This window comes from Coffea eugenioides, chromosome 7 (assembly GCF_003713205.1).
Source record: "Coffea eugenioides isolate CCC68of chromosome 7, Ceug_1.0, whole genome shotgun sequence".
In the NCBI taxonomy this organism is placed as follows: Eukaryota; Viridiplantae; Streptophyta; class Magnoliopsida; order Gentianales; family Rubiaceae; genus Coffea; species Coffea eugenioides.
In genome coordinates, this window is record NC_040041.1 from 18,292,928 (window position 1) to 18,437,106 (window position 144,179).

The following is a 144,179-nucleotide window of genomic DNA, read 5'->3' on the forward strand; positions in this document are numbered from 1 at the left end:
TAGGGGATCTTCAAGAGAATCTTGAAGCGGACTCCTAAAAATTTGTTTGAGCACTTACTCACTTTTGACTTGGCGAGTGTCAAGCGCATGATTAGTTGCCAATTATATGAATTGCTTCTTATGGATTAAATGATTTATGATTGTCGAGTCGACTGTGTACTTTATTGCACTCATTCTCTTTTAACTGATTGTATAACTGAACTACTCATAATTTAATTGTATGGGATTAACTGAATGCCGATTGGAGTGAATCTCCTCGGCCTATAACGGTATCGGTCGTGGAGTGAATCTCCTTGACTCATAACAGTAATTGGGGGACGCCCAAATCTCAATTGGCCGACCTTGCGACTCGAGCCAGCAAGGGCTTGGTCGAGAAGCTCGATGAACCATGAGATAATTGTAAGCTTGATCTATTAAGAGATCTCGTTTGGCATATTCGAGTAGTAGTGCCTTTTATAGAAGAGCGGGCCCGGGACTGGGAGTTGTAATGGTGAACTGGAATTGTAAAGAAAGTGGAGTTCTACGGACTTAATATCGACCCGGTTGACGGAATGCCATCGCGGGGAAGTATTTGATCAAGCCTTGGCGAAACAAGTGGAACCTAACTCCTGAGAGCTCCTATATCCTCATTGAGTGTGTCTATTTTAAATTGTCAATTGCTTGAATGTTACAGCTTTATTTCTCACTTATGTGCTATTGCTACTTGAACTATGAGTTTGTATGTTTTTTTTCTTGGCCTCACTGAGCGTTAGCTCATCCCATTAGTTTTGTTTTCTTTAACAGGAGCCGAAATGGAAAGAATTGGAGAAGCCAACTTGATAGACTTATGATTAAAGTTTTGAATGTAATTGTTTAGACAACTTTTGGAGGTTGTATATTTTGGGGAATGTTGATGTACTTTTGGTAACTTGTCACGTAAGATTAAATATTTTAAGGAAGCGACTTTTCTTTACACCTTCGACTTTTATTATTCGGTTATTTATCCTTAAGTTTGAATTGAAATTGTATTAAGTCCTGGCGATAGCTGGGCAGGCGTCCCGCCGATACTCTTGGGTTCGCTCTTGGGAGAAGTGCGGGCGTCACATTAAAGAAAAATAATAATCAACTAAGAAAAAAAAGATTTAAGAAAAGAGTAAAGGAAATTTATCCAAGATAGATGTAATCTCCTTTTTCTTCCTCCAATCTTCAATAAAGTCCTAACTAAGAGAAATATGAGAAAAAAACTAATCTACCCTATACTACTCCTAATACCTACTCCTTTCATCCATAAAAGTTCGTCACTTTTCAGGAACATGAATTTTTTTTATACAATAGAGATCTAGAAGAAATAAGCTACTAAACTTCCTATATTGCCCTTGACCGTGTTGCCCTATTTGCATAAAGTAATGAAGGAAAGTTGCCCTAATATTGGTTGCATTCAACTCAAGGCTCAAGGGACCACATTTGATATGAAAGGCCTTCACTATTATTTCAAAGTGTATGCTACAAGTTCTACCATCATGCCATCAATACCACTCACATATGTATAAGTATGTTTCTATTGTTTTGATATCTACAAAACAATTTTGCATTGAACCCACACATTGAATGAAATATGTAAGGGTAAAACAAGAAAAGCGTACAAATTTTGTTTACCATTTATAGTAAACTACAATAATTTTGGGACGAACCAAAAGAGAAAACATGACACTATTATTGGGACGGAGGGAGGACTTTAAATTGGAAATCTACATTATAAAATAGACTATAAAATATGCCCAAAAATTCTCTATTCATCCACCAAAGGCCATTTTCATAGATGAAAAGAATTGGAAACTAATTAAGAAGAGAAAGCCCTACCAGGATAGGATTTTGATAGCTCTTTCCTCAAATTTAGATGAAAGTATCTCTATGAAATAGGCAGCTACAATATCAAGACAATGCAAGAAAGTTGTAGCCAATCTTTTCTATAGATCAAAACTTAGATCATATGGATGTCTAGGTACAGATTTATGTACAAAATGCCACCAACTAGTCAGAAGACAATTGTGAAAGTTTTAAAAATGTAGCACTAGGAAATTATTTTTTGTAATTCAAACTTTTGAATTGTAAAATGTCAAAACTAGACTTTGATTCTTAAAGAATTGCGTCTATTGATCTTATTTGTGTAAAGCATCAAGAATCATCTCAATTTGATACTGCATCTTGAGTCATAGCCAGAATACCGAAACGCGTAAAATCAGAATCCAAATCTTTTTTAGAAACAATATTCTTAATTTTTACAAGGTGGTTTTAGCTCAATTTCCTTATTTTTCCACACTTTCTGAACATCTTTTAATATTTAATAACCTTTCTTAAATGCTTCTTTAAGTACTTTTTCATTTTTTTTTCAAATCCTATCAAAACGAGCATAAAGTGCACCTAAAACTTTTATTCTTTTATTTTAACTTTAATCTGTGCTTAAAATAAGCAAACTTAAAAAATCCTAAAATGAACAAATATCAAGTGCAAAAACATAATAAATGGAATCAAAGACACATACAAAAATAATGCAAAATAAGATTTGGGTTGTGACCTAACAAAAAGGCGAGCATGCACAAGGGGTGCTTACTATAAAGATGCATTTTTAGGTTCTTTGTATTGATGATTTGAGTCATTGGTAAGAATCTTGCAGGGTAAGTTTTATATATGCACTGCTACTACTATGAAGTATCAATAAGTTCATGTTAGTGTCAAGCTAAACTATGATTAAACAATGACTACTTAGATTCTTCGATACTTTGTATTGAATGTTCGAATCATTCGTAAGAACCTCTTTGAGAGGAAATGCTATGTGTGTAAGCTAGTCCTATGAAGCAACAAGTCCATGTTAATATCAGGTTCAGCTATGATTAAACAATGATTGTTTGGAGGGGTTGAAGGTAAGTTGGCATTTAGTTGGCAAAATTACGAGTGTTGCATTTATCAAATGTTCCTACTGATGTGTATAAAGTTATATACAAAAATTGGACCCATAACACCATGTTTGTTGCATTGGTCAAAGGCTTCGCTGATGTGTGATGAATTATATTCAAAAGTTGGAACTATTGACTAAAAGTGTGTATCCTCAAAAGTCAATCAACTTTTAGGTCTTGATATATAATTGAACTATTTATATTATAACAAATGACATCTTTATCATATTGATTGTTTATTTGTTTATATTTATATGATAAAGTTCTTAGAATAAATTTAATCAATGAAATCAAGAGTGTTATGATGATGAAGTTGATTTGGTCAAATTTAAGGTGTATTCTTAAATATTTCTAATTAAAGTATTAATAAGATAGAACATTGTTAAGATGGTTAGACTACCATATACTATAATTCTTCTATATGATAAGTTGTAGACCTTATCTATTATAATGTAGATATTAGAGTAAGTATATGGGTGCTTGATAGATGATCAAGCTCACTAGGTTTATCATTATAGAGCTTTCCCTAAAAGTGGCAAAAGGACTTTTAAGTAACATTTGTATAAGTGATCCTTAGACTTGTAGTTATCATAGTATCTTGATTGTGGATTACTATACCATAACACTATGATTGTTTTTCGTAAATGGGCTACTCAAATCATTAGTGATTGCTTTTCATTATTGGTCACTTATAAAAGTATAACTCAAGAAATCTTAATACTAAATGGATATGTCTTGGAAAGCTATTTCTAAATACTTCTTCATTGGAGTTATATTTTGGTATAAGAAACTATCATTAATCTTAGTGGAATAGCTATGTATTCCATATACTAAGATTAATATAAGAAAAGTATGTTAAAAGAATATTACTTACATAGTAAATGCTCACTAAAAGAGTGAAGTCATCCACTTAAAATTTGTCATTACATGAGTGGTTATGATGTATTGTTAGATACCAATCTTGATATATAAGAATAAGAAGATTGATTGATAGAACTAATAATAAATTAAAAAGAATTTTAATTGATCTAATTTTTATTTATTCAGAATTCTAACTTATAGTTATTACCATGACAACCCAATGAGTCATATACAGTAAGAACTTCTTTAGTTAGATCAAAAGAATTTTAGGTAAGGACCTGAAAGATAAATTTTTATAACTTATAGTTTAATTTATAAGACAAATTCAACTTGAAGGACTTATGGTGCAAACAAGAATAATTTTCCAAAACAAGGGTTGTATTAGAATAAGGAAGCTAAATTTATTGGAAACTAGTTTCTAGTTTTTAGAAGAATTTCAAAAAACTATTCATCTATAAATGCTCCCAAACTTTTACTAGATTGCCCAACCTATTTCTCAAGACTCTGAATAGATATTTGTTGGGATTGAACCATTTGATCTATTTTCTGTATGTATTAAAACATCATATCCTCCATATTAGGCTTTTTCTCTTGAATAGGTTGACGAGGGTACTGTGGTTTTTGCTGTTGCCCTTGGAACTCCGATGGCCCCATAGGTTTATTCCCTTGCTCCCTCCAAGAAAAATTAGGATGATTATGTCACCCTGGATCATAAGTTTTTGAGAGAGGATCATTCCTTTGTTGCATTCATTAATCTCCATAAGCTTTGACAAAATTAACATCCTCTACCATAATAGACGGATCTCTATTATAGTAGCCTGTAGTTGTATGCTGGCACATTGCAATTAGCACAAGGTTCTGACTAGTGAGTTTCATGAGTAAGCAATGACTGCATTTGTTGCATTTGTGTACTTAACTCAGCCACTCGTGAACTCAGATCTCTTCGTGTAGATACTTCATGTACACTTGCTCTCTTACCCCATATTGTCTTTTGTTGAGAGTTACTAGACAGTAATTTACATATTTTAACCAACTCCTCTAGAGTCTTATCTCCAATGTACCCTCCTACTGCAAAATCTACCATATTTTGGGTCATGAAAGTCTGCCTATCATAGAAAAATTGCACTTCTAGAGCAAAAGGATACTGTGATGAGGACATTGGGCAAGCAGCAACTAAAATTGTTCCCAATTTTAGTGAATGGGTTCTCCCTCCATTTGAGAAAATGCGCAGATTTTATTCTGCAAATCAATACTCTTTTCCGGTGAGTAATATTTAGTCATAAAGATGTTGTACACATCTTTCAAAGTTGCTAAAGACCCCTCTAGTATATTCAAAAGTCATGATTTTGCATGATCCCTGAGGCAATAAAGGTAGCACCTCATCCGCAATTCATCTTGAAATAACCTATTCAGTGGAAAAGTCTACACCACGGTATAAAATTCCAGGATGAAAGTGATTGGATTCTCAATAGCTAGGCCATGAAAACCAAGTACTAGATTGAAGTGCACGGTCTTTAGCTCATAATTTCTTGTCTCTTCACTCAACTTGATACAGTGTGGGAAATGCTACAATAATAGGACATTGGATATCCCTCAGACAAAGTCCAATAGATGGAGCTACTAGTGGCACCAGTTGCTGATTATTATTGTTGTTATTATTGTCACGATTGTCATCTACCATGATTTCTTCATTTGTGCTTGTTGACTCTGCGAACTCGATTGCAATATTAATACCAGGTGATGGTGGTTGTGATGTCTGTTTCTGCAAATGTGATTGTTTCCTGGAGCACTTTGTAGTTTTCTCAATTTCGAGGTCATATACCAAATCACCCTTTTGTAATCGGGTCATACACCAAGTACCTATGCAAGAGGATTATAAATAAAGTGAAGAACTAGAGATAAGAGAAAAAAAAGAAAAAGAAAAATAACTAAAATAGAGAAATTAAGCGTCGTCCCCTGCAATGCGGTCAAAACTTGATCGACAATTTCTGCAAACGAACACAGTCAATCATAGTAATAAATCACCTGGAGTATTTTAGGGTTGAATCCATAGAGATGAGTTAATTTTCTACTTTCATTATTCTAACAAAATAACAAAACTTAAATCCAAGGAGTTGTTTGTTCTAACTAAGCAATAAAATAATAATAAATTCAAATAAAGTAGTGTGAAAAAACAATAGACATGAGCCTAGGGTTCCAGGTTTTAATCCAGAATTTAAGTTAATTGTCTAGTTAATTTCTTAACATACAATGAACGCATCACCACTTGTATTTTAGATTATCTCTTGATACATCTAAAGTGTCCATAATTAAATCCTACATCTCTCTCAAGATTACAAGCATTCAATTAAACCCTTCAAAAATTTTGATAATATAAGTATGTCATACAAATTCTAACATACTCTTGTGATTAGGATAAATATATTTATCTATGTAGTGTACGGTTGTATCTTACCTCTTAGTTTGATATAAAACCAAAAATCATGTCTATTATGATCAGGCATAGACACATAATGAAAATCAAGATAGATAAAACCATAGCAAAAAGCAAGAAATTAAACTAGAAAATGTGACGACTTCACCTTCCCCTAGAGCGTACCCTAAAGGTTAGCGGATCACCTGACCAACTCTCGCTAGGACTTACTCACAAACTCTAAAAGAAAACAAGAACAATACTCATAATAACAAGCGCAACAACAATTTCCAAACTTAAATAGAGACCTTCATTGACATCAACTGTTTGTGCAACTCTACATTCAACAAGGGATACAAGCTTATAAATCAAAACCAAACGATCCCGATATAAAGCTAAGAAATGCTCTCTAGGACATCCAATCATAACATAAACAAAAGCCCTGCCTTCTTGACTCACACTCCCACATTCTCACCTCTTGTAAGAAAAACAAACTAAAGGAATGAGCTTTCGCCTAGTGAGATCCCAACACAACATGCAAACGAGGTAACAAGTTGGCAATCACGTATATCACAATCTCAAAGTAAGGAAAACAACTAGCAATTTATCAAACCTTATAAAACTCACATGATGGGATTATCACGTATTCTATGACAGCAAATAATATCCAGATAACTCATTTAACAAAGTACAATATATAACACATTCATGTAAAAGGATACAGTCTGCTCTTAGGACAGGATCCATAGCAACTTGTCTGGAATCCATTGACACTCTATCAACTATGAAATTATAATATCTGTAGATCATCACTTATCTTCAGTCCCGTTCCTCCGATCATCCCCATATATCAGGCCCAAACTCCAAAGATAACAGTAGAGGTAATACTCGAGTATACGGATAAACAGTGTGATAAACAATAAATGGTCCCCATGGTTCATCAATCTCCTCAACCAAGCCCTTGCTGGCTCAATTCGATCAACTAGCCAATGCAGTTTGGGATCCCAAGCACTCAATATATCGATGAGATAACATTTTCAACCAACTTTCAAGTCATACACATGTATATCAGTTCACTTGTAAATAGGATAACAAGAGCTCAAACAAAGTTAGATTGGGTATGATAAAGTACATACTCGCCTTTTCATTTGCAGTTCAAGATATATAGCAGTATTAATCAACTAGGCACATTGAACATCATTCAAGCAAAATTAGGTCAAGTGCAATAAAGTGCATACTCGCCTATTACAATAACAAGTCAGGATATCTAACAATTTTATGCAACAAGTCACATTTCGATCAATAAGTCACATGGTCCTAACATGCAATTGGAACACTCACCAATTAATCCCTATCTTTCCACTTCAAATCCTGATTCTTTCTCTTGGTCATTCTTGAGTCCTGTGGTCATATCATACATCAAAATCCTAGCCACTTAAAACCAATATAAATGAGTAAGTTTCACTTAGCAAGCGCAGCAATTTGCAGGTTTAGCCCCAATTAACTTCCAAAAGTACAAAGTTTTCTTGGTCAAATCAAATGGCAAAACCACGTGTAGGCTAAAACAATGTTCCAAGGATCATATGGAGTACAAACATATCAATTATAATTAAGACGTTCGGAGAAAACGGGACAAGATTTTCTAGGTGTAAAACTGGAAATTTCAAGCAAGAAAACATTTTGGAGAAAACTCATTTTCCTCCTCTTGGTTTTGACTCGGACCAAGATACAAGTAAAGATCAAAGTCTTGGCAAGTATCTTGAGCAAAGTATGTCCAAATTATCATACAAATTCTAGCAATAAAGCCGCAATTTCTCCATTGCCCTCTAGGCTAACCCAAGCAAAATGTCCTACAAACATATCTCTTTCTCTTAAATCAATTGGAAAAACACGTATATGCTAAGATCAACCCAGTAAGTGATGTAGTGAGTAAAACTACTCAGGTATAGGATTTTGAAGAAAACCGGAGACCTAAGTCATTCCTTCTCTTAGTTTAAAGTAGGAAGTTTTCTCGTAAGAAAATAGTTTGGAAATGAGTGTCTACTAAAACTCTTTGTTTTTAAATCAAATTAAACATCATTCAAGTTGAACCTATATGTAAGATCAAGGTCATATCGGTCTTATCAGGTGCCTTGAGCAAAAGTATGGCAAAATCACCATAAAAATCACTAATATTTTCACATAAAAGTATATATCAAACTCAACATAATATTTTCCGATCAAAGCTACTAAGTTTGTCATAGAATATACCTAATCCTTCTTATTTATCATATAAAGAGGCATATACCATGATTCTTAACAAATAAATTCACCAAAATCCACATATAAAGCTTGTAAACTAATGATCGAACTAAACACATAAAGCTGAATATTTTCTAGCAACAAACTATTAAGAAAACTACTTGCAAACAACTAGAATCCTCCATAAAATTCCTCCCTTTTAGCTCATATCATCCATACATCAAGTATACTCAAGTATAAGAAAAGAAAACTAGGTTTTCTAGTAATTTTTACCTCCTTCCACACAAGACTAAGGTTGGAAATGATACAAGAAGTTCTTCCTCCAAGAACTCCTCCAAACTTCCTTCCAACTTGCTTCAAAGATTGATGGCATGAAGTGTAGTTTCCTTCTTTGGTTTCTTACTAATTTGGACAAGAAATCAAGGTTAGAAATTGAGTTGTTTTGTCCCTCTTTCCTCTCTCAAAATTTTGTCCATGGCTATCCAAAAGAAGAAGAAATGTGAATGAAATGGAAGCTTGGGTTGGATAAGAAGAAAGGTTAGTCTTGGTCAAAGTTGGCTTGATGCTTGACAAGTGGCGCAAGAAGGGCAAATGCCTATCTATTTGTCTCTTGATTTGTCTCTAACCACCAAGATATTTAGTGCTCCTCCAATTAACTCTTAACATCTCTTGTCACATAATCCCCTTTGCATAAAACTTCCTCTTATCCTCTGCATTTATGGCATACAACTTTCTAGTTGGTCACACAAGTATAATGTATTATGAAACTAAAATGCAACAAGTTAAATAAAGCAATAGGAGAAAATTCATGACTCAACCAGTAAATCAACCAATATTTTAAGGCAAGTAAGTTAAACTAACAAAAATATAGAAAACGAATTTAAGGATCCTCACAGAAAAAATTAATCAAATTCCTTTATAAAAACCCTAACCCTATAAGCAATTTAGTTCAACATAATTAGGAAATTGAAACCATGAATTCAAAGAGTTGCTACAAGGATAAGTAAAAGAATAAGAAAATTTCTCAGTTACTTGTTCCAGTTTTCTCCTTGTGCACTCCTTGTTTTTCTCCGTTTGATCTTGAGCTTTCGAGAATAAACTATGAAAAGAAATTAAAACTAAGTTAGACTAATGTTTTCCACCCTAAAAATGTCTAAGATAGCCCCTATTTATAGTTTTTTTAAAGTAGTATCTCAAATGGAGTAGGATTCCACTTATTGGAGTTAAAAAATGGTGTCAAACTCTAGTTAAACTCTGACGCCAGAGTTAGGTTCTAAAAAACACTGGTGAGAAGACCAACATCAACACCATTGCAAGTTATGACTGATTCACGGACAGATCGCTTAGGATCCGCACACAGATCAATTTCAATGCCAAAAATTTCTATTAATTATGTCGAATTAGCTCTTACTTAAAACAAGAAAATTGTAAGTCTTTGAATGTTTGCAATGCCACAAGAATTATGTCATTTGGAGGTTTGGATGCTAAGATATGCCCAAAATACAAAGAACTGGTCAGAAGAGCATTGCCACAAAACTATACTTTAGTAATTTGGACTTTTGACTATAAAAATGTGAGAACTAGACTTTAATGTCTAATAAGAAATGTAAAAGATTCTCTTAGCTTCAAAATGAATCAAAAATCATCTCAATCCGTTCTTGGTAGCTCTGAGCTCTTGATCTATTAGAACAATATAAGAGTAAAATTATGTAGTTTTTATTCAAATTAAGCACAAATAAGAGAGTTAACTAGCAATTTATGCATTTAGATATACTACAAATTATTCCCTATCAATTGTCTTCATTTTAGTAAAGGATAATAGTCCTAAATTTGATACCTTACACAATGACATCACTTGGGCTTTGGAATTGGTGATCAAGCGTTTGCTGGAAATTTATGTGATGTCCTAGTCATTTGGGTGAGGGACTTTTGATTAAAAAATAAAAGTTTAATGGTAAAAACTAAAAATCTTAGACAATTGAAGGGCTATTAAGCAAATAAAATAAAATAGGAAACATATCTGTAGTGAGATTTGTAATAGAATTATTATTTACATCACCAATTCTTTCCTTTATCCAATTTCTTCTTCTTCTTCTTCTCCAATTTTTCCAAGAATCATTTTTCTTCTTCTTTGGTTTCTTTTCAGGTGTGAGCTTAGCAAAATCGGATCAAGTGGCTGATGGAAAAATTGGAGACCTTGTTTTGATGACTAATCAAAGTAAACTTCTTGTTATTTTAAGTTTTATGCACTAGATATGTTAAAAGTTAAATTGGGCATGATGAAGTTATCGGTTATTTCTTTTTGAGTGGTGACAGTTAGTAATTTGAGGTTTATTGTGTTGATTTATGCGCCTTTGATTGGTTTGATGTTGAGATAGAAGTTTGGGTTTGTTGTTGTTAATTCTACTTAGAAATTTTGCTTAAGAGAATGTTGGAAATGGGTTGGATTGTGGTTGGAAAAGTTTGGATTAAAGTAAAAGAGCAAAGATGTACTTTTGGGCATTGGTTAACACACAGGCCCAACCAACACCGTCCCTTAGGCCATGTGGGTTTTAAAAATTGGGTTTAGTCAAGTGTGAGCTCTTATTGTGTTCTAGCTTTTTTTTTTTTTTTTTAATTTTTTTTATTTATTTATTCATGGAAAATATAACAAAATATTCCTCTTACATAATCCTCATTTTTCTAATTGAAGGTATCCCTATTCTGTCCAAACGGATTGCCCCACGAGGCAACCTTGGGAATGTACTGAAGGTGTCATAAATCTCAATTTGTTTATCTGGATGAGATATACCCACATTAGATAAAGCATCAGCAACTGTGTTAGCCTCCCGATAGCAGTGCGTGAATCTAGATGGATCATCTAATAACTGCCAAATCTGGTTGACGTATCTTCGAATTTTCCACGGACATTGAGTACGACGTTGAATGATCCCAATTGTTGACCTTGGTCGATCAATCCTTGGTTTTGATGATTAACAAACCAATATGTAGATTTGGGTTAATGTTTTTATGTGAGTAATTTGTTAGAACAGATTCTTGTGGCATAAAAGAAGAAGCAAAAACAGGGCACTCATGTCGGACGCTATCGGACGTCCGAAAGGATGAAGAACATCAAGAAGGAAACTCTGTCGGACGCTCGTGAGGAAGCATCGGACGTCCGGAAGGATCGGACGCACGCATCGGACGCACATCGATCGCATCGGACGTCCGAGAAATTTCGCAAAGATTTGATGACTCTCTGACGACGTTCGGACGCAGGGTTCGGACGTCCGACAGGTGGTTTGGACGCAGGGTTCGGACGTCCGACAGGTGGTTCGGACGTCCGACAGGCCAACGGCTAGTTTTGACAGCATTTAATATTTGACCGTTAGAGAGCCTTTTGAAGCCATTTCTCACCTTCTATAAATACCCCAAAGCACAAGAAGACAAAAGACTTTTGCCAACACAAAATACAAGCTTACAAGTGAGATTTTTGAGTAGAAAGATTCTTTGTTGGTTGTATAAGGGGTTGGGGAAGTTGGGTTGTGAGGTTGCTCAAGTGAAGGTTTCTCTCTAGGAGAAGTAAAACCTTGGTGAAGGTGAACCTATCACTTGAAGTGGTAAAACCTTGGTGAAGGTTGCCTCATTTGTATAAAATAGTTCTTAATTGGGTGAGTGATCTTTCAAGTGTAGGTTGTTGAGGGTTAACTAGAATAGTTGTAAAACTCCTTGGCTCAACCAAAGTGTGTTTGGGGTGAGGAAGGAGTGAGCCTTCACTTGTACATCTTGGTTAGCATCGCCATCAATTGAAGAGGCTATTGGTTTGATATTTGGTTTGCATTTCTTATCCTTTCTCTTTAATTAAGTTTTCTTTATTGTGCTTAAATTTGATATATTTTTGTGCATCATTGTGAATTTGTTTGTACTCATTGGGTTGCACCGGGCACTTACACCAATTAAAACCAATGAATCTGATTGTACACATATGTTTCCAAAACCCTTATGTATACAGATCTGAAGACCAATAAGAAGAGCACAAGCCTCTGCACGGAGACATGTAGTTTCTCCCAGATATGCCGAAAAACCAATCATTGGCAATCCAGTGGAATCCCGGAGTATGCCCCCACCTCCACCTATTCCTGGATTACCCTTAGCACATCCATCCGTGTTAAGAGTATACCTCCCTGTCTCTTTGGTTTCCCAGCGGATACCTTGATATACAACTGTACCTCCAGGTGCATTTGACCAATCATACAATTGACAAAAAGATTGTAGTCTTATCAGTTGTTTAAAATGTATTCCTACCATGGATTGGACTTCTGAGAAGATGGCTTGGCGAATGGCTGATGATTGCATCTGGACACCCTCAAACATTGCTTTGTTCCTTGCCTTCCAAATCTGCCAGCAAATTACACTAGGAAGAATACGACAAATAAGCCTTCGTAACTCAGAATCCTGTGAAAACAACCACCAATCTACTATGCGTGCTCGTAGAAAAGATCCTGAGAATTTTATTCCACATAACCCTCCAAAATAATTCCAAAGTAATGACGCAATGTGTCCATTGGAGAATAAATGCTCAATAGACTCCTCAGAAGCCTCAGTGCAGCAAAAGCACTTTGACGGCAAATGGAAACCAAATTTACGAAGCTTATCCGGTGTCGGTATTCTCCTCAGAAGAAGTCTCATCATGAAAAATGAAACTTTCACAGGTATCCGAGGGTGCCAAATGGAAGCAAATACCATAGACGTGGGTCGGGCCTGCCTAATATCCCCAAAAGCTGAGTGTAGAGAGAAATTTCCAGTTGTTGTGGGCATCCAAATGACTTCAGCTATACTTCCTTCTTCTGGGGCCATTTGTTCTGAAATGGAATAAGCAATTTCCTTTGGCAATGTATGGTAAAGAAGGTTCAAATCCCAATGGCCGTTGCTTACGAAGTTTCGGAACGTCAAATTTGGGATAACCGGAACCTTTAGAAACAATGCACCACTCCCCAACCAGTTATCGTACCAAAAATGACACGCCCCATATTTGGCCACCCATAATATTGAGAGTTCCACTTGTCTGCTCACATTGATCATCCTTCGCCAAATTGCCGAATCCGTTGGCCTGAGTTCTACCTGACAAGGATGCAGACATTTACAATACTTTGCTTTCATGAAGGTTGACCACAGTGATGATTCTGTTCGGAATTTCCACCATAACTTGGAGGAAAAGGCTATGTAGACGTCACATAATCTCCGAAATCCAATTCCCCCTTCCTCAACTGGATAGCACAATTGAGGCCAACTTATCCAATGAAGCTTCGACTCCTCGGGTGAGGATCCCCACAGGAATGCCGAGCATGCCTTTTCTATAGTTTTTAACACCGAACTGGGAATAACTGCAGCTGACATTAGGTGAACTGGTATTGATGATAATACATGCTTGATTAGAATAATTTTTCCTCCAAAGGAAAGTAACCTTGATTTCCAAGACAGAATCCTTGCTAGTATTGCGTGACAAACTTCTCCAAAATAAGATGATTTGCATCTTCCAATGTAGAGCGGAAACCCTAAATAGCGTACTGGAAATGACTTGCAGGCAAACCTAGAAATGCGATCAAGCAGCCGTCGTCTTGCCATTGATACAGATGGATGAACTAGATAACAGCTTGTTTGTACATTTATTAATTGGCCCGAACATCTTTGATAATCATCTAACACTTTCATGATAGCCTTCAGGGAAAATGAGGATCCATTTGCAAAAATAAGAACATCATCCGCAAATGCCAAGTGAGTAATAGACGGGCATCCATATGGAACTTTGAAACCCACAAATCTTGGTTGCATGACAAGATTATTCAGTGCTCTAGATAACACCTCTGCCCCTATAATAAATAATGCTGGTGATAATGGGTCACCCTGACGGAGTCCTCTCGAAGATTTGAAAAAACCATATAAGGATCCATTTATAATGACGGAAAACCAGACATTAGAAATCAGTCGCCAAACCATATCAATGAATCTCTCACCAAAACCGAACCTTCTCAGAACATTGATAATATGACCCCATGCCACTCTGTCATATGCCTTAGACATGTCTAGTTTCATAACCACATTACCACCTCTATTCTTTTTCGCCATACCCGATATCACCTCCTGTGCAAGTAGGAAGTTTTCGGTTATATTACGACCCTTCACAAATCCTGTCTGCTGGGGAGAAATAATTTTTGGCAATATTTCCGCCACTCTGTCTGCCAAGATCCTTGATAATAGCTTGTTGAAGAAGTTACATAGGCTGATGGGTCTAAATTGAGAAAAATCTTGAGGATTTGGCACCTTTGGAATTAGAACAATTGAAGTAGAGGTGATGAAACGAGGAAGTTCTGCTCCACAGAAAAAACTGAGTACCGCCTTGTAGACATCTTGGGCGATGACTGGCCATGCAAAAGTAAAAAATTTTCCCGTGAATCCATCTGGGCCAGCAGCACTTTCTTCATCCATTGCCTTCAGGACTCTAAAAACCTCTTCAATTGAAGGGATTTCTTCCAACTTCACATTATCCTCTCCCGAAATCATAGGTGGAATTAGGTGTAGCATATCTGCAGATGATCCCAAAGAATCCGAGAAAAGTTTAGAGAAATAGGTGGTTGCTTCACTTGCTATATCAGCTTCATTGTCCACCCAAACACCATTGGCTTTTTTGATACGATAAATCATAGCTTGAGCCCGTCTTTGTCTTACTATCGCATGAAAATACTTTGAATTGGTATCTCCCTATCGAAGCCATTTCACCCTGGCCTTTTGCCTCCAAAATTGTTCTTCAATTGATAATGCATGTCTCAGCTCCGCCTGAGCCTTTTTGAGTTCAATCTGGCACTCCTCGGAATCATCTTGATCTACTACTTCTTCTGCCCGTTGCACCGCCATTTCCGCAGATCGCATATTATCGATCACGTTTCCAAAGTGTTCTTTGTTCCATGTCTGAATAGCTTTTCTTGTTGCTAATAATTTAGAACATAGAGCACGCATCGGAGATCCATTGACATCTTGATTCCAAGCCTGGCTTATCACCTCCAAGAGTTGTGGTTTAGTCGTCCACACATTCAAAAATCGAAATGGACGCGGCTTAGCATCTGATTGAGCAACAAATGAGAGCTTTAACGGTGAATGGTCAGATGGATGTCTAGCCAAGTGAAGGACAGAAATGTTATAAGAAAGATCCAGACATGCCCCGTTGACTAAGAACCTGTCTAACCTCTTTGAAATCCGAGCTCTACTTCGTCGATTGTTTGACCATGTAAAATTGGGTCCTGAGAAGCCAACATCAAATACTCCAGCCTCCTCCATGAAAGACAGAAATTCCACTCCTTCTGTTATAGCAAATGGACGACCTCCCCTTTTTTCATGAGGTGCCACAATAACATTAAAATCACCCCCAATACACCAAGGAAGAAAACTAGGCTTATCAGCTAACAATGAGGACCATAAGTCACGCCGCTCGTCAACTGAGCATTTAGCATGGACAAAGGACATAATTATTGGAGAAGGAATTAGGGGACTTTGTACATGTAGAGAAATATGCTGATCAGAATTACCAACAATCGAGCAAAGGAAAGGATTATTGTAGAACACCCAAATATCACTTGAACAATTAACAAGCACGTAATCAAATAATAGACGTAGACGAATGGTCTGTATTTTAGATACGTCTAACTTTGGCTCACAAATCACAACAAATTGGAAATGATGTGTCCGTACTAAATTGATTAATCTTCGTAGATTAGGTGCTTTAGCTACTCCTCTAATATTCCAAAAAATGCCATTAATCATGAGAAAGAACCTGGAATGAGTTGTTGGAAGATGTCTCTGACCGTGAGCGCAAAATTCTGTCGGTTTGCAAATTAGCCCTCAAACCTTTTGACCTTTTTTGTTTGGGATTACAGTCAGCCACCCCTAGCTTTTACTTATTTATAGGAAATATTATGTAACCAACACTCAAATAATAAAAGAAAATAACTTAAGCTATTTTCCAAACGCATGCAAATGGGAAATACGTGGCCACTTCCGCAATTAAATAGAGACTACTGAAATGCCACACAAATCAAAAAGAACAAAACACCAATTTAGTCGTGTCAATTTAGTCCCTCAACTATTTTTGTAAAGCTAAAATAGTCCTTGAACTTTATTAGGAGCTAATTTAGTCCCTTAACTATTTTACTTAAGCTAAAATAGTCCCTCACCTATATTTACAAGGGCAATTTAGTCCTTATTTGCTAATCCACCACATTTATTAACTTTTTACACCAACAACTAAGGGAAAAAGCAAAAATCTAGCCATATTTCTTTCTCAAACAATAGAACAAACTAATTTTTATCAAGAAATCAGCAATGAAATTGAATTTTATGGAAAGCAAAACAATTGAACTTTTTTCAACTTTATTTCTTAAAAGGGTAACATATTGTTAGCACATATTTTTCTGCTTATTACGTACTTCTGCTATTTTATTTTCCCCTTATTTTTCCATTTAACAGGATTTAATTGGATCCATGTGAAATTTTTTAGCCATCGTCCTCCATTTTTTTCTCCATAAGAAGCTCTTGGCTCTCTATGTGATTCAATTTTGTTGCCAATTTTCTCATAGATATCTATTTTTCTATTGTTTTAATAAGGGCAATGACTAAATTTCATATTTTGAACCTAATTGTGAGTGCAAAAAGTTAATAAATTAGGTGAATGAGCCACATAAGGACCAAACTGGGCACATACACATATGTGAGGGACTATTTCAGATTAAACAAAATAGTTGAGGGAATAAATTTGTTCATAATAAAGTTTAAGGACTGTTTTGACTTTGTAAAAATAGTTAAAGGCACTAAACTAGCTCATAATACAGTTTGGGGACTATTTTGCTTTGACTTTAGCAAAATAGTTTTGGAAATAAATTGGTGTTTTGCTCAAACAAAAACTACCTAAAAGTAATAAACAAAAGTTCCCAGGACAGGGCATTGGAACCTGGAATCTAACATGATGTTGGAATAGAAGTTGCATTAATCTCTTATGTGGTCTGAATTATAGTACAATTAAATTCAAACTATGACAAGGTCATCTCCTCAAAGTTTCTCAAAATCACAGTACTTGAACTGTCCATCATTCATAGCATATGTTGGATCAGGTGGCAATCGATCAACAATACAAGAATTCACAATACCATGAACTAATGTTGGGAATGAAGTGTCAGTTTATTTCACAAAAATTGTTGCCGCTGGATGGATTTAAAGTTAGTGTAACACCCGATACATTACTTTTCAGACAGAAGCAAGAAAAGAAAAACTACAAATTACCAATAGAAGGTGGTTTTTTGGTCATCTAAGTTTGGACGATACTGGAGGTAAACATGTAGTTCGAAGTCCAATTGTTGCAACGCCCCTAACAGTAGGAACATTACCAGGACAGAATTATTAGTTGCCAATATGTATTCCCTAAAATTTATGAGGATTGATGATTAACTGTTGGATAATTATGCTTTTGGAAAAAACTTATGTGTTAGTGTGGTGAACGAGTCTGGAGGAAGCTGAATGTGTAAGAGTCTGAATGTCATGCAAAAATTTGATGTTGTAGTTTACTTGTCATAAGGTGAATGTAAGGAATCACGCGAGCATGCGCATCAAATTTAAAAATTTTGATTTCTTTAATAGATCAATCTTTGATTAAATCTATGTGATGTAGAGTTAGTTTAAGACAATCATCTCAACCTGTGTAGATTTTCTTAAATCGGTGGGGATTTGATGCAGAGAAAGACAAAGAGATCCATGTACTTGCACACGTGTTCGACCTCTAACTGTGATCCATATAATCGTGAACCTCTTTAATTAGAGCTTCCTAGATTGAATTAGTTTAAACTAGATTACTGCTACCCATTGTCAAGACACATTACACACAAGTTGGTTGAGAAAAACCCTAAATTTACACTAAAAACTTGACCCAGTAAAAGAAATAAGATATGCAAATTTTTTCTTATGTCTTGGATAAATATTTATATTTTCTCTCAAGATTTTTCTCAAAAATCTCACAAGATAATTCATGTGTCGATTAATCTTACTAGATAAAGTTTATTAAGTATTATCCTTATAGAAACCTAAAATCAGTTTCCAATAGAATTTAGTTTTCTTATTCTATAAATTTATTAGTGCCGTAAGTCCCTCAAATTAATTTGTCTCATAAACTAATTATTAGTTATAAAAGTTTATCTTTCAAATCCCTACTTGAAATTCTTTTAATCCAACTAAATAAGTTGTTAATGTCTGTGACCTATTAGATTTTCATATACGTTGATAATAGGGATAATATCAGAAACCTCCCCTGAGGTTTCTTGAAATATCACTAAGCTCCCCCCACATTTTGGAAATCTCTCTTACCACCCCTCAAGTGATTGTGGGGTCAGAAGTCACTAGTTGACTTCATCAGTTGCCAATAATACCCTTGTTTCTGCTGTTACCTTATTTAGCTGATAAAAAGGAAAAAAAATTAAAGTAAAGAAATTAAAACAATTAAATATTTTACTCTTAAAGCTTTTTGTGGACATTTTACTCTCAAACATTTAATTTATAATAAATATATAAATATTTTTAAGTAAAATTCAAAAAGTGTTATAGTAATTTCTTACGAAAAAAACTAGTAAGTTATCTATTTAACATAAATTAAATATTTTTAAAAAAAGAAATATCCCATAAAGTACCAACTCTTTATGGCTTTTCTCTATTACATGAACAAAGTATCAGGTTTGTATGGGCATTTATTCTGAATCATTTAATTTATGTTAAATATATAAATATTTGCAAATAAAATTCAAAAGCCATTACACAAATATTTTTACAGAAATAGCAGTAACCTCCTTTAAATATAAATGAAGTATTTGAAAGTAAAAAAAAATTGTCCATAACATACCAGTTCTTTACGAGTTTCTTCCATTATATGAATAAAGTACTAGTTATTTATGAGCACTTTACTTTAAATCATTTAATTTATCTTAAATACATAAATATTTATAAGTGAAATTCAAAAAGTGTTTCACTAATATTATTATGAAAGGGAAACTAGTAGGTTTTGTATTTAACATAAATTAAATACGTGAAAGTAAAAAAAGAAATTACCCACTTTTTACTAGCTCTTTACGGGTTTCTTCTATTATATGAATAAAGTACTAGCTATTTATAGGCATTTTACTCTGAATCATATAATTTATGTTAAATACATAAATGTTTGTAAGTAAAATTTAAAAAGTGACATACTAATATTTTTACGAAAGGAAAACTAGTAGGTTTTGTATTTAACATAAATTAAATACGTGAAAGTAAAAAAGAAAAAAGAAATTGCCCATGACATATCAGCTCTTTATGGGTTTCCTCTATTACACGAACAAAGTAATAGCTATTTATGAGCATTTTGCTCTGAATCATTTAATTTATATTTAATATACAAATGGTTGTAAGTAAAATTCAAAAAGTATTACACTCATATTTTTATGAAAGAGAAACTGGTAGGTTTTGTATTTAACATAAATTAATTATGTGAAAGTAATACTCGCAGGTAATTTAATTAGTTTAATTAGTTACTTAATTAAATGCATTCATTTCATAAACCCTAAAGGATGAGTTTAATTAGTTTAATTGTATGAGTGTCCTAATTAAAGGATGAACTAGCCATTTCTTTGCCCAGTTACCTCTCCATCTGCGCAGCTATTTCAAGCGGTAGTTTCACCTTTTAAAGGAAAAATTGGAAGCACTCAAAGTAGCCGTTGCATGTCCAACGGTCATGCAACAGTGCTCATGCCAGAAAAATACTCTCCAATTCACATTTTCCACCTACTGCAACTTTCTTATGTCATTGTATCAGTCAACCTAAGGGTATTAAGGGAACTAAAATACTCTCCCTCCTCCAAAATGCATTTTTTATTGTTACTTTTGCTTAGAGGGGCTGACATTGTTAAGAAAATGTCAAATCAAAGGGTGGTAAGAGAGATTTCCAAAATGTGGGGGGAGCTTAGTGATATTTCAAGAAACCTCAGGGGAGGTTTCTGATATTATCCCTTGATAATAAATATGAGCTATAATTCTTAATAAATAAGAAATAGATAAATTAAAGCTCCTACTAATTTATCATTGATCCACTAATCAATCAACTTATTCTTATACCTCAAAATTGGCATCTAGAAATGCATCATGACCAACCTAGTAATGTGAAAAATCAAGTGGATGGTTTCATCTTTTAGTGAATGTTTACCATGTGATTAACATCCTTTTACCACTTATCTCACATTAATTTTGGAATAAGTTGTGTCTATTCCATTATGTGATTAATATTTATTTCTTGTACTAAAATATAAATCCAATGAAGAAGTACTTAGAAACACTTTCTAAGACTTCCATTTAGCGCTAATAATTCTGAATTATACTTTTACAAGTGATCAAACATAAAATAATTCCTCTTCCATAAGAAGTGGTAAATTCTTATGGATTATTCATTATGTTTTCATATTTCAAGTATATACCCATATACTTAGGTGGTCAAACTTTGTTGTTTTCATACTTCAAGTATATACACATATGCTCTCGTGACAAAGTATAACTATTCATACTTAAGATACGATGTTAACCTTAGTCTAAGAACCACTTATACAAACACCACTTAAAAAATAATCTTTTGACACTTAAAGGATATCGTTATGTAGATTAATCTAATAAACTCGATCATGTTATCAAGCACCCATATAGTAGTTTAGGTGTCTTACACACTATAGCAAATGAGATCGACTACTTCTTATATAGAAGTGACATAGTATGTTCTAGTCTAAACATATTAACAATACTCTTTCTTGTCAATACTTTGATAAGAGATATTTAAAAATAAAATTTATATATAATCGAATGAATCTCATCATCATGACTCTTATAATTTCATTGATTAGGTTTACTTTAAGAGTTTTATTATACATATATAAATATATAAGTAATCAATATGATAAAGATGTTATTTATTATAATGTAAAAGTTGAAGTGCCTGTTAAACTTTAGAAATTGATTGACTTTAGACCATATACACTTTCATTGAAAAGATGCAGCATGCATGCAGCTACTTGACTTTTAGACAATGGCGGATTTTGGGTGAAATAAAGCTTTAATGGCCCTTTAATTGGGGGAATAAATCTAGTGATTCACAAACAACAGAACAAGGCCAGCAAAATAAAAACAATTGTTGTTGATTGCTTAATCACGTTTGAAGACAGCAGAGAAGTCTTTGTCATATCAGATGTAGCACATCAACAGTTTCTTGCACTAAGGTATGGCTAATTGTGATCTTTTAGTTCCTTCCTTTCATTCTTGTTTAGTGCCTTAACTATTTCAATTATCTCTTGTCAATTCATAGTGAATATTAGTAGAGATTCTTAATTATTCTATTAACACAAGTGGAGAATGCAATTTTTTATTTTATTTTTTTTGTTCTTTCTTCGTTGTTTTCATTTATTTTATTTCTCTTTTGGGGTCCACCAAGAGTGAGGTCCATTGAGCTCCAGCTGTACAGAATTAGGTGTCTTTTTGTCCACTCAAATGTCTTCTTGCACGGAATAATTGTCTTCTTGCTCTGGTCTTATTTTTCTCTAATTAATTTTCACTTTTACTTTTGCATGTTATACACGCTATTAATTACTACAATTTATTTCCTAATGAGACAGTGTACCTACCGGTCATTCGTTTTTAATGTCTGGATACCGAATGCCTTGTTGAAAGAGAACTAAACATTAATTAATACCAGTTGATTAACGTAGATAACCTTAATTATGTTATTGGTAATCTAAAATTTTGAACACAATCTCTGAAATATAGAAAACTAAATAGAGAAATTATTAGGATTATCAAGAAGGCCAAATAAATGACTCTGCAATACTCAATTATATTAGCTGATCAGCTGCAAGGATAAGTCTTTCTCCAGACCAGTAGCTCTTGCGTCACTCATTCAGATTTCGTGCATGTCCACAGCTTTGTATAAGACGAAGTCACCATGCACAAAATTTTCAGTAGAATTTGACCGGAATAATAAACCTTCTTTAATTTAGTTATTGTGCAAAGGGTGTTTTAAGAAATAGGATCACTTCAAAACCTTTACGTGCACCTTTTGACCAAAAACAAAAAAAACAAAAAAAAAAATTTATCAAGGTTGGCAATTTCAGTAGTCTACGAGTGTTGCAACTAACCTAATCTTGTTCAGATTTTTTTTTTTTTTAAATCTTGTTCGGATTATTAAACGTGAATTCCTGAAATACCAGTTACTTTTCGTGCAATTAATTTTACATACTTCATTTTGATTTATTCATATGTTTTTGGGGTTGAATTCCCTTGATAGTGTACGAATCCTGAGCTGGAAGATGCTGTGTGAAGTCAGTGGAAGTAAACTGGATCCGGAAGTAAACTCTTTTTCAGTGTTCCATTTCAAATCTGGTTACAGAATTTTGTCAAAGATATTGGTTAGTTTAGTTGGCCGCCACTACTCTATAATTTTCTCTCTTGATATGAATGTAGTTCCAATTTCGGCAAAACAATAGTTAATGTTTGTTGAAGATAAATCAATAGGTCCCAACTTTTGACAGCTGGTAGCGCTGTTATTTGATCGTTACCTGGATTAACAAGTACAGTCTGTTACCAACTTTCAACCTTAAAGATTATTCCTTTAAATGAAATAAGTGCCATACCCAGGTTGACTTAAAAAAAGATTAAAAAAAACCCATACCATTGGAAAGGATCAAGAACTTTTCCCATATGTATTACTTTCATTTTTTTTTTAATGGTGAATATTGAAATTTGGAAACTTTGATACTATACGTATGCCGGATTAAGGAAAAAAAAAAAAATCAAATGTGAACTGCATAGTTGTGGGGTATTATGTAAATATTTTGATAGGTTAAGGGATCATGTGATATTGTGCAAAATGACAAGAGGTTGCTAGTAATTTATCCTTAAGAAAACTAATACTCCTACCACATTTTCGTAATTTCACAATTTAAGATGGTCACAAACACGTATCATGGAACAAGCTTTTTGTCCGTAATTCAGCATAAACAGAAATTCGTGGCTAGAGACAATACAAAAAGCACCCCAAGGTGCATATATCTTAGGATAAATTATACACAACTCTTCTGTGATTTTTTATATTGTTACATGACCCTCTAAACTTTCAAAATGTCTACATAATCTCCTATGATTTTATATAAACCAAAGCAATGAATGGAAAGCATGCACCAACGGTTATGGCCGTTCACAGAATCTTAATTATTTTTTACTTTTTTAAATTTGAGCATTTTTAAAGGTTCCTTATTGGAGTTTCGCCCTGCCAAAGTTATTAACGAAATCTAGTGTTCTGCTAATTTCATTTATGTATCTACTTGTCCACCATAAAAATTTTTTCTCCTCGAATCAAACTCCAAATCCGTCTTACGATCGATTCATTTTGGTTTTCAGCTTTATTGGATTTCAAGGAGAAAAGGCCAGTGGACCATAACCTTCGTACTTGATAGTTCATACTTTCCTTTATTTTTTTTTTTGGGTCCTATAGTTGATGCTACTAGTAAATACCAAAGCAATACCCTACAAAACAAGGAGATAATTCCCCACGTTTCTAGGTCTAATAGTGACCAACCTCATTTGCAAATAATCAACTTCTGACTTTTGTAATTCTAACCCACACCCATACTCTTGTGTTGCCAGGACCAAACAAGCATGAGATCAAAGAGGATTGGATCGGTAATCTTCCACTAGATCTCCTTGTCAGTTGGGAACATGATGCAACAAATTTCATCACTTGGAACAAAAAATGGAGATGCATCGATCCATACCGTGTACAGCTAGCCAATTACGTCCGTTTTGCACCCAAGTCTACGAGCTGTGCTAGACAAGAAAAGGCTCGTGCATTTTTTCTGTCCTTTTTCTGTTTATCCATTTCATGCCAAGTTGCCAACCCAGCTTCGTCAAATCTAATCTTGACCGGGACATGTCTTTTTTTTTTTTTTTAGATGTCGTGCCCCATTTTTTAAAGGAAAAATAAAAAATAAAATCCAAGTTGTGAAAAAATGGATTTTTATTAAAAGATGAGTGAAAAATAAGGTTGTGTTTGGATTGCATTTTTCATGATTTTTCATGAAAAAATTACTGTAGCGATTTAATGTATGTGAGGGAAAAAGATAACAGGGAAATGTGATCAAGGAAAACGACGTAATTTTCTGACAGAAAATCGCAATCCAAACAAGACCTAAGTTTTTGATTTTACAAAACAAATAAAGAAAATGGGCCTAAAATGGGACTTAAAAAGTGCGACTGTTTTGGCCCAAAATAATAACCCAAAAAGGATTTTTAGAAAAAATAGGAGTCGCCACTTGATATTTAGTTGAGGTATACCAAATCACCTAAAAATGAATTTTAATAATAATAAAAAATAAACAAAATTTTTTTTTAGACGACTCCAAATCTTCGAAAAACAAGAGAAAAGAGTTCAAGAGTCACGGTTGAAGAAAGGAAAGGCAAAGATTTGATCTAAAACACCCTTTCAATCTAGCCAAGGTTAGTTGCGTGATTTAGTCGAAAATTTTCTTAATTTAACCTATAAAACTTATTAGATTTGGATGTTTCTACATTGATGCAAATCTAAACGTAATGAATATCGAGAGGGTCGAAACATCTCTTCAAAATGTAATTGGTGCAAATCACATTAATTGTAATGTCCAAAATGATTTTTAGAAGAGATCACGAATATGCAAAAATGAGACTAAAAAAAAAAAGAAGAATTATAATATATAAATATACATGACCTAAAGGAGAGGAATGCAATATAATGGGTATGAAAAACTAAAATTCGTGACTCAATTTTTCCTTCTCAAAGAGGAGATACGAGCGTGCTAAGGTTACGTAGCTATACTCGTTCATTTCCCATATTTGAAGGGTACTTCTCTAATCTAATCAAGCAAATGATTTAACATATTTCTAATTTTTCTTAAATGAAATGCAAGTCTAAATATCATGTTTCGCACATACGGATAAAGGATAATATAATAGAAAATATCATGCAAATGAGAAAGGATCCTAAAAAATAAAAATATGCATGAAAATGCAATGAATGTCACACAAAGAATGTGAATCTAGCACGAAAATGGCCTAAAGGGTCAAGCATTGAATTATCCCATTTTTACGAGTCATCACTAGCATTGGACTAGTGAGAAATCGGGAAGGAAGGCCACAACTAGTGTTGGACTAGTGTGGTGGCGTCATACATTTATTATAAACAAATAAATCATATAAAACATAATTAAAGCAAAATAACATATAATGCACATAGAACACATAACACATAAGCATAATTTTTAGATGCAAAATCCTAATGAAAATGAATAAACACGTAAACACACAAGCATGCAAGCACACAAGTAAATAGAAACCTAACTATTACATTTGGGGTCCTAATTACAATCTAAGGGGGAAAATTTAAAAATAATCTAACTATTACATTTATTTAACTAAATGCATTCTTAGAAAAAATTAAAACCTATCTATTATATAGGCTAACTAAATACATGTCTTGAGCATCTATCTATTACATTTTGGCATTTAAATGCCTCTCAAATAATTACCAAAATTAAATATATGACTTGAAATAACTAAAACGAGTAATTAAATAAATAAATAAAACACTCCAGATATACAATTACACGTCAAACACATAGGAGCACATAAAAAATTTTTAAATAATAAAAGAAGATACCTCCCTTGAAATAGTAGCTAATTCAGGTTGGATTTACCCTATTTATGCTTCAAAATTAACCAAATAGTCAAGGTACCAATTTAATTAACAAATAAAAGAAATAACATGTAAAGAAATGGAAGTAATCATGAAATCTATTAATTAGAACATTTAAGTGAAGCATAATTAATAATTAAAGAAGATAAACAACCTATATCTAAAAAAATTAGAAAAGTAGGGACCAAATTGAAAAAATTGTAAAAGTTTTAGGGGTCAAAATGTAATTATTGAAAATATTAGGGGTCAAATTATAATTAAAATAGAGACCTAATTGAAAGAAATTAAAAGTTTAGAGCTGTAGTATAATTAATCAAAAATAGAGGGACTGAAATGCAATTCCATAACCAAACGGGCCATTGGGCCATTTTCGGCATTTCTCTGGGCGAAAGGCCACTTTGCCCGACCGAAAGCCCTACGGAAAAGAATAGGCCAAGCCTACTCTTTTTACCAAATCAGCCCAATTACAAATACATGGGCTCTGGCCTCATAGCCCAAATAAAAAACCCAACCAAAAATAACCAAAATCCATTATCAAAACCCAAACAAATAACCCTTAACCCAAAATCTAAACTTATTTACCAAATCCAATAAGATAATAAATCCTAAAAATATTAAGGTCTAATTACACCCTCAAATTCAGGAATAATTAACTAAAAAAAACACACTTAAAAACATAAAAAATATATATTAAAAATTCAAGGGGCAGAATTGATTGATTTTTCCAATGTTTAGGCCATAGTGAAATTAGTTAGAAATTTAGGGGGCAAAATGCAGTTTTTGAAATTTCCATGCAAATCAGAAGTCAGAACTGAAGCTTTCTTCTTCATTTCATGTTCTGCAACTTTCTCGCCGGCGGCAGTCAAATGTTCTGCAACTTTCTAGCGGGCGGCAATGACTGCCGCCGACGGACTGCTACCAGCCACCAAAAATTACCAAAATACACACCTCCATTTGATTTTTCACGTAGATTCCATTTCCGGAGTTAGTTTTTACAAAAAATGACCCGAAGGTGGCTAAAATGCCACAAAACAGCCCGGATTTTTATTTTTTAAAACACTATAATCACCACTAAAAATCATAAAATTCATACCAAAACACTCTTTATGATTTTTACAATATAACCATGAGCTGAAATCAATAAAAAAAAAAACAACAACAATATGACAAAATTAAAGCAAAACAGTCCAAAATAAAGAAAAATTATTCCAATGCTTTTAAGACTTAAAAACTCCAAAGTTTGGATAATCAAGCATTTTCAGGCTTTGTACTAGCTGTAATAATTTATTTTAACAAAAAAATATGCACAAAATTTCACTAATTTGATTTTTTTATTTTGGCATTTTTTCAAATAGTTAGTATGCCTATACAAAAATTTATTTCCTTTCCCCTTAATCTGCTTTATAACTTTTCCAACAACACAATAATAACAAGACCAGCAAACATTCATTTTCCAATTGCAATAGTATTACTGAGAGTTGGGTTAAGGGTCAATGTAGACTTTAAACTCTGTTGTTCAAATTGCTTTATTGAACACATAAATGCTTCTTATTTTAGCAACTCGCAGTTTGTGTTGTTTGTATTCAATTGGTACATCTATTGCTTTCCAAATATCCTTTCTAATTAATACTTGAGTGGTTAGCATGGAAGGTGTATCATACTGCTGTATAAGTTGCAAAGGATACTTTCATTCTCATAGTTTAAATTTTTATTTAAGTTTAGGGTATTGATTTAGATGTTGTCAGCTAATTTTGGAAAATTTTTTTTGGCTTTCTCTGTTCTTTTTTAGATCATAGCAAGGGACTTGTTCAAGGCCCTGAAAGAGAAATGTGATAAGAGATCTACACACCTTTGTTGCACAAATGATTCTAGTTGTATCTGGTGATATCACTTGTGATAACTTTGGAGTAAAGGACATAAATTTTGTTGATAATAGTGAGAGCTAGATATTGTAGTTAACATGACCTAGCTGCAACAACCAACTTCGAAGAAAAGCAAATGGTATCAATTATTCTTGAGCAACATAAATATAGGCTTGAAAAGTATACTGATTGAGTTATTCTTCCATATGTTTGTCGGTAGACGTGAAGGAGAAATACATGGTAATTGAGTTGTTATCGATTAGATGTAATGGTTTTCTTGTCTTATCTTGTACTGGGGTCACTTGGTAAGTTTTTTTTTTTAGTCACTTGATAATTTACAGATTGGCTCGAATGTTTCATGTCTTGCGAAACACATTGTTGTCATATCAAGGTGATCTGTAAGCCTTTTGTGAATGTAGTTTAGTTTCATCAATAAAAAAATTTGACTTGTAATTTCTAGGACTAGGGAATGCCACTACTTACTCGGAGTGTGAGTGGTAATTGTGTTTTGTTTAAATTTAGATTTGTCTTGATTGGTGTTCTGGACTTCTGCTTCTGGTACGAAAAAGAACTTACACACCGAGAGAAGGAAAATAACTTCCTTTTCTATCATTCTGAAGTTATTTTCCTTTCACACAGCCTTACTGAGAGACGAAAAATCACGGCCTTACTCCACCACCCATTGAGACGATTGAAGAACCACTCCACCACCGAGCAAAGTTATCTTGCAAAAACCCACTCTCTCCTCCAACACTCTCAAAGTTGTCTTGCAAAAACGCAGTGAGCTGAGCAATGCAGCCTTCAACACAACTTTGAGACGATTGAAGACCAGTGATTGAAGACCCATCGGCAAATCAATCCTTCTTCGCCGGCGGCATCTCCTGCTCCATCGAAGACCCACTTCCAAAGGTAGGCTACTCTTTCAATTAGGTTATTGTCTTTTTAAAAATCAGCTAAATTATCATCTCTCTGTCTAATTTTTTTTTCCCTTTATTTGGTATTTGACCTAATTTTCCACCTGAAGCTTTTATTTAAAGATACACCTCTTTGACTTGGTTTCTAGTAGTTTCATCATGGAAAATTGATTAATTCTATATTTTAGTTCCTTAATACTATATTGATTACCTTTGAGGAAAAGGGGCTTCTTATCTACTAGCATTGACAGTTTACCATAAGCTTTTGGATTGTGAAAGGATATACTTTCAAGTTGTTGAAGCCGTGGGGAGCTTATTATGTTACTCTAAAATTTCTTTAGAAAATCTGCAATGCTTGTGAATGACTGCAGAAGCTTAGACAATGTTTGTGGGTACTACCGTATGATTTACTAGTTACCTTAAAAAAATGCCAAAACATAAGGGCATAAGTGCAGGAGCTTAATTGTGTCGTTTTTGCAGGAATTCTTTACCCTTTCTTTTTTCTTTTAAACTTGTAAGCAATTAACAAGGTCAATTTGTAGATAACTTTAAAGCTTTAATTAGTGTCTGCAATGAACTCTTCCAAAAATAAGTTCAGATTTACCAATTGCGAGCATATTATCTCTGAAAAGGCTAATCAGGACTCGTAGATAACTAAAGTTTTTCTTCCTCAAAACCTTTGATTTGATCAACTGACTTACGGATGCCATCCATAAAATTGTTAAGGTACAAAACAAATGCAACACCAGGGGCTCTTGAATGTTAGCCTATATAGATAGCTACAGAAGCAACCTCCCTGCGCAATATGCTAAAGCTGGTATAGCACTCCAGCAGGCAATACTATTACTACAATTCAAAGATCCTTGAAAATTTTCAAATGGTCTTCAAATGTCTCCGCGTGCCTGATTTTGGATACTGAGCCATCATCGTCAACCTGAAAACAACATTAATTGCAATCTCAGAATGAGTTCCTACATACATTATATAAATAATAAAGAGACCAAAGTAGTAACAAGATGATTTTGACAAAAAAAAAAAAAAAAAAGTAGTAACAAGATGAAACTTTAGTTCTGATTAGATGTACAAGGATGCAATGTATTGGTCCATGCAATTTAATGAAAATGGTAAGCACATAATACAATTGGCAAATGGTGTGACTCCACAAGAGATCCGTAATAGTCGAAGATACTATCCCTAGTTTGCTGTAAGTTCAGTTCGTTGTATAAAAATTAATTAACTCGAATAATAGAAACTATTTTATAACTAATTTATATCACAAAATAGAATTGTATAGGGGTTATAGATGGGACACATGTTGTTGCAAGTGTACCCCTTGGAATTCAAGGAAGATTTCGAGGTCGAAAGGGTTACCCAACTCAAAATGTGTTAGCCGGAGGGGGTTGCTTTTATGTTTTCAGCCAGCATATTGTACAGATTCTAGTGGATTCTAGTCTTCATGAACAGCTATTTACATGTTATGTTATTATTTGAGGCTATATATGCATGCATTTACATGCTCATAAATTCTCCAATTAATTACTGGATCATGAGATACCACTAGTTGACATCTTTACTCGCTGGGCAACTACTATTTTTGGGACCATTTATCATTTGGAGATGTGATTTTCGTTTATTGCTTTGGCATGTATTTGCCTCTGTATGTACTGAATTGTTCCAGATTCTTGATCCAACTGATGCGACAACATTTAAAGCAGGGATTTGAGTCACCCTAGGCTTGATTAGGGTGATTTTATGTACCAATGGTTCTCATTCTATACCATGAATAAGGATCCTCTGCATTTAGGTTCTTCTCCCCTTAATGAATTTTTTTAAAAGGAAGATAAAAAGTCAATTCATTAGTATCATTAATAATTCCATTTAAGAATTCATGGTGTAATATGAATAAATATTTTATAAAAATGATAATATGATTATAATGGATAGAAACTAAAAATAACTTGTAATAAAATAAATGTTTTGAGAATAAAAAAACATTTGCAACATATCAATAAACATATCAGAAAATATTTTCTCTGACAAACGAAACACCAGAAAATGATGAAAAAAGGAATTTGGGAAATGTTTTCACTAAATAACCAAACACTGGAAAAGTACGGGGAAGGAAGTAATTTTCCAAGAAAACGACTTCTATGGAAAATATAGGAAAATATTTTCAGTCCAACCAAACGGACCCTAACATGAAATCTATTCGTACACATGATTAATAAAGGATGAAAATTTTATTTTATCAAATGTGAAGAATGAAAAAAATTTATTTTTGTGAAATGTGAAGGACGAAAAAATTCATTTTATAAAATGTCAGAGACTACGAATCGAATTATGCAAAATATGATTTGATAATTTTATCCCAAAAAAATAATCACTTACTAAATACATAGTAAATTCCTTTCAAAAATTGGTCAAAAACTTGGATATGGATCAAATTGATTAATGTAAATTTATAAAAAAACGTAAAATTACACTTTTAAAATGAAGGACGGAAAAAAAAAAAATTTCAAAATATGAAAAACATTTTAAACAATTTTTCCTTTTCCTTTTAATTGAGTTGTAGCGTGCATTGGACAATGAAGTCCTATGCAATGATGATATTGTTTCTTACATGATGTTTGTGGGCGCGGAGACAATTCACAGGTAGATACAATGTTGATCCTAACATAATCATGTGAGACAGACGGGGATTCTGATGAAATGGTTCTTTAACACTGCCTTTTCTTTTTCTTTTCTTTTTTTTTTTTTTGGTGAAAATTGAATTATGATTGAGCTGGTACTCTTTAAACCCAACACTGTCCGAGTCTTGAAAATGGAGTATGGAGCTGTTCAAATCAAGGTTAGAATCTGTCTATGATGTCTCATCTCTAATGATAAGAATAGGTAATGGCTTTTGGAATGAAGAGGACGAGTCAACTTCTTGCTCCTGTTTAGATCATCTCCAGCTCCATCCAGTTGGCCGCATCCAAGCATTGCAAGTCGACTGGAATTTATCCTGACATTTACTACTCATCATCAGATGAACTATCTGCATCTGGTCGCAACCCAAAGTCATCTACAGCAGCTGTGTCCTGCATCGGCAAGAAAGGCAGAATTTCGACAAGCAAATGAGATGGGATGTTGCGTTACAGAATGGGTATAACACTTCAGAAAAAGGAATGGTTTCGAGAGATTCTCACTGGCATCTTATCCCAGTCCTTCAACTTAGAGTTTGTTAACATGTAATTATCACGCAATGGCGCCCATGCAGGAGCATCAACAGAACCAGTGCCAGCAGATGCACCAATCTACACATAATATAACAAATTAATTGACTACCTTATTAAGAATTTAAAAGGGCAAAAAAATTGATGAATTCCAAAGTATGTCATGCACAAAGAAAAAAAAAGGTAGAAACAGAGAGCAATTTAGTTCAAACACCACAACTAGGAACAAACATGTAGAGAGATTGACCTTTTCTATGCTCCCGGTCTTTTGGGAAGGGGTCTGGCCCAAGCCTGAGAAAAAAGCCTCTTTCCTCCGCTTCTTAATTACTGCAGGTTTAAGATAACACCACAAATATCCATATCACTTGATGTTTATAAAAAACTGACATGACAATTTGTATGAAGTTGCTCAAGAGTGAAAGCACTTAAGGTTGGTGCACAGATTAAAAAGAAAGACAAATTAAACCTAATCAAACTGATTACAACCTCAGGGAAAATAGATGCAATTATGTACTTTACCAGCCAAGAAACTCCCGACAGCCAAGAAAGACAAATTAAAACTATTCAAACTGATTATAACCTCAGCTCCCAAAGGGATACTCAATAGATGCAACTATGTACTTTACCAGCCAAATTCATGCATGCTTAGAAGGCCATAAGCAGTGAGATGTACATTATGATTACTATTAAGTGCACAAATGAGATGGAGATCACCACCTCCCAGCTGAAATGAAATTATCATTTCCTAACTTTCATGCTAAAACAATTCCTAATAAAGGTTGAACTTGAGTCCACCATTTCATAATCACAGCATTAAGGACATGTATTAGCTTAAATTTGAGTTGAAATAGCATGTCAATGTACTTTTGCTGCTCAGGGTGAATTAGGAATAAATCCCCTTAACTAGACAGTCAAAAACCAACTTGTTTCTTTCTAAAACTGATTGAAAAATGACTAATCAGAAGACCACACTCGTCAGTTGCAATACAACTACTTGAAGTGGCTCTGCCTAATATTACAGAGGAGGCAGTGTGAGAGCAAGTTTCAGCAGAGTGAACGTTTGTCATGTTGAAGGTCGATAAAGATACTCTTTCTCTCTCTCTCTCTCTCTCACACACACACACACACACAGACACACACACACACAGAGTTCTCTGGTTATCTGCCTGTTCCATGCACTACAAGCTAGATAAAAAGATACCAACATCACATTTAAACTACAAAGTATCTTCGTATGACATCTCAAGTTCCAACTATTGAAATTTGCTGCTTTCCAATTTAGGCATTATGATCTACCACTAATACTAATTCAGAAGAGTTGTATTATAAGGCAAGTAGAAGTGGGCAAGTACAAAGTCTTCATGATCACACACAGGTTTAGGAAAACCAAGAGAAAACCTTGAATTGGGCTGTTCTTTGCAAAGCATCAAGTTCTTAGAAAAAACAAGTTATAGTATTTAAAACTGATTAGCATTAACTACATCTGAAGGCTCTAAGAAATTAAATAGGTAAGTTATATCTCTAGATAAGAACTTCAAATAATCTGTATCTTCTAATCCTAATGCCTAACATCCTCATGTAATTCAATTCCTTCTGGTCCAGATCTCAGTACACTTCCATCCACTCCCTTGGCTTGGATGACACTTGTCCACGCAATTCGAGTTTTTCTTAGACTTTCTACCATCAAAAGAATCTCCGCCATAAAAAATATTTCCACCAAAGAAGGTGTTGTCAAAGAAGATGTAATTTATGATGAAGAATAAAATTTAACTGATTTACGTAGCTCAACAAGAAAACTTTTAAGCCTGACCACTAAATGGAATTTTAATCTAAATAGCTTATTATTTCTTTTTATTTTAAATTACTAAAGTCCTAAAGCATCTGACTAATTATCGTTTTTCTCCAGATGCTTTCTACTTATCTAAAACTCTCTCATCTGTAATCCAATCTATAGAACACCTGTATCAGTTCTCAATGATTTGAAGCCTCATCCTCGAGGATTCCCAGTTACAACAGCCGGCTAAGAATCTGCATATACGTCTTAAGTCTTAACTATGGACTGGAATCTGATCAAAACCAAATCTTTCATCCTGATGCCAAAATCCTAATTTCATGTAATTCCTTACCTTTTTACTGCAACCTGTTGTTATCCAACTTATCTAATGGAATTTAACCAGCATCATCTTAATAATGGTTTCTTATATTTGCAGACATCAATGGTCAATATGTAAACCAGGGTATCACTGATCACCAAAAATGAAAAAAAGAACAGACAACCAGTTATAGCCTAAATTAACTACTTAGAAAAGCATCAAATGCTGATATTTGTCACCTATAGCTTTCTCCAGTAAAAGTCTCCATTTCTTTTTGTTTGATTGGAGATAAGTTTGACACACAATCTCACACTCTTATATTTAGTTCTTGGCATAGCATAAAACTTTAACACAAACTACCCTTTGCTACTTCTGTCAATATCCAACCCAAGATAAAGTTCCATAGCAAAACATTCTGTAATAACTACTACATTGTGAAATGAAAGAGCAACGTTCATTATTTCATAGACAAAAGAAGGTTAACTATCAATTAACCTTGTTAATTGTGGTTTTCTATCTTAAACAAAATGCCTTTATACTATGATGACGCTTTGCACAAAATCCATCCACATCCCAAGATGAAACTCAAAAAAACTCATGCAGAAAGAAATTCATGAAGTAACACGTCATCAGACAAGTTCATGACTACTGCTTAACAATTCAGGGATCATGGCATGATCCATAGCAATTCACCATTAAAATTCAGAGGTGAAAACATTCTAAAATTAAACCAGCTTGAAATTGCACCCCATACAACTTAAGGATAAATAACAGAGTAAGGATTGAAGGTGTGAATTAGTAATGAAGCACCATAATCCACCTGGGAAGGAAGTTTTGCTCCCTAATCTTGTTAGCACTCTTCTAACCACACATTGAAAGAGACAGAGGAATTCATCTTAAAGAGAGCAACTGACTAACACGAACCTGTGTACAAAATTAATTATAATTGATTACCTCAGGTTGTCCACAGTGATACAAGCAGCAGTAACACTAGAAAATCTCATACCCAGCACATATATGTTCTAGTGACTGCAAATGAGGATGTTATCTTAATTTCTTGGTTGAGGATCCCTGTTATAATGCATTTTTGGAAGCAAGAGAAAGCTTTTGATGGACATTCTGAACCAAGTAACTAAAGCCTCAAAGTCTGAATACAAATTCTTTTAAAGTAAAAGAGAAGGTATTGCTGAATATCAAGTCAAAGAAAAAATTTGGCTTCAAAATTAGATTGTTGTCAGAACAGAAGCCAAGGGAAAAGATAATAGGAATGAATACCACGTACTTGAAGCAAGAACCTTGTTGTTAAAAAATGATATATCAAAGTCTGAAACGTTGAATTTGATGCTTTTCACCTACCTTTTTCATCTTTCGACCTTGAGGGATTCAGTCCTCTCTGCGAGTGTTGTGCCTTATTGACCTGTATGCCATATAAATAATCATTTTAAGTACCACAAAGTTCATCTACATAAACCACAAAAACTAGAATGAAAAAAAAACTACCAGTCATATTTAGTTGGAAACAAAATCTGAAAACAATAAATTTGGAGAAGCCACTTACAGCATTAAATAACTTGACCACTGGAACGCACAGCAAGACACGTGAAACATAGAAGCTTCGTCAGTTAAAAAATAGACCTTCATTTTCCTTGCAGAACAATTATTCCATTATCAATAAAGTCAGGAATACCTCCTCTGGTAGCAACTCCAATGAGATGCTTTTCATGTGAATCCAAATAATTAGCAGGCTTCACATGCCCCTTCTCTCCAACCTTTTGATGCAAAGAAAACCAAATCACGTGAGAACTAATTATAAAGTAAAAGTCAAAATTTGCACTAATTTGACCATTAAGGCTAAACTTCACTCATGTGAAACTCAAAGAAATCACATATTCTAAATTCCGCTACTTGAACCTAAACATGAAAATAACAAAATAACAAAAACAAATTCATCAATATACCAGGTGTTTTTCCTTCTTTGCCTCACCCTTAACCTTTCTCTCTGCTTCTTCTTCAGCTAGCTTCTTGGCAACAAGCTTTTTATGTGCTGATAACACAGGACCCTACCAAAAAGAAGAAGCACCTCTAATCAAATTCAATCACAGTTACAAAAATAATCTCCAAACATGATCAATAGCAGAAGTCAAGAATTTGTTAAGCATACTCACCAGTACATCATGATCGGTTGAAGCAGTTTTCTTGGTAATCTTCTTGAATGCCAACCTAAAAGCCTTACAACCCTCCGAAAATCTCATAACTCCTGGCTGAATTTCACCATCTTCATCCTCCGAAACCTCAATTTTCTCTTCACCATTCTCTTCTCCTTCTTCTTCACTATCCGAAAATTTCGACTTGAACCCACCTTTTACCTCATTTTTCACTACTCCTGATTGCTCTTCTCCCCCTTTCAAATTCCGGTCTTCTTCTTCCACCACATCATCATCTGAATTATAGCTTCTAGCCTTTTTCTGAAGAAACTTTTTCATCTTTTTATCCATTTTCTTAAACCTCCCATCTTCTGAACCAGGCCCTAAAGTTCTCACCTTTTTCTTGTTTTTGGATTTTTTCGAACTATTTTTCTTCCATTCCTTCCTCCTTTTTACACCCTTCTGCTGCATTTCTTCCATCATAGATTGCCAAATATAACAATCTTCGTTCTCCTAAGCATATAAAGAAAAAAAGCAAAAAAATTTCTCACAAACAACACAGAGGGAATCAAGAATAAATTAAAGAAAATTATCTCAGTAAAATTACCGGCGACTCCATCAAAATTTTGAATTTAGGCCACAATTAAGAACTGCCTGGGTTAAAAATTATGCTGGGGCAGAATTTGGGACATGAATTTAATCTTACCTACCGTCCGCAGGGCTGCTACTGCCGAGTGGATAGCGGCGGATGGGACTGTAATCCCGGTAGCTTTCAGTCTGCTAAAAGCTATTGAAAAGCGAGAGCCGAGAAACTGTGGCCTGAGAGGAAACACAAGTCACGTGAAGATCAAGCCAAGAAAAAAACAAGGCAAAAGGACAAAAAAAAACCCCAATTCCCACAAGCATAATTCCGAAAGCATCATTTACTAAATACTGCACGGAACTTCACATAGGTGAATTTTTTTTTTCCTTTCCCATCTTAGTTATCTCACATAATCAAATCCAAATTACTCAGCGAGAAAATAAATGAACTTGCACCTTTATTTTTCCCAAAAAATAAGAACGCTAAAATCGAAATAAGTACATCCCAAAAAAAGGGCCAACAAAATCGATAAATTTCCCACCATAAGCAATGGTAAGGCTTTGTTCAGGAAGGCATGCAATTGCAGAAAATCCTCAACAGCTAAAGGCAAATCCTAGACAAACCAACTTTTGTCATCAATTTTAGCAAACAAATTCAACATTTCTCCCTCCAATTCTATTATACCCACAACAAGATTTTAAATTTCTGCCTAAAAAACATACCCCAGAAAGACAAAAGCAAAAGAAATTGATGAAGATGAGCCGCAAATATGCATAAAAAGTAAGTAAATCGGGATATAGAAAGGCAACTCACGAGAAATCAGGCAACGGAGTTTGAGAAGAGAGGTTTAAGGTTTAGGCAATGTTTTAAAACCCGGACCGTCAATTGAACCGCTGAAGTGAAAGGATCGAGGTTCAACCGGTCAGACCGGTTCAACCCCGGTTCAATAAATAAATAAATAAATAAATAATTAATTAATTATATTATATATATATATATAGACACACACACACACCTATGCACAGAATAAGATATAAATGCTAAACCATAATTAACATAAGAGCAATATCCAACAATTAACACACACAATTAACATAGTTATCCAACTTACATGAAAAAAATTGTCTAAATATTAGAATTAACAAAAAACGATACAAGTCTAGAAACTGGGTGTTAAGTATCTTCACGATAACTGGGTTTTGCACAGAGATTTAAAGACATCAAATATACTTTTAAATAATTATGGTGAGTTGAAGATCTGTGACTTTGGATTAGCACGTCAATATGGAAGCCCTTTGAAACCATATACTCACTTGGTGGTTACTTTGTGGTACAGGTGAGCGTAGTTTTAAGCACTATTGTCTTTTTTAGTTGAGATAATTAAAATCTTTTATCTGGTTCAGCGAAGCAGCCACTATTCAATGGGAAAACAGAAGTTGATCAACTTGACAAGGTTAACATTTTAACAACTTTCATCTGTCATGTTACTGTAGAATTTTGTATGGATTTCAAGCTAATTTTCTTCTCTGTGGCCTTAAAGATCATTGTCGTTTTGTTTTGTAGATATTCAAAATTCATAGTTAGGAAAGTTGGACAAACTCTTAGCGTTGAATCTCACAAATGTTCTTTTAAAGACGAAAAATCATAGTAGAAAAAGCAAATTATTCGTGCAGTACTTGTATGCAAACAGGTGTATATTTAGCCTATTTTCAGTAGCAGAGAAGTTTCCATGCTTTTAAACTTTAAACAACCAGATCATAATCGAACACTTTACCTTGTTGATTGATAAGAAAACATACTCTAACAATATCATATGCTTGCAATCTTTACTATGAAGATAAGTAAATTGGGTAACAGTAAAATGGAGCATGAGAACTCACTAATATAAAATCCTCTCACAATTCTACCAGTTATTTACACCCCATCTATACGAGTAACTGTATCCCACTAGCAGAAACAATGGATAAAATCATGTCATATGCCTTTTTTTTTTGGTTGCCTGCCACGGTATCCAGGGCTTTGCCCTGACTAATCCGTTGGTCGACCCGGGTCGCACACCTGGCTGTGGTGGGTGAGTCTCCCAACAAGGGTAGCTGCCTTACACAAGAAACCACGCCAATTTATTTGAATATTGGAGAAAACGAAGCATCAAACTACACCCCCTTTTTAACAAAATGAAATTGCAAAATCAAGCAACAGAAGTCAACAACTTTTGCATTCAAATTAAATAGTATATTCAGGCACAACTGGCAACAAAAAGATGAAGAAGAACTCAAGGCAGTTTCAACTAGTAAATAATAGTACCTCTGGACCACCGAAAACAGTGCATGACGAAAATTGGTAGAATCATGTTTCGCATGCAAATTTCATTACCGAATATCAGTACCGTAAACCAATTCATAACGAAAAAAGAAGATAGAAGCGCAGCAGGCGTACGAAGTAAAATACCTGAGACTGAGTTGGTTTCGAGAAAAGCTGATGAAGAGGGTGTGAACGAGATGGGATTGTCGGGACGTCGCTTCAAGAAACAAATGAACAGAAAAGCAGGGCTGCGGATGCAGAGAAAAGGGGATTAGGCACAGTGATCCGAGGATTAGGCTGCAAAAATTACAGCAGTATATATACAGAGGGCCGAGGGGACGGGAGGGATCATAACCAAAACCCAGTAATCAACAACGAAAGGAAAAAAAAAGGGAAAAAAAGATAAACGAACCTGGTATAAGCTTCAATTCCAGAGTTTTTTTTGGCTTAGAATCGGTGCGGTGAGTAGAAAAACTTCATGCTTCGGTGGTTCCTTTTTGCTGATTGCTATGGATCAAGATTGGAGTTTGGAGTTTGGAGAAGGGATTAGGGTTAAGCCATTAAGGGGAGAAGGAAATAGACTAGAGACGGCAGGCAACTGGGCAAGGCAATTTCGGCAATTGCAGAGAGAGGAAGCAGAAAGACCGACGCAAACTGCGAAGACTGAAGAGTGAATTGAAGACTAGGTTTAGATAATTTCGGTCAAAATTGAAAATTCAGTCAATTTTGACTCAAAAATTAAAAAATCGCGGTTCACGGTTCGAATGTTCAGGGCTTTAGTGTTTTAGGCAATGTTTTAAAACCCGAACCGTCAATTGAACCGGTGAGGTGAAAGGGTCGAGATTTAATCGGTCGGACCGGTTCAACCTCGATTCAATGAATTTTTTTTAAAATAATTTATATAAATATATATATGCACAAAATAAGACATGCAATGGACTAATTTAAAACTTTATATGATGAAAAGTTCACTATTTTTGAATAATTTGGATTTTCAAAAATAAATTATTTAAATTATAAGTTAAAACAAATAAATTTCATCTCAATTTCAATTATATATACCAAAAAAATCTTAAATCCAACCCAAAAATATCACAATATTTTGAAATTATACAAATTCACGTCTATGAGAATTTGATATTGTGAACTTAAATTTTAATTTACATCTTTGAGATTTAAAGATTGTAATTTAAAAAAGAAAGTTTGGAGTTCGAAAGAAGTTAAGAGAATTGAAAATAGAAATGCAAACTTGATAAGAAACAAAAAATAAGATAAAAGTGAGTGGTTGTGGCATTAAATAATTTGGGTTAAAGAAAAATAATTCTTTTTTAACTTTTTCCAATTTAATGGGCAAAAACAAAATTAAAAGATAGAAGAAAACATCAATAAATTAAAACTAATGAGGTTTGATTAAAAATGGAGTGACAAAAGAAAAGATGAGAGAGAAAAGAAAGAGTTGAAGATTAAAAAGAAAGAGTCATGAGAGGATGAGATTTTGTAAAAAAAATGGAAAAATGAAATATAGATGTTTGTTTTATATAAATAAGTTATCAAAAAAAACAAATAAAATGTGATGGTGCAATGGTTACTACATTAGTCTTCTATTACAAACGTTTTGAATTCGAATCTTGATAGAATCATTTTGCAAAAAGTTAAAAAAAAAAAAAAAAAAAAACTCAAAAACCGGTTCAACACGGTTCACCGATTTTTCCGATTTTTACCGGGTTTGACCGGTTCTCTGGCAAAGTCAACCAGAGCATAGAATCCGGTCCGGTTTTCAAAACATTGGTTTTAGGAGTAAAAATATGAACAAAAAAGGTCAATGGTAAAGTGAACATTGAGTTAATTCTTGAGGTTCAGGTGCAATTGCCAATTTGGTCCCCCGAGTTGTCATATTCTAACTTCTAACGTTTGCCTGTTTCATTAGTTTTCATCTACACCTCTAGGGATAATTATATGTCATTTGAGAAATTTGTATTCAAGGTTAAACGTGTTGTATAACAGTGTAATGCAGGAGTTTCTATAGAATGACTCTTTTAACCTTTATTGTGAATTTACTATATTAACCTTAAATTTAATTTAGAAGTTTGATAGCTATTTTAAATCAAGGTTGGCTTTTTAGGAATTTCATGATAACTTATCACTTATATTACTTCCCGGTGTACCACCCAATTAATCCCTCCCCCATTAAATTAATTTGTCATCTGCCATTACAACAACAACTACTTCGAATTCTTTTAGTTTTTTCTTTTTTCTTTTTGAGAAGATTTTAAGAGTTCTTCCCTAACCACTAGACCAATGCAGTGGTTAATTCTTTTTAAGTTATTGAATTTGTATTAATTGCTATCCTTAATATATCTTACTAACCAAGTTACCCCTTCTCCCTTAAAATTCCATTCGTTTCCAATTTCTTTCCATATAATGCTTTCAGTTTTGCAATCAAGACACATCGACAAATAAAAAAAAATTAGTCATTACCATTTTTCATCTTTTCTACCTTCATTTTTTTCTTTAATCCAAAAGTTTTGATTGCATTATATGGTTTTACCAATCTGTAGAACTAGACCTAAAAATAGTCAATAGGGATCAGATTCAAACATTAAGTTGTAGTTTTCATCCCCATTATATGGTTTTATTGATTCTCCCTGTTTCCGTACTTGCTTACTTCTCTAGAAACGCCCTCCAGCAATGGAAGTTCACGAGAATTCATGCACATGGATGCCAAGATGCTTATGGTTCTACTGAACTACAGAGATTGAATTAAGTGGTAATGATGCACTCAGGATGCAAAGTGATTTTTTTTTTTTTAAAGATGCCTATTTCTTTTTTTGTTTATTCTTTGTATGATGTCGACCTGTACTGAATCAGTGTATTGGAATTTGCAATATATAGATGAATTTTGCAAAAGTTGCACCTGTTTGTTTCTTTAATATCATTCGTTCTTTTTACCCTTTTCCAAATATCACCTTAGAAAATTATGTGTAAGAAACAACAATAATTACATTAATGAATGTCCCTATTTTATGTAATCTCCTAAAAGTTGCTTCCGTGATATCTTCTTTTTCCAATGCACATGCCCAAAATTTTCTCTGTTGTTATGTGATAAAAAAATTTTTTTAGTAAAATGGAGTATAAAAATGTAATTATTTTCATCAAAACATAGTTGAAAAAAATCATGAAAGAAAAAAGATAAGTTGGACTGCACAAAGTAGTTTTGCCTAAAAATATACTTTGATTGGTAAAGATGTTGGTTTTAGAAAAGGTAAATGGAAAAAAAAAAGGCTTCACTACCCAGCAGCTATTTGAATATATTGAGTGTGTTTGGATATGAGATCATTTGGAAAAAAAAGTATTTCAAATAGTACTGTAACATTTTTTATGATGTGATATATATAAGAATTAAAAAAAGTTGTTGAAAATTGTATTTATGATGTAAACAGGATAATATTTACGAATTTTTTCTCCAAATTAGACCATCCAAACGGATTAATTGTCTTCTTGTGCCAACAACGAACTTAAAAATAATGAAAAGATGCCATACCTTTTCACCATAGGGACCAAGGTTCAAGCTATCTTCGCAAGAAGATTTCATTTTCCCTCCATATGTTAATGTACAAAAGAATTAATGACTCTTTTGTTTATTATTTGTGAATCGTGACGAACTTGAACCCTTAACTTCAATTAAGAGACTTCAACTTCTCATATAATAAATTTTCCCTAAGTAATTTGGCATCTTATAAATTGTGACAATGCAAAATGTATATATTGCATGTCAAGATTGATAACAGAAAAGATGAGCCTTTTGATACCTTTAATTGAATTTGCCTAATCTCAAATTTCTAGAAGCTGGCCGCTGGATTATCTTTTCGAAAATTTGCAACTAATAAAGATCTTAATAGTAGCAATATCATTCATCTACATTAATAATAACTCGACAACTGCTTGAGGTACTTATTCGGCAGTATTATCCTACAAATGAGGCATAATTTGATATAATGAGCAAAATAACAATTCAAATAACGAAAAACGAAATATCAAGAAGTCAAATAACTAACAACAAAATAATACTAAGAAGTTGAAAAACTAAAACAATAGTACACAACCTCCATCCGTTGTGGAACCTATACATTTTCATATATCCATTTATTTTTATCAAAATTTGAAAAAATCTTTCAGGTTGAAAAGGTCGAATATGCACTAGATGCTAAGAGTTATCGAAAAACATTCAAAGAAGAGAAAGAGATAAATAACATTAGAGATCTTAAACAAAAAAAAAAACTATATTAATCGAGGTCTCACATTTTTTCTTAAATTTTCTACATTCAGTAATTCTTAGATTTCTTAGATAATATAGGAGAATGTTCATTCCTGAAACAAAAAAAATCCATAACATTGGCTAAACAATATGCCTATGCTCACAAACAATCATGAGATAGAGCACACGAGGCAAGCCAAGCTCCAAAGCCAATTCCCAGCTGGTTCTAGTTAAAGGGATCTTCCCCTAACCTGCCACCGTATCCTTTGCAGAAGCCAAGACAGCAGAAACTATGTCCACAGTCCGCAGCCGAGATATGTCTCAGCCGAAACATAGCCAAATTCCTTGTTCTGCATTAGCTAGTGTACCACAACATTGAAACCCAATCTCATGGCCTGGTCAACAAATGAGTTTGAGTGGCAGTCCAGGTGCAAATGCAACCCCTTCTTGTATAATGAGGAGAAAAAAAGTTTACTCGCTAAGGTTGAGATTTTATTAATTAGAGATTATAGGTTTAAATTTTCCTTTCCCTTCCTCACTTCTTAAATCTCACATTGTCCCTAAAATTTTTTTTATGAAAAGGGAAAAAATGCAGAAAGAAATATTGAAAGGATGTCGAACTTTAGAAATAAGGTCCCCTTGTTGCATTATGGCAAGAGAAAAAGGAATTAAAAAAATTAAAGATTTTTGTATCTTACCGTCACATTGTTCTTAAAGGTTAGATATTCCTAAAATTTTATATAGATGGAGTTTGTGATATTTCAGCACTGTTAAAATATTATAGAATCTTGAAGGCTATCTGGTTGTAAAAGTGAGGGGTGTTATATTACTTCGTACTTTCCTTTAAATTTTTTTTTTCAAACTTAAGAATTAGTGCAATCAATTTGTTATATGTATTAATGCAAGTTGATTCAATTGGCAACGACAAGTCATTTTCTTACAAAATGTTGTGTGTTTGAATCCTGCTCTCGATTTGAAAACTGTGTTGGGGGCAATATATAAGAACTCCGTAAGCAACCTATGGTTTCAGGGCTATATCTAACCTGTGGTGGTATCCGGTGTTGAACCTACTCAAACTTTTTCTTAAAAAAAAAAAAAAACAGTTATATGTACGAAGGTGGGAAAAGGATGTATAGTTTTCTTTGGTTGGGTATGGAAAAAATATATAGCTAGAACGGATTCCGATTTTCTACATTTAAACGTGAGATCAGTTTGTCTACAATTATATATTATTGAAGATCAGACTCTTGATGGCTTACATATGAAGGCAAAGTTTTAATTGACCGAATTAAATTCCTATTAAACATGTTGGTTTTACTGAGTTTCCTTGTTTAATTTCATCACAAATAAATTTGAGATGCAGCAACATATCATCAGCTTAAGTCAATTTTTGAAGCTAATCATGTATAAATCAAAATGGTGTCTATTTATACTCAAACTTTTAAAAGTTCTGTGATTAATTTCCTTCGATTAATCAATTGAACGATGCAATTGTAGAGAATCTCCACCTAATTGGAGACATTTCCCTGACTACATGCATACAATTAATATGTCGTTTGGAATTTTGTACATCAACCACAATGGCTTGGTTTTGGATAGAATACTGAATATAACGTATGTAGATCCTATTTTGTAAGTTATCAATTCTTGGTTGGCTCGTTCTTGGAAATGGATTAATCCCAACAGTTATTACTTAGGTTCATGCTAATAATTCTGATACAAACTGATAAATACATTACTCGAGAGACTTTCCAGAAGATCCCAATTCGTTTTCGTTTTTTCAGCAATTTTCTACAAACATTTAGAACCATAGATGATGCAATATTCAATGGGCATCTCCTTAAAACTGCACCATTACTAGCTAGTATTGTTATTAATTTGATAGTGCTATTCTTGTCCTTGTCTCTTGGCTGCATTAAATAAGCTTATTGATCAATTATCACCTGTATTGAACAAAAGCCCTTATTCAGTTGAGAGAAAGCTTAATAAATAAATTAAATCGTCAGTCACTGTAGATTATTGCTCATGATTCATGAAAAGAGTTGGTTGTGATAGAAACGGGAGAGAGACAGAAACAATCGTCATTAGAATTATTTCTGAACAGTGTAAAAGTGATTGAACAGATTGTAACTCACTATTAGTTACTTGTAAACTCTTAAAATATAGATGTTATATTTAACCACTGTTTATGTGAACTCATACAAGATGAGTCGGAGTTATGTGTCGTTATCTCGTCTTACAATTTGAATTTTTGCCCTTTCGGCAAAATTTGAGTCAGAAGCATTCCAGAATGAGTGTAATTGACAATTGTCGATGCTCTTAGTCTAACAAAAATACTTTCTTTGTCATAAAACAAATTACAAAAGTCACTTATAGTATATTCCTTAGAAGAATAAACTAAATACCATCTGTTAGTGAACTACAAGAATAGCAATTGAATTGATTACCTTGACTAATTCTTGGACTGCTTTTTACAACAAACTTGCAATTGTTCCTTGCCAAACAATGGTATTATGTAATATGAAGCAGTCAACTACTTTATGCTGCTCTTAAGGGATTTAGACTTTCTGTAGTCGTAGTGGAGATTGTAGAGTACACTTACAGGTGACTGATGAGTTGGTTTGAAATTAGAAGAATAGATTGAATGAATGATACATGTTTTAAATGAGTGATGATTTTTCTTATGTTTTCGGTGGTTATTGTCATCGTGCATTTTCTACGCCACAATTGCGGGTCGTGCCTTCGCGAAAGAAGCCCAACAGAGCTTACTAGCTACTTAGCCACTGAATCAGACAAACCCATATATGTACCCAAAAATTCCCATGGAGCATTTCGTTAGTATGAATCCACTAATGTTTCTAGCTAATTACTTTTCTGTTCATCAGCCAAATTCGATTAGGTGAGATGCTTACTCGAAGTTTAATAAAAAGCGAACAATAGTAGGAACAAAAGTTTTCATAATGACAACAACTCCTTTTCCTTTTTCTTTTTTTCTTTTCTCGGGGTTTTGGTATTTAATTGTTTTTTTTAATAAAAAGTTTGGGTGGATTTGATTCCGGTTACCACCATAGGTCAAGGCATGCCCTGGACCAAAACTCGCTTATAAGGGTTCTTGGAGATCACTCAACTACATAGTTCTCATATCGACGGCAAAATTTGAACATACAACCTCTTGTGAGATAATGGTCCATTCTTACTAACATGAACCAATTTATATTGACGGGTTTAACTATATGTTACTTGCGTTACTACATTGGAATTATACTATAGTGATTTATCATTTTATTTGAGGGGACAAGAGCATTTTTTATTAGGGGAATATTATAATGGAATAAATAGTGCAATTCTCATCTATTCAGTCTTTTTCTAGGACATGCTTATACTTGTCATTGTAGTCTTTGTAGATGTTAGAATTGAGATATTAAAAAAATGTTGTATTTCCACTTTCTCAATTGATAATTGTTCCCTAATTATCTAATTAATAAGACCACAAACTGAGGTGTGATTGTAATCTAGAAACTAAGGGCCTGTTTGGAACCTGAGTTTTTAGGGAGTTTGTCTAAAACTTTACTGTAGTGTACTGTAGAAGTTTTTGAAAAAATTTTGTAAAAATTTTTGTAAGGTGAAAAACTTTTTTGTAGAAGTTTTGTTAAGATAAAAAATTTTATAAAAGTTTTTGTAAGGTGAATTTTTTTTCCTTTTCTTTTTTTTTCTTTTTCTTTCTTTTTCTTTTTTTCCTTTTTCTTTTTTTTCCTCTTCTTCTTCTTCTTCTTCTTCTTCTTCCTTCCCCCTCCCGCCAACCCTCTCCTCCTTTTCCCCTTCTCCTCTCCTCTGCTCTGCATTTCCCCCCTCGCCTCCTTCTCCCGCCAGCCCCATTCCCCCGCCAGCCCCTCTGCACGCCACCCCCTCCCCCCGCCAGCCCTTCCCCAGTTGCCGCCACACCCTCTGCCCCTTCCCCCTCACCTCTGCACGCCACCCCTCTGCCCCAGCTGCCGCGCCACCCCCTCTGCCCCTTCCCCTCCCCTCTGCACGCCACCCCTCCCCCACCAGCCCTTCCCCCGTGCCCCGCTAGCCCCTCTGCCCTGCCCCTTCCCCCTCCCCTCTGCACGCCACCCCCTTCCCTATTCCCCTGTTCCCTGTTCGCCCGGTTCTTAATCATTTGGAGGTCAGCACCTGCGGAGTAGCGGACCTCGCTTCATCCTTTGGAGATGAACGAGAAAGCCTTCTCCGCTGTAACGATTGAGCGGGACGGCGATAATGATGAAGACGACGTCGTCCGGGCCTCCGGGGAGGCTTTCATATTAAGCATCATCTGGAATTTTGGAAATTTAATGCAAAATTTGATTTTTTTTTTCCCGCCTGGGGGTTTGCATAGAATTGCAGGATTGAGGTGCTTATGACTTGTGAGAGAGAGCAGAGTTAAAGGAGCAAAGGAAAAAAGTTTTTTTTCCCGCCGTCGGCTAAGATTTTGGAAAAAAGTTTTTTGTGTATTATTTTAAAGTGTGTAGGTAAAAAATTTTGATAAGTTTTTTGGGGTTCCTGTAGCAAAAGTTGTTAAAAAACTAGTAGCTAAAAAACTTGGCCAAAAACTTCACTTCCAAACAAGCCCTAAATCATATACCATATAAGCGAAATATGAAATTATTTTTTAAAGTGGTAAGTGAAGAATTACTGTCGATCATCTTCAAAAAAAAAAACTTGTTTGTCTAAGCGTATAATTGCTGTTTAGTCATGCATGTAGTTGTGACTAATATGACTTTTGATTTTTTTTTTCCAAAAAAACTAATTCCGTCCCTCATGTCTAAAGCTGCAAAATAAATGAATTTATCAAAACTAATCCATTTACAAGTTAAAAAAAAAGAAAGATAAGCAATGGAAAACTTGTGCAGATGCTTTAGAAATTTTTAAATTCTTTTTCCTCCACAATACAAATTTTCAATTCTTTGGTATTATACCATTTTTATTTTTTAATTTTTAAATCATATGACTTTGTGTTTTTTCTAATAAAATGTTTCATATTCAGATTAAAAGTACAACATTATTCTAGAACTATTATGTAACAGTATTAATGTCATTTTGTTAAAATTTGGATGAAAATTCATCATTAATGTTTGATTTAGGGTCTGTTTGATAACATAAAAAGGTGCTGAATCTGAACTTTTTCAGACATTTAGATGTTTTGAATGTTTGATAAATGAAAATTCATTTGCTGAATTTGTTAAGTAGTGTTGAACTTGTGTGTATTTTTTTCAGCATAAGAATCCTAACTGAATGCTTAATTCTGATAAGAATCAATGGCTCCGTTTGGACTGTTGTTTTACTTTACTTAGTTTACTTTGCCAAAACAATATTTCAAAATAGTGTTTGGACACGTCAGACTACATTTCTCGTTTGCCTTTGTGATTTTGCCCGAACCATTTGCTGGTTGACCCCACAAACTCATTGAACAGAGTGAAATTCCTCCATCACGTGAAGAGTTCAGAAAAGCGAATTTAATATCCCATCAAGGTGAAGACACCCATGATTTGTCTGGACGTATCCTGCCGTTGGGAATTCAAACAAAACGACACCAAGTTCCTTCGTTTAAAGTATTTTTGTCCTTCCAAACCCTCCCTATACGTCTCTCTCCTCTTGCAGAAGAGGTCACCCATAGCCAACGGAATCCGCTTCTGGTGCGAACAAGTAAAAGTGGGTACTGCGTTAATTGTGAGTGCATTAAGCGACAACAATTGTGTATGGTGGGTTTCAACGAATAAGGATACATCCAGATCGCCGGCGCCGGGCAGTGCACACGGAAGCAGACACCGAACGCAGAAATAAGAAATCCAGTAATTTGAGGCTTGATTTGAAGGCCAAATTCGAACTAATACAACCGTCAGATTTGACAGGTATGCATCTTGTTTATATCAATTCCTGTCGGCAATTGGAACAAAAAATTTTCCTGAGTCATTTTAATAATCAAAACTGGGCACTTAATTTAGTCGATGTCCCAAGATTCTCAAAACAACGGGGTAGAGTTCTTCTCTGATTAAAACTAATTCGTCAGCCGTGCAGGGTAGATCCATGTCTAGTGTTTGTGATGGAGCATCTTTAGTATGATATCCCTCCGGTGCGAAATTTCTCACTCATAATTTCTGTAGTACCGGAGTCATTTAACAAATCATATTAATAATTTCAGATCTATACAGTCTTGGACTTCTTTTGTTTCTTTAATTTATCGACTTAAATTATAGGATGTTGGTTGTGAAATTAGATCAAATATATTAGCATACTTCGTTGTTGTGAAAAAGTTACCCAAATATAATCGCGAAAATTTGGATTTCATGATTAACTTTTAATAATTTCTAACAATCAGGTGCAACTTTTGGGTTTGGAAATTAATTCCCCAATCATGCCGCACTTAATCATATTCGATACATAAAATTGCTTATATGATGAATTCCTTGCTGCTGGTACAACTTTGATCATGCCGTTCTTACTTCGCTTATTATTTATCTGATTTTACGGTGGCTTCAATATGGCTGAGTAAACAGGTTAGGGATTTCATTCGCCATACCTACGAATAATCTCCATCTTCCATGCTTGTTCATACATTTCCCAAGATTCTGTAATCCATTTATCATGTTGAATAAACCTTTGGACTGGTTTATCATTCGGTTAGATACCAAATACAGTTGAAATAAGTTTCTGATGCATGGTTTTGCTACGGTGAACTAAGTAAACCCAATGACAGACCAAATGTTATAAAGTGTCTTAATAATCACAGCCCTGAAAATTTCATACCACCAGCTACATTACTAGAAGTGGTATTTATAGCTTATATAACAAGAGTTTTGCAAACATCCTTGCATCTATAGCCGGCCATATTAAGAAATACAGTAGGACCACATACATGCCCCAACAGATTTCAATTATACATTTGGTAGACTTAAAATGGATGGGGCTAAACCCAGTTGTTGTAGGAACTCCACAGTGATTTCGGCTGACATTTCTCAAATACTACCTCCAAACTAATGCAGTCAATCTGCCAGCCGCAAGAATTTGAATTTGCTGATTTATGATTTGGTCTGAGGTCCGTGCATGTCATGACCTTTTGACAGTGATAAAGCACCAGTAAATGCCCAACAAGCGGAGGAGATCACTGTCCGGTCCAAATACTCCTGCCCGTCTTTCCGAAGCTTCATCTGTGCACTCCGTCACAGACTCGAAACTTGCCCGGTTTCTTACCACCGTATAGGGGACGCCAGGCGGATGTTAGTGGTCGCAGGAGGGGGAGATTTGCAACAGCGAAAGAACTTTTTAATTACCGACACTCTGCACTACGGAATGTCATAGAGCGAAGTTTCGGTGTCCTTAAAAGGATATTTGCTATTTTACGAGGAGCCGTTCCAAACTACATGATGACAACACAGATAAATATAGTTATTGCCTGTTGTGCCGTGCATAACTTCATTAGGGATCAACAACCGAATGATCTGTACTTTGCTAACCCAGACGAGGGAGATCCAACAAGTCATGGTGCAATTCCTCCATATCCTGAGATACAGCCATTGCATTCTTCTCCTGAAGTAGTTGAACAATGGACTGCCATGAGAGATACAATGGTGACACATATGTTCAATACTTATAGAAATACGCGACACCGTGCATGAAGCAATTCAATTATCTGATTTGCTAATAGTTAGAGGCTTGCAGAGTATTAAGAAGTTCCGGGAAAATGTGATGCCCATATATCATGTTCGTTCGTACAAAAAATAAGTTGGTTGTTCAAAACAAGACTTGGTTGTAATCGGAGTATTTGTACCGTGAGTCTTAAGTTTTTAGTAGTGGTAGCTTGACAAGTTGGAATAAAAAACTTGGGGCTGGCTTTCTTGGAAAATCTGGTAATACGATTTAATAATTAAATCTTATGTTGGGTAATATCGTAAGATTTAATCTATTAAAGTCAAAATTGGACTTTTTTAATAAGTAAGGGGCCTCATGTTTTTTCAGGGGTTTTTTTCAGGTTTTTCGTGATTGATGATTTTTCGTGCTGCTGGTATATATGGAAGGATACATAAAATAATTCGCTTCCAAATAAAGTCCAGAGCATCAGATCCCAACGCTTCAATGAAGAATGCTGATGGTCAAACAGCATGGGACCCGCGAACTATATTAAGCAAAAGCCTCCCAATTCATCAATTTCGGACAAGTGAATAAGAAAGGCAATCAATCAAACCGTGGGACCGTCGTACTACATTCAGCACCAATCTCAAAAAGCATCCTGACAAAAGTTACACGATGGCAATTCTATTCTCTCCACACTTGACCGCCATAATTCAAAATGCTAACAGTAGGCACAAAACCAGATATCAGCTATGGTAAAGCATACAGCTCAAATTTTCAAGTTAAATCAACCAAAAACTCTCTGTCCAAACAAACTCAATAGAATTACTTCAATTACCTTATCTTATCTACCAAATCTACCCTTGTTTATTAATTGTATTCAAAATTTTTATCTAATTAAACAATCTGATATTTTCTATCTAACAGTTTTCGATTTACCTTTTCTCCCCTTTTAATGACTTTCACTTCTTCTCCATATTCCTTATAAAATATATTTCATCTTTTATATTAATTTGATTTAAAAATAAATATTGTCATTTTCATACTTAACAATTTTAAGTTAATTAAATCATAGGTTCTATTTCTTTTTTGAATGAAAAAATATAAGGGCAAAATTGTCAATTTAAACTTATTAAGCATTCAGTTATAAATATTTATCAAACAGTATAAATAGGTTTAGTATAAAAATTCAGACATTCATATATATCTTTTTAGTGCTTAAAATTCAGTAAATTAATTTTTTCAGTATTCAGATTTCAGAATTCAGACTTCAAAATTCAGATTTAGTTTTATCAAACGGAACCTTAGTCAATGAAGTGGGCAAAGTGCATATATTTAAAGTTTAGGGGGCAAAGTGTTATAAGGGATCAAATTCAAGGGGGCAAACTGTAATTAATCCTTATTGAAAACTTTCAAAATTAGCTACATTATGTGGTCTAACTAACAAGCTGTAAAGGAACAATAGTCATCCCATTAACCGAATGCAATATTATAAGCGCACATGTTTGCTTTCTTCTCCATGATCGCAAGACTTCTTTATGCATTTATTTTATCTTTTTGACAACTAATGGGAACACCAAGTAGGAATCTTGAAATGACAGAAAAATTTTGTCATAGATTTTCTTTTTCAAAATCTTTCATGTATACATATATAGGTGTGTGTATCATACAAACAAATACTTTAGATAAATCAATCTAATTCAATAAAATAATTTCAATGCCTTAACAAAGTTACAACCAGAAAATTATCGCAAACTATTATGCGTGCAACTATTTAGGCCTCGATGGACAACATCAAAATTCTTGTATTTAGGTCGTTTTCAGTTCTTGACTATTCCAAATATCACAAGATTCCTTCCCTCACAACAAAAAAAAAGACATCTCTTTTGTTGGAAATTAGTTTGTAGTATGAAAATTGATCGTGACTTGTGACATGATTTTTTTTATCATGTCTAGAAGTTGATTCATGAATTTCCAACAAGGTTCATTGGTATATTGATGTATCTTCTCAAGTTCATTTGTTCATTTATGGAACTACTCAATTCATGTATTTGAAGTCCTAAATTCATGAATGGACATTAAGTGAAGATACATTGATGTATCTTCTCAAGTTCATTAGTTCATGTATTTGGTGTACTATATTCATAAATGGACATTAAGTAAAGTTCATGTACTTTTGCTCTTGGATTGCCTATAAATAGAGGTAGTCTAAACCTCTCTTGTGCAACTTGTACTTAGGCTACCTTAGATTTGCAAAACCAACTTCTTGCTTCTCTTTTTTATGAAAATTAAGATTAAACTTGTTATAGCTAGTTTTCATTTCCATTGTATTTTAAAAGTAATTTGTCATCTCAACCCGGTTAGCAAGATAGTGGGGGCAAATCACACCTCAAGAAGAGTGATCACACGCCTTGGAAACTCTCTTGAATTCCCCAAAAAATTAGTTTAGTCTTGATATTATTCTTGTAATAGTTTTATGGTAGGTTCTATACACTTGTAATCCCCATTTCTCCAACAATCTTAAGGTGTGATTTAAGATTGGTATGGAGTCTACTCAAGAATCTGTTATCAAGGTGATGAATCAAGACTTTGTCAAGTTGGATCGCTTGGATGGAACCAGAACCAATTTTAGTAGGTGGAAGGATAAGATGATCTTCTTCTCGACAGTCATGAAGGTGGCATGCGTGCTGAACCCAGATCTTTCAGAAATTATTCCTCCAATAGATAACGATTCAGAGGATTTGAAAAAACAAAAGGAAAAACATGAAGAAGATGAAGTGGTGTGTAGAGGTTACATTCTCAATACTTTGTCAGATAGTCTCTATGATTTATTCGCAACCGTCAAGTCACCAAAGGAGATTTGGACTACCTTTGAGCATCAACATGTCAACCAAAAGCAAGGCTCAGATAAGTTTCTTATCAAAAAATACTTTGACTTCAAATTTATAAACAATTCTCCACTTCTTGATCAAATTCACAATTTGCAAGTGATTGTTTCAAAACTCAAAGATTTAAATGTTGAAATTTTAGAAGCATTTCAAGTGGGGGCTATTATTGTCAAGTTGCCTCCTAGTTGGAATGACTATCAAAAGAAATTGCTCCATACTTCTGAAATTTTGACTTTAGATGGTGTTGTGAAACATCTAAATATTGAAGAAGATGCTAGAAATCTTCAAAAGAAAGATGTGAATGGTGAATCTAAAGTGAAAGTGGAGGATGACTCTAAGGTGAATTTTGTGAACGAAAGAAAGTGTTCCAATTTCAAAAGGAAGAAATATGATAATACTAATTCTAAGGACAATAAGAAGAAGATAGAAATTGATATAATTGTGGCAAGAAAGGCCATTACAAATTTGAATGCAGATATGACAAGAAACAAAAGACTAGTGGTGTTTCAACTGCAAATCTTGTTGACAAAATTTCAGAAATCGTTGCTATGATGTCACTTGGTATGGTGACTGAAGTGAACATGATCACACCTAATTCTTCCAAGAATTGGTGGTATGATTCTGGTGCAGCCATTCATGTGTGCAATGACAAGAGTCAATTCAAGAATTATGAAATTCTTGAAAGATGGCAAATGGTGTAAGAGCTAAAGTGCATAGCAAAAGTTGTGTGAATGTTCAATTTACTTTCAGCATGAAATTAGTCCTCACTAATATACTTCAAGTTTTGGATACTGTAAAAAATCTTGTTTCTGCTGATATTCTAAACAAGAAAAGGTTGAAAGTTGTACTAGAAACCAACAAAGTGATATTATCTAAGAATGGTGTCTTTGTTGGAAAAGGCTACTCTTATAATGGCATTTTTAAATTAAGTATCAATAAGATTGATGATATTTTTCTTTACTTTGTTGATTCCTCTTATTCTTTGTGGTATGGTAGATTAGGACATGTTAATCATAAAGTGCTACAACATATATCAAAAAATGGTCCAATTACATTTAGTAACAATGTGAAAAAGAAGTGTGAAACATTTGTTCAATCCAAAATAATGAGATTGCTTTTTCCTAGAGTTGAAAGAAACTCACAATTGCTTGATCTTGTGCATTTGAATGTTTGTGAGTTGAATGAAATTTTAACAAGAGGTGGTACTAGGTACTTCATCATTTTCATTGATGATTACTCTAGATATGTACATGTATATTTGATGAAAACAAAAGATGAAGTCTTTTATATGTTTAAAACATATACGTCTCTTGTTGAAAATCAATTAAGTAGAAAATCAAAATATTGAGAAGTGATAGAGGTGGTGAATATTTTCCTATTGAATTCTCAACTTTTTGTGAAAATAATGGTATTGTACACCAAACAAGTGCTCCTTATACTTCACAATAAAATGGTTTGCCTGAAAGGAAAAATAGAACTTTAAAAGATATGGTAAATGCCATGATTTTAAGTTCTGGTCTATCAAAAAATTTGTGGGGTGAAATTTTATTGACTACGTGTCATGTGCATAATCGCATTCCCTCCTTGAAAACTAAAGTGTCTCCATATAAATTGTGGAATGGAAGAAAATCAAATTTGAATTATCTAAAAGTTTGGGAATGTATAGCTTATTATAAAGTCCTGGGAAATAAAAGAATAAAATTGGGACCTAGAGCACTTAAAAGTGTGTTCGTTGGCTATAGCTGAAAATTCTAAAGCATATAGGCTACTTGATCTTGACTCTAATTTGATTGTGGAATCAAGTGGTGTTGAATTTTTTGAGAATAAGTTTCTCAATAATTCAAAAGTTGAAAATGATCCACAAAGTGAACCAAGTTCTTCTAATAATGGTGACCCTTCTAATGGTACAAAAAGGAAGGAAATTGACACTCCTTTTGAATCAAGAAGGAATCAAAGACAAAGAAAAGAAAAGAGTCTATCTTTTGATTTTATTCCTTCACAAGCTATTGTCTTTCTTGTTGAAAGCAATTGAGATTCTCTACTAAATAAAACTCCAATTTTATTTAGCATAGAGGATGGTTCTAAAACATTTAGTGAAATTATGAAATCTAGAGATTCAACATTTTGAAAAGAAATGGTAAATGATGAAATGGATTCATTGTTATCTAACGGTACTTGGCTTTTAGTTGATTTATCACATGGTTCTAAACTTATTAGTTGTAAGTGAATATTTTCAAAGAAATATTCCACGGATGGATTCATACTAACCTATAAAGTTAGGTTGGTGGACAAAACTTTTAGACAAAAGGAAGGCATTGATTATTTCGACACATATGCACCAGTTGCTAGAATTGCATCCATTAGAGTACTTTTGACTCTAGTTTCAATCTACAACCTTTGTGTAATGGATGTCAAGACAGCCTTTCTAAATGGTGATTTAGATGAAGAGGTGTATATGGAACAACCAGGAGGTCTTTGTGCTACCCGAAAATGAGAATAGGGTGTGTAAACTTGTAAAATTATTATATGGATTGAAACAAACACCGAAACAATGGTATGACAAGTTTGAATCTATTTTACTTTCACATGAATTTAGGTCAAATAATGCTAACAAGTGCATTTATTCTAAATTCAATGACAAGAATAGAGTGATCATTTGTTTCTATGTAAACGACATGCTAATTGTTGGTACTAACTACCAAGCTGTAGTAGATACTAAGAAATATCTTTCTAGCAATTTCAAAAATGAAAAATCTTGGAGAGGTGAATACTATCTTAGGGATTAAAATTAAGAGACATAGTGGGGGATTTGCACTTTTGAAATCACATTATGTTGATAAAATTCTAAAAAAGTATCAACATTTGAATATGAAAGAGGCTAGTACTCCCTTTGATCCTAATTTCAAATTATATGAGAATGCTGGTAATCCAATTGCTCAGTTAAAATATGCAATTGTAATTGGAAGTTTAATGCAATGAGTTGCACCAGACCAGATATTTCTTATTCAGTGTGTAGATTAGCTAGGTATACCAAGAATCCTAGTAAAGATCATTGAAAAGCAGTGACTAGAACCCTTGGTTATGTTAAAAGAACCAAAGATTTAGGTCTATTCTACAATAATTTTTCAAATGTTCTTGAGGGGTAAACAAATGCTAGTTGGGTAACTAGTACTGGTGATCAAAATCATACTAGTGGATGGATCTTTATGCTGGGTGGTGGAGTTGTTTCTTGGGTTTCAAAGAAACAAACTGTGATTACTCATTCTACCATGCAAGCTGAATTCATAACTTTAGTTTCTGCATGCAGAGAAGCGCAGTAGCTTAGAGATTTATTACTTGATATAAATCTATAACCTTGTCCTATGCCTGCAATTGTATTGTTTTGCGATAGTGAGAACACTATGTCTAGAGTATTGAACAAAGTGTACAATGGTAAATCTAAACATATAAGTCTGAGGCATACCTATATTAGACAAATGTTGAATAATGATGTTGTCACAGATGTATTTGTAAGAATTTATAATAATTTAGTGGATCCGTTGACTAAAGCTCTTGCGAGAGACTTGGTGAATTCGACGTCGGGAATGGGATTAAAACCCTTTGTCTAGAATCACTAGCAATGGTAACCCAACCTTCTTCTAGTACTACCCCTAGTTTGAAAGGTTTAAAAAGTAAAAACGAGTTACTAATAAGTGATTGTGAGTGCTACAAATGTTTGTGTATACCATTCCAAGTGGTAGTACATTATATTACTCTTAATTGAGCAAGTTGAGAAGTATTCTCTTAATAAACATATTTCTTAGTGCTTTATTTGTTAACGTTAGAAATATAGTTTACTTATATGATCATAGAAGTGGTGCCGCTTCTAGTGAAAGTCTAAGGTAATCTTTCATACATGATCATGAACTAGGATGAGCACATGGCCGGTAATAGTGCTAAAGATGAAATGTGATTGTTGGATGCAAGTTGATTAGACCATGTGGACAATTCTATTCTAATTTCAAATCTTGGTTTAAGCAATCTAGCCACCTTGATTTGATTAGAACTTGTGAATTATTTGCACTAAAGAAAAGTTTAAAACGAAAGTTATTTTTCTTTATGCATGATATCATAAGTGTTGGTTTAGCATTTCATACTACAAACTAAGTGGGGAATGTTGGAAATTAGTTTGTAATATGAAAATTGATCATGACTTGTGACATGAATTTTCTTATCATGTCTAGATGTTTGATTCAGGAATTTTCTACAAGGTTCATTGGTACACTGATGTATCTTCTCAAGTTCATTTGTTCATTTATGGAACTACTCAATTCATGTACTTGAAGTAGCAAATTCATGAATGGACATTAAGTGAAGATACATTGACGTATCTTCTCAAGTTCATTAGTTCATGTATTTGGTGTACTATATTCATAAATGAACATTAAGTGAAGTTCATGTACTTTTGCACTTGGATTGCCTATAAATAGAGGTAGTCTAAACCTCTATTATGCAACTTGTGCTTAGACTATTTTAGATTTACAAAACAAACTTTTTGCATCTCTTTCTTGTAAAAACTAAGATTAAACTTGCTATAGGCTAGTTTTCATTTCCATTGTATCCTAGAGGTAATTTGCCATCTCAACCCAGTTAGCAAGATAGTGGGGGCAAATCACACTTCAAGGAGAGTGATCACATGCCTTGGAAACTTTCTTGAGTTCCCCAAAAAATTAGTTTAGTCTTGATATTATTCTTATAATAGTTTTGTAGTAGATTCTATACACTTGTAATCCAACATCTTTCTTATGCAAAAAAGGGGGAAAAAGACTAGGAGTGGTGGGTGAGGAAGAGATTAGGAAGACATTGATATAGCTGGGCCACAAAAAAGTGGGCGAAGCAAAATTGTGGCACCCTCTTTTTTTTTTTTTTTTTGTTTTTGTCAAAATAGGAAGCAAAAGTGTTAGCGGCCCTTTTGTCAAATGGCCAAACACTCAGGCAGACACATGAATGGTGGATAGGGGGTTACTTGTCATCCATTCGAAGGATTGATGGTCGAGAATTACTCGACCCAATACCATGGACGACTATGATTGAAGGTGTATCAATCCGCAAACTGTTTGTGATATGGAACTACACTGTGCATCAATGATTGATGCACCTTCAATCATAGCCGTCCATGGTATTGGGACGAGTAAATCTCGACCGTCCATCCTTCGGATGAATGACACGTGACCTCCCATCCACAGTTCACGTGTAGCGTCTTTGGATGGATGGTTGATATTTCCAAAAGAGGGTGACTGCCCTAATATCATCCTGTGCATGGTTATTTAGCAACAAGGGGAAACTTGAATCCCATTTAACATCAGAGGTTAGCTACAACAGCAAATTGAGCAAGAGTATGAGCACACCTATTTCCAATTCTATATACAAATGAGAAGGTACAGTGGACAAACATCTCACTCAAAACATTTATTCTGAGTGGACAAACATCTCACTAGAATATTCATTTCCATGATTAGAGCCATTCTTATTGGCTTTGCTTCCTCTATCATTGCATCCCCTTTTCGTTGTTTTTTTAACACCCCTAGACTATGACTATTTTTCCAGTCTAATTCCTTGTTACAATGCCCAATCCTGTTCTGATCATGTTTGCTGAGATTGCTGCATCTGTATTGATCTTAATGATACTTTCACTTGGAGGAGTTAATTGGTGTTTCAGTTCATTTTGAGTTGTTTCAACACTATGCCTTCCATCCTGAGGTGTTTGAGCTTCCTTGAATTCCAGCCATTCACTTTGTGCTTTAACTATAACTGCTTTCTGATATTTCCTTTTGCCATTAAACTCATGTTCATTTCTTGCCTTTCAGATTTGCTATAGAATGTTGGCAATCAATGTGATATGTTCTTGTCCCTGGTATCTAGCCTTTGCATCTAAATGCCCTCCTGTCATCTCCAAAAATTCCCTCGTAATTCCTCCAATCCATCCTATTGGACTGGTGATAGTTTCCATACTGTTTCTGCGTATTTGCAAAAGAAGAATATATGCTCAACTATTTCTTTAGTTTCACCACATCTTGTGCATAGTGCACCCCCCTTTGCCTGTTCTCCTATATATTGGATCCTTTACAGGAAAGCTTATTTTGCAGACACTTCCATAGGAAATGTTTTACTTTGTACTTTAGATGAATGCCCCACGGATTTTTCCGTACCTTATCCCTCTGTTGGGACTAGGGAGTAGCTTGTGCCTTCCCTGTTGTCTGGTCCCTTAGTTACTTTGCTTGCCTCTCTTTTTTTGCAATTGCATAGGCTGATTTAAGTGTGTAGGTCCCAGACTTTGAGAATTTCTAGTAAATTCTGTCCTTTCTGTTGTTTAAGCTCAATTGGATTTTATGTATCATCTGGTGGCTCCTTCTCGATTTGCTTTTGCAATTCAGTGCATTGTTCACAAGGGTCGAAACAGGAAAGACCGCAGCAAGCATTTGTCTTAATGGTATTGCTGCTTGTTTGCTTGACTTGTGAGAGTGACTTGATTATTGATTATTTTGTCTACTCCATCATATCCAATAGTTTTATCTGCTCCTACTTAAAGTGCATGACTCAAAAGCGTAGATTAGTAATAATTACATGAACTAATTCAAGAGTGACACATGATCAACTCTTAAACAGAACCACTGGAGTTGTCCTGGTGGTTAGAGAGAGCTTTTAGAGTTCTTCCCACTTTAAAAGAATCTTAAACCTTGAGTACCAAAGTAATTTGATTAATATTAATTAAAATTTGGTATAACTATTACAACTAAGCCCATTTATTAGTTGAAAGCTTGTAGCAACAAATCACAGAGACAATAAAATTGAGAAGTATGGAAAATACCGAAAAATAGTGTGGAAACAAGTATGGAAACTACTTAGAAAATAATAAATATGAATAAAATTATTGAAGGAAAGCACAACGAATACTTGGGTAGATTTATTGATGGTTTCTTGGTAGGCTCAACTCTCAAGCATGGGGGGTCGGTGTTCCATGGTAATGCTGCATATCATATGATGAGTAACAATTTTATCAATTATTCCATTCTATTCCTTTGGTGACTTAATATATTTCTGTGTAATATGTTCCTAAAAATATATGACCACCATTATATTATAGGATGATATGGTCCTCATATTATTAGTATCAAATGAAGTCAAAACTTGGGTAGAACCGATTTTCAAAACCCAATGACTCAAATTGTGTCACACTATTTGGTGAGATGATGTGACACAATCTGAGCTCGTGGATCTTTAAACTTTGATTTCCTTTTTCTTTGTTTTTTTTTTTTACTTTAGACATTTGTTTTGTATCTTTTTTTCGTATCTTAAAGTTGGTTATATCTTGTATCTTAATGTTCGTCACGCTACTGGAATAACTTCAATAAAATTAACCTAAATTCACACGTTGATTATTGCTCTATGTGAAACCGCTATCATTGCTGAAATCAACAAAAATCCATGCACGTTTGGACTTGGTGTGATAGTCCAGTGAATTGGTCTTTGTTATTATCTGAATATCTTTGTTACAATATTATTTACAACTCTCGGGAAAAGGTGTAAGTAGGATGCATATATGTTAGAATAGAGTCTCAACATCTGATCTAATTGGTAGTGACATTAATAAAATATCATGGGATTTTTTATTCGAATTTCAAACTCTCCCGTTTTCTCTTTTCTTTTTGTAAGGTTTAGAATTCCCTTGAAAAAAAAAAATAGGGTGTAAAATTTCCTAACTAAAAGTTTAAAGAGCATATTGAAAATAAAAATAACTTCTAGGGTCAAAAATGGAATAAACCCTTCACAATAATCAAAGATCATTTTAGAAACTTTTGAATTCTAAGAGTTGAGAATTGTAGAATAAAGAATTACAAATTTTAATTCAAGTGATTTCACAATTAGAAAACTTGTCTTTGACCAAAGAGGCCCTTGGTCTAGTGGCATAAGTTGAAATCTCAAAACCTAAAGGTCCTACGTTTAAATTTTCTTTTCCTTTCTTCAGTTTTAAATTCCACCCTTCCCCTTCCCCTGTTAGAAAATTTTTTTTTTTTAAAAGGACTTGTCCTTGACTTCTGCCCAAACATACAAGTTTAGTAGGGGAAATGCTGTCCTTGACTTCTGCCCAAGCATACAAGTTTAGTAGGGGAAATGCTTGTCTAAGACTACTACACAGGCTTAGTACATAAAAGCAATGTTTTCATAACCGGACCGGACCGGCCGGTTGGACCGCGAACCGGCCATGTCACCGGTCCGGTCTAATGCTAAAGCCGGAAGTTCATGGAGAACCGTTGAAACCCGGACGAACCGTGCGAACCGTTAAGAACCGTGAACCGGCGGTTTTTTAAATTCTTCAACAAAATATCAAGAATGGTGTAGCTAAGATTCGAACCTAGGTCTCCAAGTTTAAATATGACAATCTTATCGCTAGACTGTACTTAAGTTTGTTGAGAATTCTACTTGACTAAAAAATATATTAAAACATCAAGTTCTTCTCTTATTTTTTTTTTCAATTTTTTCTTCTTAACCATTTTTAACCCAAATATCCACAACAAGATTTTCTCAAGTCTTCACCATTATTATCAGGTTATTATCTTTAGCAGATTGTAAACAAGTTGAAAATTTCAACTTTTCTTGTTTTCCAACATTTTAGTAAGTTTAATTTTTTTCTTTTCAAGGTTTTTTTCTATATTATTATCTTTAGTTGATTTTTTGCATTTTCTTCTTTTTCCCCTCAATTTTCATATGTTTCCCTCATTTTTGTTTTATTTTTATTCGATTAATTAAGGATGAAATTTTTGCAAAAGTAGTGCACATCCGTGTAGGAATTGGGTAGGAATTACAAATAATAACATTGGGTTGGTAAAAAATATGGTAGTTGGCACATAATCGAAACTATTGATAATTGAATTTAAAATAATTAATGGTATAGGATCATTGAATTTAATATAACATGTTAATTAATAATGTTTAGTAGCAATTAATTTTTTATGTGTTTAACTGTATATTTGTTTTTCAAAAATTTTTAGTTTTTTTTAGTTTGAGCAATTAGATTTATATTTTTATAATAAAATTTTAACTTTTTCAGCTTAAGTTGATGAAATTGTGAAGGTGGTGTGGTTGCTTATCATGCCACTGATAAAAGTTTGCTATTCAAATAGTTTGTCTTAACTTGAACTCTTTTATGGATTTTTTTAAGGGTTGTAAAAGAATTTCAATATTTAATTTATATATTTTTTGTGTTTTTATTTGTGATAATTGGTGCATATTTGGATTGTATCTATTTATGTTTATAATGAATTTATGAAAACTTGTGGTGAATTATGATATTTTAATTATATTTATCATTCCATGTTTTGTGTATAACTTTTAGAAAATTTATTATTATCATAACTTAAATTAAGTTATGTTGGTAAAGTTCAAGTGTAGAATGAAACCTGCTTAGTACTTAACACTAAAAAAAAAAAAAAAAAAACAGTGAACCTTTGAACCGGCCGGTTGGACCGGTCGGACCGGTCGAACCGCGAACCGGCCACCTCTCTGGTTCACTGACCGGTCCGAGTTTAAAAACATTGCATAAAAGCACTAATTATGTTTTGTCAAACTAAAATAATAGTGTCCATCCATGAAGACCATGTCGGTGCATGCTTAAAACCAAATCTATAGACACCATAGTTTTCTTTTTCACTAAAACTTTCTTTTTCTCAAATTTTTTATTTTCTTTTTTATTGGCCTTTAATTTTGTTTTCTAATGTTGCATTTAATCATATTTGTAGGCTTTCTTTTATTTTAAAACCAAAAACAAAAAAAAGAGAAAGAAATGCAAGAAATACGTAATAGCATTCATGTGATATAGTGGTTTTTGCATTCATTTCTATCTTGACATTCTTTTTTTTTTCTTTTTAAAAAAATTTATTTTAATAGTGTAAGTAGAAGAGTTCCAACCCAAAAATTTCTCACTTACACTCCCTTATTCAAACCACCCAACCCATCTTCCCCCCTTCAATTTTGTCATTCATGATTGTTACCTTATTTCATAATAAATCTATAATTTGACCACGTGTGCAAAACGAATGGTCTCATAATTCTAGGATCGGAGTAATTGCTCACATTGCAGACAACGACTCAACAAGAGAAGCATCAACGGTGGAGTCACGACTTTTTATTCAGAGGATAAAATAATTTTTGGATTCAACTCACAACCTATGGTTTTTGACTTTGTTTTTATAGAAGCACTTGTTACAGTAAGTTTAATATCCACGAACAAAATTATTTTTCTCAATTTCTATTAAATTTTATTTCTTACAGAGGAGGAGTGCGATTTAAGAAGTAGGGAGGGAACAAAGGGATCAAAACCCAGGACCTCTAATTCCTAACTTCTCAACCTTAGCCATTGACGAAGACTTCCTCTACATGCATGAACAAATTTATTGAACATTGCAAAAATAAAATAAAAATTTTTATATAGCTTGTGATTTATGACCTACAGTAATTATCATGTTATCTAATGGTATGATTGCAAAACCATAAGTTATACCCCATTTTTCACTTTACCCCCTAACCTTTAATTATGCTCACTTAACCCCCTATAAGACAAAATTACCGTTCAATTATTTTGACTTTTCATTTATCTTTTTCCCTCTCTTTTATTTCTTTTTCTCTTTCTTCTTTCTTCTCTCTTTCATCCTTCCCAATAGAAAACTCCATCTCAACGAAAATTTTTATCTTAAATTTGTAATTGCATTTTTGGGTGAAGGTTTAAAAGGTATCAAAAACTAATTTTGATTTTTTGTATGATGCCACATGTCACAATTTTCAATTGATGATTATTAATCAGGTCACAATTTCATCTTATGATATTTTCTTGAGAATAAAATGAGAAACTAGAAAGAAAAAAGGAAAAACAAAAATTGAAAGAATTTAAAGGCTAAAAAAATTGTATTTTAGGAAAGTGATTTGAATATTTTGTAATCATTTAAGGAGAAAATAGATATCTGCAATTCCTCTTTTTTAATTTAATCATTAAGATGAAAATTTTTTGTGGGAAAGAGGAAGAATTAAAGAAAGAAGAAAGAGGCAAAGAAAATAAAGGAGCACAAAAGAGGAAAGGAAAAAAATAAAAGAGAAAAATAAGAGTTTAGTATAATAGAGGGATAATTTTGTCCAATGGGGGATAAAGTGAGACAAAAAACTGGTTAGGGGGTAAAGTGAAAAATGAGGTATATTTTAAGGGGATTAATTGTGATTAACCCTTGTTAATATTACTTATAAAACTAAAAGGTATACTTTTTAACCTATCCAATAGTAGATAATCTGCACACAGTTAAGTTGATAAAGAATTGTTTGGTTCACCTATACTTCGTATGATTATATATAAAATGCAGTTCAATGTTAAGTAAATAAGATTTATAAGAAAGAAATTAAAAAATAGCATTATGTTATATTTCAAGGTCCTATTTTAGAAATAGTGAGGACAAATATAAAAAATTTTAGTACATTTGGGGGAGAATAGTGGGGCTAGATAGAATACTTTTCAAAAATGAGGAGGCAAGAGTGAGGCAATATTAAAAAACTAAACTTTTTATAAGTTATTTTATAATTTTCAAAAATTGGGGGTGTCCAATTATAGCTGTAGAGTGAAATCAGCTCCATCTTCTACTATTGTGACAAAATGCTTCAAAACGCGAAGGCATATTTTCAAATTGTATATGTATAATGGAAAGAGACGGATTACATCCAACCCGAAAAACAAATGCAATTTTTCTATTTAAATTATAGAGAATGGAAATATGTATAATAAAAAGTAAAAAAAAATTTATGTTGACAAAAATATAAGCTCTTTCAAAATTAAAAAAAAAAACATTTCTTGAAGAGAGAATTTTTATATGTGAGGTCACTGGTCAGAATGCATCATAAATTCTAATAAAATCCTTTATGGAAAAACTAGTGATCCTTAATGTAAACAATCTATTTCAGTCTAAAAGAAGATCTTAATTTGATTGTCATTAATTTCTTTAGAGGAGAAACTGTGATACCCCGGCTTCTTTAAACCCTATATTCAAAAAAAAAAAAAAAACCTAGTTTACTTGATTGAAACCCTAATTTACTTGTGACCAACAGGTTTTCTTAAATCCCTCATATTTTAATTGAAACCCTAATTTTTTCACTGGAATTGTAAAATTCCTTACGTTTTGCCTTTTATTTGAAAATTATACTTTTACTATGGCTCTACTACCCAATCATTCCTCAATAGGTGCAAATGAACCTAGGAAGTAGGGTTTCACTTTTCGTTTCCAAGTTAAGAGCGAATTAGGGTTTCATGTTTTTCCGTAGTATGATTATTCGGTACGAAGTAAGGATCAAATTTGGTGCTTAAGAGTGACTTTTGGGTGAGAAATAATATGTGATTAGAAGCAATGATATAAAGTTAGTGAATAGGAAGTAAAAACCCTAGTACGTGTGATTTAAGGAAAAACGACGCGAACCGACGGGTACCGCGCACTACCGATTGAACGCACCACTTGACCACCACTTTCTTACCATATAAGCTCATTAATACTTGAGCAAAATATCTCCTTATTTCCAGCTAGTTTTGACCGAATTTTAGGGCAAAAAATGCAAGGAAAGAAAGAGAAATTTTGGTTGGCTTTGGTGGTGACAAGTGTCACCACCCTATGGCTCTTTGATTGGTTTTTTGTCTTGCCTTCTTATTCCTTATTTCAGCCCATTTTCCTTCATTTCTTTCTGTTTTGGTCGAGCAAGGGAGAGAGAGAGAGAGCAAGAGAGAAAAAAACTTCAATCCATCTTGAATCCAACCATTTGAGTGCAACCAAGGAAAAACTAAACCGATTGATTGTTAGCTTGGAAGCTTGGGAAGCTAAGGGAACAAAAAAATTTCAAGGAATAGTGGAGGATCACTCTTGCAAGGCTTTGTCTTGAGGTATATTGGCTGATTACCCTTTTTTTCTCCATTAATCATAATCAAGTTGGTTGTTAAGCTTAGAATCGATCTAGTGATACCTATTTTCAAGTGGTTGTGATGATTAGAGGATTGTAATTTGAGCTAGGGTTTTGATTTAGTTGCTTATAATTCCTATTGGTTAGGTGCTATATGGATGATATATGTTGTATCTAAGCTTATATAGGAGGTTGTGGTGGTGGATTGAGGCAAGAAATGAAGAAAGTTTCATTGAATCCCAAAAAATTCCAGATTTCTGGAAAATTTCAGCCTTGTTCTGTCCGGTTTTATTTCATCATGTTAGAGGCCGAATTAGGCTTAGCATAAAACATGAAAGTTGTATATAATGGTATTTTATAGGTGCCTACAAAATTTCAGCTCAATCGGAGCAACGTAACCTATGAAAAGACCAAAATACCCTCACTGCCCTAGGATATTTCCAGTAATCCGTTTTGGACAGTTCATTCAATTGATTGTGTTTATTCACTATGATCCGTGCTGATTTAGCCATTTTCTAAAACATGAAAGTTTTCTTACTCTGTCTTATCTTTTCAACACATCCAATAACACCTTAAACGGACTTTGGTAGCCTGAGATATGACCATTTCAATGTAGTATGGTTGATTAGCCGACTAGTTGGATTCTGGTTCTGTAAGGTGGGAAATTGCCTAGGTTACACTGGAAATTGGACTAAGTGATCTTCATGAACATTGTAGCCGTATGTCTTAGCTTCGAAACGATATAAGTTGCACTTCGATCTGATAAGCATAGCCTCGAATGTGTCCTTTCCGCAGAACCCTATCAAATCTGTCTTTTGCTAAGGCTCATTTCCGCACTTGTTATTAACTTGAATTTTGTCCTTGTATTGTCTTGAGCCTATTGGACGGCTATTGAAGTTAGATTGTTGTGTGTGTACCTTTGGGTTTGAATGAGAAAAATAATGAAGCCAAAATGGCTGGAAATAGGAAAATACAAAGGGCATGCTGCCCAAATTTACGCTCGAGAACTAGAAAACTATACTTATACTTTGTACCAGTAGTTATTCGGATTTTCTTTAGTTCAATTAACCTTTGGAGTGGTTTAACTGTAATATTTTCTCTTGGCTATTATTAGGGTTTTTTGGCGATTGAGAGTGTTATCCGGGAGGATACGTTGGACATTATTTTGCTTAATTAGGTGAGTGTTCTATATACGTTTTGTTTCTATGACTATGTGGATTGTTGTGACTATATGATTATTTGTGAATATTTGATTAAATGTTAATTGTTTTCTATGATTTCTAAAATGAACTTTTGCTAGGTGAGTGTGTACTTTATCGCACTCGACCTAAATAAATATGAAATTTCGGTGATTGAATGTTGAAATACTAGTTGTGCATGAATGTAAGCCTTTTTGGCTGAACTGGGCCCTTGCCCTTGTTACCGATCGACTCGAACCAGAAGCGGACTCGGTCGGGCGATATGGTGACCTGGGTGAACATTTGGTATACTCGAGTATTACCTTGTAGTCCGGTCAACGTCCGGATGGGTGGAGTCCGGTCAACGTCCGGATGGGGGGGAAAGCCTGGTCAACGTCCAGGAGGAGGTGAATGAGAATAAACGAACGAACGTCAAAACAAGGGGTTTTACTTACAAAGATGTATTTTTTTTTTAAATAATTGAAGGAATAAGGGAATGAATGGGGAACGAACAAACGAATTGCTCCTTGTGAGCCTGTATCCTTTTAATGAATGTATTATCATTGCATTATATTGGACATGTTTTCTGGATTAATTGTTATTACATGATTAATGTCCTTGTTCAATTACTTGTTTTTGTATATAGAATCTCACTGAGCTTTTAGCTCATCCCTTTAGTTTTGTTTTCCTTAGCAGGGAAAGGCGAGCAAGGACGAGAGCCCGTATAAACTAACTTGGTCTAGCTCTTGGTTTTTTTTTTGTAATGGTTCTCGTCCTAGTGTTTGGCACGGGCTGGTTGCTTGGTGAATTGAGAACCTTTGTATATTCGATGTTTATACTCTCTTTTGGGATGACAATGTATATAAGTTTCGCTTTAAATTTTGGATCGTTGCCTATTTATTCTTGTGGTTTTTTTCCGATTTTAATTGAGAACTGAAGTGAACGAGTGAGTCCCGGCGAGAGTTGGGCAGGCGACCCGCCGAACCCTGGGGTACGCCCTAGGGGGAAGTGGGGCCGTCACAGAAACTGTTGCAGAGCAAGACCTGTTGGATCAAGAAGTGAAAACATTGCTTAACAAAATTGTCATCTAGTTTCTTTGATTTTTCATTCTGATCAGTTTGAACAGTTAAAATTGATCAAATTGTCTGTGCAGTGAAAAGAGATGGACTACGTCGAACCCTATAAAAGTGATACAATTTTTTCTGGACAAATTGTAGAGAACAAAGAGTTGTATAAAAAAAATTAAAAAAAAAAGAATTAACAAATATATGATCTCTTTCATTAAAAAAATATTTTCTTGTAGAGAGAATTTTGATATGTGAGGTCAAAGTCCATTATAAATTTTAATAAAAGGTTTATTTTAATGCATTGACAGTGTATACACTAGCGGGTCAAAATGCATGCAACATCTACAAAATTCGATATTTAAATTCAAATTCAGATGATGTGTCATATATTCAATCCTGTTAGCATATACACTCTCAGCGTGGAAAAAACTAATTTATAAAGATAACTATTGCACAAGTTTTTAGATTTTTTTTCCTTTTGGCTTCATATCCAAAGCTATTTCTAGATCCAATGCCAACGAAAATGGGCTGCATATAACAACAATACGCAAAGTGTACAATACAACCGTTTGAGGCAAATTTTACTTTTCTTTTGCCACTCCCTTTATCTGTTGACTAGCAGATAAATGGCTAATAAATACCGTGCTTGCACATGGTGAGAAATTAAAATCATGCCCACGGTGACAAATAAAAAATGTGCACAAAATCATGTCCAAGCAATAGACAAAAGACCATTTAAAGCAATACAATTTACGGGATTTTTTGCTGAGACACTTTGTTTGTTAATTTATTATTTAGAAAACAAAGTAAATAACGTACTGATACAATTGTACAAGGCACCGGTTACTCGTAAATATGAGGTGATTTTTAAATCTGAATGCATTTGATTTTTGTTAAGTTAAAAAAAAAAGAATATAGTATGCTGCTTCTTTGTGAGTGTATTTTTAGACATGTATGCTGTTTCGTTGGTCTCAAAATAAGATAAGATAGTAGTAAATTGCACCATGTAATTTATATGTAAAGGAAATTTCATATTTTTCTTTCAAGTTGAATTTAAGTATTGTGGATAATTGTATCTGAAGTTTTATTATAAAATTTGTAGATCTTGTTACAGCGTAATAGATTTTGCATTAAGTTATTTTCCTTTGTTGAGGGAGTGTAAAACAATATTAAATTAATCGGTCCTGAATTCTGCTTCCTGAGTTTGTTTGGATAAGAGTTTATTTGGATGATTTATTTGAGATATTTACTGTAGCACTTTTTGTGATGTGATATATGTGAGATGAAAAGGTGATTGGGAAGATAAAAAGGTGATTGGGATTTGTGAGAATAAATTTTGCAAATCAAATTATCTTTGTCCAAACAAATTCAGTAATATTAAATTAGATAAGATCATGTAAATTAAGTCAGAAGTACTAACAACTGAAAGTCAACGGTAGCCATAGTTATAAGTTAAGAGCACCAACTTTATTGGAATAGCAAAAAACAAAAGCAAAAGAGAAATAAAAACATTAACAAGGCCTTAATTAACATTAGGGAAAAAAAAAAGACCATTTGTATGTCTAGCAGAAAATCATATATCACATTTCGGGAATCATGTATCACATCTAAAACTCACTTTCCAGTAGATGACATTTCCCATCTTCCATCTCTAAGTGGAGATTTTTCACTAAATCAACTGAAACCTTCAATAATTTCAATCCTTCAAAAACAATAAAAACTGAACACGTGTCTCTTATAAAAAAAAAAATTCCAAGCATCTTGCTTTGCACCACATAAAAACTGGATGCTTTAATTATATCTTTCATTGATTACACCACATAAAAACTGGATGCTTTAATTATATCTTTCATTGATTAGGAAGATGGTAAAACCACAAAGACAAAAAAGATTTGCAATCTTCATATTCCCCTGGCACTAAATCCAAATTAGAGAGGGAAAAAACCTCCTTGGTGTTCAACATTCCCTACAAATAATGCAATGAGAAGAATTAAGCTATTGACATTCCCATTAAGAAACCAATATTCAACACATTCAATCAAATGCTACATTTAACTTATCTCAATATACCAAATACACATTCACGGTTAGCTACCATTTTTAGAGAAGCAAAAAGGCGCACAAACACATGTAGCTGCCATTTTTAAGGGGGAAAAAATAGACGGACTCACGCACTCTTACTTCACACTTGACTGCCATTTTTTCAGAAAACTAAAGAACACACACACACACACACATGCACGATTACCTGAACAAAATTTAGTCGCAAGTACCATGTAAAGTTCCAAGAACGTTAGTATCAAGAACAACCATTGAGAACCAAAAAAGAGTGGAAAAAAATAGGAAGATGCATAAGATAGAGGGGAAAAATCCACTTTTCGTCCCTAAACTTTGAGCTAAAGACACATTTAGTCTCCAAACTTTTCGAAGCACCACATTTAGTACATGAATTAATTATTTATTGCCACATTTAGTCCAAAAACGGTAAATTGTTTAATTGCTTAATTTGGATGGAGAAAGTCATATGTTTGGCACGTGGCCGTTAAATAAAAACAATTTCTCAGTCAAAATCAACGGTCACATCAGCCTTCTCTATCCAAATTGAATATTTTACTCATTTGGACTAAATGTGGCCCAAAATAATTAATTTATATACTAAATGTGGTGCGTCTAAAAGGTTGGGAACGAAATGTGACTTAACTCAAAGTTTAAGGACGAAAAGTGGATTTTTCCCTAAGATAGAGACCCAAAATATGGAAGGCGAAATAGATCAAAATGAATAACTTTATTTCCTCTTTCTAATAATTGTTCATAAAGAGGTCAAAGGCTTAATATGTAATCCTTCATCCTGCAAAGTAATTTAAAATAATTCCAAAGCATGACTTTTGCAGGATGAAAAACTGATCATCAGGAGTTTTAGAAGTCATAACCTCATGTAGCAACCCCTCCTTCAAAAAATGAATACTTTTGAAAATGCACAGCCCTTCCAAGATATTAAGTTTAGAAATGAACAGTCATTTCAAGACATTAAGTTTACCACATTTAGGAACAGTTCATGCTAACAACTATAAGTGTATATCTGAATGAAACCCAAGCATGCTTCGAAGACTTTTATTCCATAAAATAAAATTCTAACACTAAATAAAAAATGCACAAAAAATAAGACTTGCCGAACATCAAAACATACGAGGAGTACCTGGCTATTGTATTAGAGTATTGCAGTGTATATATTTACATGGAAAGAAACCTGTAAATAACCAAATTCACAAATATGAATTTAAATTTGTATCAGAACACGAAAAAAAAATCTACTCAAATTGAAATTACTGAAGTAGTGGATTTCCCAACTAAAAATTAGCATCAGATTCTTATGAAATCAGCAAGGAGATAATAGTAATGTTATGCATACATACAAGGTTGCAATTCAGGAAGAGGCCACCTATAACTCCATCAAGGTTATCTCGCCAAAATATAGCCTCTTAAATATTAGCTCAAAACCCAAAAAATGAACTAATAGGACATCATTTATCATCAAAATCCTAATGAGATGAAAATAACATGTCCTGTGTTTTCTATTGCCTATAAACCCCAACGCAAAAGATGCTTTCGTTTGAAATCCATAAAATAAAATTCCCAAATAAAGTAAGCAAATAGCCTAAACAAAAAAGAAATCAAATGTAAAGAATAGCTTTGATGGAAACCAAATTAAAAGGGGAAGCAGGGAGAGTTGAGAGTTCTCAATAAAGAGAAATGAGCGAGAGGCTTGCAAATTTTGAGAAAAAAGGGATAGAAAATATATTGCTAAAAATATGGTAATTAAGTGTAATCCAATAATCAGATAACGAAAAGGTACACGGCCAAAAAATCTAAAGGCTGAGAGAGATCCATTAGAAAAAATATTAATCATGGTCAATAAATAGCACAAAAGTGGCTGATTTTGAAGACAAGCATATCAACTCTGAAAGGCATGTATGATTTTGATGGACTAGAAGTACGCCTAAAAAGTTGGAGAAAGATAGAATTTGAAAGAAATGCATGGTCGTCTGCTATGACTGTCAAACCACTGAGTTTAACTCAATGGCCATCAGCGAGGGATTTAAGGCAAAAAAAATTTAAAAATAATGTCATAATATTCCTTTGGTCTAATCTGACCCTTAACACATAAGTTTCCTTAAGCTTTCGTTTCATGTACATTAGGATAAAATAAATTATACAATTATTACCGTTGTCGGAGAAAAAAATACTACAACTGTCAGAAGCAATCTCTGACTCTCTTGATTTCTCTTACAACAAGTAGCGGGCTCCATTGTTAAAAGTTTCTTGATGTCATTTGATGGGTCAATTGTTGAGTGACCGTGCTGGAGAAAAATCTCTCCATTCTAGCTATCACGTGTCAAGTAATAAGGGTTGCTATAGTGAAAGAGGACCTTTATTTACTGAGTAGGTAGATATAGATATTTTATTATAAAAAAGGTTAAACTTGAAAAAGAAAAAAGTATTGTCAAAAAATTCGAATTTAAGATCTCTAATTATAGGGTCTCAATTTTAATTACTAAATTAAGATCTTCTCAGCTGATTGCACTTAGATCTAATTATGACACACGAGAATTCCAACATTTATTTATACATGAAAGGCCTCTTAAAAGTAATACATAAAAGACCTTTTAAAACTAATACAATTTATAGAGTTTTTTTGTAGGGATATTTTTTCTAATTTATTATTTGGGAAAAAAAGAGCAAAAAACAACATAGGAACGTAATTGTATATTTTATTACAAAAAGACAATAAACTCATTAAAAAAATATTGTCGGTAAAAAAAATATTTTGTGATTATTATTATTATTATTATGCATTGAAATCATAGCAATAGCATTCAAATAGCAAAGGAAAATAAACCCCCGCAAAACAAAAAGACAAAAGGATATGAATTGTTAAAAAAAATAATAACTCCATCCAAGAGGTTAAAACAAAAAAATAGATTGCACCTGTATCTATTTTTTCTTCTAGGAGAGGATAAAGGCAAATAAGGGACAGGGAGATTTATACTTAGAACCTCTAATTTCTAGAATCTCAATTTTAACTACTAAACCAAGTTCTCAAAGACTGATTGCACCTCTGTGTCATTTATTGATACATGAAAGGCCTCTTAATAAAATTAATAATAAAGATGGCAGCAGCACTACAATCATATATCAAGCTTATTTCTTTTCCTTAATTTGAAAAAGTGAAGGCCTTAACAAAACTCCGGGCACAAAATTAATACAAACTTGTTGCAAAGTGGGTAAAAGAATTTGTGAATAATTTTTTCTCTAACTTATTATTAAAAATAGAAAGAAAACAATTGAGTAATACAATTATAAATGTTATTATAAAAAAGCTCACAAAAAATTACAATTTAGACAAATAATCATGACAAAGGTGCAGTAAAATGGGTAGTTAAAATCTAGGATGAATTTTTTTTCTTAATCTATTATTAGAAAAAAGCAGTAAACAATACAGTAACATAGTTGTATGTTTTATCACACAAAAAAAGAATAAACGTGCACAAAAAATTCCGCACTAAAAAAAAGATGTCTTTTTCGATTATTATTACATAAGCAATAGAATTCAAATAACAAAAAAAAAAAAAAGAAAGAATAAAACCCCACAAAAAATAGGAAAGGATATCAATTGTATATAAAAAAACGAAAAAGGTATAAAAGAAAAGGAAAAATAACAACCCCATCTAGCAAGGGGAAAAACAGGATCGTATTTGTATCCAATTTGCAAGATACAGGCGAATGTCATAATTCATAACAAAAAAAAAAAAAGGAAAACATTTCAAAAGCAATAAGCATTCCAGTAGCAGTGCAACTATTACTACTACCTATGAAAGGTAAATAACAGTAATAATCATAAGATAATAATAGTAATATAATATTAAAAGTAACAATATGGTAAGCAATTTAACGGGTTAATTCCACTTTGTCCCCCCAAACTTTGGACGATTACCCACTTCAGTCCCTAAACTTTAAAATGGGACTCTTAAGTCCCTAAACTTATAAATAACTCCCACTTAAGGAAAATTGTTAACAAATCCTGAATGCCGTTGGTAGTCCAAGTGTCCCATTTTATAAGGGATTAGGGATTTAAGTGTCCCATTTTATAAATTTAGGGATTTAAGTGGGAGGTATTTATAAGTTTAGGGACTTAAGTGCCCTATTTTGAAGTTTAGGGACTGAAGTGGGTAATCGTCCAAAGTTTGGGGGGACAAAGTGGAATTAACCCCAATTTAACAGCAACAAAGTTTTTGGGAAAAAACAAAGGAAACAGAACGGGAAAAAAGAGCAAAACCGGTAAGAAATACGGCACCACCACAAATATAGGGCCTGTTTGAACCTGAGTTTTTCGGGAGTTTGTCTAAAACTTTACTGTAGTGCACTGTAGAAGTTTTTGAAAAAATTTTGTAGAAGTTTTTGTAAGGTGAAAAATTTTTTTGTAGAAATTTTTGAAATGTTACTGTAGACGTTTTTTGGATTATTTTTAGAGGTATTTTTAAAACATATTTTTGAGTATTTTATAATTTATTATTTTTATATTTTTATATTCTTAAACATTTATGCATTTATAATACATTTATAAATATTTAGAAATAAATATATTTATATATAAATGTATTATATTATATATAATACGTAATATACATATATTTATAAATGTATAATTACTATAAATGTATAAATTATAAATGAATATTATATAAATGTATAAATTATAATTTATAAATGTATATGATGATTATGTATAAATGTATTAATATAATTAACATAAATGTATAAATGTATTAATATTATGTATAAATGTATAATTACTATTGTTTATAATTTATAATTTTTATTGTTTAAATATTTATATGCATTTATGCATTTATAATACATTTATAAATAAATATATTTATATATTTATATAAAAATATAAAAATGTATTATATTATATATAATACATAATATACATATATTTATAAATGTATAAATGTATAATTAATATAAATGAATATTATATAAATGTATAAATTATAAATTATAAATATATATGATGATTATGTATAACTGTATTAATATAATTAATATAAATGTATAAATATATTAATATTATGTATAAATGTATAATTAATATTGTTTATAATTTATAATTTTTATTGTTTAAATATTTATATATATTTATGCATTTATAATACATTTATAAATAAATATATTTATATAGTTATATAAAAATATATAAATGTATTATATTATATATAATACATAATATAAATATATTTACAAATGTAATAATTGTATATTATTATAAATGAATATTATATAAATATATAAATTAATATATTATAAATATATAAATATATAATATTATGTATAAATGTATTAATATAATTAATATAAATGTATAAATATATTAGTATTATGTATAAATGTATAATTAATATTGTGTGTTAATATTATGTATAAATGTATTATGTTATACATAATACATAATATAATTGTATATAAATATACATAAATATATATACATAAATGTGTAATATATATAATATGTATTATATATATTAAATATATAATATATAATATTTATATAAATGTATAATTACATATTTATATTAATATTAATTTATATGGTATATAATATTTATATAAAAATATAAAAATATATTTTAAATAAAATAAAATATTTATAATATGTTTAAATAAATATATAAATATATAATATTATAAATATAATATATATATATATACATATATATAATAAATTTTTGAGGGTGAGGGACTCAAAAATTCAAAAAATTTTTTTGAGATTACCGGCGGCGCCGGAATAGGTGATCGGCGCCGGGAGAGGTGGTGGAGGCGGTGTCTGGTGTGGTGGGTTGGGTGAGGGAGGAAGAAAAGTTTTTGAAAAATTTTTTGTGTATAGATTTTTTAAGTGTGTAGGTAAAAAACTTTGAAAAGTTTTTTGGGGTTCCTGTAGCAAAAGTTGTTAAAAAACTAGTAGCTAAAAAACTTGGTAAAAAACTAGGGTGCCAAACAGGGCCATAATATAATATAAGAAGAACAACAAAGAGCAAAACAGAAGGAAGCATTCCATCCAAAAAGAAAAAGTACCGCATAATAATAAAGAATTTGGCAGGCGCAATTTCTTTGGCAAACTATTTTTCAAGAAAAAGGAGAAAACTACATAATAGCACAATTGCATATTCTATTATAATAACAAAATATTATAAAAAACAATAACCTTGAGAAAAAATATTGTCGGTAAAAAAAATTCAACATGAGATTTAAAGTTAGGATACTTAATTTCTGCACCCTTATCTTTAGTTACTAAACTAGGACGTCACATCTATATTTAACTCATAACACACGCGAATTCCATCATTCAATCATACGTAAGAGGTCCTTTATTAAATTCCATGATTCATCAAAGACCTCTCAAAAGTACCACAATTCATAAAGAATTTTCGCTAGAGTAATTTTTTTGACAACTTATTATTCAGGAAAAAGGAGAAAATAACATAATGGTACAACTGAATATTCTAATAATAATAATAATAATAAATTATTAATAATATGGCAAGCAATTTAATAGCAAGAGAATTTGGGGTAAAAAAGGGAAAACGAAACCGGGGAATTCTGCAGAACCAAGTCAACAACCAAAAAGCATAACTCTCCAGAAAATCTTCTTCTTCTTCGCTGGGACTACATGGATCAACACAATCTTCAATTAAGATCTTTAGAACCTCATTTCCCATGTCTATCTGTTCTTGTTGAATTTGGTTCACTGAACTTACAACAGACTGGCGACATCGTTTCACCTCAATCATTTCAAGAGTCGGACATTCCCCTAAACAAGAAGGCAACTCTTCCAACTTCTCACACCACTCGACAACCAATTTCTCAAGACGGGCAAAATTATCAAAAGATGCAGTCCAACTGCGAAAGTCCCGTAAGGCTCTCAATTTCAAGACTCGGAGGCTAGGGAACTCCCCTTCTTTCATTTCCCAATCTTCCCCAACGACGGAGTAATCGAGTAATTTAAGCACTTCAAGTTTGGGCAACATTCCAATTGTTGAGATTTCACTCCATGGCTGCTTAATGTAAACGAGAGTCAACTTCTTCAAATTTAAAGGGAATTTGAATCTATATCCATCACAGAAATGCAAAGTAAGTGATTCTAGTTGACTCAAACAGTCAAACACGAGAATCCCGTCGCCAATTCTGGTAGGTTTTTTTCTTGATGCCGTCATCTTACATCTTAGCCTGCGGATGTTTGGTAACTTTGTCAGTATCTTTTCCAAGTTTTGAGAGGAGGGATCAATGGCAAGGCTTAAAGTGTCTAAATGAATTAAGCCTGGGGATACTTCAAGATTTTCATCAGGAAAAACAAAACCAGCTGTAGTCCATAGATGCCTTAATGTCTTCATGCTCCAGATAGTCTTGGGTAACAAAAAATCAGTGGAGTATACTCCTCGTAGCAGAAAAGTTTGTAACCTTGAGAGGTTAGCTATTGCAGCTGGGATGAAATTTATTCCTCCAATACTGAGAGCCAAGTATCTCAAGTGAGCAAGCAAAAATACTTCCATAGGAAAATATGCACCAAACACCAATTCCCCCAAATCCAACACTCTTAGAAGTTTAGGTAACCAAAATCCCAAATCATCCTCCTCAAACAATAACAAACTGCGTACATTGGGAAATTCTAGCATTAACTCCCAAATCATCAAATTCCTAGCATTTTGACCACAAACTCGGAGGGGGTTGCTTGTGCCAGTAAGAATAAAACGATCATTCCGACCATGCAAAACATGTAGAAAGTTTTCTTCTTTGGCTTTTTTCACACAAAACTCATGTACCAAATCATGAAGTCGACAGGCTTTGGCACCACCCATAGTTCTTTGTTCAGAAACCATAACTAAACTTCTATCAACCAGATCCTTCAAATAGTCATCTGCCGCATCCTCTAAACTCTTTTCTTCAGTCTTTCGCACGAAGCCTTCAGAGATCCAGAGCCATACCAACCTTCGGACAGGAACATTTTCATCTTCTTTATATGCACCAAAGTAAAGAAGGCATGGCTTCAAATCATCCGATAAATGACTGTAACTCAGCTCAAGCGTTTTCATGCAGTGTTCGTCATCAAGGACAATACTGGAAGTTAGACTCTTTGCAACTTCTTCCCAGCAGTCTTCTGCAGTATTAGCAAGAATTCCAGCAACGAGGACAACTGTGAGAGGTAAACCCCTACATAAGTTTGCTATTTGAGATCCAACTTTACCTAGTATCGGAGGAAAACCTGCTTCTTTTCCAAATACCTTTCTCTGCAGCAATTTCCAACTCTCTTCGTCAGTAAGGTGGCGGAGATGGTGAGTCTTGGTATCAGGTTTGAATTGCAATTGAATTCTGCTGGTGAAGAGAATCCTACTTCCATTAGCATCATCGGGCAATGATCTCTCCAGCAAATTCCATGGCTTAATCTCCCACACATCATCCAAAAAAATGAGATACCTATTTCTCTTTAAAAGTTTGTACAGCTTGAAAGCCAAATCATTTTCATCCATCTCAAGATATTAACCGGGACTTCCAGAAGAAATACTACATAAAAGCTGAACTAACAAGCTGTGCATGCTATACACTTGAGAAACAGTACACCGAGCAAGGATATGAAAGTGACTCAAAATTAATGGATCATTGCAAACTCTATAGGCCAATGTTGTCTTACCAAGTCCAGCCATACCCACAATTGAAACAAAATCCAACAGCTTTGAACCCCTGGTAAGACTATGAATAATTGCCTTTACCTCATCATCAAGACCCACCAGAACTTCATGCAACACTGAGGCGCGACATTTTGACTCAATGCGGAAAGATTTCTGGTTAGTTCTCTGAGCTCCACAGTCATGCCTCGTGCTATCATAGGTTTCACGGGCCTCAGTGCTCAAAAGCTGGATATCTCTGGCAACTCTTTCCAAATATTCATGTTTATCACCAACCACAATAGAGTCAATGACAGACTCTGCCCTGTGCGCAACCTCCATAACACGACTCCAAAGAGCTTGGAGTTTTCCATTCCGGTTGCGCTGGTCTGCTATCTTGACAAGGAAAGATCTTAAGAATACTAGATCTTCTAGGACTGTGTGGATTTGATCTTTCGGAAATGCAATTGAATCATCAGCCTCATTACAACTTTCTAGTTCCTTCAGATTTTGAAGGAGAAAATCCATAGAGCCCAACTCATTGGTCCTAGGAAAACCAAACGGCGAGAATGATGTTACTGGATCGGTAACTTCTGCCCTAACAAACTTGAGCACTTTAAGCAAATGAAAAAGATCAAGATCGGTTTCCTTGGCCAAGCCTTCTTTGATTTGATTCACAGAAAGAGAGAAAATTACAACCGCTGCATCACAGGCCACAACTCCAATAAGATTCTTCATTTCATGGCATAGCTCTTTGAACTTCTCCTGATGCCTGAGAAGGATTGTCAGGAATCTTAGCCCCTCAACAAATTTGAGCATTTGATTCATAATCGGGACTGGAGTACTGGTACAAGATTCTAGTAGCTCCATAATATTGGAGACGAGATACTCCATAAAGTCAGCTACTAGATGCTTATTCTTCTCCAGATCTGAAATGTCTGATGATCTTGATAACTTTGCAGCAGTCAAGACATGGATGTAAGTTTCTCGGACCTGGGGATCACCGGGATTAATCTTCTCATCTATTAGTCGAGAAATTTGAAGTCTCGTTTCCTTGCATACTTCATTATTATCTATGGCATTGTTAAACCACCATATAGAAAACAGGCGTAATGCCTTGATAGACACCACTTCAGCGTGAATCAAGAGATCTATCAATTGCTGACCCTTGACACAGCAAAGTATGGCAAAGCGAATGAAACTCTCCAAGAACATTAGCTTCTTGGAATGGGATACGCCAATTTCTGCCAGATTCTCGGAAACAGAATCGATGAAATCAATAACTAGCTCTGGATCTCGCAGCCAATAACAGTCCAGCAGATAGTTGATGCACGATTCGTTGATATCTGTTTCGAAAAATAACTTGATTGCTTCCAGGAATAGGGGGAGCTCACTTTCAAGACGAGTCAAATCAGGCCATCGAGAATGATTCAAGTATTCGCTGCAAGGAAATTCAAGACCTTGCATTCTCCTGATAATCAGATCTTGAATTTTGGAAGACTTAACATCCTTCTCCTTCTCATCTTGTTCCAAACAGGTTTCATGGTTCCTCCTTCTACACATTGTCAGATACAGATCAAAGCTTTGTAATAGTCGCACCCCCATCTTCAGCTTCGAGATAAGATCATCGTAGCCTAGGGTGGTATTATCCAAGCAGCGAAGATATTCTAGAGCGGACTCGAAGCAACTAGTGCTACTGCTGCAGGATATCTCCATTATTGTATCTGGTATTCACTCTGAAATCAAATTTGTATCTTGAATAAACGTTCAAGGCTTACAACTTTCTCATGATATGAAAATAGTCAAATATTGTCGGCAAGACTCTTAATTTTCCTGGCCTGGCCTGTGGAAACATCAGGGGCCTTTCCTGGGGAAGTGCTTTTCCAAGTAAACGATGCCAATTCGAGGCAAATCTAGATCCTAATGCAGTAAATGGTTTATAATGCTTGCTGATCATTTTCGATAGCTACAAAAACTGTAAATAGTTACAATTTTACCAGAACGTAAACGCTACAGTCAAAACTACTCCTATTAATATCTTGAACTATTTTTTCATCAATACCATCATTATCCTTGCCAATGCAAACTCAATTAGAAGTTTTAGGGCACCAAAAACTCCAGACATATTAAGGTAACAATTCTTAAAACTCCAGGTAACATTTGTTAAAAATCCATACACAAACTCACCCGACAAATCCTACCAATTTCGAGATATGATGGATTTTAACTGTGGTTCTCTTGTAAAAAGGTATTGATTGCTCTTTAACTACTGTATAGGAGGGCAGAAAAAGCCATAACAATCAGATAACACAAACCGTCAAACCCTTTTTTTTTTTGTGCGTGCCCGCTTATTTTGTGGTCTTAGGCTACAAAATAGGAAAATCTCTTATTTTGGAACCAATTTTGTTAGGATACTTCAACAAGTAAGAATACAGGTGTTTATACTCTAATTACTCTGTTTGTTGTCAACCATGAGGATTCTATATTTAGACGAATATTCGCTAAGTAGAAACATATAGGGTTCTCAAGATTGCAGTAACAAAAAAAAAAAAAAAAGGAAAACTGCATAAATAGGTCTCACTATTGATTTTGGGAGTTTTTCGAAAAAAATGCAAAAATTCATTTTGACTAACTATAATTTTTTTGATTTTTTTGATAAAACATATAATGTACACTATCAAAAAAATGATTGAAAAATATATCAAAAAAATAATTAAAAAATGAAGATAAAATATTTTTTAAATTAGTCCAAAATACAATGGGGCCTTCGGAGGTTTTCAAATAATAAGAAAGTTTTATAACCATGACCAAAACCACTAGGGTCTAGGGGTTTAGTGTATTTTACCCTTGAGATCGGAATTGTACCTTGACTAAACTTAGTCAAATATTGTGGGCAAGACTCTTTCTTCTTTTCCTTGTTGCAGCTTGCAAGACTCTTATCGTCATCTATTGGTTGGAGACTTCAGGTCTAACTCTAGGGATGGCAATTTGTGGGCAACTCGTCCCTATAATAATGATATTATTAATTATAATTATTATATAACATATATTATTATATATATAATTAATATTATCTATTATTTTAATAGTTATATATATTAACAAAAACATTAATTAATTATGTTAAATTTATTAATATATTTATACATTTAATATATATATATATAATTAAAAAACATTGAAAAATGTATCAAGAAATATTTTATATTCATGATTGTATCTTCCATTCACTCTGAGACCGGATTTGCACCTTGACTAAAATTAGTCAAATGTTGCGGGCGAGGCTCTTTCTTCTTTACTTGTTAGTTGTTGCAACCTGCAGGACTCTTTTGTCTTCTTGTGTTGGTGGAGACTTCAGGTCCCTACTTCGGGGCCTAAACGAGGGAACTTTTACCAACTGTCGGCCAAATTGCATTTCCAAGCAATGGACCGCATATAAACGATACCCGATTCGAGGCGATTCTAGACCCTAAATGCAGTAAATGGTTTATAATACGTACTGTTCGTTTTCAATGTCTTCAAAGAATGTAAAATAGTTATAATACTAAAGCAATTATTGAAAGAGTAACTTTATTCCATCCCACATCGAAAGATTATGGGGTAGTTACTCTGGATTTAAGGTTCTCAGCCGCATCTCCTGTCACTAATTGACTAGATGGTATTGGTTTATGGGTCTCCCTTAGATTGACCTTGGGTCCAATTTAGTGATGACTCCTGAGTGTTTCTAATTTAATTATGTGTCTGTGTTTCCATTACTCTGGGTTTAAGATTCTCAGCCGCACCTCTTCAGTGTTTCTAATCTAATTGTGTGTGTGTGTGTGTTTCTTCTGTCTATGGAAAACAAAAAAGAGTAACTTTATTAATATTAGGAATATGATCAATCATTATATTTTTATATAAATTACAACAATAATATTGATGGAACTTGTACCATTTAAGGTAGGAATCGGAGCAATTATTGAATAAGGTAGGTTAGACTCACTGATAACAAAGTATATTAAATAAGAATATTTTAAAGAAATTAAAAATTAATTATATTCTTTAATTAAAAAGTAGATTATAATTTAAGATGGATAAAAATGAAAAACAAGATTATTAAAATGGGACGAAGGATGTTATCATACTATTAGAGCAATATTAGTTATTCCCTCTTCCTATAAGATAAAATCATTTTTCTTTTGTGATCGCCCTAAATTTTGAACTTGTTAGTTTACCAATTTATTGCCATGCCCACATTTAATGTACAGCTTTATCAATAAATATATTATTAGTCATTCTAAGAGTAACAAATACATCACTAAAGCTAGTATTAGCGAAATGACATATGAGGAAATTACTTAGCAAAAAAGATTGCACAAAGTATACATTAACTTACATTTTTAATCTATATATAAAAAGAAAAGTTAGCCTGCACATATAGGTGTTCGGTGCATCCTGTCTGTATAACCAACTGGTCCATGGGCACGTACGGGTGGATGTTACGTATAAACGTTAGCATCCTTAAATGATTTCATGACTGTGGTGGATGCAGTAGAAAAGAGATATTCTGGTGTTTGCTTTACATGACGAGATTTTTTTTTTATGAAAAATTAGGAGCATCAGATTTATTAGATAAATGAAGTAGAGAAAAAGTGAAAAATATAGAAAAGAAAAGATTTTTTTTTTTTTTTTGCACATTATCAATGTATGCATGTGCAGTATTAAAGTGTCTTCTCTAGATAAGAGTGCAAGTAGCTCACAAAGCAATAACAAAGAGGAGGACAATGCAGAAGATTGGCATATTAACCTAGTTGCTTCCAAGAAGTCCAGAAGGAGAAAAGACTACCATAACATTATTGAAATGACGCAAACACGACAAGACACCAAGGTAAATATTATAGTGCCTAGGCCATTTACCCAGTCCACCAGTAGATATTAAGCAAAAATCCATTAGAAAAATGTATGTATTATTTGTTTTGCTATTTACCCAAAGGAAATTCTAACCACGTATCTCCTTTGAGGACAATAGGATGGAATTAATTTAGTTACAAAGGGACGAGTACAAGGTACATAGATGTTCGGTTGGACGTTTGTCTTTTTTTTTTTTTTTTTTTTTTGGTTTTTTAAAATCAAAGAACACATAAACCAGAAAAGAATTTCAAGCCTTGTCCTTTTGTTTTTTGATTGACGTGTACAAGGTACAAAGATGTTCGGTTGGACGCTTGTTATTGTAGTATTTGCAGAAACAAAAGTCTGTACATCTGCCCATGTTGAAGACTGACAGTGCATAAAAAATATGTACATATGTTGAGAGTGCATAAAGAATCACACACTTTTTTGTGTGAATTTGTTGACACTTTATTTGTATAGAATAGAATCATATGATTTTTGTAGTTGCAATACAGAAACTCTACTGTGGGTTGTTTCAAATCCATTTGTAAACATTTTTTTAATATAGACACATAGCATATTTACCCTGCATAGCTCTCTTTATTAAGGCATAAGCAGTCCATAAAATTTACCATGTAAACACCGTATCCAAAACTGCTCGCACTAATATCTTAAGGCATTTTTACAAAATACCATCATTATCCTTGTGAACACCAACTTAATTTGGAGTTTAAGAGCACCTAAAATCAAGGCATAGCTCTCTGATAAACTATACCCATTGGAACTATAATTATTCATGTAACAGTTCTTAAAAAATTCAAATACGAACTCACCAGACAAATCCTGCCAACTTAGCAATAAAATAAAATTTTAACCGTAATTTTCTTGTCAAAAGGCATTTGCTAAAATCATCTTTGCGACAAGAGCTTGCCTAGTAAACTAACAATTATCTATCAAAAAAAATTATGAAAAAAACACCGCGGCTAAATCCAAGATATTATCCCAACATTGAATTTTCCAGCTGTAAACATAAAAACTGAAGAAATAAAACACCCCTTAAAAAAATATTGCCCATATTCAAAAATGGCGTGCAACTTTTCAAAAATTCATAAAGTGGGAATAAGATTCAAAAATGGTGTGCAACTATTCAACCAATATTAAATGTAATAAGATTGGGCTTAAATTACACACCAAAATGTCCAGGTGGAAAAACTCATTGAATTTCTACCAAAATGAATTCCTTCTCCCTTTCCCTCAGTCACCAACTTTTAACTTATTCCAATAAACCAGATACGCATTCACAGTTAGCTACCATTTTTAAAGAAGCAAAAAGGCACACAAACAGACAGACTCGCACTCTTACCTGCCATTTTTCCAGAAAACAAAAGAACACACACACACACACATGCACGCTTACCTGAACAAAATTTCGCAGCAAGTAAAATTCCAAAAACGTTAGTATCAAAGTGAATAACTTTATTTCCCCTTTCTAATAATTGTTCATAAAGAGGTCAAAGGCTTAATATGTACTCCTTCATCCTGCAAAGTAATTTAAAATAATTCCGAAGCATGACTTTTGCAGGATGAAAAACTGATCATCAGGAGTTCTAGAAGTCACAACCTCATGTAGCAACCCCTCCTTCAAAATACGAATAATTTTGAAAATGCACAGCCCTTCCAAGACATTAAGTTTAGAAATGAACAGTCCTTTCAAGACATTAAGTTTGCCACATTCAAAAACAGTTCATGCTAACAACTATAGGTATTTATGTGAATGAAACCCAAGCATGTTTAGAAGACTTTAATCCCAGAAAATTCTAACACTAAATAAAAAATGCACAAAAAATAGACTTGCCGAACATCAAAACATACAAGGAGTACCTGGCTATTGTATTAGAGTGTTGCTATGTAGATATTTACATGGCAAGAAAACCTGTAAATAACCAAATTCACAAAATATGAATTTAAATTAGTATCAGAACACAACAAAAAAACCTACTCAAATTGAAATTTCCCAACTAAAAATTAGCGTCGGATTCTTACGAAATCACCAAGGAGATAACTGCAATGCTATGGCTACATACAAGGTTGCAATTTAGGAAGAAGCCACCTATAACTCTATCAAGGTTACCTCGCCAAAATATAGCCTCTTAAATATTAGCTCAAACCCCGGAATATGAACTAATAGGACATCATTCATCATCAAAATCCAAATGAGAGTGAAACTAAGATGTCCTGTGTTTTCTATTGCCTATGAACCCCAACGCAAAAGATGCTTTCGTATGAAATCCGAGTTTCCTGCCAAATCATAAAATAAAATTCCCAAAATAAAGTAAGAAAATTGCCGAAACAAAAAAGAAATCAAATGTAAAGAAAAGCTCTGATGGAAAACAAATAAAAAAGGGGAAGCAGCGAGAGTTGAGAGTCCTCGATAAAGAGAAGTGAGAGAGAGGGTTGTAAATTTTGAGGAAAAAGGGATAGAACATGTATTGCTGAAAATATGGTAATTAAGTGTAATTCAATGATCAAACAATGAGAAGGTACACGGCCCTAAAAATCTAAAAGTTGGGAGAGATCCATTAGAAAAAATATATTAATGTGTTTGGATTGTAAATTATTTAAGATATTTTTACTGTAGCACTTTTTGTGATGTGAAGTATGTGAAATAAAAAGGTAATTCAAAAGATAAAAAAGTGTATTGAAAATTGTAATGGTAATGTAACCAAATAAATTTGGACAAATAATCTCCTGTCCAAACACACTTATTGAATCATGATCGATAAATAGTACAAAAGTGGCTGATTTTGGATACAAGCGTGTCAACTCTGAAAGGCATGTATGATTTTGATGGACTAGAGGTACGCCAAAAAGTAGGAGAAAGATAGAATTTGGAGCAAATGCATGGTTGTCTACTAGGACTGTCAGAAGCATTCTCTGACAGATACGGGGCAGGGACGGTCAGACTGTCCCTGAACGGTCTCCTCACAATCCCATGCGAAAGGATAAGAAACAACCACGTCGATCAGTTTTGGGAAGGAGCAAAAACGATGTCGCTTGAATCAGTAATGGAAAAAAGAAATTTGTGAACCTAACAGAGGCCGTTGGAACTTAACAGCGGCTTCAAATGTTCAAAAATTGAAATGAATTGAAATTATTTGAAATGAAACCCGGGAACATCACTAGCCACATCATTTAGTAGTCAAAATATCATTCAATAGTAAGATAAGGAGAGAAATAGTTGTGGAGAGACAAGCATGCATACATTCAGGGGATTATAGGTTTGAGAAGGAGATCTCTAAGGCACAAAGTGTGTGAGGGATGAAGAAGCACGGTGTCGCTGGTGTGTTAAGCAGGCGTTTGCAGAGCAAAACAAGGAAGTAGAAGTAAAAGATCTACATCATCCAATGACACTGCATATGCAGAGTGAATTGGAATAGAGAAGAAACCAAGTACAGTAGTTAGTCATCCCTATCATCCCTGGTGAAGTGAACAATAGTGATTAAGGGTAGTAGCATGGTTGACGAACACTAAGTCGGAGACCAACAAAGGTAATACATTCAATTATTTCATGGAAAATGTGTAAGAATTAGGCATTCTGCCTATGAACTCTAAATATGTAAAAAGTAGGCAACGTGAGAGTATCATATATTGATTTGAAATAGATGTCATGGTTGTTGGCGGCATGGGTATTGTATGTGAGCAATGGTCACATAGTATCACGGTTGTGCACAATAGGTTTCCAATAATGTACATGTTGTTAGATGACAATTACTGTGCATAGTCATAAGTGTACACATTGTGAGTCAGGCATTGCAGTCAGTTAACTCGTTAGTACAACGTAAGCAAAGTCCTCACCTTTTAAAATCCGGTTGCATAGTATACATATATCTTGGCTAAAAGAGGTTGAGTGGGGTGGCTTGCGTAGCAAAAACTATCAGGGTAGTTGATAAGTACATGTCTATCAAAATTTACAATCGCATGGCGAGAAATTTACATAACTTAGTTGTTTCTTTGAATTTGCAATTGGGTGTTGGTTCTTAGGTAATATTGTCTACATGGCACATAATACGATAATAAAGTTGCTATACAGATGGTTAGTAATTATGTTGACTTCATGACAGTGTGTATGTGTTGAAATAGGCCAAACGTGTACATAATTAATGACTTATGTGCAATCTTTTTGTTGATGGAACGAGTAAGTGCAATGGTTCACATTTTGATGACTGATGTACACGTGGTAATTGACAGAAAATGCAGTTGTTGATAGCAACAAGTTGACAAAGGATGGGATTCCTAAAATAGGAATGGGGTTTGATGCAGAAGATGAGGCTTATAAAATTTACAATACATATGGTTTTGTCATAGGTTTCAGCATCCAAAAAGACTACTTGAACAAGGACTAGGATGGCTTGACAACATCAAGAAGGTACACTTGTTGCAAGGTATCCCATAACACTTATGTGTGCTTACATGGTCATAAATTTATAGAAGTTAGCTTATTGTTTAAATTTGCAATTAATTGTTGGCCCGTACATACTATCACATGCGTACACATAATGTGAAAATGAATTTACTATATAGTTGTTGGCTGGTTATATAGAATCCATATAGACGTACAAATTGGGATCTAATATGTTATACCTTGCATGTAATTGTTAATACATTATATCTTGTTCAATTTATTTTGCAGCATACCAAGGATAAAGACAGCTTTTTTTCACAAATCAATGGATATCACTCAAAGGTGGTAGAGCAAAGAAATTAGATTGGATAATTAGATAGTTTTTTTTTATTTTGCCAAACTCATAACACTCATTAGAATATATTTACACTTAGTTCTTAGTGCATTACCACATGTTCAATCTATTGTATAATGTACTAGGGGAAAGAAAAGTTAAATTGCTAATTTTAGATTTTGTTTATCGATATTGCTAATATGCAGTTATTTGTCCACATGCATATTGCAATTAGTTATCGCAGCCACATGCATAGTGCAATGGTATGCATACATTTGGAATGATTATTGGTGCTTTAATCCACTTGTGCATCTCCTTGCAGGCTGCAGTGGGTGTATAATTTTAGTTGTATGACAAATACTAATTTGTCTATAAGCAAATTACATGGGATGATCTATAAGGTACAATCAGTTTACAAAAATGTACATCATATTAGATGTTAGTTACTTGACTGTGTATATCTATAAAAGGTAGTGCAATGGTACCCATAACTTTGGAATGGTTATTGGCCATTTGATCAACTTGTGTATCTCCTTACAATTGATGCAGAATTTTACTTGTATGAGTAATACTGGTTTGTCTGTGAGCATCTTACACGGGATGATCTATGAGGTACAATCAGTTTATAAAAATGTACATCATGTTAGGTGTTTGTTACTTGACTATGTATATATGTAACAAGGAGATTAGATATAGTGCAATAAAAGGTAGCCACCTGAGTTGGAATGTATTTTAGAAACTTTGGTATAATTGATATTAGCATTTTTTTTTGTGGAGTGTACACGTTGTTAGTGGGTACGGAGTACTGCTATATGTTATGTATGTTTACATGGTCATAAATTTACAAAAAAGTTAGTCTATTGTTTAAATTTGTAATTGGTTGTTAGCTCTTACACACTGTCACGTGCATACACATAATGTAAGAATGAATTTACCATATAATTGTTCGTTGGTTACATAGAGTTCATATAAGAGTACAAATTGGGGTTTGATTAGTTATACCGTGTTTGTAATTGTTAACACATTATATCTTTTTCACCTTATTTTGCAGCAAGTGAAGGGCAAAGATAGCTTCTTTTGACAAATCAATGGATTTCAATTAATGCTGGTGGAGCAAAAAAATTATATTGGATAATTAGATTGTTTCATTGTGTTAGACTCATAACACTCGCTAGAATGTACTTACATTTAGTTCTTAATGCATTATCACATGTTCAATCTATTTTACAATGTACTAGAGGCAAAAAATTAAATTGCTAATTTTAGATTCTATTTATCAGTATTGTACATCTAATTAGTATTTGTTGTTAATTTTTTTATTGTTAGCTCGATTTGTTTACAATATATCCAAAGTAGTAACTTCGATTCTATCAATTGGTAAAAAAAAATTAATTTCTATTGCTAATTAGTAACATCCCGATGTTGTACCCCATATTAGTATTTATTGACTTTTTGTTGCTATCATCTTACAAACTTTTTAGTCCATTTTATGATATGTTTAAGGAAATACAAATTTTTGTTTTACAAATTGGTGAAAACTAGTTACATTTGGTTATTTATAAGTTACATACATGTTGATTAAACACAAATTTAACTAGTCATCTACCACTATTATGAAAATAGTAGTTTTAGGTAAAATTTTAGTTGTCAATATATTATAATCTCAAAAAGTAATAATTAACACCCAATCGTAGTGTCACTCATTTCCGTTTTTATCAAATCCCAAACTAAAAACCTTAAAAACGTGGTTGGAATGTCAATTTTGGCATACTTCTATCATTTAATTGATCTTTGAACAAATATCCTTAAGTTTATTAGTTGTGATGCATATAAAAATGAACCAAATGAACACTCTAGTTATAACAATATGTACAACAATTCTAATAGATATATACAATGCTTCAAACAAATCTGTAAATTGAACAAAAATTTACGATGATTACAATGATATCTACAAGGATTCTTACCTATCACTACATAACATTTTGTATAAATCAAAATTTAAAATTTACAAATGTTGTGCTAACAAAAATCTATAAAAAGAAATTAAAAGAGTTATACAATGCTGTTAACTGAGTTTCACTTGCTACATTTCTTCTTCTCAAGTTGATTTCTTCTTTTTCTTTCTAATTATAAATGGTGGGATTGGTTCTGCAAACTCAATAGTTCCCACTTTTTATATTTCTTCCTTTTCATTTGGATTTTTCTTTATCCTTTTCCATGCCATCTTGCCACTGCTCATGCAAATTGTAAAGGCTATTTACTTTGTTCAACACAATCAGTTTGGCTAAGATTTCATATCAGTTTGGCTATTAGTGATAGATGACTAGATAAATTTTTATTCAATCAACATGTATGTAACTTATAAGTAACCAAATGTAACTAGTTTTCACCAATTTGTGAAATAAAAATCTTTAGTTCCTTAAACATACTGTAAAATGGGCTAAACAGTTTGTAAGGCATTAGCAATGGAAAGTCAATAAATACCAACATGGGGTACAACATTGGTATGTTACTAATTAGCAGTAGAATATAATTTTTTTTTTACCAATTGATAGAATAGAAATTATTGTTTTGGATATATTGTAAAATAGATTGAGCTAACGGTAAAAAATTAGCAATAAATAGTACTTAAATACTAATTAAATGTACAATACTAATACACAGAATTTAAAATTAGCAATTTAACTTTTTTTTTCCTCTTGGACATTGTAAAATAGATTGAACATGTGGTAATATATATGAAGAACTAAATGTAAGTACATTCTAATGAGTGTTATGAGTCTAGTACAATGAAACTATCTAATTATGCAATCTAATGTCTTTGCTCCACCAGCATTGATTGATATCCATTGATTTGTCAAAAGATGTTATCTTTGCCCATGACATGCTGCAAAATAAGGTGAATACAATATAATGTGTTAACAATTATATACAAGGTATAGCTAATCAAACCCCGATTTGTACGCCTATATGAACTCTATGTAACCAATGAACAACTATATTAAATTCATTCTTACATTATGTGTATGTATGTGATAGTGTGTAAGGGCTAACAACCAATTACAAATTTAAACGATGGACTAACTTCTATAAACTTATGACCATGTAAGCGTACGTAACATATAGCACTACTCCATACCCACTAACAACGTGTACACTCTACAGAGAAATTTTAATATCAACTATACCAAAGTTTGTAGAATACATTCCAACTCACGTAACTACTTTTTCCTGCGTTATATCTAATCTCTCTTTTACATAGATACACAGTCAAGTAACTAACACCTAACATGATGTACATTTTTGTAAACTAATTGTACCTCATAGATCATCCTGTTTAAGATACTCACAGACAAACAAAGATTACTCATTCAAGTAAAATTACACATCTATTATAGGGAGATGAATAAATTGATCAAAGGTCTAAATAACTATTCCAAATTTATGTGTACAATTGCACTACCTTTTATAGATATACGCAGTCAAGTAACTAACATCTAATATAATGTACATTTTTGTAAACTGATTGTACCTCATAGGTTACCCTGTGTAAGGTGCTTATACGCAAATTAATATTATTCATATAGATAAAATTACACACACCACAGCAGCCTGCAAAGAGATGCACAAGTGGGTCAAAGCATCAATAACTATTCCAAATGTATGAATACCATTGCACTATACATATTACTGTGATGACTAATTGCAATATGCATGTGAACAAATAACTGTATGTTCAACAATTTCTATGCATCATATTGATGAATAACATATTGTACATTCTAATAAATATGGTGTACATCACACACCTTATCTAGGTCAATAACTATTTCAAAGTTATACATACCATTGCAGTACATTTCACAGATATATACAGTCAAGTAACTAATACCTAACATAATGTACATTTTTATAAACTAATTGTACCTCATAGATCACCCCGTATAAGGTGCTTATAGGCAAATTAGTATTACTTATACAAGTAATATTACACATCTACTACAGCTTGTAAGGAGATGCCCAAGTTGGTCAAAGCACCAATAACCTTTCGAAAGGTATGCATGCCATTGCACTATATTTTATAGATATACACATTCAAGTAACTAATACCTAAGATGATGTACATTTTCGTAAACTAATTGTATTTATACATCACACTGTATAAGGTGTTTATAGACAAATCAGTACTACTCATACAAGTAAAAAACATTTACTAATGACTAATTGCAATATGAATGTGGACAACTAATCGCATATTCAATAATTTGTACACATTGTATTTGATCGGTTACATGGTGTACATTATTTCAATCAGATTATACATTCACTAAGTATGTATGTACTTGACATTCATGGAAGTAAACTATCTATCTAATTTAATGCACTCTCATAAGCACTAATGGTCAATTTCATAGACGATTAGAACAAATAACCATCTAATAAAAACATTTGATATAAATGTTATTAATGACTAACATGCTATACGTTCCAATAAACACGATGTACATCACATACCTTGTCTAGGCAAAATCTTACAAGTTATCAAAAGTTTCCGATAGTGTCACGGTTGTGCACAATAGGTTTCCGATAATAGACATGTTGTTAGATGATAGTTACGGTTTATAGTCATAAATGTACGCAATATGAGTCAGGCATTGCAGTGTTGTACTCCCTATTTCATTTGTGTAATTTACAATAACTCACTTTACTTATCTTTTATCTTTGTATGTGTCAATCTACTGTGATGTAAACGCCCATACACAGTCGGTAATATAGTTTAAACTGTACGGTGTCACTGCTATCCTGCAACAAGAATAAAAAAAAAAGCAAGTAACAATTACCTTCACACTCTCCCTATTATTTTATATACCTATAAACATTCTAAGTCATTTAATTCGTCTATTGAGTCAAATTTACAAACACTTGGCATGCATAAGTTCCCTGTGCATATGTTCTTTAAGTTGGCTCTCAATGTATCTAACTTGTGCTACCCATATGATATCCTTGTTTAGGAGTTTTCGCTAGACTTCCAATTTCATTATTCATGTCACACTGTCTTAAACAAGTTGCACAAACAAAATCATGCAAGTAAATTCATCCCCCTTTTGTCGCAAAACAAGTCAAATAGTGCAAGGAGTTTGCAATATTCTTACCTTTGGGGTTTAGTCCAATTTGATTGAGTCTATCTCTGCTTTAGATCTTACCAACTTCCACCTTTTTGCAGCCTTTATGAAAAATTTTTGTCCCACAACAGTTGCTTCTTGTGTCGCCTCAGTATATTTCTGCAACACTTTCTCCAAAAATCGCTCATCTGAAACTTTCCAATTTGGGGTAGGGATATTATTTTGCTGATTCTCTGGAATTGTGAATGAATGTTCACAAGATATGTTTTTGGAGGGAGACTAAAACTCTATTTCATTTGAAGATTTCAGATGAAGAGTCGTGCCTCATTAATTTGAGCGGGAATTTTTGGAACAGACAGCTGAGGTATTTTAACGGAACCCGTTAGCCCCTCAAATGTTTTTTTATTTTTTCCCTACTCACTTACTAAAACAACATCGTTTTCCTTTGCTGTTGCCCCCATTATACGTGGCCTGTTGTACTCCTCTCATTTCCTTTTGTGAGAGGACTGCTCAGGGACAGTCCGCCTGATGACCGTCCTTGCCCCAAATCCTTCTCTGACTCTCTTGATTTCTCTTACAACAAGTAGTTGGGCTCCATTGTTAAAAGTTTAGAGCCCAACAAAGAATTGATCTTGATGTCATTTGATGGGTCAAATGTCGAGTGACCCTACTGGAGAAAAATCTCTCCATTCTAGCTGTCACATGTCAAGTAATAAGGGTTGCTATACTGAAAGAGGACCTTTATTTATCGAGTAGGTAGATATAGATATTTTATTATAAAAAAGGTTAAACTTGAAAAAGAAAAAAGTATTGTCAGAGAATTCGAATCTAAGATCTCTAATTTTAGGGTCTCAACTTTAGTTACTAAATTAAGATCTTCTCAGCTGATTGCACTTAGATCTAATTATGACACACGAGAATTCCATCATTTATTTATACATGAAAGGCCTCTTAAAAGTAATATATAAAAGACCTTGTAAAACTACTACAATTTATAGAGATTTTTTGTAGGGATATTTTTTCTAATTTATTATTTGGGAAAAAAAGAGCAAAAAATAACACAGTAACACAATTGTATGTTTTATTATAAAAAGACAATAAACTCATTAAAAAATATTGTTGGTAAAAAAAATATTTTGTGATTATTATAATGCATTGAAATAATAGCAATAGCATTCAAATAGCAAAGGAAAATAAACCCCCACAAAAAAAAGAGAAAAGGATATGAATTGTTAAAAAAAATAACAACTCCATCCAAGAGGTTAAAACAAAAAAATAGATTGCACCTGTATCTATTTTTTTTTTTCTAGCAAAGGATAGGTGGAACTTAAAAGGCAAATAACGGACAAAGAGATTTATACTTAGAATCTCTAGTTTCAAGAATCTCAATTTTAACTACTAAACCAAGGTCTCAAAGACTGATTGCACCTCTGTGTCATTTATTTATACATGAAAGGCCTCTTAATAAAATTAATAATAAGGATGGCAGCAGCACTACAATCATATATCAAGCTTATTTCTTTTCCTTAATTTGAAAAAATGAAGGGCTTAGCAAAACTTCAGGAACAAAAATTAATACAAACTTGTTGCAAAGTGCATAAAAAAATTTGTGAATAATATTTCCTCTAACTTATTATTAAAAATAGAAAGAAAACAACTAAGTAATACAATTATATATTTTATTATAAAAAGCTCACAAAAAATTACAATTTAGACAAATAATCATGACAAAGATGCAGTAAAATGGGTAGTTAAAAATCTAGGATGAATTTTTTTTCTTAATCTATTATTAGAAAAAAAGTAGTAATCAATACAGTAACACAATTGTATATTTTATCACACAAAAAAAGAATAAACGTGCACAAAAAATTCTGCACTAAAAAAAGGATGTCTTTTATTATTATTATTGCATAAGCAGTAGAATTCAAATAACAAAAAATAATAATAATAAAATCCCACAAAAAATAGAAAAAGATATCAATTGTATATAAAAAAAAATGAAAAAGGTATAAAAGAAAAGGAAAAATAACAACTCTATCTAGCAAGGGGAAAAACAGGATCCTATCTGTATAAAAATCTAATTTGTAAGATACACGCGAATATCATAATTCATACAAAAAAAAAAAAGAGAAAACATTTCAAAAGCAATGTAGCACCACAATTATATCATCATTTATGATTTACATTTACATAAAAAAGGTAAGAGCTCTAGTAGCAGTGCAACTATTATTACTACCTATGAAAGGTAAATAACAGTAATAACCATAATATACTAATAGTAATATAATAATAAACGTAATAATCTGGTAAGCAATTTAACAGCAACAAAGTTTTTGGAAAAAAAAAAAGGAAAAAGAAGGGGAAAAAAGAGCAAAACCGGTAAGAAATGTGGCACCACCACAAATATAATATAATATTAAAAAAATCAACATGAGATTTAAAGTTAGGGTACTTAATTTCTGCACCCTTATCTTTAGTTACTAAACTAGGACGTGATTACATCTATATTTAACTCAAAACACACGCGAATTCCATTATTCAATCATACATAAAAGGTCCTTTATTAAATTCCATGATTCATCAAAGACCTCTCAAAAGTACCACAGTTCATAAAGAATTTTCGCTAGAGTAATTTTTTTTGACAACTTATTATTCAGGAAAAAGGAGAAAATAACATAATGGTACAACTGAATATTCTAATAATAATAATAAATTAATAATAATATGGCAAGCAATTTAATAGCAAGAGAATTTGGGGGAAAAAAGGGAAAAAGAAACAGGGGAAAAAAAAGAGAACAAAACCAATATAAGAAATGTAGAAACACCACAAAATTATATATTCTAATACAAATAATACTAATAATAACCGTAATACACATAATACAAAAATAATAACATGACAAGTAATTAAAGAACAGCAAAGTTTGGTGGAAAAAGGGTGAAATGAAGAGGGGGAAAAAAAGAAATCCAGCACCACAACAAATATAAATATTACACAACAAGAAGAATAAAAAGAAGAAAAGAAGAAAACTGAAAGATCCACCCTATCAAAAAAAGCAACTTCCAATCCACAATGCACGTGACTTGAGCATGCAGGAGGACGACCACCAACTAATTTAAGGGATTTGGACATCATTGTTTTAAGTTCAATTAATTCTATCAGATGTGTATTGTAGAAAATGGAGAGGAGGCTAAGTCCCTAATTTAAGTACTCCTTCCCACTTAATATGTAATTTCTTTAATATACAATACTTCCAAAGGTAAAAAGTAACGTAACCAATTTTTTTCCTTTTTTTTAGTCTCTTTTTAATATTTGTTGCAAAAAAAAAAAAGAATGTTTTAACATATTAATTAATTGAGTGTATGGTTCTTTGTTGAGGAAAAATAGAAGCAATTTAAAAGTTTCTGTACCACTCTGACTGAAATAGAGGAGGAAAAGTGTATCTTGCATATAGACTTGTGCTCAGCTAACTACAAGCAACATATCAATCTGTAGCAGAATTTAAAAAAAGGAATTGAGATTTTATGGCCAGCTGCATCAAGTCAACAACAAAAAAGGGGAAGCTCCAGAAATTGCTTTCAAGAAACTTGAATTAGACTTCTTGTGAGGGATTTGACTCTTTTTCTTCAATTAAGATCTCCGTGCATTAGCACACTTTTCAATTAAGATCTTTAACACTTCGTTTCCCATATCTATCTGTTCTTGTTGAATTTGCTTCACTGAACTTGCAACAGACTCACGACATCGTTTCACCTCAATCATTTCAAGAGTCGGACATTCTCCTAAACAAGAAGGCACCTCTTCCAAATTCTCACAATTGCTCACAACCAATTTCTCAAGACAGGGAAAATTATCAGAAGATGCAGTCCAGCTGCGAAGGTTCCACAAGTTTGACAATTTCAAGACTCGGAGGCTAGGGAACTCCCCTTCTTTCATTTCCCATTCTTCCCCAACGACGGAGTCATCGAGTAATTTAAGCACTTCAAGTTTGGGCAACTTTCCAATTGTTGAGATTTCAGTCCATGGCTGCTTATTGTAAAAGAGAGTCAACTTCTTCAAATTCAATGGGAATTTAAATCCATATCCGTATAAGAAACGCAGAGTAAGTGATTCTAGTTGACTAAAACAGTCAAATACGAGAATCCTCTCGCCAATTCTTGTAGCTTCTTCCCTTGATTTCCTCATGTTACAGCTTAGCCTGCGGATGTTTGGTAACTTTGTCAGTATCTTTTGCAAGCTTTGAGAGGAGGAATCAATGGCAAGGCTTAAGGTATCTAAATGATCTAAACCTGGGGATACTTCAAGATACTCAACAGGAAAAATAAAACCAGTAGCGGGATTTGTAGTCCATAGATGCCTCAATGTCTTAATGTTCCAGATAGTCTTGGGTAACAAACAATAAGTGAAGTATCCTCCTCGTAGCAGAAAAGTTTGTAACCTCGAGAGGTTAGCAATTGCAGTTGGGATAGAATCTATTAAGTTAAGACGAAGAGCCAAGTATCTCAAGTGAGCAAGCAAAAATACTTCCATAGGAAAATATGCACCAAACTCCAATTCCCCCAAATCCAACACTCTAAGAAGTTTAGGTAACCAAAATCCCAAATCATCCTCCTGAAACAATAACAAACTGCGTATATTGGGAAATTCTAGCATTGACTCGCGAATCATCAAATTCCTGGCACTTCGATCGCAAATTCGAAGGGGGTTGCTTGTGCCAGTAAGAATAAAACAATCATTCCGACTATGCAAAACATGTAGAAAGTTTTCTTCTTTGGCTTTTTTCACGCAAAACTCATGTACCAAATCATGAAGTCGGCAGGCTTTGGCACCACCCATGGTTCTTTTGTCAGAAACCATGACTAAACTTCTATCAACCAGATCCTTCAAATAGTCATCTGCCGCATCCTCTAAGATCTTTCCTTCAGTTTTTCGCACGAATCCTTCAGAGATCCAGAGCCATGACAACCTTCGGACAGGAACATCTTCGTTTTCTTTAAATGCACCAAAGTACAGAAGGCATGGCTTCAAATCATCCGATAAATGACTGTAACTCAGCTCAAGCGTCTTCCTACAGTTTTCATCATCAAGGACAATACTGGAAGTTAGACTCTTTGCAACTTCTTCCCAGCAGTCTTCTGCAGTATTGGCAAGAATTCCAGCAACGAGGACAATTGTGAGAGGTAAACCCCTACATAACTTTGCTATTTGAGATCCAACTTTACCTAGTGTCCGAGGAAAACCTTCTTTTCCAAATAGCTTTTTCTGCAGCAATTTCCAACTCTCTTCGTCAGTAAGGTGGCGGAGATGTTGGGCCATGCTATCAGGTTTGAATTGCAATTGAATTCTGCTGGTGAAGAGAATCCTACTTCCATTAGCATCATCAGGCAGTGAACTTTTCACCAAATTCCATGCCTTAATCTCCCAGACATCATCCAGAAAAATGAGATACCTATTCCCCTTTAAAAGTTTGTATAGCTTGTAAGCCAAATCATTTTCATCCATCTCAAGATATTCATCAGGACTTCTAGAAGAAATACTACATAAAAGCTGAACTAACAAACTGTGCATGCTATACACTTGAGAAACAGTACACCGAGCAAGGATATGAAAGTGGCTCAAAATTAATTGATCATTGCAAACTCTATTGGCCAATGTTGTCTTGCCAAGTCCAGCCATACCCACAATTGAAACAAAATCCAACAGCTTTGAACCCCTAGTAAGGCTATGAATAATTGTCTTTACCTCATCATCAAGACCCACCAGAACTTCATTCAACACTGGGATGCTACGTTTTGAGTCAATGCGGAAAGATTTCTGGTTAGTTCTCTGAGCTCCACAGTCATGCCTCGTGCTATCATAGGTTTCCAGGGCCTCAGTCCTCAAAAGCTGGATATCTCTGGCAACTCTTTCCAAATATTCATGTTTATCACCAACCACAATAGAGTCAATGACAAACTCTGCCCTGTGTGCAACCTCCGTAACACGACTCCAAAGAGCTTGGAGTTTTCCAGCCCAGTTGCGCTGGTCTGCTATCTTGACAAGGAAAGATCTTAAGAATACGAGATCTTCTAGGACTGTGTGGATTTGATCTTTCGGAAATGCAATTGAATCATCAGCCTCATTACAACTTTCTAGTTCCTTCAGATTTTGAAGGAGAAAATCCATAGAGCCCAACTCATTGGTCCTAGGAAAACCAAACGGCGAGAATGATGTTACTGGATCGGTAACTTCTGCCCTAACAAACTTGAGCACTTTAAGCAAATGAAAAAGAGCAAGATCGGTTTCCTTGGCCAAGCCTTCTTTGATTTGATTCACAGAAAGAGAGAAAATTACAACCGCTGCATCACAGGCCACAACTCCAATAAGATTCTTCATTTCATGGCATAGCTCTTTGAACATTTTCTGATGCCTGAGGAGGATTGTCAGGAATCTTAGCCCCTCAAGGAGTTTTAGCATTTGATTCATAATCGGAACCAGAATATCGGTACAAGATCTCAGCAGCTCCTTAATATTGTGAACGTGACACTCCATAAAGTCAGCTACTAGATGCTTATTCTTCTCCAGAGCTGAAGTGTCTGATGATCTTGATGAGTATGCAGCAGTCAAGACATGGATGTAAGTTTCTCGAACCTGGGGATCACCGGGATTAATCTTCTTATCTATTAGTCGAGAAATTTGAAGTTCTGTTTCATTCCGTACTTCATTATCTGTGTGAAAGTACCATATAGAAGCCAGGTGTAATGCATTGATAGCCACCACTTCAGCGTGAATCAAGAGATCTATCAGCTGCTGACCCAAGGCACCGCGAAGCATGGCAAAGCGAATGAAGCTTTTCAACAACATTAGCTTCTTTCCAAGGCGTCCCAAACGGAATCTCTTCATTTTCGCCAGAGTCTCTGCAACAGAATCAATGAAATCAATAACTAGTTCTGGATCTCTCAGCCAGTAATACTCCAACAGAAAGTTGATGCACCATTCCTTGATATGTGTCTCGAAAAACAACTTGATTGCTTCCCGGAATCTGGTGACCTCACTTCCGATCTGAGACGAATCAGGTGAACTAGAATGAATCAAGTATTCGCTGCAAACAAATTCAAGACCTTGCACTCTCCTGATAATCAGATCTTGAATTCTGGAAGAAATAACATCCTTCTCCTCCTCATCTTGTTCCAAACAGGTTTTATGGTTCCTCCTCCTCCACGTACACTTTGTCAGATACAGATCAAAGCTTTGTAATAGTCTCACCTCGGTCTTCAGCTCATATATAACATCACGCAAATAATGGAATGTCTTACCGATCCAGTCCAGATAATCGAGAGCGGACTCAAAGCAACTAGGGCTACTGCTGCAGCATATCTCCATTGCTGTACCTTCTATTCACTCTGAGATCAAATTTGTACCTTGAATAAACTTTCTCATAACCTGAAAATAGTCAAATGTTGTCGGCGAGACTCTTCCTTCCCTTCCCGTTGCAAGTTGCGAGACTCGTCTTGTCCTGCTGCTGCGTTGTTAGAGACATTGAGGGTCCCAGACCCGGAGCCTAAACGAGATAGCTTTTGTCTACTTTCGGCCCAAAAGTGCATTTCGAAACAATGGATCCTAACTTGTAATACTAAGGTAAGTGTAGCATTGGTTTTGATACTAAGGCAGTAAATAGTAGTAATTTTACCAGAATGTAAACACCCTAGTCGAAATTGCTCAAAGTTAATAGTAGAACTATTTTTTTTCCCATCAAAACCATTCATTATCCTTGTCAAAACTCCTCGCAGATTAATTGAACAATTCTTATAAATCCAATTCATATGCAAAGTCACAACCTAAATCCTACCAATTTACTTCAGAAAGAGTTCATCTATAAAAAAGCGATTTTAAATATGACATCTTTTCTAAGTGATAGATACAACCATGAGAATTCCTAAAATTATAAAGAGATGGATTATCCATTAATTTGTTTTTTTCGCTTAAGGCATATATGGCTTAATATAGAATTTCCTATTTAGAAATATAATGGATTTTAACTTTGATTCTCTTGTCAAAAGGAATTGATTGTTCTCTGAACTATTGTATAGTAGGGAGGAGAAAAACCATAGCAAGTAGCTAGCATAAAGCCATCAGTAAGACTAAATTGCTAAAATTGTCTTTGGAACAAGAATTTGCTAGTAAACTAACAGTCATAACAATGAAAAAAAACATCCATTTTTAATGAAAAATCGCCCTGACTAACATTAAGATATTAGCCCAACATTTGAATTTTCCAACTAAAAACATGAAAATTGAAGAAATAAAGCACCACCTTAAAAAAAGGTATTTGCCAACCATCTTAAATTAGTAATCCAAACTTCAGGCTTCTAAAGTCTTCCAGATATATTGCCCAATTATTTCCTTTCTTTCGATACTGTACTTCAATGCTTATAAGTAAAACAATATGAAGATAACAAGAAACAACATGCCCAAAAGGTAAACCATCCGAGCTACCTCTTCCAAATAGAAAAGATGATCTAAACTCTCAACCTGCAACTGTTGGCGGCAATAATATTTTGCTGGCTCGTGAAAACCAAATTTAGCACATTTATCTGCCAAATAAAGGAAGTTGATTGCATAAAAGACGAAGCATAAAGAAACATACCTAAGAAACTTAACTTTAAAGGTATCTTAGGATACCACAACCTTTTAAATACAAAGAGATGGATCCCAAATTTGTTTAACTAAAATGATAAGCCGAGGCCACTGAGAATTCACCTAAACTTGCCAAAGACCAAGACATATTTGTCCATAGAGTCACCAAGAGGAGGATTTGTAGGGTAAAATTTTGGAAAAGTACAAATCTTCCTCAAACGCCAAAATTTGAGGCTTAAAGTTCCTTCAAGTGTTGGAAAAGTCTAAAGTGAGGAAGAGTTACCATAAGTCACAAATGAGTGACTAATGTAATACGACATGTAGGTTTTAATAAGCTATTATATAAGTTTCACTATGGACAAAGTTGTGGCAGTAAATTGTGTATAACCAATAGTAAGTTTTTGTATAAAAGAAATGAATTTCACAATTTATGTAACTAACTCTTTAAATGGCTTTGTTGGGATAGAGTATTATTTCAAATAATTATTTGAAATAATTACTATAACACTTTTTATGATGTGACGTATGCGTGATAAAAAGATGATTGGAAATATAAAATAGTGGATTGAGAAATGTGTTTATGATGCAAGCAAAAAATTTTTTGGAAAAATTTGCTATCCAAACATTGCCATTGATCTTATTAAATTTTTCGTAAAAATATCACTTTTTCCCCAAATCTTATCATTTTTTATATAAAACATATCTTACTAAATTTCAAGCAAAACTTACCGCTTGTTATACAGAAGTTATCACTTGTTCAAGCGTAATCTATTACATTATTGGACAGTGCTACAGTGCCTATAGTTATGGTAACGATATTAGGGAAACCTGCTATTATAGGTTTCTATTACCTTTAGTGACAAATCAAATCTTTTAGCGACATTTTAAATATTATATTAAAATAATTAATATTAACTTTAATAAGTTTTTAATTAAAACTAGTAAGTATATGCTTGAAAGATAAGTTTTAGTCAGAAACAGAAATTTACACCTTGAGTAATTTAATTTACTTATTATTTGACAAAATTTACTTATGTTTAAATTAAACTTACTAATACTAAAAGTAAAAAATGTACATATTTAAGTAACAAAAACGGTTTTGAGTTCCTGAAAATGGTTTTGGGTATCACCTTTCTCTTTAAAGTCATCTACCTTCTTCTTATTCAGTTCTCAGTTCCAATGATACGATTGAATTCCCAGGCAAAGGTTTCCACTTTGGTCTACACTTTCTCTTTGTTACAATTGAATAAATCTTCTCACTTCAAAATTTTCATCCTTAGTTCACACTTTCCCTCTATCCTGTCTCATCAGTCGGTTGGGTTTGAGTGCTGCCATATGCAGACACAACAAAAGGGTTAGCGACGGTGGTAGCCAGCCAAAGAGCATATGAAAAATAGCAGTGACGAGGTTAGATCATCATGTTCTCTTGAAATCGTTTGATTATATTGCTGTAATTTATTTACATTTCATTTGTTTTGTTTGTCAAGATTTTCTTGGGAAATCAAGGCTGAGAATTTGAAGATTTTATTGCAATTTTGGGGTCGAAAATGTCCGTTGAAACATCTAGGAAATGGTTGTAGTTTTGATTGTCTACGGGTAAAATATGCTTAATAGCCATGTGAAACATCTAGGAAATGACTTGAGACCAGGCGTTTAAGTTAAATGTGATTAATTTATGAATGCATATAAGATATTTGGTGAAATGTCAAAGAGAAATTTGTATGTTGTGATTGCTGCTCTGTGCGGGTGAGAATTACTAATATATTAGTAACTCAACATGAGCTTTATAACTTGAATTCTTCAGGCAAGAGAGATTTCTCCCGTTTTGGAATTCTAAGTTGATACGCTTGATGGAGCAGATGTTATTGAACTGAACTGATCTAGAATCATTGTTGCGAATCTGTTGTTTCTATGGAAATTTATTATCAGCCTCTTGAATTTTTTACTCCATGTTAACGTCTGCAATGCCATGGAAATTTGGCCATCTATGGAAATTTATTATCAGCCTCTTGAATTTTTTACTCCATTGTAACGTCTGCAATGCCACTGAAATTTGGCCATTATTACTCTTGTAAATCTGTGTTGCAGAAGCAATTCTTTTTACAATCCTATGATACATGTAGATTTTGTAGAATCACATCTTCCTTCTTCTTCAGTCAGGAAAGGAGAGAAAATTCATAGAACAGTTTCCAAATGTAAGCAGTTAAGATTTCAGAAATAAGAGGGATCACTAAAAGGGAGATGATATTTCAAATACTAAACCAACCTAATAATATCAAGGAGCAGGACATAAAGATCAATGTATATTCATTTCTGGTTTGAGCAAAGCCTGGACAGAGCAAGTTGTAGCATCCTGTTGATAGAAAATTATTCCTCTGTTCATTGTTGGATGGAAGACAGACCGATAAATACATAATGTCATATTTTAGCTGCATTCTAAGGACTCGAGAGAAAGTGATTAATTTAATTTTAAACTATCAACAAATGTGGGATGCTTACAATCCAATAAATGAAAAAACTTGTTCTTTTATCTCCATATAATTCTGGAAAAAAACCTGTTGTCGTCCAATTAAGACACACAAAGAAATTAATAGAATGATTAAGTGATCAATTTATATATGCTATTTTGAAGAAAATAAAAAAAAGGCGTGTGTAACAGGTGCCCTAATAAAAGTGGTTTTATGTGATAGTTTCTTTAAAAAATAAATTAAAATTAAACATGGACAATGTTGAAATAAAAGAGTCCAAATAAATATGAACGTACGTATTCATACGATAGTTTTGGTGTAAATTAAGTTCACTAACGGATGTTCATTGAGTGCCTATCGTTATAAGTTTGCACTACTTGAAAGAGTTGTGATCATGTGAACATGCAACTATACTTCGTTAAAAACTTACATGCCACCCTGCTTCAATGATGTTTAAATCTGAATCGCAAGAGCCTCCTGTATTCCAAAGCTGAGATGAGCTAAATTCATTGGGTTTCTGTCAACTCAGGGCTCCCATATATTCATGATTGCCTTCGCTCCATGATAGGGTGTTAATTGTTAGTAATTTTATTGTTAATTTCCCCTTTTATTTTTGCCAAATATTGTTTTAATTATTAATATTTACTTATATTTGGTATTGGGACTTAATTTCAGGAACAAAGCAGAAAATTACCAAAAAGGAGGGACTTTTATGGGAAAACGGAGACTTCTAAGGACCTTGGACTCTTGAATTGGTGGGGACCACAAGCTAGTGAAAGGCATTTAGTCATTTGGGCCTTTCAAAGAAAGCAACGTAGAGAGACTTGGACCAAGAAGTAATTTGGAGGCTTTGTCCACATGTGTGGGGACCACAGAAAATAGCTTTTAGGTTTCTTCCTTTTGGCTTTTTAAGAGAAAACGTACAGAAACAAAAGGAGATCCCTAGTTTTAGTGTAGTTTTTAGTTTAGTTCTAGTTTCCTTTCTTTCTTTCTTTTGACTGGCCTCTGACACACGCCAGGTGTTTGACAATATTCCCCAACGGGAAAAACACCATTTATCCTTTGCAATCCATGAATTCGTGTGGTGATTTAATTATGCGGCGTGGCTAAGCCTTCCTTCTAGTCAAGGGGACAACTGACTATTTGGTTCGACAATTACTGTGAGATCGAATCTGTTTTAATTATTTTCTTCATTTATTGGTATTTGTATGCTCCTTGATTTTAATTGCTATGGCCTTGTGTATGATTGATTAGTGCGCAATAATTAATTATTCATATAGGCTATGTTTGCTAAATAGGGGTAATTGAATCCGTAATTGTTCGTTATCTCTATCTCAGTAGCAACTGGCGTAATTGGGTTTATGTCAGGGGAATATACGATCTAGCTTAAACAAACCCTCGTAGCGTGTTTGTTAGTTAGGATTGGGCCTTTCTAATTATTAATGCAATCTAGAAATTAAATCCTACGATCGTACCTAGGGTTGTTTTGGGTTAGAGAAATAGCTAACGGTCGTACCTTAGCTATCGATAAATTAAGAAAAGGTTGGTTGTTTATCGCGTGCATGACAACTATAACCAATCTATTAATAAAAGTTGGAATTATCTGCGAATCAATGATCAGTGCATGAACCATTTCTGAAGTGTACCCTTGGCTAGAGCTTCCCTTAATTATTTCTCTTAATCAATTATTTTCTGCAGTTAATTTATTTAGTTAGCATTTAATCCAAAACCCCCCATACTTTGAACTCTAGAAGAAACGAATTATCCCCAGTCCCTGTGGATTCGATTCTACTCACCGCTATATACAAAATCTGTATTTTTCTCGAGTAGGTATTTATTATTGTACAGGTTCGACACCCTGTCACTCCATAATACTTTTCTCCTCGAACTACTGCAGCTACAGACTAAAAAATTCCACACGAGACAGAAAAGTTTAGGGAAAAATAGAAAAACACTAGCTTGTTAGGAGACGAAAAGTGTTCAAGTACATTTTTCCTTCTTCACGCCTAAGTTTTATGTTATTTATTTGCTATGATTATGTGTTGTTGTGGCCTTTTTTTAATACAAATCTTGTGATGGTTTTGTAGTGAATGAACCAGATTTCAGCCAAGACCATTAAGGAATTTTATTCTTGAGAGAGTACAAATGTTTTTGCACGTCTTTGCTCAAAGCTTTTAGGATGATTTAAGTTTCTTCGAAGGTAGTTTAATGCGTTTTGATTGTAAATCTGAACATAATCTCCTTAGTTTGCAATTTTTGGTGTTTACTTGTTTTAATGTGAATAATTTCAGCTTGCTTGGAAAAAAGTTTGGTGATCAAATTTCAGATATTGTTAGCATCCAAGTGCTCCTGGGTTTGTAAACCAGAAATTTCAATCCAAACTGAAGCTTTTGATAGTGATATCAGAGCCCTTGATGCTGGTGATCAAATTCTCAAATCAAGTTACTAGCCTTTTGATTGCTTCAGATTTCTGAAGCCAAAGTCTTTGTGCTCTAAATTCAGTTCTTGGCCATGTAATCTTGTCATGCTTAGATAGCTATATCTAGTGTCCTGCCAGCTTAATTTTGATGCGTAAGTATCAATTATTAAAAGCTAGTAAATGAAATTAAATCTCATGTTGCTAATTTTGTTAGTGGTTAAACATTCAAACTACATGCATGAACCTGGACAAGCAATAGAGACATAAGCCGATGTAAGCATCAAATGATTGATTTTCCTTATGATGATATGCTCTGATTCTCTGCCGGCTGTTGCTTCTTTCAGATTAATCTAGTTGCTGCAAGTGCGGTTCATTATAATTAGGCTGGAATTCCGATATTTAAGGCCTTAGGTGGAAGAACACGTTGCATGGAAACTTTAAATCCAGCATTGCATTTCAATGTAAGGACGTGAAATCCTATTTTCTAGTGACTTGTTGGCCAATTTGAATTAGATGGACCTTTGTTTATTCCAAGTACTAAATAAATAGGTGAGTAGATTCAATCTGATGCTCAAAATGAGCCGTTTTCTCCTATTTTGAAATACCAATTTCATATCAAATGTCTTGTGCATGTAGATTTTGTTGTTTACTTCAAATTGGACTGGCTTACTTGATGAGCAGAACTCGAAAAGCAACTCAAATACTCATGTTATACAATACTCAGCACACGGTTTTTTAGGCTTTGAACTGGATAGATCTCGGAAAACTTGAAGATGTGTTGTGCAAGTGTTGTGACTGCTATGCTATACTAATAGTCTACAATTTCCTTCTAAGAAATAAGCACTGACATGAACTTTCCCGTGGAGTTTTTTGCTGTGTTAACCAAGTACCTGTGCATTTATGTGATTTGCTTGTATCCATAAAGCTGGAATTTCGAAACTCTGGAGCTTTCGAAATGAGTTTTTGAGTTTGAAACCAAGCATATGCTTCAACCGAATTGTGATTTAAGTTCAGGAGAATGCCCTTACCACATTAATGGCGGTGTAACATCCATTCTGTTGTAGGAGCACGTACCCTTATTTATTTCTGCGAGCATTAGAAGTTTTTACTCCTAAACGACACGAACTTAACACGAGGTTAATGGTTCGGATTGAGGTTTCGCGAGTTCTGGTCAGAATCGAGTCGAATCCGATGAACCCGAAAAGAAAACGGGTCGAACTCGGGTCAATCCGTGGGTGATCCGATACGACCGTTAACCTGTTTACAAATTAAAAATTATTTTATCTAACTTTCCTAAGTTATTCTTTTTTCCCAAAGGCATTAATCAGTTAATCCTAAATGAATTTATTTAACTTGTGTGAAGTTGAAATTATTATATTTGGACAAATAATGTATTACATTATGTTTTATTTTTATACTATTTTAATTTATTTTAAATTTGTTTTGGGATAAAACACTTTTACAGTGTTTTAATTTATTTTAGACTCGGTTTGGGATTATTTATTTAAATTTTTATTACTTGCTTATGTAATCAAAATTGTGCAAAATTGATTTTATTAAAAATTACAGTGATAAATTAATAAATTAAAATTAAGTTTCGAGTCATTCGAGTTGACTCGTCAACCCACCAACATGAAATTTTTGGATTCGGGTCAGATATCTATACCCATTTCAGGTTGGCAGGTTAAGTTCGGGTCAGCGGGTTTTCTATTACACCCGATCTCAACCCGACACACCAATACGATTTGGACCCGATTGCCACCCCTAACTATATTGGTAAAAAAATAATATATTTTACAAATTATTCCAATTTATTTAGAAAATGTTACTAATTTCATTACAAATTATGAAATGTAATCATGGTTTACTAATTTTTTACTAAACATAAATACTGCATACAAAAGGAAAAGATATTTGACTTTGTTTTACTTTGATTAGAAAAACTTGTGGTAGTAATAACGAATAGGGCTGCAAACGAGTCGAGTCGAGTCGAGTTTTGGCCTTATCGAGTCGAGCCTTGACTTAATTTTATCGAACTCAAACTTGAGCTCGAGCTCGACGAGCTGGCAATTTTGAAGCTCGAGCTCGAGCTCGACTCGATTCGAGCCGAGCTCGAACTCGAGTTCGAGCTCGAAAAAAATAAAAATAATTATTTTATTTTTTAAAAAAATAAATAAAATAATATTTTTTCTTAATAAATAATAAAATATTAAGGATTTTTATGTAATTTTACTATTAAAATTAAATATATATATATACTTAAAATAAAAAAATAAAAAAAATTTATATATATACTTAAAATAAAAAAAAAATATATATATATATACTCGAGCTCGCGAGCCGACTCGCGAGTTAACGAGCTTAATATTTTGAGCTCGAATTCGAGCTTGAGTTCGACTCGAGCCGCTCGCGAGCGGCTCGATTCGTTTGCAGCCCTAATAACGAAATAGTGACCTTGGTGCAAATTTCAAATCAACAACCAACGTACACTTAATTACGGTAATTTTTTAGTTGATTAGACTAATATATGCCATAAAGTAGTAAGATTTGATCATTTATAAATTGACAATTTTAGCAGTTTATATACCATTCACCTATAAAAATTATGATTATTATAAAATGACATTTATAATAATTTACATACTATTTGCCAATTAAAAGTAAGTTTCATAAAAAATGTACAAACTAATTCCATATTGTGAATGATACGAAATATATTTGAAACTCACAAAACTTAATATATGGGTAAATTTACTATAATTTTAAAAGATTACGCTACATTAGACACGATCACTTTACCTTTTATACTTGTGACCTAGAAAATAAATTTATTAAAACACATAACATTTATAAATGATACATACATTTATTAAAATGCTTAAAACGCAAAACATTTATGAATGAAACATACAATCATTATTATACATTTATGTTACCAACAACTACTAACTATAATATTAAGTTTCAACCATTAATAAAAAAATCTTAGCACTAGTTTAAATAAACTTCCTAATACTTGTTTCATATAAGTTTCTTTAAGTAATATAGTAAATTTATGCCACAAACTAGTAAGTTTTGATGATTAACCAAATTTACTATTCTTTCAACAAGATTTACTATTAATCTATAAAAACTTACTATTACTTGAACTAAACTTACTCCCCACAAAACTAAGTTTCGAATGTAGAGTAGTAATTTACTTTTTAAAAAAAGTAACTTTCATTTTTATTTCGATTTACTTTTTGAAACATAAATAGGATAACACTTATATGACCATTTTCAATTTATTTTTTATTTACTTTTAGCGGTCATTTGATTATTTGATAGGCCTATCCACCTAAATAGGATAACACTTAAAAATAAGAAAGTAAGTTTTTCATCTAAAATAGTAAGTTAATAGTAATAAATTAGTAACTTTTATACTTCAAAATGTAAATTGGAATAAATATTAAACTTACTTTTTAAATAAATAAATTACTACTTTATATCCCAAACTTACTTTTTATAGTGTAAGTTTAATTCAAGTAATAGTAAGTTTTAATACATAAATAGTATTTCTTACTGATAACATGGTAAAATTGATTAATAATCAAAACTTACTGATTTATGAGACACATGTACTATTTTACTTTAAAACATATTTCAAACTAGTGTTAGGGAATTTATTTGAAATAACGATAAGATGTTTTATTAATGATTAATTTTTAGTACCTTAGTTAGTAAGTACTCATAATATACCTGTATAATACAAGATTATAGTTATCATTTAAAAAAATTTATTTACATATTTAAAATACTATGGAAAAAAGTTTGACTTTTCACATAATCTCGTAAAATATATAATAAAATTTTGTCATATTATAAGTTTTTAATTATTTTCAATTTTTGAAAAGTTTGAAAGTTTGGATAATAATAACAAAAAATCTTCCTAGTTATATATAGAATATTACTTGTTTATGTATCAAAATTTTTATAAATTAACATCTATGAATATAATAAGATGATAAAGTTTTAATAAATTTACATCTGAGACACGAGAAATAATGAGAGTAAAAGCCTAAACAAAATGAGAAATAATATAATAACAAAAATGATAAAATTAGTATAACAATTAATATAAGAAAATTAAATTAAATTTAGAAGGTAAATTAAATAACGATGTCAAGGTTAGAGGTCAAGGTAAATGTTACAAATTTTAGGAGAAATTATGTATTGTAAAAATGGTTTAATAATTTTCTATTAAGCATAACTGCTGCATACAAAAGGAAAAGATATTTGATTTTATTTTGTTTTGATTAGAAGAACTTGTACTAGTAATAAAGAAAATTTCAATTCAACAATCAACGTGCACATGATTACAGTAATTTTTTAGTCATTTAGACTAATATGTGCCATAAAGTAGTAAGATTTAGTCGTTTGTGAATTCATAATTTTAACAGTTTACATAAAATTCATCTATTAAAAATTATGATTATTATAAAATGCCCTTTTATAATAATTTACTTACCATTTGCCAATAAAAAAAGAGTTTGATAGAAAACATATGGATACAAATCCATAATGTAAATGATACAAAGTATGTTTGAAAGTCACAGAACTTAACATATGGGTAATTTTACTATAATTTTCAAAGATTATGCTATGTTAATACAACTTTAATTTTTATACTTGTGGCCCAGAAAATAAATTTATTAAGATTTTACCATTTTATTAAATTCATAGGCATTAATATATGAAAATTGCGTACCATTTTATTATATTCATCAGTGTCCATATATGGAAATTGTGATGTATAGATAAATGCAATTCTATATATAACTCGAAAGATTTTTTTTTTTACTATCATCCAAACTTTTTAACCTTTCACAAATTCAAAAATAATTCAAAATTTATAATATGACAAATTATTCTTACATATTTTATAAGGTCATATGCAAAAAAAAAGTTTTCATAGTTTATTTAAAATGCTTAAAACATATAACATTTATAAATGATACGTACAATTGTGTATCATACATTTACATTACGAGTAATTACTAACTATAATACTAAGTTTCAATTATTAATAAAAAATCTTAGCATTATTTCAAATAAACTTCCTAATACTTGTTCCATATAAGTTTCTTTAAGTAAAATAGTAAATTTATGCCATAAACTAGTAAGTTTTAATGATTAACCAAATTTACTATTCTATCAACAATATTTACTATTAGTTTATAAAAACTTACTATTATTTGAACTAAACTTACTCTAAAAAAAGTAAGTTTTAGATATAGAGTAGTTATTTACTTAAAAAAAAAAAAGTAAGTTCCATATTTCTTCAAATTTACTTTTTGAGACATAAAAGTTACTAATTTCTTGAGTTAACTTACTATTTTTAATGTAAAACTTACTAACCATATTTTTAGGTACTATTTTATTTAGATGACCAGTATAACAGGTAATCAAATGGTCGCTAAAAGTATTTTTACCTGTTATATCAGGTAAAAACAGTTTCGTTATCATAACGCTCGTTACTTCAGACTTTTCCTACATTATTAACATTTCTTACCATTTTTTCATGCAAACCATTCCAATTTTTAAGTAAAATTTGCCGTTCTTTTATTGAAACTAACAACTACTTTTTTATGACTAAAAAACTCTTGGTAAAATTTATCATCCTGTTAATGATATTTACAACATTTCTTCAGGCGCTTTTTATGCTTTTTTTTTTAAATACTCTTACTTAGCAAAAACATATAGCGTTATTAGCAAAACTTATTACTTTATTTATAAATAATATTTTTCTATGAATAAATTAGTTAGTGCATACAATTTTCGATCTGTAGCTTATATATATTCACAGTCATTGCTTATTTACAATTGAATACGTGTTTAAATAAAACTATATTTTAACAAAACACTAAATATTCTTCTACGCAACCAACCAATGCCTTGAGGATTATCATTGCACTAGTCCTTAAAGTATAGCACTACTATTCTTTCTCTTGAATATTATTGATAATTTTATTGCAAAGTGTAATTTTATTAGGAGCATATCAATTTTCTTAGTAAATTTACAACTATATTATTGACGATTCCTGGGTTTTGCAAACATCTTATAAGTTTGCATGCTACTATTTAGGATGTTTACAGCTACTATAGTCAAATATTGTTGGCAGACTCTTTGTTCTTTTCCGATTTGCAGCATCCAAGACTCTTATCTTGTCTTGGTCTGTTTGGTGGAGACTTTATGATGCAAGGGGCTCCGGGCCGAATGCATCCTGCCGCACCACTGCATGATGGGAAAGCGATGATGTCTACTTTACTGGGGTTCACCAAACCTATTTCAATACAGCCAATCGTTTGAATCGGAATGGATCTTCCGTCACATTTATTTCCTGTACCAATCTTTGTCCTACTTTTATTAATTCAGTTGGGTTTTACGTAGAAGATCAATTTATTAATCCAGTTGCTCCCAAGAAGTGCAGAAGGAGAAAAGACTATAAAATTATTAAAATGATGCAAACGCTGAAAGATACCAAGCCAAATACTATGATGCCTTGGCCATATGCCGAATCCACTAGCAGATATTAAGCAAAAACCCATTAGAAAAATGCATTATTTGTTTTGCTATTTACCCATATGAAATTCTAATCATGTATTTCCTTTGAGGACAATAGGATGGAATTAATTTAGGTACAAAAGGAAGAGTACAAGGCACATAGATATTGGGTTGGCCGTTTTGCTCTTTTTTTTTTTTGGATTTATAAAATCAAAGAACACGCAAACTAGAAAAGAATTTCAAGCCTTCTTCGTTTTTTTTTTTTTGGTTGAAGAGGTACTACTTATTGTAGTATTCGCAGAAACAAAAGTCCACACATCTACTCATGTTGAACACTGACAGTGCATAAAAAATATCACATATGTATGCAATAACAGTGCATAAAAACATTACCTCTAAAGAATCACAAAATTTTTTGTCTGAATTTATTAACACTTTAGTTGTATTGAATATAATCAATGATTTCTCTGATTGTAATACAGCGACTCGATTGTGAATTGTTTCAAATCTATTTCTATAATTTTTTTTTAATATATACATAGCATATTTACCTTGCATAGGTCTTGAAGGGACCCATTATTAAGGCCTCAACGGTCCATAAAATTTACCATGTAAACACCATATTCAAAATTGCTCACACTAATATCTTGAAGTATTTTTCCAGAATACCATCATTATGCTTGTGAACACCAACTTAATTAGGAGTTTAAGAGCGCCTAAACATTTTATATAGCTTGTAATTTATGACCTATGGTAATTATCATGTTATCTAATGGTATGATTGCAAAATTGTTAATAGTACTTATAAAACTAAAAGATATACTTTTGAGCCTATCCAATAGTAGATAATCTGCACACAGTTAAATTGTTAAAGAATTGTTTGGTTCACCTATAATTCGTATGATTAGATATAAAATGCAGTTAAATTTAAGTAAATAAGATTTATTAGAAAAAATTAAAAAATAGCATTATGTCATATTTCAAGGTTCTATTTTAGAAATAGTGAGGGCAAATATAAAAAATTTTAGTACATTTGGGGGAGAATAGTGGGGCTAGATAGAATACTTTTCAAAAATGAGGAGGCAAGAGTGAGGCAGTATTAAAAAACTAAACTTTTTATAAGTTATTTTATAATTTTCAAAAATTGAGGGCTTCCAATTATAGCTGTAGAGTAAAATCAGCTCCATGTTCTTCTATTGTGACAAAATACTTCAAAACGTGAAGGCATATTTTCAAATTGTATATTTATAATGGAAAGAGATGGATTACATCCAACCCTAAAAACAGATGCAATTTTTCTATTTAAATTATAGAGAATGGAAATATGTGTAATAAAAAGCAAAAAAAAATTATGTTGACAAAAATATAAGCTCTTTCAAAATTTAAAAAAAAAAAGACATTTCTTGAAGAGAGAATTTTTAAAACGTTAGTATCAAGAACAACCATTGAGATTCTAACCAAAAAGAGTGGAAAAAAAAATAGGAAGATGCATAAGATAGAAACCCAAAATATGGAAGGAGAAATAGATCAAAATGAATAACTTTATTTCCCTTTTCTAATAATTGTTCATAAAGAGGTCAAAGGCTTAATGTGCAATCCTTCATCCTGCAAAGTAATTTAAAATAATTCCAAAGCATGACTTTTGCAGGATGAAAAACTGATCATCAGGAGTTTAGAAGTCATAACCTCATGTAGCAACCACTCCTTCAAAATACGAATACTTTTGAAAATGCACAGCCCTTCCAAGACATTAAGTTTAGAAATGCACAGTCCTTTCAAGACATTAAGTTTACCACATTCAGAAACAGTTCATGCTAACAACTATAAGTATATATCTAAATGAAACTCAAGCATGTTTAGAAGACTTTAATTCCAGAAAATTCTAACACTAAATAAAAAATGCACAAAAAATAAGACTTGCAGAACATCAAAACATACAAGGAGTACGTAGCTATTGTGTTTTGCAATGAGTAGATGTGTGGACTTTTGTTTCTGCGAATACTAATGACAATTTTGGACTTTTGTAGCTATTGTATGACAAAAATAATGACAAAAATACAAGGAGTACGTAGCTATTGTATTAGAGTATTGCTGTGTAGATATTTACATGGCAAGAAAACCTATAAATAACCAAATTCACAAATATGAGTTTAATTGAGTATCAGAACACAAGAAAAAAATCTACTCAAATTGAAATTACTGAAGTAGTGGATTTCCCAACTAAAAATTAACTTCAGATTCTTACAAAATCAGCAAGGAGATAATAGCAATGTTATGGCTACATACAAGGTTGCAATTTAGGAAGAAGCCACCTATAACTCCATTAAGATTACCTTGCCAAAATATAGCCTCTTAAATATTAGCTCAAAACCTGAAATATGAAGTAATAGGACATCATTTATCATCAAAATCCAAATGAGAGTGAAAATAAGATGTACTGTGATTTCTATTGCCTATAAACCCCAACGCAAAAGATGCTTTCGTATGAAATCCTAGTTTCCTGCCGAACCATAAAATAAAATTGCAAAATAAAGTAAGCAAATCGCCAAAACAAAAAAGAGATCAAATGTAAAGAAAGGCTTTGATGGAAAACAAATAAAAAAGGGGAAGCAGCGAGAGTTGAGAGTCCTCAATAAAGAGAAATGAGAGACAGGCTTGCAAATTTTGAGAAAAAAGGGATAGAAAACATACTGCTGAAAATATGGTAATTAAGTGTAATCTAATAACCGGACAATCAGAAGGTACACGGCCCAAAAATCTAAAGGTTGGAAGAGATTCATTAGAAAAAATATTGAATCATGGTCAATAAATAGCACGAAAGTGGCTGATTTTGGAGACAAACATATCAACTCTGAAAAGGCATGTATGATCTGGATGGACTAGAAGTACACCTAAAAGTTGGAGAAAGACAATTTTGGAGGAAATGCATTGCGTCTACTATGACTGTCAAAAGCATTCTCTGACTCTTTTGATTCTCTTACAAGAAGTAGTTGGGCTTCAATGTTAAAAGTTAAGAGCCCAACAAAGAATTGATCTTGATGTCACTTTTTTTTTTTTTTTTTCAATCGTCAACTCTACTCCTAATCCTACTCTATTCTAATCTAACTACGGGGGAGACTCAACTGGACCTATGGGAGGACCGATGGGGACAGAACCACCACCGGACTAGACAGGTGCACCACACACCCATCTGGATTTTTTTTGAAGAACCACAACTGTGGCAAATTGGTGGGAGGCAAGGTTCGACCCTTGCCTCCCACCCCACCAAAGCCTTAAAGGCTTGGTGGTGGCCATCAGCCTAAGGCTGATGGTTGATCTTGATGTCACTTGATGGCTCAAATGTGGAGTGACCCTGCTGGAGAAAAATCTCTCCATTCTAGCGGCCAAGTGTCATGCAACAGGGGCTGTTATAGTGAAAGAGGACCTTTATTTATCTAGTAGGTAGACTAGGAGGTTATCGGCTGTGCTTAGCACAGCCTAAGCCCCCTATAATCTATTGTCATATATTTTCGTATAAGGTAAGATTAACAGCAATGTTTGTGAAATAGGATTCTTAAAATTATAAATTACCAATCAAGCATGCAACTAACAATATAAGACTAAACAAAACCAAAAAATCATTAGCATTGCACAAGATAAGAGAAGATGACAAAAGATTAGCAAGTAGTGTTACAAACAACTTGATATCTTCAAGTGCAAGTTAGTCTTACAGAGATAGGAGATGACTTGCTGAATGCTTAATATAAAGTGCAATGATAGGCAGCAATTACAAAAGATCACATATTGAGATCCATTAAGGTGCACAAAAGAACAATTTCTTAATGGATGTCAATATTATGTCAAAAGATGGAAGATTAGTAATTCAGCTATAAAGTGCTTCAACATTAGCAAAATTAGCAATTCAAAAGGCTTTAAGGAAGTTCAGAGTTCATAATCACGCTGCTTCTTCAAGGGACTTCCAGGTGCATTGGTGGGCAGCAAGGTAGATGTATTAGCTTCAGCAAAATTCAAACCAATTTTGGAAGGTACAGTTCCAAAAACCAAGGCATAGCCAATGCCCAATCTACTATGTAACAAATATTGAAAAATTCCTTGCCACTCTTATTTTTAAACTTGGGCACAGTTGTATCTAAATCCTTATTCTATATTAGAAATAAATTACCCATTTGAAAAGGTTCAAAATTCTCATCAGACTGAATAATCATTCATCTAAGTCCAATAACACAACTAATACCCAACCAATTGTGTTGCAAATATAATTCAGAGCATCTAAATTGTAAGTAAGTAATGACAGTTCACCTCAATTAAGCTAAGCAAGTATGAATTGAAAAGTTAAGAGGGAAAAAAAATTGCAAAAACAAAGAACAAAATAGATGCAGAACCATAAGAGAGTTTTAGTCAATAATCACAAAATGAAACAAAAGGAAGAAACCACAGCTTTGTAGCAATTTGATCCATTTTGAAGTTAACAAATACCTAATTTAAAGTTGCTAAGCAATACGACAATTTAATTACTAATTCTAGCATGTGGTTAAATTCTAATATTTGAGACTTGTTAAGCTTGGTCTAAACGTTTACTGCCTATAAACATAAAAACAATTTATTCTAGTACCTTGTAATTTAGTGAAAATTGCCATAAGGTTGAAAGCAATTGGTTAGCTTGTACAGTTCAAATTCATGGAATATATAAATAAGACGTTTTACCATGAGATTTACTTTGTCCAGTACAACTAAACTGTACCATGAAAACCAGCCAAAAGGCGTGAAGAAGGGAACAAAAAGGCTCCATTAACAATAAAAAGCCTCTTGAATGGCAAGAAAGAAGGGAAGAAAAGCCATTTTGGTTAAAGGTAAAGTCTAAATTGCAAGATTTTCCTGCAATAACAAGGTGACGCTCAACTAAAGTAATAACAAATATAGGGAGCACTAATTCTGCTATAATTTATAGTATAGTCTCAAAATATCATCCTATTAAATACACAGGCCAATCCCTTAGAACAAATTGGCAAAATTTGAATGAAAAACTCATACTCTAGCAAAAGAAAATGAAAGGCAAGATTTATGCAAAGACACGAGGAAAAGGCAAATCCTTGATGACTTACAATGCTTTTCGTCATTTGTGGCTGAAAGCCTGGGACCTAAGTACGCACAGAACTATCAAAAATAGATCCATCATTTAATGGAATAGAGATGCAAAGCAAATAAAGAAAACAGACTTTCTCCTTAATGAATGGAAAACGAAGCTTGTGAAAGAGCATTCAAATAATGAATGACCAGGAAAATCACAACCGAAACTTGATTAAAAATTTAAAAAAAAAGAGAGTAAACCTTTTTAATAGTGAATGACATAAAATATACCATATCTTAGAGTGTTGCAGCACTATGGAAGAGGAAAAAGCCCAACTTTCTCCTCCTGCAATCACCCAAAAAACATGTAAAATTTAGATTAGTAAAAAGGGGAGAAAAAAGCGAAGAGAAAATTAAATACACAAAAATAAAATTCAGAATGCCTAAGCAGTGACTTTTGGATTACCAATCAAAGATAACAATCATGATGTCTGCAAAGCACCACATGGAAACTATTAACTGCCCAATTTCCAAATCGAAAGTATCTAGGTTCTTAACCTTCCCCATTGGAGAAATTTATCAAATAACAAAAAATCATTCCACAGGGTTAAAATATTTGGGCAGATAAAAGATTTAGAAATTTATCTGAATAATAAAAAACCATTGCACAGCATAACAATAATTAGGCAAATAAAAGATTAAATAGTTTAAACCAAGTACTCCAACATCCTAACTCATTAGATTTGGTTCCACCGCCGGCTTAACATAAACTTTCGCATTATCAACTGAATTTTAGAAATATCTAATTCAACTTGCTCCAATCAATAAAGTGAAAATTCACACTCTAAAATTTCAATTGTCCTATTTCCCGTAACTACTGCATCAAACTATCCAACCGAAGCAAAACTTTTCAGTTTTCCACACCCAATTTGATGACATCAACAATTTGTAATAAAAAAAGGAACCGTCTATAACTAAACAAAGACAACAATATACACAATCCCACGTAGTACACTACTAAATAACCCATCTTTATATCTTGAAGCTAATCTTCAAGATCTATCTCCCAGAAGAAAATGCTTAGTTGGAATGCTACAATTTTTACTCCATTGCAGGGCTCGCTGGGAAGTTTATGACAGCAAAGCAGAGGATACTGATAGAGCAGTTATTTGGCACATTTTGCAGTGTTATTTTAGCCTAATTTTGGCTATTTACTGTGCTAAGTACTGAGGTTTAACTCATATCTCACATTCGTATGAATTATAGGTGATCGGCATTAAAAATGATCTTGCGGGGCAAATTTCCAGAAGACTTGTCGTCCCGGGGCATGACCACGCCTTGGAAGGTGGACGAAACCAAAAGCCGGACTGTGGTCCACGTGAACCCGAAGCGTAGGATTAAAACTTCAAAAGGAGATAGCTTTTGTGAGATGAATTGCTCCAGACGTCTCTTCTTTTTGACTTCTTGTGTGCGGCGGCTATATAAAGAAAGGGGAAGCAAGATTCAAGACAATCTACTTTTAGGCTTAGTTTTCTTTTTCTACTTTTCTGGGGGTCAGACGCTTTTGACTGGGGCTTTTGGCTTTCTTCAGCCGCAACTTAGATTAGCTTAGGAGTTCACCTTTTCAATCTTTTGCTGTGGACGCCTTTGACGCTCGCTTTTGATTTGCGACAATTTTCCATCGTTTTATCCCGTCTCTTGATTTCGCTCCACTCTTTGGGATTAATTGTTTTTGGATGTTTGCGTGGATGGAATCAATTAAATCGCGTGAGATTGGCATGATGAGGAGCGGCTAATTTACCCCTCTACCCAAAAGTTAACGCGAGGGCGCGGTCCATAATATCTGTGAGATCTAATCGAATCTTTATTATTTTTTCCAATTCATTGCTATTCGTGCGTTTCCTGAATTAATTGTTTATGGGTATTTTATTAATTGAATATCACGGCCAGGTATTTGATTTGATTTAATAGCCTACTGTCACGTTAATTAAATAGAATCCGTAATTGTTCATTTAGTTAACACCTCGTGGCAACCACCATAATTGGTTTTATGATGGGGAAACGCAAGATCTAATTTAAATAAACCCTCTTAGCGTGTTTATTGGTTAGGGTTGGGTTCTTCTAGCTTTAATGCAATTGGGTAATTAAATTCCTACGGTCGTACCTAGGGTTGTTATCTGGTTAGAGAAGCAGTCAATGGTCGTACCTTGACTGTCGAAAAGGTAAGGAAGAACTGGTTATCAGAGCTTATTGATAACTATAACCAATCTAGTGATAAATGGATGAAATATCTTTGCATCGATGAGCATTTAATTGGACCGTGCCTGAGCAGTTGATCCTTTGGGTAGAACTCTTATTAATTGCTATTTTTAGTGAATTGTGCTTTGTGAGTTAGTTTTGAATTTTGTTTGTTTTATTTTATTTTATTTTTATTTGCCTCCCATTGAAAATCCCCCAATTGTGTTCTACTGATTTGGAAAGAAATAATTTCCTACCTGCTCCCTGTGGAATCGACCCTACTTGCCATTGTACGCAAAATTAGTATTTTTATAGACAAACCCGGTATATCAGATCAAGCAAACTCTTCGGGAACAGGGTGAATCAAGTAACCCATTGCACACCTAGGGTCCCTGCTCCAGTACTTGGATTTGTTCTATAATTATTTAATTGAGGTGGTAATTAGGACTTTTTAGTAATTATTATTGCACAGGTTCGGCACCTGTCAGATACCAATTAGCAAAGATAGGTGGTATTAAGCTAATGTGACATTAAATAAGTCATAAATGCCCAAGATAGCAAATTTACAGGTAATTTAGAGTAAAGGCCCCAATGTTTTTTGGGACTGAGGCTATTTAAATCAAAGGTACAAGAAAAATTCAAGATTTATAGCTTGGGTTCTGAGTAAGAAATTTGAGGCATCTCTAATTAGGCAAATCAGTTGGGCTGGAGCAGCAAATTTCTCTGACTTCATATAAGTCTAAGATTTGGTAGCAACTCCAGCACTATTCTCAGTTTCCTGATTTCAATAATTACCTCGCTTTCATTTTCGCTCGTCCTCAGGTCTTCTATTTTCTCTCCTCTTTCTGCCTCTCTTGCTTTCCTTATAGTATCTGTTTATTTTGAGCACTCAAGCAACATTTCTTATTCTTCTTGTGGCAATCTCGGCCAAAGAAAAAATACCAAAAATACCAGAAAAAAATGAAGAAATACCTGAAGCCAACAGCATCAAACTATTCTTTCCTTTTCTCCTCCTGAACGTTTGCTCTTCAAGATGCATGAATCAGATCAAGCTAGGCAATAAGACAAGAAGACAAAACATTAATAAATTTTTTATTTCCCTTCTTAAAGTGCAACGAAGTTTTATTGTTGAAAAAAAGGAAAAAACAGAACAGTTATGGCAAGAAAGTAAGGAAACAATTATGCATAAGGGGAGAAAAAAAGGAAATAAAACTGAGAGAAAAAGTAAAACCCATTCCTGTCCTTAAAGGGCGACGAAGATTTCCTGCAAAAAAAAAAAAGGAACAAAACGGTTATGGCAAGAAGGGTTAAAATAAGGAAGAAATATGCACAAGGGAAAAAATGGATAATAAAACCGAGGGGGAAAACAAACCCCGTGAGTACATGATTCCAACACATGAGGGGAAAAAATTAGGGAGAATAAGAGGAGTTCTATTCTCGGACAAAAACCTAAGCAAGAAAAATTGATTAAATTAGATTAGATCAAAGAATGTTTATAGCACAAGAACACTATGACTCAACTGATTTTTTCACCATCTATTCTCCCGAAACAAAAGGGAGATGGAAGAAGAGAAGAGAACAGGAAAGTTGAATTTGATGGGGATCTCTTCAGATATATCATTGACCAAATCTTCGGGAATGCACAATGTATGAGAGAGAGGCTAAAGAATGAATGGGACTGAGTGGTCATCTCAAGTCCATCGCTTCAAGGAAGCAGTTTGGAGTGGTCTGCAGCCGGCAGAGTTGGAGGAGCAGTTCGCCGACTTCCACCGAAAACGTCGTCACCAAACGGAACCTTTCCAAGTAGTTTCCCGCCTTTGAAGTACAATTATCACGTGAGCAATTTTTGCAACATGAAATCAATATAGAAATGGGTTAATTTGATATCAAAGAAAGAGGAAAACACGGCAAGGGTAAGCAAGAGCAGTTCACCTGCTCTTAATTTTCCTCCTTTGAAGTACAAACTCATGTGAGTGACCCGTAATCTCTGCACCATGAAATCAAGTGTCTGCAGAAGTAGCAGTTGAACTGCTAGCTTGAAGAAGGGACTGACAAAACCCATCTCCCAAATCATGTAAAATCCCAATTTTTTTGGTTGGATTTGCCCAGAATAGGCGCGCCGAATTTGTGCTCAGAACAGCCATTGGTACAGAGAAATAAAGAAAGGCCTTCAACGGCAAAAGAAAGAACAGGGGTTCAATGAGAAATATTTGACTGTCCAATGAGAAGGAAACGGTTTAAAAGAAAAGGAACTTGATAAATGGGGTTTTTGTTCAGTGGAGTCGGTTTTTTTGCTTTTCCGCTTCATAAATAGGGTCAAGTGCTGTTTTGTCCCAGACATCGTCTAATGAGAAAAGCAACGGTCCAATGAGAAATATGTGATTTTGCCACATGGCAAAAGAAAAGGAAAGCACAAATAGAAAGAAAAGAAATGGTCCAATGCCAAAAGAAAGAGAATGCTCCGGACAAGTTGCAAAGAGAAGGCTTCAGACAACTTGCAAGAAATATTTGGCTTGCCACTTGTCAAATAATAAAGAAGTCACTTGGCAAGAGGAAATGAAAGCAGTAAACCTTTCTCTTTTCTTATATACATGAGAAAAGCAACGGTCCAATGAGAAATATGTGATTTTGCCACATGGCAAAAGAAAAGGAAAGCACAAATAGAAAGAAAAGAAATGGTCCAATGCCAAAAGAAAGAGAATGCTCCGGACAAGTTGCAAAAAGAAGGCTTCAGACAACTTGCAAGAAATATTTGGCTTGCCACTTGTCAAATAATAAAGATGTCACTTGGCAAGAGGAAATGAAAGCAGTAAACCTTTCTCTTTTCTTATATACAAGGTAGATATGGTCGGTAGATAAGCCCCTTGGATTGGTTCGGATGGTTTCGGAGTAGTTTAGTTAGGTCCTAAGGTCGTATGTTCGAGTCACCTCTCTATTACTTGTATATCCTTGGGGGACGAGTGGCAAAGTTGGAATACTCCCTATGTTGAAAAAAAAAACGATAGATATAGATATTTTATTATAAAAAGAGGTTAAACTTGAAGAAAAGTATTATCGGGAGATTCGAATATAAGATCTCTAATTGTTGGGATCTCAACTTTAGCTACTAAATTAAGATCTCCTCAGCTGATTGCACCTAGATCTAATTTATGACACACACAAATTCCATCATTCATTTATACATGAAAAGTCTCTTAAAAGTAATACATAAAATACCTCTTAAAACTAATACAATTTATAGAGATTTTTTTGTAGGGATATTTTTCTAATTTATTATTTGGAAAAAAAAGAGCAAAAAACAACATAGTAACACAATTGTATATTTTATTATAAAAAGACAATAAACTCATAAAAAATACTACAGGCAAAAAATATTTTGTGATTATTATTATGCATTGAAATCATAGCAATAGCATTCAAATAGCAAAGGAGAATAAACCCTTGCAAAAAAAAAAAAAAAAAGAGAAAAGGATATGAGTTGTTTAAAAAAAAAACTCCATCCAAGAGGTAAAAAAAAAAAAAAATAGATTGCACCTGTATCTATTTTTTTTTTCTACCAGAGGATAGGTGGAGCTTAAAAGGCAAATAAGGGACAAGGAGATTTATATTTAGAACCTTTAATTTCTAGAATCTCAATTTTAACTACTAAACCAAGGCCTTAGAGACTGATTGCACCTCTATGTCATTTATTTATGCATGAAAGGCCTCTTAATAAAAGTAATAATAAGGATTGCAGCAGCACTATAATCATATATCAAGCTTATTTCTTTTCCTTAATTTGAAAAAGCGAAGGCCTTAATAAAACTTCGGGAACAAAAATTAATACCAACTTGTTGCAAAGTGAGTAAAAAAATTTGTGAATAATTTTTTCTCTAACTCATTATTAAAAATAGAAAGAAAACATCTGAGTAATAAAATTATATATTTTATTATAAAAAAGCTTACAAAAAATTACAATTTAGACAAATAATCATGACAAAGATGCAGTAAAATGGGTAGTTAAAAATCTAGAATGAATTTTTTTCTTAATCTATTATTAGAAAAAAGCAGTAAACAATATAGTAACCAATTGTACATTTTATCACAAAAAAAAGAATAAATGCGCACAAAAAATTCCACACTAAAAAGGATGTCTTTTTCGATTATTATTACAAAAGTAGTCGAATTCAAATAGCAAAAACAAAAGAAAGAATAAAACCCCACAAAATATAGAAACCGATATCAGTTGTACATAAAAAAAAAAAGAAAAAGGTATAAAAGAAAAGGAAAACCAACAACCCCATCTAGGAAGGGAAAAAACATGATCCTATCCGTATCCAATTTGTAAGACATAGGTGAATATCATAATTCACACAAAAAAACAAGAAAACATTCAAAAGCAATAAGCATTCCGGTAGCACCACAATTATATCATCATTTACGATTTACATTTACATAAAAAAGGTAAGAACTCTAGTACAGTGCAACTATTATCAATACCTATGAAAGGTAAATAACAGTAATAATCATAAGATAATAATAAAAGTAACAATATGGTAAGCAATTTAACAGCAACAAAATTTTTGGGAAAAAAAAAAAGGAAAACAAGGGGATAAAAGAGCAAAACCGGTAAGAAATGCGGCACCACCACAAATATAATATAATATAAGAAGAACAAAACGGAAAGAAGCATTCTATAAACTAACGGCCATTTGGGCTGTTGATCACCATCATAGTCTTTAAAACTGGGTGGAGTATAGTACATCCGTTTGGTTTCAATAAAAGTTCAGTGTCATCTAGATCCGTTTGGTTATAAGTTAAAATAGGAGTAGGTGTACTTTGGTAGACAAGTAACGATTGACAAAAAAATAAAAAAAAAGAAGGAAGGAAGGAAGCATTCTATACAAAATGGAAAAGTACTACGTCATAATAAAGTAAAAGTACTACGTAATAATAAGCATTTTGGCAAGCGCAATTTCTTTGGCAAACTATTATTCAAGAAAAAGGAGGAAACTACATAATAGCACAATTGCCTATTCTATTATAATAACAAAAGTATTATAAAAAAATAAATTTGAGAAAAAATATTGTCGGTAAAAAAAAATCAACATGAGATTTAAACTTAGGATACTTAATTTCTGCAGCCTTATCTTTAGCTACTAAACTAGGACATCATCAGCTGATTACACCTATATTTAACTCATAACACAGCAAATTCCATTATTTATTTATACATAAAAGGTCCTTTATTAAATCCCACGATTCATCAAAGACCTCTCAAAAGCACCACAATTCATAAAGAATTTTTTGGAAGCGTATTTTTTTGGCAACGTATTATTCAGGAAAAAGGAGAAAACAACATAATGGTTCAATTGAATATTCTAACAATAGCATATTAATAATATGGCAAGCAATTTAATCGCAAGAGAATTTGGGGGAAAAAAGGGAAAAAAGAAGCCAGGGAAAAAAGGAGAACAAAACCAATATAAGAAATGTAGCAACACTACAAAATTATATATTCTAGTACAAATAATACTAACAATAACAGTAATACACATAATACAAAAATAATAATATGGCAAGCAATTAAATAGCAGCAGAGTTTGGGGGAAAGAGGGGGAAATGAAGAGGGGAAAAAAAAAGAAATCCAGCTCCACAACAAATATAATATTACACAACAACAAGAATAAAAAGAAGAAAAGAAGAAAACGGAAAGAACCACTCTATCCAAAAAAGCAACTTCCAATCCACAGTGCACGTGACTTGAGCATGCAGGAGGACGTTCACCAACTAATTTAAGGGATTTGGACACCATCTTTTTAAGCTTCAATTAATCCTGCAGACGTGCTTTGTGGGAAATGGAGAATAGTCCAAGTCCCTAATTTAAGCACTTCTTTCCACTTAATATGTAACTTCTTTAACATACAATACTTCCAAAGGTAAAAAGTAACATAACCAAGTCTTTTTTTTTCCTCTTTTCCTGTCTCTTCTTAATATTTGTTGCAAAAAAAAAAAGGATGTTTTAACATATTAATTAATTGAGTGTATGGTTCTTTGTTGAGGAAAAATAGAAGCAATTTAAAAGTTTCTGTACTACTCTGACTGAAATACAAAGAAAGAAAAGTGCATCATAGCAGAAATAAGAAAAAGGAATTGAGATTTTATGGCTAGTTGCATCAAGTCAAACAAAAAGGATGCTCCAGAAATTGCTTTCAAGAAACTTGAATTAGACTGCTTGTGAGGGGATTGACTCTATTTATGAGGGACTAGACTCTTCTTCTTCTTCTTTGCTGGAGCTCACAGTTCAATTAAGATCCTTAGAACCTCATTTCCCCCATCTATCTGTTCTTGTTGAATTTGCTTCACTGAATTTGCAACAGACTTGCGACATCGTTTCACCTCAATCATTTCAAGAGTCGGACATTCCCCTAAACAAGAAGGCAACTCTTCCAAGTTCCGACAACTATGCACAACCAATTTCTCAAGACCCGCAAAATTATCAAAAGATGCAGTCCAGCTGCAAAAGTCCCACAAGCCTCTCAATTTCAAGACTCGGAGGCTAGGGAACTCCCCTTCTTTCATTTCCCATTCTTCCCCAACGACGGAGTCATCGAGTAATTTAAGGACTTCAAGTTTGGGCAACTTTCCAATTTTTGAGATTTCACCCCATGGCTGAGTAGTCACTTGGAGTGTCAACTTCTTCAAATTCAATGGGAATTTAAATCCATATCCGTATAAGAAACGCAGAGTAAGTGATTCTAGTTGACTAAAATAGTCAAACATGAGAATCCCATCCCGAGTACATTTTTCTCTTGATGCCGTCTTCGGACATCTTAGCCTGCGGATGTTTGGCAACTTTGTCAGTATCTTTTGGAAGTTTTGAGAGGAGGGATCAATGGCAAGGCTTAAAGTGTCTAAATGAAATAAGCCTGGGCATACTTCAAGATTTTCAACAGGAAAAATGAAACCAGCATAGAAACTTGTAGTCCATAGATGCCTCAATGTCTTAATGTTCCAGATAGTCTTGGGTAACAAACAATGAGTGCAGTATCCTCGTAGCAGAAAAGTTTGTAACCTTGAGAGGTTAGCAATTGCAGCTGGGATGAAATTTACTTCTGTAGCACGAACAGCCAAGTATCTCAATTGAGCAAGCAAAAGTACTTCCATCGGAAAATATGCACCAAACTCCAATTCCCCCAAATCCAACACTCTGAGAAGTTTAGGTAACCAAAACCCCAAATCATCCTCCTTAAACAATAACAAACTGCATACATTGGGAAATTCTAGCATTAACTCCCAAATCATCAAATTCCTGGCACTTCGATCACAAACTCGGAGGGGGTTGCTTGGACTAGTAAGAATAAAACGATCATTCCGACCATGCAAAACATGTAGAAAGTTTTCTTCTTTGGCTTTTTGCACACAAAACTCATGTACCAAATCATGAAGTTGGCAGGCTTTGGCACCACCTATGGTTCTTTGTTCAGAAATCATAACTAAACTTCTATCAATCAGATCCTTCAAATAGTCATCTGCGACATCCTCTAAACTCTTTTCTTCAGTCTTTCGCACGAAACCTTCAGAGATCCAGAGCCATAACAACCTTCGGACAGGAACATTTTCATCTTCTTTATATGCACCAAAGTAAAGAAGGCATGGCTTCAAATCATCCGATAAATGACTGTAACTCAGCTCAAGCATCTTCATGCAGTATTCGTCATCAAGGACAATACTGGAAGTTAGACTCTTCGCAACTTCTTCCCAACAATCTTCTGCAGTATTAGCAAGAATTCCAGCAATGAGGACAATTGTGAGAGGTAAACCCCTACATAAGTTTGCTATTTGAGATCCAACTTTACCTAGTGTCGGAGGAAAACCTTCTTTGCCAAATAACTTTTTTTGTAGCAATTTCCAACTCTCTGCGTCAGTAAGGTGGCGGAGATGGTGAGCCTTGGTATCAGGTTTGAATTGCAATTGAATTCTGCTGGTGAAGAGAATCCTACTTCCGTTAGCATCATCGGGCAATGATCTCTCCATCAAATTCCATGCCTTAATCTCCCACACATCATCCAGAAAAATGAGATACCTATTTCTCTTTAAAAGTTTGTACAGCTTGTGAGCCAAATCATTTTCATCCATCTCAAGATATTCACCAGGACTTCTAGAAGAAATACTACATAAAAGCTGAACTAACAAACTGTGCATGCTATACACTTGAGAAACAGTACACCGAGCAAGGATATGAAAGTGGCTCAAAATTAATGCATCATTGCAAACTCTATTGGCCAATGTTGTCTTACCAAGTCCAGCCATACCCACAATTGAAACAAAATCCAACAGCTTTGAACCCCTGGTAAGACTATGAATAATTGCCTTTACCTCATCATCAAGACCCACCAGAACTTCATTCAACACTGGGGTACGACATTTTGACTCAATGCGGAAAGATTTCTGATTAGTTCTCTGAGCTCCACAGTCATGCCTCGTGCTATCATAGGTTTCAAGGGCCTCAGTCCTCAAAAGCTGGATATCTCTAGCAACTCTTACCAAATATTCATGTTTATCACCAACCACGATAGAGTCAATGACAAACTCTGCCCTGTGCGCAACCTCCATAACACGACTCCAAAGAGCTTGGAGTTTTCCATTCCGGTTGCGCTGGTCTGCTATTTTGACAAGGAAAGATCTTAAGAATATGAGATCTTCTAGGACTGTGTGGATTTGATCTTTCGGGAATGCAACTGAATCATCAGTCTCACTACAATTTTCTAGTTCCTTCAGATTTTCAAGGAGAAAATCCATAGAGCCCAACTCATTGGTCCTAGGAAAACCAAATGGCGAGAATAGTAATGTTACTGGATCAGTAACTTCTGCCCTAATAAACTTGAGCACTTTAAGCAAATGAAAAAGAGCAAGATCGGTTTCCTTGGCCAAGCCTTCTTTGATTTGATTCACAGAAAGAGAGAAAATTACAACCGCTGCATCACAGGCCACAACTCCAATAAGATTCTTCATTGCATGACATAGCTCTTTGAACTTCTCCTGATGCCTGAGAAGGATTGTAAGGAATCTTAGCCCGTCAAGGAGCTTTAGCATTTGATTCATAATCGGAACAAGAATATTGGTACGAGAGTTCAGCAGCTCCACAAAATTGGGAACGAGACGATACATAAAGTCAGCTACTAGATGCTTGTTCTTCTCCAGAGCTGAAATGTCTGCTGATCTTGATAACTTTGCAGCAGTCATGACATGGATGTAAGTTTCTCGGACCTGGGGATCACCGGGATTAATCTTCTCATCTATTAGTCGAGAAATTTGAAGTTCTGTTTCATTCTGTACTTCTTTATCTACGTGAAGGCACCATATAGAAGCCAGGTGTAATGCCTTGATAGACACCACTTCTGCGTGAATCAAGAGATCTATCAGTTGCTGACCCTTGACACCGCGAAGCATGGCGAAAAGAATGAAACTCTTCAAGAACATTAGCTTCTTTACAAGGCGTTCGAAATAGGAGCCAATCATTTCCGCCAGAGACTTTGAAACCGAATCAATGAAATCCATAACTAGCTCTGGATCACGCAGCCAGTAACAGTCCAGCAGATAGTTGATGCACGATGCGTTGATATCTGTTTCGAAAAACAACTCGATTGCTTCCTGGAATATGATGAGCTCACTTATGATCTGAGACGAAGCAGGTGAACGAGGATGAATCAAGTATTCGCTGCAAGCAAATTCAAGATCTTGCATTCTCCTGATAATCAGATCTTGAATTCTGAAAGAAGTAACATCCTTCTCCTCATCTTGTTCCAAACAGGTTTCATGGTTCCTCCTCCTACACTTTGTCAGATACAGATCAAAGCTTTGTAACACTCTCACCTCGATCTCCAGCTTAAAGGTAGCAAAATCGAAGCTAGGACCGAATGTCTTACGGATCCAGCCCAGATAATCGAAAAAGAGCTCAAAGCAATTACTGTAGGATATCTCCATTCTTGTATCTTCTATTCACTCTGACATCAAATTTGTATCTTGAATAAACTTTTAGTTCGTCCGCAGGACTCTCTGGAGACAATAGGGTCCGTTCCTCGGCGCCTAAAGGAGTCAGCTTTTGTCTACTTTCGGCCGAAGTGCATTTCCAAGTAATGGACACAAATCTAGATCCTAATGCAGTAAATGGTTTATAAATGCTTACTGTTCATTTTCGATACCCACAAAACTTGTAAATATACCAGAATGTAAACGCTACAATCAAAACTGTGACAAATTATCCTACCAATTTAGATACGATACGATGGACTTTAACTGTGATTCTCTTGTCAAAACGAATTGTTTGTTAGATACTTCAACAAGAGTACACACATCAATCCAAACAGAGCCAAGTTGCAGGTTTTTATACTCTAGTTACTTTGTTTGTGTCGTTTTCATGTCAACCACCATGAGGATTCTATATTTAGAAGAATATATATGGTTCAGTAGAAACATTCCGTTTGACAAGTGAATTTTTTGAGTGTTTATCTAAAATTTAACTGTAGTTTACTGTAAAAGTTTTTTAAAAAATTTTTGAAATGTGTTTTTTTTTTATTATTTTGAAGTTTATAGTTGAAAATTTTTAAAAATTTTTTTGAGATTACTGTAATTAAAATTTTTAAAAAACTTGTAACAGACAAACTTGACAAAAAACTTGATTGGCAAACAAGGTTGAGAAGAAATTCTCCCAAGAGGATTAGAGGGGAAGTCAGTAAAGTGCTGGATAATATGAAGGAGGCGAATAGTGGTAAATATCTAGGCCTTCCGATGACAATTGGGAGAGATAAAAACCAGGTTTTTGGCTTCCTGATGAACAACATTAGCAGTAAGCTCCAGAGTTGGAAACAAAAATTGCTCAGTCAAGGGGGTAAGGAAGTTTTGATCAAAGCAGTTATCATGGCTATGCCAACGTACATTATGTCCTGCTTTAAATTACCCAAGGGTCTGTGTAAGGCTGTTAGTGCTAAGATTGCGAGGTTCTGGTGGGGTGGTGGGGAACAGGAAAATAAGGTGCATTGGGTTAGATGGAGTAAGCTGTCTGAGGTGAAAGGGAAAGGGGGTATGGGTTTTAGAGACCTGGAAGCTTCTAATTTGGCTATGCTTGCAAAACAAATTTGGAGAATTGTGATTAATCCAAATTTGTTAGTAAGCAAAGTCTTGAAGGCCAGGTACATGAAGGAGGAGGATTGGTTAGGACAGCAACCCCCTAATAATGCTTCATGGTGCTGGAAAAGTATGCATAAGGGGGGGAATTGCTTCAAAAGAGGTTATGGAAAAGGGTGGGGGATGGGAGGTCAGTGAGGATTTGGCAGGATAAGTGGATACCTGGGTTGGTGGATGGAAGAGTTCCCACGGCTAGACCAGTAGGTTGTCATCTAGAGTTTGTTAATGAGCTTATAGAGGGAGGGAAGTGGAACATTGGTCTTCTGCAGCTTTGGTTTAATGAAGATATAGTAAACCAGATTTCTAATATTCCTCTTAGCTTGTATAACAGAAAGGATAGATTATTCTGGAAACACAGCAAGTCTGGAATCTACACGGTGAAGACCGGATATGTGATTGCCAAGGAGGAAAAGGAGGTAACAAATCAAAGGCCAGCACCTAATCCGGAAACCAGTTGGGAAATAAGAAAGCATACAGTTTGGAAAACCTTGTGGAGCCTAAACATTAAGCTGAAATTGAAACATTTCCTATGGAGATGTCTACAAAATGGTTTGGCCACTAAGGATGCTCTCTATAAAAGGTTTGGCATAGGGAACAAGTTTTGTCACTGTTGTGGGGAGGACATGGAAACTATCGAGCATATCTTCTTTACCTGCCCAACAGCGCAAGTAATATGGAAGATTGCACCTGTTCGGTGGGAAGGGCTAGCTAAACTTCAAGGCAACCTGTGGAGATGGTGGGAGGCGGTGTTGCAAGCAGCAAAAAAGTCTGAAGGTGTGGGCAGAATCCAACTTACAGCAAACATATTATGGCAAATCTGGAAAGCAAGAAACAAGGTTACTTTCCAGCAGGAGATAACTGATGCAAAGAATATTGTTGACAAGGCACAACAGGAATGGATCGAGTATGAGGCAGCAATGGAGTCAGACACGGGTCCAAATTCTGAATCAGAAAAGGCAACACCAATCCAGCAGCGTTGGGAACCTCCAAAGGAAGGAACAATAAGGATCAATACGGACGCTGCCATCTCGGCTAAAATGGTCAGATCAGGTCTTGGAATCATTGCAAGGAACTGGCGCGGAGAAGTAGTGAGAGCAAAAGGAATTACTGCGAGGAGGAAAGGAATTGCAGCCACTGAAGAAGCTCTAGCAATCAGGGGGGCGCTTGAAATGGCTCAGATTGCAGGATGGACAACTATAGAAGTCCAATCTGACTGCAAGCATGTAGTGAGCCTCATTAACATGGACAATGGACAGGATTGTAGTCTCCAAACCATCCTGGATGACATTGACGTTCAGAAAGGAAATTTTGAAAGTTGCACGTTCACTTTTGTACCTAGAACGGTGAATCAGTGTAGCCATGAATTAGCACAATTTGCAGCTAAGGCAACTAGAGACTTTGAATGGGAAGGTTCTTTCCCAGCTTGGCTTTCAAGTCTAGTTAGGAAAGATATGGGGGTAGTTACCCCTTTTTGTAATTAACTCTTGAATTTTCAAGGGGTGATAGATATATATATATGAAGTTATCGTTTGTAGAAAAAAAAAAAAAAATAAGGTTGAGAAGAAACTTAGATTATAAGTTTTTTGAATTTTTTTATAAAATAAATACGATATCCTGTTACGATTTAATATATATATGTATATATATATAGATATATATATGTATATAACTAAAAAACATTGAAAAAGGTATCAAGAACTATTTTATCTTCATGATTGTATCTTCCACTCACTCCGAGACCAGATTTGTATATTCAATAAACATAGTCAAATATTGTGGGCGAGACTCTTTCTTGTTTTCTTGTTGCAACCGGCAAGTTGTCTTCTTGTGTTGGTGGAGACTTCAGGTCCCTAACCCGGGGCCTAAACGAGGGAACTTTTGCCAACTGTCGGAAAAAATTGCATATCCAAGCAATGGACATTTTTACACCGCACGTAAAGTCGTAAACGACACCGATTCGAGGCAAATCAAGATACTAAAGCCGTAAATGGTTTACAATACGTAGTTGTTCATTTTCAATGTCTACAAAGATTGTAAAATAGTTATAATACTAAAGCAATTATTGAAAGAGTAACTTTATTAATATCTTTATATTAATATTAGGAGTATGATCAATTATTATACTTTTATATTAATTACAATAATAATATTGATGGAACTTGTATCATTTAAGATTTGAATCAGAGCAATTATTGAATAAGGTATATTAAACTCACTGATAACAAAGTACATTAAATAAGGGTTTTTAAAAAAGTTAAAAATTAATTATATTCTTTAATTAAAAAGTGAATTATAATTTAGAACGGATGAAAGTGAAAAACAAGATTATTAAAGTGGGACGAAGAGAGTTATCATAATACTAAAGTAGTAAATATTTATTCCTTCTATTCTATAAGATAAGATCTTTTTTTTTTGTGATCATTCCAAATTATGAACTTGTTCCCTTTGAAAGAGGGTAGTTAGTTTACCAATTTACTACCATGCCCACATTTAATGTACATCTTTATCAATAAATATATTATTAATAATTCTAAGAGTAACAAATACATCACTAACGCTAGTATTAACGAAATGACATATGAGGATCTTTATAAAAAATTTTCACCTTTTAAATTCCTTTTGTATCTTACTATTAAGAGTATTTAATTTTTCTCACATATATAAAAATTATGGTTTCTTGAGTAGTTTTGTCAATTAATTATTTACCAATTACTCACCCTCCTTTCTGTGCCTTTCTTTTTCTTTAGCACTTCATTTGTAAATTTTCAATTAGTGTTAGTAATTAGCAAATAAGTAAATACCGTACAAAAGTCACCATATCGTAAAAATTCTTTTACAAATTAAATTTCAAATTGAAAAACCAATTTTCATGAAAAAATACATTTTTAAATGACCATACAATTAATTATTTCTACATACATAGGGAAACTTAATGCAACAGTGGTACGAATTTACCAAGTTTGTATAAAACTAGTTTTTTAACAACTTTTGCTACAGGAACCCCAAAAAACTTATCAAAATTTTTAACCTACACGCTTAAAATATCCAAAACACAACAAAAAAAAAAATTCCCTTCCCCTTTTCTTCTTCTTCCTCCCCCACCACCACCATCTCCATTGCCGGCTCCGTCACCAATTTTCGGTGCCGGTGCCGGTCTTTTTTTTTTCCCCTTTTTTTTCCCTCTCCCCCTCTTCCTCCCCTGCCATCATCCTCTCTTGTCTTTTTTTTTCTTTCTACGTCCGGCGCAGAGGGGGGCGGCAGGGGGAGGGGGAAGGGGCAGAGGGGGGCGGCGCAGTGGGGGACGGCAGGGGAGAGAGGGAAGGCAGGGGAGGGGTGGCGCAGAGGGGGGCGGCGGGGGAGGGGGAAGGGGCAGAGGGGTACGGCGGGGGAGAGAGGGGGGAAGGCGGGGTAGAGGTGGCGAGAGGGGCAGAGGGGCGCGGGGAGGGGGGCGGCGGGGGGAGGGGGAAGGGGGGCAGTGGGGGGCGGCGGGAGGTGGAGTTGCTGCTTGGGGGGTGGCGGAGGTAACGGGGAAGAAGAAGAAGAAGAAGAAGAAAAAGAGAGGAAAGAAAAGAAAAAGGAAAGAAAGAAAAAGAAAAAGAAAGGGAAAGAGAAAAAAAAAAGTTTTTCACCTTACAAAAACTTTTACAAAATTTTTTCAAAAACTTCTACAGTGCACTACAGTAAAGTTTTAGACAAACTCCCAAAAAACTCAGGTTCCAAACAGGCCCAATGTTGTTGTCCACTACTTCAGGTAATATAAACTTTGCTGGTTGCCTTTGGGTCCCCAGCGAAAAATTCTTTCTTTCTTTGCTGGAAACATGCATGGATATCTCCGTCCTATACTGCTAGAGCATTGGGAGAATAAAGATCCTGACATGAAAATCTTTGGCCAATTGCCTAAGGTGAAGGGCCAAATGAGCTACATCCAGCGCATGCAGAGCAGCAAGTATTGCATATGTGCAAGAGGCTACGAAGTATAGCCTGGAACCATTTTTTTTCCGTGTTGACTGTGCACGGTAGGGGACAGGCAGCTTTTTAAAAAAATTTTGCAGCTGCTGCTGTGCTGCAAAAAAAAAAAAAAAAGTGCCTCAATGATTTGAAAATTTTGTTTTGCTACCGCGTTGAATCAGCACGGCAGGTATAGTTTGATAAATGCCCCTAGTCAGAGCTACATTTGGAAGATTTTTTTTTTTTCACGTATATTCTGAAAAATTAGCTAGCAAGCATGTAGGTACCGGAGAAAATTCATTCTTAACGGTTCTACTATTTTCTTTGACATATAATTCATGCACATTTTTTTTCCCTCTCCATTTTCTTTAACAACCCAGTAATGTCAAAATTTTCCTATTTCAGAGCTATGTTAACTTTGTGAATGTATTGCTTCCATTATTTATTAAACTATTTTATTAAATGTTTTCTTCTTAAAATTTGAAGTTAAGCTTTCGCATTTCATGGGCAACAGGGTTTCCAATAAGTTGCAAGTTTGGCTTCTTGTTTCTTTAGGTACTAAAAACAACAAAGGTTAGCACCTAAAGAAACAAGAAAATGAGAAAGGAAAATGTTAGCCAATATCTTTAACAATTAACATAATCAGTCATATCTACCTAGTCTAGAATGTTGTGCATATTAAAAAGAACTCTTGCAGATAAACATATACGTGTAAAATCCTGATTAGAAGGGCTAAGTGTAATGAGCTATCACATAGCATGAAAATATGTAGTAAGCCAAAATTGTTCTTATGTTAACTAAAAAAAATTATATAAAGATAATACATATTATTGCGTAGTTTGGCCAAAAGAAAATAACATCCTACTGAAAATTTTGAAGTATTTATTACATGTAAGTCTAATAAGTGATATAAATTTTTCCTGAAGATATGTAGTCAACAACGGAAATCACAAGAAATTCATACAATTGTAACGTGTGATTTTAAGTTACATGCTTCATCACTACTATGGTTCGTGGTTTGCAGAGGGAAGATTGTGGCTATTTCTTTTTTTTTTTTTTCAAATTATTTTCCTTTCTAATTTGAACGAACCTCATGAAGTTTCATTAAAGTGCATAAGATATAATGGTCCAAGTTAGAAGTGCTTATTGTAGTCATAATTCTTTACAATTAATGCCCAAAGATTCAAAACTATGGCTTTTCAAATCGTGCATTCTTCTTCTCCACAAAATTTCCCCCAAACAGTACCATGATTCTTCTTTGGTACCTACCTAAAGATTCTCCATTTTGACTTTTTTCTGTCGTGCGTTCTTGATAGAATTTGTCACCAACAAAATTTATTATTGTGGAAGTCAATCAAATTCTAAGCTTATACAAGGCACAAACAGACAGGTCACAATTCCAAGATCTCAAAGACACAAACAATCCAACAGTAAATGAAAATTTTCTATCCTCAAGCTATATGACACGCTCATAAATTTGGTCCTTTGTGGTTATTAGCGATTTAATTTTAGTATTATTACATGAAAATCTTCTATTCTCAAACTATATGACACACGATAAATTTGGCTCTTTGTGGAGTTTGGTTATGAGCAATCGAATTTAGTGTTGTTGCATTTATCTATTTTAATGGGAATGTCCATACCTCTCTCCAAAAAAGATATACAACTAATTTTGAATAGTGAAGACTAATGTTTGTCTTTTCGAATTGCTTTACAATTGACTACTCCCATAGCTCTTAATCTCTAAGCATGGCTTTGCCTAACGCCTATCATTACACAAGTTCGCCTAGCTGTGAGAAAGCCATCGCAATCCAATGTTTTAAAACTCGGACTGTCAATTGAACCGGTGAAGTGAAAGGGCCGAGATTCAACCGGTTGGACCGGTTCGATCTCGGTTCAATAAATTTTTTTAAAAATAATATATATATATATATATATATGCACAAAATATGATATGCAATGGACTAATTTAAAACTTTATATGATAAAAATTTTACTATTTTTGAATAACTTGGATTTTCCAAAAATAAATTTTTTAAATTTTAAGTTGAAACAAATAAATTTCATCTCAATTTCAATTATATCTACCAAAAAAATCTTAAATCCATCCAAAAAATATCACAATATTTTGAAATTATACAAAATTCACGTCCATGAGAATTTAGACATTGTGAACTTAAATTTTAATTTACGCTTTTGAGATTTAGAGATTGCAATTTAAAAAAAGGAAGTTTGGAGTTTGAAGGAAGTCAAGAGAATCGAAAATAGAAATACAAACTTGATAAGAAACAAAAAATGAGATAAAAGTGAGTGGTTGTGGCATTAAATAATTTGGGTTAAAGAAAAATAATTCTTTTTTAACTTTTTTCAATTTAATGGACAAAAACAAAATTAAAAGACGGAAGAAAACATCAATAAATTAAAACTAAAGAGGTTTGATTAAAAAAGAGTGACAAAAGAAAAGAGGAGAGAGAGATAGAGAGAGAGAGAGTTGAAGATTAAAAAAAAAGAGTCATAAGAGAATGAGATTTTGTAAAAAAAAAAGGAAAAAAGAAATATGGGTGTTTATTTTATATAAATAAATTATAAAAAAAAACTAATAACATGTGATGGTGCAATGGTTACTACACTAGTCTTTTATTACAAAGGTTTTCAATTCGAATCTTGATAGCTGCATTTTGTAAAACTTAAATAAATAAATAAATAAAAGAGGGGAAACTTGAAAACCAGAAACCACCGGTTCAGCGGTTTTTCACGAGTTGATCGGTTTTGACCGATTTTCTGACAAAGTCAACACTAACATAGAATCGGATCGGTGCCATGGCCGGTTTGCGGTTCAACTGATCAAACCGGCTGGTCCGATCCGATTTTCAAAACACTGTCACAATCTAGTTTTATAGAGACACTGTGCTAGTCAATATATGGTCTCTTCTGGTCTGAATATATGTGCCTTAGCTTTTATGGCATTGTGGCCTCATCTAAATCAGTTGAAATGAACCCAGGGTTAAATCCCCTGGCACTTGGTTGTTAGAATCCAAAACCTTCCTTCCCCCTTTGTTTCCCCTAATTTGGAAAACCACAATAAACAATTTTTGTAATAAAGGTATGAATTTACCATTAAACCTTATTCTTGCCCACTAATCATCAACAAAAGAGAGGTCCCTGTTCAATATAAAGTTCCACACCTGCATGGTAGTATTGCACTAAATGTCACCCTCCTGGCGCATGGATGGACACATTCCTAATTACAGGTTTGAACACATACGTTCCTTAAACATATGCCTTCCACTTTCCCCACCCTAAACAATCCTAATGTTTTAATACGTTTGTTATAAAAAGCTTGATTTATTTGAAAAGCCTTATTTGATTGTTTAACTTTGTAATCAAATTCTTTACGAAATATGTTACAAAAAGGCAACAACATGTTACCAAAAAAAAAAAAAAGCAAAAAATAATAGGCATGGAAAAGCTAACTAATCTTTCCAAGAAAACAACTCATTATTGAATTCAACTTTTTGTGCGGTTCTATGGATTTAAGCTAGTCTGCTTATATTTAAACTAATATAACCTGAAAATTAATATACCAAAAAACCAGTTAAAGAAGAGAAACAAAGTATAAACAATCAAAATAATTGAAGGTAGCAAATTAACCTTTCAAAGAAGAACACCAAACTCGTGATTATCCTTTTTTCTTCCTGTGGATATTTAAAAACGAATTCCTTGGATCCCTTCAACTTGCTGTTTTAAATGGATTCCACGAATGGATGTTGAAGGATCGTATAATAGGTTTTAGTATTATGCATGGATATTAGTAGCCTACTGGCCGGTGGTTAGTATTAGTATTTCAACGGGAAACTATTAAACTTTATCCGATCATGCCAACTAATAGTATTGTTTTAGGACATTGCTAAATGGATGATCATATGCCAATATGTTGCCCATAGTATTAGCAGTAGTATTTCAACAGGAAACTACTGAATTTAACTAATAGCATTGTTTTGGGACATTACTAAATGGCTGATCATATGCCAATATATTGCCCATAGTATTAGTATTAGTATTTCAACAGGAAACTACGGAATTTTATCGGATGATACTAATAGATCAGTAGAGATGAATCGGCACTGGTATTAGCGAATAGTATTGTTTTAGGACATTGCAAAATGGATGATCACATGGAAATACGTTGCCCATACACCGGTGTTTATGCTTAAGTTAAGGGCAATATAGGTAGTTTAAAAAAGTAAGAAACACCCAAATGTAAATCATTTAACACGCTTTTATATGGAGTATAGATATAAAAATAAAAGTTAGCCAATACATATAAATGTTCAGTGCATCCTGTCCGTATAACCGACTGGTCCATGGGGCACGAACGTGTGGATGTTAAAACGTTAGCATCCTTAAATGATTTCGTGACGGTGGTGGATGCGATAGGAAATAGATAGCCTGGTGTTTCCTTTACATGACAAGATTTTTTTTTTTATGAAGAATTAGGAACATGAGATTTATTAGCTAAATGAAGTAGAGAAAAAGTGGAAAATAAAGAAAAGTAAATTTTTTAATACAATATCAATGTATACATGTGCAGTATTAAAATATCTTCTCTAAATAAGAGTGCAAGTAGCTCACAAAATTAGGGGTGAGCAATTACGATAATTATCGAAATACCGATCGAAATCGATTTGAATTTGGTAATTTGGAAATTCGATCGGTAAATCGGTGATATCGAATTAGGGTCGAAAACGATTTTGGGGTTTTTGAATTCGGATTTATTGAATTTGAATTTTTTTTGGTAAAATGATAAAATAATATCATTTTCAAATTCAAAATTTCAAATAAAGTTTAATATAAAATAAATATATTCAGAACTTCGGATGCTTTTTTTTTTTTTCCCAAATTTTCTTACGAAAGTAAGAATTTTGACAAATAAATCCCCACAGTAACTCCAAGAGCCGACAACTTTTGGAGTCCTGTGAGGGACTTATCTACCCAAACTCCCACCCTCCCAGTATCGATGTGGGATGGAAAAACCCCACAGGGCCCCCGCTGCTAAGAGATAACTATCCCCCAACGCACCCGAGCTGATTTTCTTTTTTTCCAAATTTTCTTACGAAAGTAAGAATTTTGACAAATAAACCTAATCCCCACAGTAACTCCAAAAGCCGGCAACTTTTGGAGTCCTGCGAGGGACTCTTCGGATGCTTAAAGAAGTGGTTTTTACTTCTATACAAACAAGCAAAATGATTGCTTGTCATGATTGTGTCCAAGTGGTAGGGCCAGGAAATAATTGCTTGTCATTATTATGCTTTTGACTAAGTTGATTACTTGATTAGTGCTAAACTCGTATTTCATTTTCTAAGTGAATTCATATTTATTGATAATTTATTGTTGCACTAAATTGTACAATTTACTTGCTCAGATTTACGAAAAAAACTATGTCTACTAATGAAAATATCACAAGATGTCACATATGTGAAACTTGTTTCCTTTTATTCTTGATTGTATTTCCTCTTTTGCACTTCATATTCTCTTTTTATCATTTCAAATTATCATCAATCATCCAATTATCTTCTCAAATTATTTTATTTGATGATTGAATTATTAAACCTACAAAAACATGAAGTAATTGAATCATTAAACCTTTTCTAGTAATTGTTCGCAAAGCGGTCAAAGGCTTAAATATGTAATCCTTCGTCCTGCAAAGTAATTTAAAATAATTCCAAATCATGACTTTTGCAGGAAGAAAAATCGATCATCAGCAGTTTTAGAAGTCATAACCTCATGTAGCAATCCCTCCTTCAAAGTTCAAAGTACGAATACTTTTGAAAATGTACAGATATTAAGTTTGGAAATGCATAGTCCTTTCAAGACATTAAGTTTACCACATTCAGAAACAGTTCATGCTAACAACTATAACTGTGTACCTGAATGAACCCAAGCTTGTTTGGAAGACTTTAATGCCAGAAAATTCTGACACTAAATATAAAATGCACAAAAATAAGACTTGTCGAACATCAAAACATATAAGAAGTACCTGGCTATTGTGTTAGAGCACTGCTGTGTAGATATTTACATGGCAAGAAAACCTGTAAATAATCTAATTCACAAATATGAATTTAAATTAGTATCACAACATAATAAAAAATCTATTTAAATTGAAAATACTGAAGTAGTGGATTTCCCAATTAAAATTAGCGTCAGATTTCTTACGAAATCAACAAGAAGATAATAGCAATAAGGTTTCAATTTAGGGAGAAGCCACCCACAACTCCTTTAGGGCTACCTCGCCAAAATATGGCCTCTTAAATATTAGCTCAAAGCCTAAAATATGAACTAATAGGACATAATTTATCATCAAAATCCAAATGAGAGTAAAAATAAGGTGTCTTGTGATTTCTAATGCTAACGCAAAAGGTTCTTTCATATGAAATCTTAATTTCTTGCCAAAATAAAACAAAATTCCCAAAATAAAGCAAGCAAATTGCCAAAACAAAAAAGAAATCAGATGTAAAGAATAGCTTTGATAGAAAACAAATGAAAAAAGGGAAGCATCGAGAGTGAAGAGTCCTCCGCAAAGAGAAATGAGAGAAAGGGTTGCAAATTTTGAGGAAAAAGGCATAGAAAATATATTGTTGAAAACTGGGAATTAGGTATAATCCAACGATCAAGACAACGAGAAGGTATACAAGCTAAAAATCTAAAGGTTGGGAGAGTTCCATTAGAAAAATATTGAATCATGGTCAATAAATAGCACAAAAGTGGTTTTAGGGACAAACATATCAAATCTGAAAGGCAATGTGTGGTTTCAATAGACTGGAAGTACACCTATAATATGTACGGTTCCTTTTCAATATCTACAAAGATTGTAATATAGTTATAATACTAAAGCAATTATTGAAAGAGTAACTTTATTAATATCTTTACATTAATATTAGGAGTTTAATTAATCA

The 144,179-nt window shown here is 33.5% G+C and overlaps 6 protein-coding genes across 8 annotated transcripts; 1 reads left to right on the top strand and 5 right to left on the bottom strand.

Annotated features, from left to right (window-relative positions):
• Window positions 1-31,763: 31,763 nt before the first annotated feature.
• Window positions 31,764-40,006, bottom strand: LOC113778748 (RRP15-like protein). Of its 3 annotated transcripts, XM_027324240.1 has the most exons (12): window positions 39,773-40,006; window positions 39,508-39,608; window positions 37,873-37,952; window positions 37,183-37,295; window positions 36,498-36,989; window positions 36,291-36,392; window positions 36,020-36,101; window positions 35,891-35,910; window positions 35,689-35,749; window positions 32,487-32,566; window positions 32,213-32,320; window positions 31,764-32,104 (listed from the first exon to the last, which is right to left on the bottom strand). In XM_027324240.1, exons 5-12 carry the CDS (start codon window positions 36,957-36,959, stop codon window positions 32,039-32,041), a joined length of 981 nt encoding a protein of 326 aa, XP_027180041.1. In that variant the 5' UTR covers window positions 36,960-36,989; window positions 37,183-37,295; window positions 37,873-37,952; window positions 39,508-39,608; window positions 39,773-40,006; the 3' UTR covers window positions 31,764-32,038. The 3 variants fall into 3 exon arrangements, with proteins under 3 accessions (XP_027180041.1, XP_027180042.1, XP_027180040.1); XM_027324241.1 differs by lacking the exon at window positions 37,873-37,952 and having other exon boundaries at window positions 37,187-37,295; XM_027324239.1 differs by lacking the exon at window positions 37,873-37,952.
• A 13,757-nt stretch (window positions 40,007-53,763) lies between these two features.
• LOC113777049 lies at window positions 53,764-54,809 on the top strand. The gene is made up of 2 exons (XM_027322094.1): window positions 53,764-54,470; window positions 54,584-54,809. The coding sequence occupies exons 1-2, from the start codon at window positions 53,764-53,766 to the stop codon at window positions 54,807-54,809; spliced, it is 933 nt and encodes a 310-aa protein (XP_027177895.1).
• A 4,886-nt stretch (window positions 54,810-59,695) lies between these two features.
• LOC113777050 (putative late blight resistance protein homolog R1B-17) lies at window positions 59,696-79,893 on the bottom strand. The gene is made up of 2 exons (XM_027322095.1): window positions 77,990-79,893; window positions 59,696-59,915 (listed from the first exon to the last, which is right to left on the bottom strand). The coding sequence occupies exons 1-2, from the start codon at window positions 79,891-79,893 to the stop codon at window positions 59,696-59,698; spliced, it is 2,124 nt and encodes a 707-aa protein (XP_027177896.1).
• Window positions 79,894-79,902: 9 nt separating this feature from the next.
• LOC113777051 (putative late blight resistance protein homolog R1B-17) lies at window positions 79,903-81,744 on the bottom strand. Its single transcript, XM_027322096.1, has one exon. It carries the CDS (start codon window positions 81,742-81,744, stop codon window positions 79,903-79,905), a length of 1,842 nt encoding a protein of 613 aa, XP_027177897.1.
• Window positions 81,745-98,390: 16,646 nt separating this feature from the next.
• On the bottom strand, window positions 98,391-102,122 carry LOC113777052 (putative late blight resistance protein homolog R1A-3). Its single transcript, XM_027322097.1, has one exon. The coding sequence runs from the start codon at window positions 102,120-102,122 to the stop codon at window positions 98,391-98,393; it is 3,732 nt and encodes a 1,243-aa protein (XP_027177898.1).
• A 26,266-nt stretch (window positions 102,123-128,388) lies between these two features.
• Window positions 128,389-132,078, bottom strand: LOC113777053 (putative late blight resistance protein homolog R1A-3). The gene has a single exon (XM_027322098.1). The coding sequence runs from the start codon at window positions 132,076-132,078 to the stop codon at window positions 128,389-128,391; it is 3,690 nt and encodes a 1,229-aa protein (XP_027177899.1).
• Between the last annotated feature and the right edge of the window lie 12,101 nt (window positions 132,079-144,179).

Coding starts and splice junctions, on each gene's coding strand:
- LOC113778748 (XM_027324241.1), bottom strand. CDS start 36,959: ATGATGGAAGAAATGCAGCAGAAGGGTGTAAAAAGGAGGAAGGAATGG. Junction 35,911..36,019: donor TGGAGTTGCTACCAGAGGAG/GTATTCCTGACT, acceptor TGTGCGTTCCAG/TGGTCAAGTTATTTAATGCT. Junction 35,750..35,890: donor TGGTCAAGTTATTTAATGCT/GTAAGTGGCTTC, acceptor TATGGCATACAG/GTCAATAAGGCACAACACTC.
- LOC113777049 (XM_027322094.1), top strand. CDS start 53,764: ATGGAGTCTACTCAAGAATCTGTTATCAAGGTGATGAATCAAGACTTT. Junction 54,471..54,583: donor AATTTTGTGAACGAAAGAAA/GTGTTCCAATTT, acceptor ATTTGAATGCAG/ATATGACAAGAAACAAAAGA.
- LOC113777050 (XM_027322095.1), bottom strand. CDS start 79,893: ATGGATGAAAATGATTTGGCTTTCAAGCTGTACAAACTTTTAAAGAGA. Junction 59,916..77,989: donor CTGGAGAGTTATGCTTTTTG/GTTGTTGACTTG, acceptor TAATGGCAAAAG/GAAATATCAGAAAGCAGTTA.
- LOC113777051 (XM_027322096.1), bottom strand. CDS start 81,744: ATGGAGATATCCTGCAGCAGTAGCACTAGTTGCTTCGAGTCCGCTCTA.
- LOC113777052 (XM_027322097.1), bottom strand. CDS start 102,122: ATGGAGATATGCTGCAGCAGTAGCCCTAGTTGCTTTGAGTCCGCTCTC.
- LOC113777053 (XM_027322098.1), bottom strand. CDS start 132,078: ATGGAGATATCCTACAGTAATTGCTTTGAGCTCTTTTTCGATTATCTG.